Source organism: Styela clava, chromosome 10, assembly GCF_964204865.1.
Source record: "Styela clava chromosome 10, kaStyClav1.hap1.2, whole genome shotgun sequence".
Taxonomy (NCBI): domain Eukaryota; kingdom Metazoa; phylum Chordata; class Ascidiacea; order Stolidobranchia; family Styelidae; genus Styela; species Styela clava.
The window spans coordinates 6,756,912-6,893,987 of record NC_135259.1 but is presented as its reverse complement, the minus strand read 5'-3'; the positions used below and the strand labels follow the sequence as shown (position 1 = coordinate 6,893,987).

At 34.2% G+C, this 137,076-nt stretch overlaps 9 protein-coding genes and 2 long non-coding RNA genes across 14 annotated transcripts; 6 read left to right on the top strand and 5 right to left on the bottom strand.

Annotated features, from left to right (window-relative positions):
* Window positions 1-2,705: 2,705 nt before the first annotated feature.
* Window positions 2,706-13,182, bottom strand: LOC144428343 (uncharacterized). 2 transcript variants are annotated; one of them, XR_013478292.1, is made up of 6 exons: window positions 12,791-13,182; window positions 8,993-9,142; window positions 7,040-7,132; window positions 5,872-6,026; window positions 5,409-5,522; window positions 2,706-5,163 (listed from the first exon to the last, which is right to left on the bottom strand). It is a non-coding gene; the product is annotated as an uncharacterized LOC144428343 (long non-coding RNA). The 2 variants fall into 2 exon arrangements; XR_013478291.1 differs by lacking the exon at window positions 5,409-5,522 and having other exon boundaries at window positions 12,791-13,180.
* A 5,603-nt stretch (window positions 13,183-18,785) lies between these two features.
* Window positions 18,786-20,333, bottom strand: LOC144428266 (uncharacterized). The gene is made up of 3 exons (XR_013478229.1): window positions 20,128-20,333; window positions 19,521-19,592; window positions 18,786-19,432 (listed from the first exon to the last, which is right to left on the bottom strand). It is a non-coding gene; the product is annotated as an uncharacterized LOC144428266 (long non-coding RNA).
* A 6,713-nt stretch (window positions 20,334-27,046) lies between these two features.
* Window positions 27,047-67,470, top strand: LOC120337288 (intersectin-1-like). Of its 3 annotated transcripts, XM_078117270.1 has the most exons (40): window positions 27,047-29,135; window positions 30,287-30,349; window positions 31,364-31,526; window positions 31,891-32,048; window positions 32,648-32,809; window positions 33,585-33,768; window positions 34,543-34,646; window positions 35,706-35,855; window positions 36,446-36,582; window positions 38,062-38,165; window positions 38,861-38,935; window positions 39,639-39,797; window positions 40,263-40,365; window positions 40,998-41,138; window positions 41,224-41,311; window positions 42,038-42,174; window positions 42,925-43,070; window positions 43,347-43,455; window positions 43,814-43,922; window positions 44,602-44,808; window positions 45,408-45,502; window positions 45,692-45,827; window positions 46,293-46,350; window positions 46,948-47,041; window positions 47,666-47,809; window positions 48,167-48,326; window positions 49,136-49,302; window positions 49,889-50,077; window positions 53,171-53,251; window positions 53,589-53,835; window positions 58,508-58,599; window positions 59,695-59,822; window positions 60,011-60,203; window positions 60,900-60,998; window positions 61,698-61,865; window positions 62,441-62,653; window positions 63,274-63,505; window positions 63,949-64,094; window positions 64,655-64,763; window positions 65,028-67,470. In XM_078117270.1, the coding sequence occupies exons 3-40, from the start codon at window positions 31,366-31,368 to the stop codon at window positions 65,183-65,185; spliced, it is 5,343 nt and encodes a 1,780-aa protein (XP_077973396.1). In that variant the 5' UTR covers window positions 27,047-29,135; window positions 30,287-30,349; window positions 31,364-31,365; the 3' UTR covers window positions 65,186-67,470. The 3 variants fall into 3 exon arrangements, with proteins under 3 accessions (XP_077973396.1, XP_077973395.1, XP_077973397.1); XM_078117269.1 differs by lacking the exon at window positions 30,287-30,349; XM_078117271.1 differs by lacking the exons at window positions 27,047-29,135; window positions 30,287-30,349 and adding an exon at window positions 30,619-30,861.
* Window positions 67,471-69,670: 2,200 nt separating this feature from the next.
* On the top strand, window positions 69,671-73,252 carry LOC120337332 (uncharacterized). The gene is made up of 6 exons (XM_039405099.2): window positions 69,671-69,896; window positions 70,477-70,680; window positions 71,328-71,443; window positions 71,568-71,710; window positions 72,274-72,481; window positions 72,617-73,252. The coding sequence occupies exons 1-6, from the start codon at window positions 69,792-69,794 to the stop codon at window positions 72,669-72,671; spliced, it is 831 nt and encodes a 276-aa protein (XP_039261033.2). The 5' UTR covers window positions 69,671-69,791; the 3' UTR covers window positions 72,672-73,252.
* A 502-nt stretch (window positions 73,253-73,754) lies between these two features.
* Window positions 73,755-77,125, bottom strand: LOC120337331 (uncharacterized). The gene is made up of 6 exons (XM_039405098.2): window positions 76,835-77,125; window positions 76,366-76,572; window positions 76,006-76,121; window positions 75,450-75,592; window positions 74,848-75,055; window positions 73,755-74,026 (listed from the first exon to the last, which is right to left on the bottom strand). Exons 1-6 carry the CDS (start codon window positions 76,934-76,936, stop codon window positions 73,972-73,974), a joined length of 831 nt encoding a protein of 276 aa, XP_039261032.2. The 5' UTR covers window positions 76,937-77,125; the 3' UTR covers window positions 73,755-73,971.
* Window positions 77,126-80,355: 3,230 nt separating this feature from the next.
* Window positions 80,356-83,752, bottom strand: LOC120337297 (kelch-like protein 24). Its single transcript, XM_039405047.2, has one exon. It carries the CDS (start codon window positions 83,541-83,543, stop codon window positions 81,780-81,782), a length of 1,764 nt encoding a protein of 587 aa, XP_039260981.2. The 5' UTR covers window positions 83,544-83,752; the 3' UTR covers window positions 80,356-81,779.
* Window positions 83,753-90,423: 6,671 nt separating this feature from the next.
* On the top strand, window positions 90,424-93,368 carry LOC120337309 (bile acid-sensitive ion channel-like). Its single transcript, XM_078117177.1, has 6 exons — window positions 90,424-90,446; window positions 90,542-90,739; window positions 91,534-91,741; window positions 92,446-92,632; window positions 93,001-93,140; window positions 93,272-93,368. The coding sequence occupies exons 1-5, from the start codon at window positions 90,424-90,426 to the stop codon at window positions 93,099-93,101; spliced, it is 717 nt and encodes a 238-aa protein (XP_077973303.1). The 3' UTR covers window positions 93,102-93,140; window positions 93,272-93,368.
* Window positions 93,369-103,000: 9,632 nt separating this feature from the next.
* On the top strand, window positions 103,001-108,831 carry LOC120337335 (hairy/enhancer-of-split related with YRPW motif protein 1-like). The gene is made up of 6 exons (XM_078117060.1): window positions 103,001-103,108; window positions 103,211-103,313; window positions 103,595-103,646; window positions 106,514-106,654; window positions 107,051-107,234; window positions 107,582-108,831. The coding sequence occupies exons 2-6, from the start codon at window positions 103,267-103,269 to the stop codon at window positions 107,899-107,901; spliced, it is 744 nt and encodes a 247-aa protein (XP_077973186.1). The 5' UTR covers window positions 103,001-103,108; window positions 103,211-103,266; the 3' UTR covers window positions 107,902-108,831.
* Window positions 108,832-114,598: 5,767 nt separating this feature from the next.
* On the top strand, window positions 114,599-119,931 carry LOC120337329 (uncharacterized). Its single transcript, XM_039405093.2, has 8 exons — window positions 114,599-115,256; window positions 115,881-115,980; window positions 116,588-116,757; window positions 117,534-117,641; window positions 117,908-118,133; window positions 118,512-118,579; window positions 118,787-118,958; window positions 119,178-119,931. Exons 1-8 carry the CDS (start codon window positions 115,163-115,165, stop codon window positions 119,929-119,931), a joined length of 1,692 nt encoding a protein of 563 aa, XP_039261027.2. The 5' UTR covers window positions 114,599-115,162.
* Window positions 119,932-120,196: 265 nt separating this feature from the next.
* Window positions 120,197-125,632, bottom strand: LOC120337334 (lactadherin-like). The gene is made up of 5 exons (XM_039405101.2): window positions 125,261-125,632; window positions 124,767-124,799; window positions 124,556-124,693; window positions 123,552-123,730; window positions 120,197-121,104 (listed from the first exon to the last, which is right to left on the bottom strand). Exons 1-5 carry the CDS (start codon window positions 125,571-125,573, stop codon window positions 120,964-120,966), a joined length of 804 nt encoding a protein of 267 aa, XP_039261035.2. The 5' UTR covers window positions 125,574-125,632; the 3' UTR covers window positions 120,197-120,963.
* A 4,340-nt stretch (window positions 125,633-129,972) lies between these two features.
* On the top strand, window positions 129,973-134,856 carry LOC120337354 (uncharacterized). The gene is made up of 6 exons (XM_039405124.2): window positions 129,973-130,191; window positions 131,611-131,747; window positions 132,355-132,422; window positions 133,818-133,886; window positions 134,144-134,227; window positions 134,350-134,856. Exons 1-6 carry the CDS (start codon window positions 130,027-130,029, stop codon window positions 134,520-134,522), a joined length of 696 nt encoding a protein of 231 aa, XP_039261058.2. The 5' UTR covers window positions 129,973-130,026; the 3' UTR covers window positions 134,523-134,856.
* Window positions 134,857-137,076: the final 2,220 nt, after the last annotated feature.

Sequence of the window (137,076 nt, the reverse complement as noted above, 5' to 3'; positions counted from 1 at the left end):
TGTTTGATCCTAGCCCAAGGGTCTAAGCCAAAACTTAATTCTGTTGGGTCTAGCCCAAACTTATTTTTGTTTGATCCTAGCCCAAGGGTCCAAGCCAAAACTTATTGCTGTTGGGTCTAGCCCAAACTTATTTTTGTTTGATCCTAGCCCAAGGGTCTAAGCCAAAACTTATTGCTGTTGGGTCTAGCCCAAACTTATTTTTGTTTGATCCTAGCCCAAGGGTCTAAGCCAAAACTTATTGCTGTTGGGTCTAGCCCAAACTTATTTTTGTTTGATCCTAGCCCAAGGGTCTAAGCCAAAACTTATTGCTGTTGGGTCTAGCCCAAACTTATTTTTGTTTGATCCTAGCCCAAGGGCCTAAGCCAAAACTTATTGCTGTTGGGTCTAACCCAAACTTATTTTTGTTTGATCCTAGCCCAAGGGTCTAAGCCAAAACTTATTGCTGTTGGGTCTAGCCCAAACTTATTTTTGTTTGATCCTAGCCCAAGGGTCTAAGCCAAAACTTGTTGCTGTTGGATCTAGCCCAAACTTACATTTGTTTGATTCTAGCCCAACTTATTTTTGTTTGATCCTAGCCCAAGGGTCTAAGCCAAAACTTATTTCTGTTGGGTCTAGCCCAAACTTATTTTTGTTTGATCCTAGCCCAAGGGTCCAAGCCAAAACTTATTGCTGTTGGGTCTAGCCCAAACTTATTTTTGTTTGATCCTAGCCCAAGGGTCTAAGCCAAAACTTATTGCTGTTGGGTCTAGCCCAAACCTATTATTGTTTGATCCTAGCCCAAGGGTCTAAGCCAAAACTTATTTCTGTTGGGTCTAGCCCAAATTTATTTTTGTTTGATCCTAGCCCAAGGGTCTAAGCCAAAACTTATTGCTGTTGGGTCTAGCCCAAGCTTACTTTTGTTTGATTCTAGCCCAACTTATTTTTGTTTGATCCTAGCCCAAGGGTCTAAGCCAAAACTTATTTCTGTTGGGTCTAGCCCAAACTTATTTTTGTTTGATCCTAGCCCAAGGGTCTAAGCCAAAACTTATTGCTGTTGGGTCTAGCCCAAACTTATTTTTGTTTGATCCTAGCCCAAGGGTCTAAGCCAAAACTTATTTCTGTTGGGTCTAGCCCAAACTTATTTTTGTTTGATCCTAGCCCAAGGGTCTAAGCCAAAACTTATTGCTGTTGGGTCTAGCCCAAACTTATTTTTGTTTGATCCTAGCCCAAGGGTCTAAGCCAAAACTTATTGCTGTTGGGTCTAGCACAGACTTATTTTTGTTTGATCCTAGCCCAAGGGTCTAAGCCAAAACTTATTGCTGTTGGGTCTAGCCCAAACTTATTTTTGTTTGATCCTAGCCCAAGGGTCTAAGCCAAAACTTATTTCTGTTGGGTCTAGCCCAAACTTATTTTTGTTTGATCCTAGCCCAAGGGTCCAAGCCAAAACTTATTGCTGTTGGGTCTAGCCCAAACTTATTTTTGTTTGATCCTAGCCCAAGGGTCTAAGCCAAAACTTATTGCTGTTGGGTCTAGCCCAAACTTATTTTTGTTTGATCCTAGCCCAAGGGTCTAAGCCAAAACTTATTGCTGTTGGGTCTAGCCCAAACTAATTTTTTGTTTGATCCTAGCCCAAGGGTCTAAGCCAAAACTTATTGCTGTTGGGTCTAGCCCAAACTTATTTTTGTTTGATCCTAGCCCAAGGGTCTAAGCCAAAACTTATTGCTGTTGGGTCTAGCCCAAACTTATTTTTGTTTGATCCTAGCCCAAGGGTCTAAGCCAAAACTTATTGCTGTTGGGTCTAGCACAGACTTATTTTTGTTTGATCCTAGCCCAAGGGTCTAAGCCAAAACTTATTGCTGTTGGGTCTAGCCCAAACTTATTTTTGTTTGATCCTAGCCCAAGGGTCTAAGCCAAAACTTATTTCTGTTGGGTCTAGCCCAAACTTTTTTTTTTTTGATCCTAGCCCAAGGGTCCAAGCCAAAACTTATTGCTGTTGGGTCTAGCCCAAACTTATTTTTGTTTGATCCTAGCCCAAGGGTCTAAGCCAAAACTTATTGCTGTTGGGTCTAGCCCAAACTTATTTTTGTTTGATCCTAGCCCAAGGGTCTAAGCCAAAACTTATTGCTGTTGGGTCTAGCCCAAACTTATTTTTGTTTGATCCTAGCCCAAGGGTCTAAGCCCAAACTTATTTTTGTTTGATCCTAGCCCAAGGGTCTAAGCCACAACTTATTGCTGTTGGGTCTAGCCCAGACTTATTTTTGTTTGATCCTAGCCCAAGGGTCTAAAGCCAAAACTTATTGCTGTTGGGTCTAGCCCAAACTTATTTTTGTTTGATCATAGCCCAAGGGTCTAAGCCAAAACTTATTGCTGTTGGGTCTAGCCCAAACTTACTTTTGTTTGATCCTAGCCCAAGGGTCTAAGCCCAAACTTCTTTTTGTTTGATCGTAGCCCAAGGGTCTAAGCCAAAACTTATTGCTGTTGGGTCTAGCCCAGACTTATTTTTGTTTGATCCTAGCCCAAGGGTCTAAGCCAAAACTTATTGCTGTTGGGTCTAGCCCAGACTTATTTTGTTTGATCCTAGCCCAAGGGTCTAAGCCAAAACTTATTGCTGTTGGGTCAAGCTTAAACTTATTTTTGTTTGATTCTAGCCAAAGGGTCGAAACCAAAACTTATTTCTGTATATAGTTAATATTTCAAACAGGTCAACTATAATCTAAGAAATGTGGAATGAGATTATGATACTTTCTCGTTCAAGTATCCTTGTGGCTACTGCAATATAGAATATTAGACGAGGAGAAAGGAAAGGCAGCTTAATATACAATAAACTAGTACTTGAAAATAATATGTAGGATATTCGTCACGACACAAAAGCAACTATAAAATGGGACATATTTCTCTACAAAACTAGAAATGGGTATAATTTGAGATAAATGGATGTGTTTTTAAAGCAGTTTTTTAATAATCAAGATTTTTTCTAAAAAAAAAATATATACTTCATCTCATTTGAACAGAGATATAAGCAGGTAAGGAAGTGCATTTCCCATTGGAAATGCACAAATTTGAACGGATATAAAAAAGAGAAACAAAAACACCTCAACCTCATAAGCAGTGAAATAAAAAAATTATAAAAAATGTCACATAGACAGAGGTGACGGAGTCGAGCAAATATACCCAAATTAAATCATTGGTCAAACCGCAGCTTCCGCAATCCCCTGCACATAATACAATACAATTGCAATAAATGAAACAATAAAAAAGAACCAAATTTAGTCCCGGCACAATACCCGATTTTTCACAGGAAGTATACCCAAAAATTTACTCTAAAATAAAAAAAATGCCTACCGGTAACTACAAATCTATAACAATATAAATCCCAGCTAAGACATATAACACGTAAATGACAAAAATCACATCGGAGTTATAATCAATTGTACATATATAAAAAATCATATATAAAATATTTAAAATCAAAAAACAGTTACACGATAAGCTTATAAATAAAACAATATGAAATCACAATGGAAATAAATCAAGTGGCAGGACTACGCTACACCTGCCATAGCAACGAATGATTCCGTGGTCATATTTAACAGGTTATTCTGGTCCTCTTAGTACGAACCCCAGGGTTAAAATATGAATATCATCACATCCATAATGTCATTACTATCAACAATATTGTCATTCTCAAAGCCAAAATCAAGCAAATTAATACCATCTAAGATGATCAACATAAGTAATCCTATATTTTCCACTCCAGAGATGGCCAATACCGAATGGCGAATAGTTCACATTTTCAATACATTTGGAAATATTATTTTCGAATATGAAATATCGGATACATTCGAAAATAAATTCAAATAAAAGAAAGCATATTTTAGTGTATAAAGAAGTTTGCATACAATAAACAATGGAATAACTGTTATCTACAACCTGGCTATTCACCAGACATTTTATGTCCGCACATCGCCGTGATATTTTAGAGTAGTTTTGTTTTTCATATTGTAGTAGGTACGAAAATACAAATTAAAAATTAATTATAATCAGGAAGTTTAAAACTTTTCATGTTGATTGCCGTGGCATTCATTTTTCGTTATTTTACGCAACCATGAGATAAGTTGAACAAAATCAAAATAATACAGCGAGGCATTTTAGATGCTGGTATCTAAACATTTTGCGCAACAGAAAATCATCCTAGTGAAAAGTCTATACTATTATCTATCATTATCAAAATTATTTGCAGAAAAGAGAGAAAAAGTATGAATTATATTTCCCAATAATTCCAACTTGCGACAATTTATTGGGTATCGTAACACTTGTGGCATTACATACCGTAAGTTTAAATTTTTCGACGTCATCGAAATGAATGTGTAAATTAGAAGCCTTGCAGGGGAATAGCGGCTATGTCAATCACTCAATCGTGCAACAATATGAGGCGCACGTTCACACCGAAGATAACAAACAATCAAAGTGCCAGGTCTATTTCATCGTCAGTACAATACAAAGCGCAGAAAACTGTTCGAAGATTTCACTTAGGAGGCAAAACACCTCACTGACAGCTGAATGCGGCTATTATTCAGAAAGGTACTTGAATCGTTTTGGACAACCCTGTTTACCAGTATTATTAACATTCTTGATATAATAAACAAAATGTGAAAAAAAATATAACACTTTAAAGGGTCTCACCCAACCAGTTGACCAACCTATTCTTACATGGATAAAAAATACCATACAAAATCCCCCCCATTAAAAAACAAAGATTTGACAGTTACATTGAAATTTCGTTTCTGCCAAACAGCAGATTTCCTGATTGATCCCTGGCAAATTCGAAGGGTTCAGATGGGGCATTATTGAACAGTTCAACAATTTCATCATGTAACGTTCATTCATACACAACTCATGTAGTTGTCTGTATATTTCAAGCACAATTAGAATGATTTTCCTACAGGTGCAGACGGTAAAACACCCAATATAGAACTCCATCAATGACTTTCATTATCTTTCAGCAGCTGCACAAAATTCAAACTTTCCTGGAATAGAACAGTAGATCTACAGATAAAGTAGGTTGATCCAAGGTTTTCTTCATAGTTAGAACTTTTGAAATATGACATCCTCCATCCGCCTTTCGCATTCATATAATCTGATGCCATAATAAAACAATCACCAGGTTAGACCAGTTTGCCCCATCTAAATAAATATAAATCAAGTCATTACAAATTTGAACTGAATTATACGATTTACTGATCAAACTCTCTTCAAAAATACGATTCGGATCCCAGAGACAAACAACAGACAAAAACAAATTGTCATTAGGTTGAAAGCAAGAGCGCAAAAATGATAAACCTCATGTAAAAATTCAATTAAGTAGTTGAGTGAGTAGAGTAGTTGAAAAAACATCTATAAAATTTGAGTTTAGAGCAGTGGTTTTTCACCTTTTTGGTGGAGCGGGTCTATAGAAACATTGCTGATTGAAGCTTTTTTCCACTAGTGCTCTGATATGAGGCGAACTACAGCTCACTTGTCAGATATAGCAATGGTTCCTGGACCTTTTTTTAAAACGACACAAATTTTTATACCATCTAAGACTACAAGTACTCCTGTATATTGACTGCAAGTGGATGTGGACGGTACACATTAGTCCAAAAATATATGACCGAGTACGGCAATGCATACGCGTATCCACAAAATATTTTATGGTGTTTTTCGTTGAAATACGATTTTACAGACTTTGGGCTTTTATTTTATGCAAATTACTTAATTATTATATTACTTAATTTTATTTCAGAATATATTGGATATTTTATATTCGAAAATAATAATTTAGAATGTATTGGAAATAGTAGATTATTCAGGTATATGAATTGATTTCAAAGAGTCTGAAGATACTATACTAACCTTTACTATGAATATGATGACTAGAAAATATGGCATCAACATTGAACATATTTTGTAAAAATAGTCGAAACGTGAGCACAGTATACATGAGTAATGTGATGTTATGTGAACTCAGAAGTTTAAGGCTGATGACTATCAGTAACTGGCACCAGAGTCTGCAATATGTATCGAATATAAATTGTTTTGGTAAGGCATTAATGAAATAAGGCAATAAGGCGTCAATTTACAGACAGTTCGCCATGCTTTTATGGTCAAAACCATATTATTGTGTTTGTTATCACCTTAATATCACCACCAACATAATTTACCACAGTCATACTTTCAATCATGTTTAGGATACTTGATTGAAGTTGGTCAGTGCTGATAATAATGCTCATTTCTGTATAGATTCGGTATAATTGAGATATGTAAATAGAACTAGACAAAATGAAATATTTAAAATACATGATTTGTTGCTGGTAATAAAGACTTGCCAATTGTGGTAGCGTTGAAAAAATGCGGCATAGTGATATATCAGACTGATATTCATTCTTCGACTGAAGGAAACTATCAGTAGCGAATGCTGCATTTATGCAAGAAAACTGTAGATTGTAATCCAATGAGATTGGAACGTATTTTCTTTTATCACTCAAGCCCCTTATGAGATAAAACTTCATTTACATTCTTATTGAAAGTCAAACACTCCATTTTACGAGAAAATCAACTTCGGCAAATGCAAGTCTCCTTTAATTAGTAGTGCTTAAAATAATCAACTAAGTGCATTATACACGTGTCAGAAATTTTAAATTCCAACTCGCAACTCTAGAGAATTCAAAACCGGACTCTGTTTAAAAATTTTGAGAATACGAGTCAACTACACAGCCCTATTGAATACTAGAGTCCAGAAATTTTGGGTCCAAGACAAATATTATCTGCAGTGTAAAAAATTTGGAGACTAAACTATATCATCAATATTAAATTCACACCAATTCAAACATAATTCTATGTTTAAGTGGCTTTTCATACAGAATCTTTTTTGAAGCAAGAGATGCAATGTATCCTAAACAACTTTCCAGCTTTATAAATGTTTGGATAGAAGAATAGTTTGGTCACAGAAGTATCAGATAGACAGATATCAAACAGAGAGTAATACATAAATAATCAAACAGAGAAAAGTTATTTTAGTTACCTGTAATTCAATAAATGCTGTACTGTAATGTATTGCAAACAGAAATATTGCAATTACTGGATAGACAATCATGTCTGACTGAAGACGTTCTCACTAAAAATACGAAAAAATGAAGTTTTAAATAGGTTTTAAAAATCCAAAACGGAATCTTATATTGTACGAAAGTGATTCCCGTTTATAATAACATTTGTCACGATAAATCAATGTTTCCTAAAGCATTATTATTCATCCGTACACATTAAGAACTACAGGCAGTAATAAAATAATAACAATATCAACATTAAGATTAAGGTTACTAAGAGTTGCATATCTGACGATATTGGACATTTAACTGGTGTATAATTGTCAGTGGTTCCCAACCTGGGTGTCGCATTTTTTGAGGGGGTCGCGGGATAACATAATTTAATGTGCAACTTTTTTCTATAAAATCTCGATGAAAAAAATAAATTTGTATATAACCGGAAAAATTATAAACGAGAAACAATGGAAACCAATATTTGAGGCTTTGGGTTGACTAATTCCAAACTAAGGTCTCCTACTTCAGAACACTCTTACCAATGTGATATATTATCTGTTGACACTACAGCATGCATTTTAATTTTGACTATGAGTTTGTGGTTCAGTACCCTTTCATTGACTTCCCCATTTACCTATTTTGGAACCCGGCCTCTCTCTCTACGAATTCTATATTATTTATGGAATCTATAATGAGCCGCTTTCCAGTCCCATTTTTGTACAGTTTAGGTGATTAAACTGAATATTTGTGCTACACAATTCGAAGTGCTTACTATATATATAAAAAAGCAAATTTCCTCCCTTGGGCAGAATTCTTCCCGGATTGGGAAGCATTGCGATAGGTGTCTCATTTTACCACTTGTGCGTTGGAGTATTATTCGACAAGAAACTTAGCAGTCGCGGCAAAAAAATTTTGTAGACATGGCAGCGTCAAAAATTGATTATGTTCCTCATTTTTTTTTTCAATTTCAAGTGTTGCGTGGAAATTGCGCAACTGTAAAGGCCCTCTCGTTCATCTTCTACTATCAAGTCAGGCAAACTTTCTATGAAATGAGTAACAAGAAAGTACAGAGTTATGCATTTTCATGAGCGTATTTTTAGCTACCACTCTGGTCAATTTTGACTCCCGTTATTTTCAGTTTTCAGTAAATCAGTTTGATAAATTAGGTACCAGTAGGTCTTGTAAATTGCCCTGATATCCGGAAATACTGTACTCATCAAATAGTACTGATAGTGCAATTTCTATTTTGGGGATAACAGGGTAATTCAATAAATGATAGTATTTGAATTGATTTGAGGATAACTATTTTGCAGAAAACAATAAAGCTTAACATCCTCTCTTTTGTATGGCATACTAATTTAAAATCAGCATATATTGTGAAAGGGTGCGGTAAGCTAAAAAACATGAGTTTTTTCCTGAAAAATTTGGTGCCGCACGAACAAAAAGTTTGGAAACGGCTGATATAAACAGTAAATAGGCAATTATAAAACTGGCAAAACAAAATGGTCTTCGAGGTGTAGTAGCAAACCTAATGTATATTTGATAATTTATAAGCAAGATACATATATTAATTTAGACTCTCGGATTTGAAATTAAACTTGCGGACCCTTGCGGACTGTATTGACAGAATCTTTGAGTGCCACGGAGCTAATGTGGAGAACCATTGCTCTATTAATTATGCCGGCACCATAGGTTGTAGACCTCTGGTTCGAACCCATCCGCGTTTGAATTAAATTAGAACTTACTTTGGCTCTCAATTACAAATTTGTTGAATTGTCTATCAAATAATGACTGTGGATTCAATGCTTTTTCAGTTTCTTTCAGAAATTACAAATTCATGTCTTCACCAAAAGTTTGAAATTTTGACTCTTTACTCCAATATCAGTAAAATCATGTCACTCTCTAGAATTCGTCATCAAATACTAAATATAAATTACCTTCCCAGCGCCATATCATCACACAAGGTATTTTGTAATGAACAAGTCAGATGTTCATAAAATGTTGAGTTGAGGTTATTATCATCCGATCATGGTCTTCTGTCTATCTGGGCTGCTAATCTTCTGTTAGAATGGCCCACTCTCTTTGTACTAAAAAATAGATCAACTGTGAGCATAAAATGTAGAAGGGTAATGAGATCTTGAGTAATAGTGAAGACTTTTTCAGCTAGTGCTCTGAAATGAAGCGATAACTACTGCCCACTTGTCATATATGAACGATACCAGCACCTAGGTATTGCATTATCGTGTCTTGCATTAATAAGACTCTTAAACATTGGTTCTCAAACCTTTAAAATCGCACCTCATTTATAAAATTCGTCAAGTCTTGTGTCAAACTCAAAAATAACAAGATAACACATTGAAAATATGTGGATAGAACGTAAATATCGAAATCTAACAAATATATTCATTTTTAATTACCGTATATAATTGCATATAAGCCGAGTTACTTTTCATAAACTAATACCGCAAACCTAAACTGAACGATATTATCATCAATGGCGCCAGGCTAACAAATAACATCGGCCATAGATACTAAATAATATTTAAGAGCTATTTCATAGGCTGAAAATGCAAAGATTTCCCGGTATGCTCGGTCTCTATTGATGAAAACAATGAATTACGACACAATTTGCTTCTAAATTTATTGTCGTGGTCACCCATGATATCTTGACTATGTTAGAAATACAAAAATAATTGTAAAATATTTTCAATCAAAAACATCCTCGATGTGTTGTAAGTACTTCAAGTCGGCGCTCATTTAAATCCTCTCATGTCGAAAGTAATTTAGTCGTGCCGTAAAGGGCTGTCTTCGAATACGAATACGATTAAACATAAAAATTGAAAAATGTTCTCAATCAAAATGTGAGTGCAATATGCCCTATTAATATAAACACTGAAAACGATACTAGAAGATAGCGAATAACAATATTTGAATATTAAATTTGAATTGAACATCATCGACTGTAATAGTTGCTTACAGCATGTTACGATTTGGAGAGTCGGCTTATACGCAAATTTTTATAAATTTACTATTTTAATAAAGTCGTTTTTAGAAGGGCGGCTTATACGTGAGATTGGCTCATAAGTGAGGCTATACAGTAGCTGCACTCCAACTAACCTCTAGCGGGGCACACCCAACTGTTTGAGAACCACTGCTTTTAAATACCATAGCAATCTACGGACATAATATGTGTGGTAAACTGCCCGATTATAATTAATTTTTCATGCATATTTTTGCCATTCTGCGAAGTTATTATTTATTAATAAGCTACAAAGATCCGTGAAGAATCCCAAGAAATGTTTTTCATTCAATTAAGTATGATAATAATTGATTGAATATACTTAATAACATTGGTTAGCTTAATAATATGTCCATCATAGTTAGGGATGGGCAATTCAGAATACCGAATCCGGAGTCAGAATTTAGCAGGATCTGACAATAGGTTGCGGTTTCTGCCTCTTCATTACCACGCGTCAATTTTTTTATTTCAGGTTTCTAATTTAATATTCAAATATGAGCGTTTTCTCCCACGTGGAAATCTCACTGGTTTAATATTACTTGCATACCTTTGCGAAAAAAAAAAACTGTGAAATCAGCAAACATGGTAATCTCAAGTGGCATATTCAGAACAGCAACGACTTAGTGGCGATATTCTGATAACGTGATTGCAGCAATCTTTATGAATATTTTATAGAAATGTCTTGCTTTATTTTACATTCCCAAAAATGATGTAAACCAAAAGCCAGGCGGTAAATGTTACAATATTATTTGCGATTAGTTTAGATCAAATATTAAATATTATTATTACATTTAGGACACCAATTTCCAAGATACAAATTCCAAAGTTGTATAGCAAAACATGGCAATCTGTCAAATTTATTCTTCACTAAATAAATATAATTTATACCTTTTCTTGCTTCGTGGCAAATAATTTTGATAATGATAGTTAAAAGTATCGATCTTTACTAGGATGATTTTCTGTTGCGCAAAATATTCAAATCCGTGAACAATACCAGCATTCAAAATGCCTTACCATATTAATTTAATTTTGTTTAACGTAACCCATGGCTGAGTCGACATAGAAAAAAATAAAATCATTTGGCCTACTAGCATACTTTATTAAAATACCACGGATATAAAATGCATATAAAATGTGTGGGCAAACTGCGGACATAAAATGTCTGGTAAATAGCCAGGTTGTGGATAACAATTATTCCATTGATTTTAAAAACAATTTCAAAATGAAAATATTGCAACGAATATGGTTCTCTTTCTGTTTCACAGTTAATAAATTAAAAATTACGCCAAATTTGGCATTAGAAACTTTTGACATAAATCCTGATTTTATCTAGTGAACTAAATTTGATAAAATTTGTAGGCTATTTGTGATTGCACAACACAATAGTTTTAAAATGAAGTAATCTCTTGGCTTAAATATAAGCAGAAGAAGGTAATTTCTGCCCCAACATTAAAACCAATAACCTAACTGACAAAAAGTCTCGCGAGGATGTTTTAGAAGATTCAGCTTGTGTAAGAGTTCCGCTCAAATTCAATTCTCACAAGAAATTGGGCAATTTATGTCTTCATGTCCTTGAGTAAGATTAGACTAGGGCCCATAGTTAGACCAACCATACATCCCGGTTCAAACGTCTGTCCCGGTGTCCCGTCCCGGTTAGCAAAATGTCCCGGAATTTTACTTTAGTGAAATTTTCAAAATTAACTCCGACCTTATGCAAAATTATGAATAATTCCGTCCCAAAAGGCATAACTTTAACTCGAGGCTTATATCTTAATTTTTTAGCTTATTAGGTTGAGTAAAATATCCGGCATAGCTTGAGAAATCCTTTGGCTAGGGAATAATGAGTGACGTTCATTTCGCCATTATTCTATTGACTCCAATGAAACTACAGCAATTGCTGCATCAGAAGCCTTATTATGCTTGGAGTTGGAGAAGGCATAATAACTTTCATTTGGTTTTGTTTGAGTCATATTATGCTGAAAGTAATCTAGAACTTGAGATTCTGTAGAGTAATGCAATATTAAAGCTTATAGATATAAATATGGATTAAAAATTTGCAAAGCTCAGGCCGCCGGCCTTTCGTCCAATTATTCCATTCATAGTTTTGAGTTTGTCCCGGATTATGCCCAAGAAATTATGGTAAGTCTACCTATAGTGCTAGTACCGGTATCGGTACATCGGGTCCGGTATAGTGTAGTACCACATGTACTTCTAGTTGACCTGGCTATACAATATATTTGCATATGTCAATCCTAACCCCCACCTGACTACGTCACCGAAAAATTACGTCATTTCGACGTCACAGTGGCGTAATAAGGCCCACCGAAGTATGCGGATGGTCGTCCGAAACGCGCAGACGATCACCCGAAATCGAGCAAGCAATATCTCCCGTTTTCTTGTCACAACGATCACGATAGGAGAGAGATTGCCGGCTTTAGCAAGTTCGTTATCGGCGGCGCAGATGACATTTCGGGCGATCGTAATTATACTTTGGCAATCCCTATGACGTGATGGTGACGTCGTAGTGACGTAATTTTTGGATGGCATAGTCAGGTGGGGGTTAGGAATAGCATATGCAAAATTCGTTATGCTACGCCCACCGGAAGTACTTGTGGTACTAAACTATACTAGACCCGGTACATCTTGGAGGTATTTGTAGACCATTAGCTTGTCTTCGCTGGTATCAGCTTGATATTAGGCCATTCGTTTGACTAACCTGGCTCAAGGAATCCATATTTCCAGTCTCGACGTCGCCTACAATTATTTTCCCATTTGTTTCTTCTGCCGGCATACCGTATGTTGGTAGCTTCAATAGTTGCACTGTTTTGCCATTCCCGAGCCGAGCGACCCTTCATTTATTAGCAGAAGGCAACAGCCTAGCCGAGGGCGAGGATCACGCAGAACCGCTGTAAGATCGCAGGCGACGTTGATCGAAAATGGCGCCAATTTACATCGTTGCGCAATCTAGGTATAGAGGACTTGCACGGGTCACGTGACTTTGTTTACTGGACGGCAAAAAAACAAAAACGTCCATTTGGCTCCTGTCAGTTGCAAGTCGGATTATACGTTTCCGTTTTGTTTGACTGTTGAAAATGGTTATTTCGTATTGTTCCGTTGGCTGTACGTATAGTATAGACCAGTGATTCCCAAAGTGGGCGATATCGCCCCCCGGTGGGCGAAAACGATACAGAGGGGGGCGAAAAAGTCGAAGGGTGCGATAGGGGGGCGATTTCGCGAAATATGTTTTTGCTCATCGTGCATCGTGCTTAATTTTGTACTCTATGGGCATTCGTAGGCTTGAATCTCGTGGTCGATTATCACACGCGAATGGATTGCTGGACTCGTCTCCGCAGTAAGGTACGGTAGTTTGCGTATCCCAAAGATCGGCAAAATACGTCCGGAGTAAAAAAATCTGTCCCGGGACGATTCACTGAATGGACCCATCCCCGACCTTTGACCGCGGAAAATTCTTCCTATACTTAACCATTTTAAAATTTTTGGTGCTTATTCTAAGAGTGGTTTCGCGAGTTGTTGCCTGTAAAATAGGGTATTTGTTACAAACTATCATTCTAATTTATACCATTCAACAATCTGTTTAAAAAGTACCGATAAAAAATTTTAACCTATAAATTATCACAGCTATTTCTACACAAATTTTTGATTACTGTATTTAAACTGAAACTCATAGGAAGACAAAGTAATCATTGACTTATATTTAAATTCCCGAAAAACAACTAAAAACTAAAGAATATAATTTAAAAACGCGAAAATGAGGAACGTTCATGACCACTCCTGAAAGTCTGTCTGAGTGAGTGTGTCTGAGCGGATGCAAAAGGGGTCTATTTTTGCATCTTGCTGATTGGCCAATGTCACGATGTAAACAAGGAAGTCTAAGCCCGGGGAAACATCCAAACGGCGGTTTTGACGATGAATTTATTTTATTTATAATCTACGCTCGAGGAGTAAATTAAATTTTTTTACGTAACAGAATTTATCGTGAGACACGTTTAGACTAAATTTTATTATATCCTAAAAATTCTATTGAACAGCTAGCTACTCGTTTAACGAGCCTACAATTTAATTATAATTAGAAAAATGGAAACACGAAGAAAAAAAAGTGGATTCTGAGGGCAGGGGTTCAATAGCGCAGTAAATATTCGAATATATTGCAATACTATAAAGAAATAAAATTTATATTCTATTCGAGAGATTCATCACTTTGTAATTTTGGAAGAATGTTTCTTCCTAAAGAAAATCTTTATCAAAATTTCACAAACCATGCAAGAATATTCACTTAGATGTTTGGAAGTACATATTTGTGCGTACAATTTTTTTTCGAAAATGGAGACATCACAAAGAACAAGCGAAGAACTGGGATTAGTGATGCCCATTTAGAAAATGTTCCAATCTTGGCGTCGTAAAGCTATCAAGCGTGATGCAGCAACAAGACAGTGTCACATCAAATGTCCTTGTAATAATTTTTTAATAAGACGACTGAGTTGAGTTCACGAATTGTCGCAGTTTTTGCGCGCTGTTCCGTTTTTAACTTTTAAAAAATATATGCGACCCGCAAAAGACTATAGCAACCCTAAATTTTGTCTCGCGAGCGACATAAAATTTGCCGACCCCTGAGCCGTAGTCGATAGTCAGTCACAGCTTCTTCCACATCCGAGTCCATGAATCCAAAAACAAATAGATGATTAATACTATGGACTGGTGATAGGACTGGAGGCCGCGGTAGGATGAGGAATCGGGGTTGAATTTTACCGAAGTATTTTGGTGCAGGTCATCAGGCTGTAGGAATGAATGAGCTGTACGAAAATCATTATTATAACTTTGGGAAAATTAACTTTGTTTTCATTAATTTAATGTGAAATGGGGTGAATTTAGGGAGTGAAATGCTATAAGGCAAGAGTACACGACGGTTTTTAAAGAGGTAGAACCCGAGATTCTTTCATTTCCGACCTAATATATGGTGAAAAAGGGTTTTTGAGCCGTCCTACTATTGTCATCAAAACAACGAAATCGCCTTTCCATCGGTAAACTGGGTAATTTCAGATATAATAAAAAAAACTTGCTGAAGAACATCAAGCTCATCCATCTCAATAAAAAACACTGTAAACTATGATTTGTCTTTTCATTTGGTCTGTAATATATTCGTTTCTGACTTTACATTTTTTTGTAGTGCTGGGGGGGCGATGAAGTTGTATAAACTACTCTAGGGGGGCGATGGTCAAAAAAGTTTGGGAACCACTGGTATAGACAACAAAATGGATCTTCAGTTATATTCCACTGTTTTGAAAAGATCCGGAACGTCGCGCAATGTAGATATCATCTATTGGCAGGACTACTTGGTGTCAAGTCCAGAAGTCATCTCGATTGTGTTTCACTGTTTGCGGACAGCACTTCGGTGATGGTGAGTGATAAATTATTAGGGTTGGATTATCCGGATAGCGGTTAACCGGATAACCGATTAACCAAGAGGTATTTTGCTATCTGATAACCGGATATTATTGTAACGGTTAACCGGATAATAGAGCAGTATAAATAATGCATATGCGCATTAGTGATTTTTATATTTTTTGTTGAGTGGCCAATGACATCTCTCAGAGCATATAATATTCACTTATATCCACACCACTCTGCATATTTTAGTCATCCGTGTAATGCTGGAGTGAACTTGACTATAGTATTACATCACAAAACACGCAGAAAAATGTGATTATTGCGTATTTGCGGTATAGAAGAGCCCGACTTACCTTAAAATAAAAGCATTTCTACTCTAGATATGAAAATAAATGGTAAGCTGCACGAACAAATCCAATTTCCTATTTTTGCTATCTTGAAAATTCATCAAATTTGAGCTATTATTGCAATTCCAATGAGCATAATTTATTTAGTACAATAAATGCAGATATTAATTAGCTTATAGTTATATATCAACATTTTCGGGAGAAAAGTCGGGTTCAGTTTCGTCCGTATGTAACGCCGATAATTGTTTTTTATTTCGCCCGGAACTGAAATGGCCGCAGTATGTTATCTATCGTCGTATCTATCTATCGTTAAGAGAGTAGATCTGAAACACACATTTTTGACTGACAATAAGGAATTGAATGCTAACGAAAATACCACGACTCTTGATTTATGAGCCAGTGATAGATAAAACAAGACTCTATTTTAGGCGCTTTTGAATCGCCAAAATTTCGTAATAATCGTATTTACTGAATTTACAACAAGGGTAACTTTTCACGGGATGTAACTTCTTTTCAAATTAAAACTGGCATAAGGCCGATGTTAATTCCCCAAATAATAACGCGATGCGGAAGAAAACGATCGGCGATGATAACACAATTAGCCTGTAAAATTCGACCGCCTTTATTAGTGACGTTTTCGAAAATTTCAAAATGAGGAGGAAAGGCTGTTATTACATTTATGGTTTTCATGGAACTTTCACAAACAAATTTGTTTGCAAAATGGTCTATAATATTTCAGAAAAGTTTAATGTGACCAATGACATTAAACAACATGATAGGCAACTCTGACGTCACTCCATAAGACTACAGGCGAAACATTATATTTCATGATACGCACCAATGCACATATTTCTCGTCGCCTTTCGCGTCCGTTTTCCGCTCGCTTTTGCTACTCGGCATCTTTTTTACGTGTAGTACCTGTCTTTTTGCGCCTGTAACGAAACAAAATAATCTCTATATCTAAGAAGTTTTGCTTACTTGGAAAGCTGGAATAACAGGCAAGCTGTAAAGAGCAATTCTGGACATCATAGACGTTTTTTTTTTATCAGAGAAGATTACAAACGCGATAGCGGAAAGATTTGTGTGGAACATTGTGCAGATAATGACAAAGTTCAAAGTTAGTAATTTTAATGTTTGCGCTTAATCATTGAAATTTCATTTAAAGAGGGTGTCATACAAAACTGTGCTGCAATACAATTCCATAACACAAAGTTTGCACCTATCGAACTTGCTTTTGTAGGTGAATTTATTAGACATATTACATATTCAGTTAATCGTAGGTAACATTGCTGGTACATAATGCATCGTAGATAGGTTTGTTTAAATTTAGGAATTTAGCTCATAGCCCACTAATTAATATTATCTTCTATGCAGGAGGTTGCAGGGCTGAATTCAACTTGCAGCCTTACCGATCACCTGACGATGCTCATTTAGTTTGGCTCGAGCAAGTCTTCTTGAAATGCTTGTGTGGATGGAAACTACCTATATTTTTTGCCTTCCTCCGATTCTCACTGATTGTTGGCTGTTTATAATTCCTATTGATTGTGAATTCTGATTATAACAATGAGTTGAAAATTTTTTTACCTAATTTACTGGCACCTTTTTTTGTCAATACTCCAAGCTGAGGTAATAAACATGACAATACATTTATGTCATCTGGAAGCAAAATATGCACACTAATTAATAGTTTGGCACATTGAGATAATACATCATGACAGAAAACACAAGTTAAAGATATGTATGACCATCACATGGTAATTAAAATTAAAAAAATTAATAGGGGCTGTGGAGTATGAAAAGTTCAAGACAAAGAAAAGAACAAATGTTCATAGCTCATGAACTCTCAATTTTGCCTCCATTGCTTTGTGAAGGCCAATATATTTCGAGTGGCTGAATTGGTTTACCTTTATGATAGCAACGATTTTGTATTTAATATAGCGAGATTATTTCAATTTAATTGAAGTGATATAATTTCCCAAAGCAATGCTTGAATCGTCTAGAATAGATCAGTGGTGTCAAACTCATGGGTGTTCGAGAGCCGCATTGCATTTTGAAAATTGTAAAAAGAGCCACAAACAGTTTTTGATAATGTATACTTAAAAGATATTTTTAAGATAGTTTTAGTTTGTGACATATATTGTGATGCAACTAAACAGTTGGATTAAGTTTTATTATTTTCTTCAATTCCAAATGCAATTACATATTAATATTTGCATTTCACTATTATTGCAACATTTGCAAGTTACAGTATTTATTATAAAAAATCGTAAAATTCTATGTACAACCATCAAAATCATTTTTGAACAAGCTTTGAATAAGGCAAGAATAATACATACACTAAAAATAACTTAATCTAAATATATGAACCTAAAATTAACAAAAATACTACAGTATAAACTCAATGTTTTAATAATTACATTTGTCCTGGCGTTTGGCATCTTTTTTGTGTCACCAGCATACTAAGGCCAGTCTGAAATGATTTTATAGTACCAACTCTAACTAACGAGGCCACATGATCATGGGTTTATCTGGATCTTTACGAATGTTTAATCAATTCCAGTAATGTAAAAAAGTTACTTTTATCATTTCATGTATAGATCAGTAAAAAAACAAATGACAGATTTTTTCGACAAGACATTTCGCACTACATTGCGTGGCATAGGATTGCTTGAATTATTATTGATATTGATTTTTAGTAACTAAGTCGTTGTATAATTATATTAATATACAAACACATGGAAATTTTCTGTTCGAAGTTGGTCTTCGAATTTGTCATATTGACTGCTGAGCTTATTGTGTTTTTTGATTGTATTGATGGAAATATGACAAATTAAACAATGTGCTTCAGAATTTTGTGAAGAGCAGAAATGTTACAACTCCCGTTTTCTTCGAAAATGCCACCTTCTTCATGTACTTTGCGTTTAATTTAATCACTCAAGTGTTTTATTCAAGTATTCTTTTGCTAGCTTGATGTGTATTCTTAATTGGGTCAAAATGTGGACAAAAAAAATTAATATTCCAAAACTACTTTCAGTAAATTGTTTTCTGTGTGAATAATCAATTTCACTTTAGAAGGTTTGAAAAATCTATTACATTTAGATAAAAAAAAAACTTCCAAAATACTATTACAATTATTGTTAAGCGTTCGAGGGCCGCACTGGAAGTTCTCTGGGGCCGCGAGTTTGAGATCCTTGGTCTAGATTGAAGTTGTTCAAAAAATATATGATAGTATTTTATCATGAATGATGATTATACCCCTTCCGGAATTTCTTCTATAGTACTACCAAAAGTTGATGAACCAAATATAACACAGGTGCAGTGAGGTACCCGTAATCCTCATTTCCAAACCTGTTTTAAGTATGTCTGGCGTGTTTTGTGCCTTTTTACAAATAAGACCGCTTATGCAATCTTACGCTTTGGAATTTTTAATTTTTTTCCTCAAGCCCTGCAGGATGTGGGGGCCATAAACAACTCTACCGGAGGGTCAAATGTCTTTGCATGCCTCCATAGGTTGTTTTTCTATTGCAAACATTATATTTCTTGGAATCACACTGTCACTGATATGTCGCCAGACTTCTGATATCTCCCCGTCTGCTATAGTTGTCCTGTGAATAAATAATAGGAAATTGAGATTAGACGAATAGTTGAAAGTTTTGCTTTATGTCGGCTTAATTTCTTGATTGATATACTTACTATTTCTGCTATTGCCTCTTGTACTGCAAGAGTCTCACAATGCTTAGACAGGTTTGTCCACAACTTTCACATCTGAAGAAAGAGAGGAGATTTATTAATTTTCGTTAAGAATAAATGAAGCAGTCTATATGATTTAGAATGGAAAAGCTAATAAATCCAATATCTCATGTTTTATGTAAAAAATATTTTACTGAATTTGGTATATAAACCAACTAATAAAAGGGTTTAGTCAGAAAATTACAAGCATTCGTGGCTCCAAATACTTGAGAAATCAGACTATACAATATAGACCGGTATGAGTGAAATGTTAGATGAACTTGTTAACACTTTGATTCAATACGCAAATAAAAGTGAATGCGCAATAGTATGTTACAATGAGCAGCAATCAACAATGAGTATATATCCTCACTGATTAAAAAATTCTAACTGGAGGTGCATGAACTATTTGAAACCATAAGGGGTAAGTAAATATGTAATTTCGGCAAATGGGCAACTACGTACCGTACTGAATTAATAACTTCGTAGTATTTGACAAAGGCTGGCTTTCCCACATGTACTTAACAGTGCGATGCCCGGGTGTGATATACAACAATAGTATTCACCTTACCTTTTACCGATTTCTTTTTACCCCAACTTTCAAAAATATCATTAAAATCGACAACAACTGTCAAAGCAGGCACGAACACCATTCGTACTACGCCTCGAAAGCAGCACACATCCGATCGTTTTCGTCTCGTCAAGTATGTGCATTGGAGCGTGCTATCGAATACGATCTTCGGACAAAAATGCCGGAGTTGCGCATCATGTTGTTTAATGTCATTGATGTGACAGACTTTGTATCGTGTCATGTTTTTCGTTTACTCATTTAGGGTAGTAAGTAAAGTTGTTCAAAAACTGGCGCAGCATTGTTTTGGCTCTGTTAATTTAGTTTAAAAGGTATTCGAATGGAAATAGATTTAAAGTTGTGGCCTAATTAGTACAAACGTGAGAATATTTACAGTGACATGTTAAATAAGTGAAGTTTTCAAATTAGAAGAAATTTCTGACCACTTCGGTTTTTTCATAATCATCAATTTGCTTTGTTATTAAAATTTTTGTTCAAATGACGTATGTAATGTCCATGAAATACTGCTATATTCTATGTCTTATATTTGGTCTATGACGTAATAATATGAGTACATCTGGTGATCTAGTTTAGGCCACATGACAGAACATTCTAGAACTACTCTCGGTGAGCGACGGACGTATGTTGTATTTCTATTTACTTTCATGCAATATAATATATTCTGTGAGCAATTGAAGCCTGTGTTACTTGGATTCAAGACAATGAATATTACATCTGGCGACGAGGATTATTTTAAGTCTCCAACATACGTGGAATAGAGAAGCTCGTCGGGAAAATTTTGCTTTAAGTGCTACCGTAACGTTACTTACAGACTTGGTGTCACCGCTAATTTCAAACGTGAAAAATGGCGTCTGCGTTACCGGACTATCCAATTTTTGATTGCGCTGATTTGTCAAGTGCCGGACCAAGATGGAAGAAATGGCTTGGACGATTTGATAACTTGACACTTGCAATGAATATCAAAGATTCTGATGAAGATAAGCAAAGGAAGAAATCTCTAATGTTGCACTACATGGGTGAGCAATGTTACGATATTTATGAAACCTTGAAGGAGGAAAATGATACTTTTGCTGATACAAGAAGAAAATTGACCGAATATTTTGTTCCCAAAGCCAATAGTGAGTACGAAATTTATTTGTTTCGCAACACAAAACAACATGAGGGTGAGTCACTTGATCAATTTTGTACACGACTTAAGAAAATGGCTGTAAATTGTGAGTTCGATCCTGAAAAGGTAGAAGGGGAAATCAAAAGTCAAATAATTCAGGGATGCAAATCGCCAGAATTAAGGAAAAAATGTTTAAGCAAAAAGATGGATTTAAAAACCCTACTCGACAATGGTAAAGCAATGGAACTGGCAAAATCTCATCTGTCTGTGATGGAAGGAAACACTGAAGAAACTGCACAAGAGAATGCGTATCGGATCAAATCAGTGAACCAAAACAAAACACGCAAGAAAAACAATTACTCAGTGAAAATTTGTTTTTATTGTGGCGGCTCGTTTCCACACAAAGGTCAGTGTCCAGCTAAGGTGCGAAAATGTTTTAATTGCAATGATTATGGTCATTTTGCAAAGTTTTGTAGGAAGCCAAAACAGAAGAAGTTTTCACGTTCTGTTAATAATTTGAAAGCAAGCTCAAACAACTCAAGTAAAGTTGAATCTCAAAGTTGTGCAAATTCTGAATACTCAATTAAGGTTGAACAGTCTCAGATTTGTAATAAGCTTCCAACAGTTGAAGTGGATGTTAATAGTGTTAAATGCTGTTTTATTGTTGACAGTGGTTCTAGTGTTAACATCCTAGACAACAAAGCGTATCAAGAAATACGGAGGAATACTTCCAAATGTTGCAGGTTGTGTCCTGCTGATACAAAGTTATTTGCTTATGGTAGTGAAAAACCACTGCAGTTAATTGGCAAATTTGCTGCAAATGTGAAGTCAAATGATGGCCAGCAACTGTCAGCTGATTTCTATGTAATGAAACATGCCAAAGGTTGTTTAATGTCCAATGACACAGCAAAACAACTTGGAATACTGAAGATTATACATTCCGTTGAAAATGAACGAGAAAAGCGTACAAAGGAAATTCTGTCAGAGTATGATAGTATATTTCATGGTGTCGGAAAACTCAAAGGATACCAGTTAAAGCTGAACATCGATGAATCTGTGGATCCAGTACATCAAAAACACAGAAGAGTGCCATTTAAAACCAGAGCTAAAGTGGAAAAAGCAATTAAAGAGCTATATGAAAATGATATCTGTGAAGATGTGGATAATACACCAACTCCGTGGGTATCTCCTATAGTTGTGGTACCGAAATCCAGTGATCCTGATAATATTCGATTGTGTACGGATATGAGAGCTGCGAATAAAGCTATCAAAAGGGTGAAACATCCAATGCCAACAATGGATGAGCTAATCCATGACCTGAATGGTTGCAAGGTATTTTCAAAACTAGATTTAAATCAAGGATACCATCAAATAGAGTTACACCCAGACAGCAGATATATTACAACGTTCAGTACACACCTTGGGATCCATAGACATAAACGTCTCAATTTCGGGGTGAATGCAGCGACTGAAAAATTCCAGTTTATAATTGAACAAGTTCTTCAAGGACTAGAAGGCGTGAAGAATATTTCGGATGACATCTATATTTTTAGCAAAAATGATGATGGTCACGAGAAGCATATCAGAGCATGTTTACAACGAATCAAAGAAAAAGGTCTTACGCTCAATAAAAGAAAATGTGAGTTTTTCAAATCATCTATGGAGTTCTACGGTAATATTTTTGGTGAACGTGGAGTGTCTCCTGATCCAAAGAAAATTAAAGCACTCAAAGAAGCTTTCAGACCTACAGATAAATCACAAGTGAAGTCTTTGTTAGGCATGGCGCAATATCTCTCAAGATTCATTAAAGATTTAGCAATTCTTGTGAAGCCGCTGAGGGAATTGACAAAGAAAAATTCTGATTTCATCTGGAGTGATGAATGTGAAAGTGCCTGGCTGAAGTTGAGAGAAAATCTAACAAGTGACACGGTTATGTCATATTTTGATCCTGATCTAAAGACTGAATTAATTGTAGATGGATCGCCATTCGGAATAGGAGCAATTTTGACACAAAGAAGCTCGAAAAGTGGAAAAGTACAAGTTGTTGCTTATGCATCAAGAAGTCTTGATGATGTTGAAACTCGTTACTCTCAAATCGAACGTGAAGCACTGGCTGTTCGTTGGGGAGTTGAACACTTTCACTTGTACCTATATGGAATGAAATTCAATGTTATTACTGACCACAGACCATTGGTTAGTATATTTTCAAATGTTACTGCAAAGCCTTCTCCAAGAATAGAAAGATGGTGTTTACGACTACAGCAATATGATTTTGTTGTGATATACAGACCTGGAGCGAATAATCCAGCAGATTATTTGTCACGTCATCCATCGAAAGCAGAGAATAACCGTGATCTGAAAATTGCAGAAGAATTTCTGAACTATGTGTGTGAAAGTGCTTGTCCAAAAGCGATCACACTAAAAGAAATAGAAGAAGAGACTTTCAATGACCCTATGATGCAAAATGTGAAAAAATGCATTGTTTCTGGAAAATGGCAAGATTATCGAAACTGTGAAGAAATGCGAAATTTTGAAAGTTTATCTAGAGAATTGAGCATAACTGAACAAGGCATAATTCTTCGTGGACATCGTATAGTAGTTCCTGTGGAGATGAGAAAGCAAATGGTCTCCATAGCACATGAGGGACATCAAGGAGTTGCTAAAACAAAAGCATTGATTAGAGCAAAGTTGTGGTTTCCTAATATTGACTCAATGGTGGAAAACTACATAAAAAAATTGCCCAGCTTGTGCCGCTGTTACAAAAGATGAAAGATTCCAACCTTTACGAATGAGTGAATTGCCAAGAGCTGTTTGGAAATCTCTTAGTGCTGATTTTTGTGGACCGTATCCTAGTGGTGATTATCTTTTGGTAGTCATTGACAACTACTCAAGATTTCCTGTAGTTGAACTCGTAAAATCGACATCAGCTCGTAGCGTGATTCCAATCTTTGACAAAATATTTGCTACACATGGATTTTGTGAAGTGCTCAAGACAGATAATGGAACACCGTTTCAAAGTCACGAATTTAAAAGATTCATGGACTACTGTGGAATTCATCATCAGAAAATAACTCCGTTATGGCCAAGAGGAAATGCCCAAGCTGAAAATTTCATGAAACCACTAAATAAAGCAATCAAAACTGCTACAGTTGAAGGAAAATCATGGAAACAAGAATTGTATAAATTTCTAAGAAATTACAGAGCGACTCCACATGTAACAACACATAAAGCTCCTGCTGAACTGCTTTATGGAAGAAATATTAAAGTTTTATTTCCTGAAGTAATAAAAGTTGCAGATGATAAAGAATTGCGAGAATATGATTCGAAACAGAAAACCATACAGAAAAGGTATGCGGATAAGAGACTTTGCACACGACCTGCTTCTCAACTGCATATTGGTGACATGGTGTTGGTTCGACAAAGAAGATATAACAAGTTAACTCCAGCATATAACCCAGAGCCTATGACTGTTGTTGCTGTGAAGGGAAGTATGGTTACTGCAAGAAGTCCTGGTTTGGGTAACAAAACCAGGAATATATCTCAGTTTAAAAAGGTGAATGATCGACAATTTCAGACTCATGTTCCTGAAATATCAGATGAAATGGAAGTGGCTGCTGATATAATTCCTGAGGCATCAAATGAATCTGATTCTCCAGCTGATGAGCAGATTTCATCTAGTTTCTCAAATGATCAACCTCATAACGAGATAGTGGCTCATCGCAAATCAAAGCGTTCAATCAAACTGCCTAAACGCTTCAGAGATTATAAATTGTATAAATGAACATTTATTTCAAGGACTGTACTGAGAAAACATAAATAATATGGACTGTTTAGCAATATCAAGCTTGGTGACTTACTAATACTAACACTATTTTTGAAACTATGATATCAAGCTTGATCAAACATGAATAGACTGTATATAAACATTACCAAGCTGTGTAAAAGAAATGAACTGTGATTGTGTTACACTTACAAAAGGGGTGTAGTCAATTAATGATAAATTGTTATGTATAAAGTTGATTATGCCTGAATTTTGATTGTTATAATTTCATTACTTTGTGAAGTGAATTTCATTGTAGTGTGTTAACTTTTCAATATCACAGTACTATATTTCATTTTTAAGTTTATTGCATGATACATAAGTGTGCTTGATAACTATTTCAGACAAATATTTCATGAATGGAAATTTTAGGTTAGCCAAGTACTATCTAGTGTCATAACATATTGCTTATACTTGATTTACATTTGTGACAGCTATGTGTGAAATGTTCTAGGTTATGCATATTCCCAAGTGAAATTTAATGTGATAAATTTCAGATTTAAGTTAGGGAGGGATGTAATGTCCATGAAATACTGCTATATTCTATGTCTTATATTTGGTCTATGACGTAATAATATGAGTACATCTGGTGATCTAGTTTAGGCCACATGACAGAACATTCTAGAACTACTCTCGGTGAGCGACGGACGTATGTTGTATTTCTATTTACTTTCATGCAATATAATATATTCTGTGAGCAATTGAAGCCTGTGTTACTTGGATTCAAGACCTTGAATATTACAACGTATATTTTCCTATACACTTCACGGAATTTGTTCCCCCTATATTCTATTTTTTGGATACTTCTCTCACCGAAATAAAATGTTCGAAATGCACGATTTTTTGTGTTCATGATTTCATTTATATGTATGCTCTTGTGGTATATATTAACAAAGTTTATTTCGTAGTGCAAGAAATCACCAAATATTATAGAAAACAAAATACTTTACATGACAATATTAAATTTCATTGCAATTGATAGGAAGGTGCTGATGATCAGAAATGATCATTGTGAGTCTGCGACACTAAAATTTAGTACGAGTCAAAATTTAAAGAAAAGAGGCTCTAGACACAAAAAGAAACTTTTAAAAAACTTTACAATAAAGTAGAAATAATATAAATCTTTACATATTATTTAAATAGGGAAAATAACTTAGCAGTTGGGGGAAAAAAAATTAGGACACAATATTTTCCAAAAATGTTTCATTTTATTATTCCGCTGTACATCGGTACGACTACTGAGCTTAAATTATTATTTATTGACACATGCAATATTAAAATGCACAATAATTCATATTCAAGAAAAATAATACATATGTGAGTATTTACAACAGAACTGTGTGGTGGTATTCGTTCAATTCACCGCGAAAATCCTGCGAAATCGGTTCTCTAAAATCAGCAGTAACTATCCGGTTAACCGTATATTTAAAATACGGAATACCCAGATATATCCGTTATCCGGATAGTGAAAATTATAGGTATCCGAACTATAAGTATAAGTATAAGTTTATTTCGACTCCATAATCAGCAAAACAATAAAATGAATGGTAAAAATAAATAAATAAAAACTGATTATGAAATCAGGAGAGCGAACAAAACCTTAGATAAGGTTTAAAACGTACAGAATGTATATAAGATGGAAGGTTTTGCCAAGAAGATGTGGTACGTGTTCACTCACCTAAAATAATTGAAATATTTCACACACGCTCACACGCACCCACACACACAACCATATAGCGGTTATTAAGTAAAGTAAACTAACCCTAGTCTACAGCACATGTTCAGGGGAATACTTGGTATGCTGCCTTACACACAACTCATCGGGCCATTAATACCACACTTATCAAACAGCAATATGACTTCGGAAGAGAAATTGCGTAATAAACCAACTTCGGTGAAGTGATTAATTAAAAAACGCCAGAAAAACAACAAAACAACGAAATTTCTCGCGGACCAGCGGTGTGATGCCGCACTGCCCCAAGCGGCGAAACCACCTTAATGTCGTGAGTTTTCGTCCTCGACTCGTGTACTGCTTTGCTACCGGTATTCTCAGATTTCTGTACTCAGTATTGTTTGGTTTTCCGTTTTTTGTATTTATTGCCTTACCGGTAGGCTAGCTCTTACCCAATAATACAAAACAAGGAAAATGTTCAGTTTGTGATGGTATGTTTTTAAATAAATTACAGACTGCTTTTGGCATCTGAAATAAAAATGCATTGTCTGTTCCCTGTTGGTCCAGATTTTTTTGTTGTTGGTTCGACTCAAGCAAAGGCCATTATACTGTTATATAAAACAATTGTTGTTGTTTGATACCGGTATTTATATATTTTGTTTAAGCCTAGCCAGGTGTAAATATATACTGTATTCTTAAATCTATACTGCTTGACTTGTGCAGTGAATTGTTTCCAGTGAATTCTGGAATTGTTGTTGTTTTCTCTTGGTGTTTTGGAGATCACTGTTTTTGTTGTTGTTTGCAATCTCTGGCTATATTCACCAATGGTAGCCTACATACTGACATATGGCGTGTTGTACTTTGCTGCTCTAAACCATAATTTATTCTCTAGTCAAATTGCACCCATGATATTTCCCAAGCAACTTTAACTCTCTATTTTTATATTTGATTACTATTGTTGAATGTTCATATTTAAACTGTCCCGAATCTTTTTATAAAATGTTACATTCTTCATTTTTTATTTCATAAGGCTTATATGCCAAGCTTATATTGCATTCATGGTACTTCCTCTGTAAAAATGAGTTCATATATTTTTATGTATTCGATTATGACTATTGACTAATAAATGTTCACATTCAAATTGTCCCAGATCGTGTTATAAAATGTTACATTCTTCATTTTATAAAGTTAATATGCTAAGCTAATAATAGCTCATTTCCATCATCTCTTGATCTGTTAATCAAATCACAATACTTCTTCATTCAGCTGTTTAATCTAATTCTCATGAATGGCCTGGACTGATGAATTGTATCAGTTCTGTGTAATAAGACCTCTATTTAATGCTTATACTCAAAGTGTCCAAAATCATTTTACATAAGGTTATAAAATGTTGCATCTTATTTATTCCTATATCAAGCCACCCTTTGCCAACTGTGTTTTTTTTCTACTAAGTCTACAATTTACTACAAGTCTACAATATTTGCATGAATGGCCTTGACCAAAGAAATGCATTTTGTTTACACCAAAAATCTGAATTGTTTCGTCGATCCAACTCAGCAACCCGTGCTTCTGATTATATAGCACCAGTATATGTGTATATTAGAATAGAACTCCACTCATGTTCAAATTCCTGCAGGTTCTGTAAACTCACCCTCACTCATGAGTATGATACAAGTTAGCCAAATAATTCGTATCTTTGAATACCTGAGCTCCAATCTATTTCGTTTTGATTCTTTTTTATCATTTGAAATTCAAATTCAATATGTGGTAAATTCGACTAGTTAAAAGAACGGTATACCGATACCATAGTTTCGCTTTGATAATAAAAAATGGTAAAAACATGTAAATATTGTATAAAGTAAACAAACATGAGAGGTATTGATATATTGACACCGAACCTGATTTTTTTATGCTTATTGAATTGAATTGAGTGGCCACTGACTCTGATGACCCCCAAAAGTTGTATCGTTGCCTCCCAGTCATGTACTGAAAACCTATCTGTTTATTTGATATTTATATATGTATGCATATATTGTTTTCTTGGTTTGACGAAATGGAATAAACTCTCTCTCTCTCTCTGTTGGCCAGGTGCAAGTTCAGAAGTTAAAGCTTGCCAAAGGCAAGGCTTGAAATTAACTGCTCAGCTGCTTACGTTACTGCGATTAATCATTAAGTGCTTGTAGGGCTGAGCAGGGTGCGCACTACCGGAAAAACACCAGTAGGCCTATATTGCAATTAAATAGCGTTATAGCAGCCCTGGTGGTGCCAGTGCCACATGCTAAAAAACCTTATGAACTTGTTGTGAAGAGAGAATCGTACTGTAAAGCTGTAAATGGCGCAATTCATGGCATCATCAAACACAGGATTAGGATTTTCATCACAACAACCAGGTTGGTTAATTTAGAGAAGCTTTTTCGGTGATTCAACATCATAAAACAGTAAAACCGTAATATCAGAATATCATACTGTCATAAGTTACATCTGTACATTCTGACATTCCTGCAGTCAGATATTGAATTACTGAATTAGCACCTAGACCTGTAGACTGCCTAGACAAGGATACAGGGACATGGGTGCCAATTCAGTATAAATCACCTTTTTTTTTATAAGTATACATTACTGCATTCTGGCAATACAGCAATAGGCTTCAAATGACTGGGATTTCTATACAATTCTTTCCAGTCTTTCAGTCCTCGCCAAGTTATTATAATACTGTAATAATTATGGGTATCAGAAATAAATACATACCGGTAAATATGCATATTACTTAATAATTTTCATTTTGTATTTTGGATCTAGTGTAGTTTCAAACCTCAAGTACTTCTAATGGGCATAGTATAACAGTTTTTGCACATGTCAATCCAATCCTAACCCCCACCTGATTATGTCATCCGTCATCCAAAATTATGTCATTATGACATCACAATGACGTAATAAGGCCCTTCAAACTATACGAACTGTCATCCAAGACGCGCAGATGATCACTCGAAATCGAGCAAGCTACCGTATTTCTCTCGTTTTCTCGTTGCAACAATCCCGATAAAGGAGAGGTTGCTGCCATTAGTGACCTCTTTATTGTCGGCGCAAATGCCATTATGGGCGATTGTAGGTTTACTTTGGCAAGCTCTATGACGTGATTGTGAACGTCTTAGTGGCGTAATTTTTGGTTGATGTAGTCAGGTGGGGGTTAGGATTGACATGTGCAAAATCATTATGCTACGCCTTCTAGAAGTACTTGAGGTACGAAACTACACGAGACCCTGTATTTTATTATGATTGTGACGTTGTGGTGACATAATTTTTGTATGACGGTATCAGGTATGCAGGTAGGGGATAGGAATAACATACTGGTATGCAAAAATGGCTATGCCATGGCCATTTAATAAGTACTTATGTTACTTCACTATTATAGTCCTGTATTTTCTTTTGTAGACTGTTTGTATATGCTTACATAGACTGTTTTTTTTTTACTGCATACCTATTCTGCTTGGTAAAAGATAATTTTTCATTCAAGTTGTTTTTTATTATTCATTATTCATAGTAAAAGCAACACTAGGTAGAGGGAAAATTTAAAATATTGAAGTGAGTCACAAGACAGCAAAAGGTGATCTAAATTATATATTAATAAATAGTTAAACCAGAGAATTTGTGAATCAGTTGAGAACTAACTAATGACTATGGTTGTACTTGTTGAAACTAATTCAGCTGACTTGACAGCCAAGGATCACACCCACATTAGAAGTGACGAGTGCCAAGTCTTTAAATAACTTATGATTCTTTATATTGTACATACCCTTGTATCCTATCAATAACTAAATTTATAGTGAAGTGACAATTATCTAATCATTATATATATGCCTAAGCAATAATACTTTTAAGTCATGAAAGGACGATATGTACTGGTATCTCAATCTAATTATTGTGAAAATACGATAAATATTATACAGGTGTTTATTAATGAATAAAAGGGCTTTTAAGCTTAAATAAAGTTTAAAATTTCGCAAAGAGGAGGATGATTTTTTTTGCAGTGAAAAAGCGATTTATTTTGAAACACCGCTCTTTACAAAAATAGTAGTCTTTTCGTATGTGTCTGCTTATGAAGAGCCCTATTCGGAGGTATTGAGATGCTTCATAAAATATTCCCTATTTACTACCTTCACTGGTTACCAGTTAAATGGCTCTGATTCACTGTATGATTAGCACTGTATTATACTAGCTTTCTTGAGTATACAGGGTGTTCATTCCTGTATCAAATTACTGGTACTGTAAAAAATTTTTGATCGATTTCAACTATTGGTGGGCTCATAAAAATGTATTGAAAGAAGTAAAAAAACAAATAAATACTGATTAAATAAACTTTTTTAAAATATATTGAGAACTGACTTCATAACAAAAGTTTGCAATTTTATTAACAGGACTTTACGAACACCCTGTATATGAAATCATGTGATACGTACAATAATTGGGCAGCGAATTATGACTTTATATCTTCGATTCTTGTGTTACCCAATTTCATTTCTTTAGTAAATCATACCTCCTTGGAATCCTATATCACCTGTTTGATTTTGTTTTTAGGAATGGGTTCTAATATCCCATGGTCAATTGATTTTGTTTTTAGGAATGGGTTCTAATATCCAATGGTCAATTACTTCTGATGAAAAGAAAGGATATGATAAACAGTTTGATCAATTAAAACCGATGGGTGGATTTGTTCGGGGTGACCAAGCGAGAGGATTGTTTTTAAAATCCAGCCTACCTCCCACTGTTCTTGGGAAAATATGGTAATTGGAGATATTTTAATTTATACATGGCTAATATAGAGAATAAAAAAATTTGTAACTTTGCTCCATAATGTTGCATGATAGTTTTTTTAAATTACTTTCATTAAATTATTTAGTGCCATTAAACAACTCATAAATTTCTTAAATAGGTCACACTCAAACATTTGAACTTCTGTTTATGTATGATCGAACCTCAAAATTTCTGTAACCTAGGACACTTTGCCCAGAATTCGTGTTCTTTCGAGAATATGTTCCAAATGACCTCAGTTCTGTAATTCTCAAGTCACCCTGTAGATGTTGAAAAGTACCAAAGCCTTACTTATTACTGTCTTATGTGTGTTTAACATTTTGATTGAATTTGAAGGGATTTGGCGGACATGACTGGAGATGGTAAGATGGATAAACAAGAATTTGCAATAGCTATGAAATTGATAAAACTCAAGTTGCAAGGTGCAACAATGCCAAGCAAATTACCACCTTCCATGAAACAACTGCCTTCTACATTTGATATCTCAAGTTTTGGTAAATATTTGAGTTGAAATGTTAAAATATATGGAATTTTCATTGGTTCATATTGAATTTCATACTTGTTTCATATTTTGTTTTGTTTGTATATTCTTGTGGACATTAGCAAATAATAAAGTCAATTCACTACTAAAATACCGTAGGTTATTTTTAAATTGCTTAGCAAATATTTTCAGTTTTATACTATCATACAAAATTTTACGTAACAATAGAGGTAGACACTACTTGCTGCAATTTTTGCGAGCTGCAGTTTAGCAAACATGAGTGCTTTTTTTTTGTATTTTGAAGTAAAATTATACAGAGAAGATGAAGAGTTTTATACTTTAGGCCTACATGTTTACAAACCTAAAAAGGCATAAAGTACATATTAACAATCAAAAAAATGAGTTTTATATTGAAAGGCAGAAATTTACTTTGTGTATGTGCGTCGCGAGTTTTTTTCCCTGATAATTTGGCATCACACAAGCAAAACAATTAGGAAGCGCTGCCTGCGCCAGTCCATTGTACCTAGTCCATTGTCCACAGCGTTGCAAAATTCATTTTTCCTTTTATTTTTAGCAAAGTGCTCAGCTAACAAAAAAATCCAATTTTTTCAGCTCAAACTTCTCTCACATCTTATTCATCTACGACGTCGGTGTTTGGTAATAGTAGCAACATATCTGCGTCATCTACAGGATCTAGTCTGCCTTCCTCCAGTATGACTATGAAACCTATGATGACGAATGGAACAGGTGGAATGGGGGGTTTCATGATGCCAGGTATTCAACTCTGCAATGATATAAAACCGGGGTTTCAAGGAAAACTAGCAAATATAGAAATTTTAAAAGAAGTTTTAATTGAAAATACTAGAAAGAAATAGATGATCGTTGATCTGGTATCTAATCATAGTTTATTAAAGTAGTGGTTCTCAAACCGTTTGAGCCATATCCCTTTTTTAGAATTTGTCAAGTCCCGCGCCCCAGCTCAAAAATAACTAACTAGCAATAAGCTACAAATAACAGATAATATGGCGAAAGTATGTTTTATATAAAAAACACGTTGAAAATCCGTTGATGGAACGCAAATATCCAGAATACAGAAATGTAAATATCCGAAGTAAGGCAGGAAAGATCAAATCTGACAATTATTTTTTTTAGTAGTTTCACGCCCCCTTTTTAAATTGTTTACACCCCCTTAATTTGAGAACTACTGGTTTACAACAATACTCAAAAAGTATTTCCATAAAAAGTTACTGAAATTTAAAATAAAAAGGAATGTTTTCATTCATTTTTTCAAAGTAGCCTTTGCAAGTTCTGCCCTCTTGGGTTAAGGACAGCGTAAATATATTGTCGAAAAAATCAATTGAAATTGTATATAATATAGTTCAAACGGAGGTTTGTGATAAGCGATAAAATAATTCAAATAAACTGATGTTTTGATTTTCTTGTTTTTGTGATAAACATTTTTTAGTCATCAAATTACTATATTGAATATAAAAGCAATTTAAATTTTTAAATAATATTGAAACTATCTCAATAATAATACTTTCTTGAGGTATGAGTGGAACTCTTCCGCCAAATATGGGAAGCAATAAAATGGTAATGACTCAAATGGCACCAACTATGCCAACGGTGGCACCAAGGATGCCTGGCATGGGTACAATGCCGCTAATGGGGCCGGTGCCAACACCTTCTGTTCCTACTGTATCTGCTGCTTCCAACACATTACCAACAGCAAGGTTTGTAAATTTTAATTTCTTCTTGGCCAAGTATTGTTTGGAACTGTGGTATCAATATTTTATGCTTAAATTAGGGTCGTAAATAAGTAAGTAAATTGTTAAAAGGCATTTGTGCATATGGCAGTTACGAGTTACGACTCCTCATTGACTGTTTGAATTTTGAAATATTATTATGATTTATGATGCCACAAAATCCATGATTTCAAACATGAAACATTGGGTTTCATATTTATTTCAAGAGGGAGAAAAGTTTATTCGTAAGACAAACCAATGCCTTTCATCTAGTTACTAGTCAATGCCAGGTTTTGAAATTGTTAACAGTTATATGTTTCATATGCCTAGACTTATTTTTTGTATAATATTTTTAATTGGCTTTTGCTTCCAGCAAGGCTCTGTATAAGCAGCCACTGATATATAAGGAGACGCTTCACTATAGTTGATTTGAGACCACATTGCTCACATGATATCAATTTGATTCTTGCGTCCCCCATACAAAATGTTGTATACTGATTACGCAGAGCCAGGGACGTAGCTCTTTGAGGGTCGCAGCTCTTTGCGGGTCGCAACCTCCCCCCCCCCCCTTTTAAAATGTAAAATTTTTTTTTCTGTTTTATACATAGCAATTTTTCGTAGCTTGAAATACTTTTTAGGCCTTCTGGACTTTTCAAAACCCCGTTTTCCGACCTCTTGCCTGACCATACCACTCGCCCTTGCCCATAGCAAGAGTCGAACTTTGTTCTCACTTTGTTGTCTAACTTTGTTCTCACTTTGCAGTTCATCAAGTCCTGGATCAGATTGGGCTGTTCCAAAACAAAGTAAATTGAAATATAATCAACAATTCAATTTGAATGATAGTAATAAGACAGGATTTTTGTCAGGTAACATTTCATAACAAAGTTGATAGCACAAAATGATAATATGACAGTAGGAACATGGCATAATATTGCATTTTCTTCATTGTATTCGATTGTCATTTGAGTAACTGTTGGAATTTTATTTTCAATAGAATATGAGATATTTTTGTGTATAATGTTCTGTTTTATATGTTGGGACTGTACAAATGAGATGTAATAAGGAGTTTATCATTTCGCCCTATTTAATTTGCCACATTTTAATTCTGTATTTGACTAATATATTGTGATAAAATGAAAAATATCAAGTTTTACCTATTTTTCGCTTTGTACTAGTGGAAAAGAAGACACTTTTCACTCCCTTTTTCAGAATTTATCTGTATTAAAACTTATTTTGCGATATTTTCAAATAAATTTTTTTTTTCAGTATTTTCAATATTCGTTTTTCCTTCCCAAAATTTAGCTTCTTTAAAACTTATTTGCGCGCTATTTTCAAATATTTTTTATTTTAAAATTTCAGTATTCGCTCTTTTATTTTGAGCCCCTCTATGTGATAGCATTTTCCATTTCATTGATCGGTAAATGAACATGAAACAATAAATATTTAAACTGGAAATATTACTGTTTTTTTTTTAATTAGCTCGTGTACAATATTGCCTCATATCTTCACTATTATTGTGTGGTTTTCTTTGAATACTCGAAAAACAATTGATATGCTAGTGAATTGACTTCATAACAAAATTGAAATTGTGACTAGAACTTGAATGAACACACTTTATGTTTTTGCCTATTGCTCAAATTTGCGAATTTTAAAATTGAAATATTTAGAATTTTTCCTTAAATTAAAAATGTACTATAGTATACTAAGTACAGAATATAAGAATTTTAAATCAATATCATATATAGTTTGTTCTGTAAATCAACTGGGGTAAAAACTTAATTAAACAATGATTGAAATATAACAAACCCAATTAAGGTATTTCAGAGAGTTTGATCATTTTTAATTGATTCCTGCTCCTAATAAAGGGATTTTCTTTTATATAATCAATTTACAATACTAAATCTCCATTTAATCGGATTATCCAGGCATGCAAGCAAGGTTTATATTAACACAAACTGGATTACCACAACCAATCCTCGCACAAATATGGAATCTTAGTGATATTGATAAAGATGGCAAACTAACACAAGAAGAATTTGTACTAGCGATGCATTTGACTGATCAAGCCAAATCAGGTAAGAAATGTTGTTAAATTTTATTCATGATTAATATAAATGATGTTTGGTAAATTGCTCGGTTTTAAAAAATTTTAATATGATTTCGAATGCGTGATTGAGAAAAAAATATGCCCACTATATCTGTTTTGAATAAAAAATATATGAATATATATTTGCATTTAAAAGTCAAAGAATTATTCTCTGAAGCACATTGTTACAAACTTAATTGAAATAAATAATAATTCTGTCTTAATAAGCATTTGACATGAAGCGAATCTACCAAAAGACAATTTGTATGAATTTAGAATAAGGGGTATTGATAAGAATATTAATATAGAAATACAACATTTTCAAGCATTTGTTTCACTCTGAACAAGGATCTCTACAAGAGTACTATCTTCGGCAAGTGTTAAATTTTACAAATTAAATCAGTTTAGTTTAGAGCTTTCAAAACTTGAAAGGAATTGCAGTAGAATAAAAGTGCACTAAAATAATCACACACAAACATTCCTCTTTAGACGTTTGCATTAGATATTAAACACTTTTATTTGCATTTTTTGTCTCTGTTATAAAAACACTTCTCTTATAAAAATGTTTTTATATTTTAGGTGCAATTCTACCTAACTTACTCCCTCCGAATCTTATGCCTCCTTCATACCGTCGAGCCACAGGAATGTCTGCTACCAACATTGCACCTGCTCTGATGGGTGATTTAACAAACCTATTAGATCCAGATAAGTCATCTGTAAGTTAAATTATAAGCTTTCATTTATTTATTTATAATAGGCATAGCTAGACATTAGTTCAATAAATTCAATACAGGAGTCCTTGACTTACAAAGTTGTTCGTTCTCGAGACGCGGTGTAACCCAAATTTCAGTGCAAGTCGGAACATTATACTATACAGTAGAAGTAAAGTATGGTACTGTATTGTAATGTATGGTACTGTAATGAAAATAATGCAAAAAAGTATTTGCTTAAAAAAACAGATAACAATTCCATATCACATGAATAAAAGCAAATACTGTACAGTACAAATACAATATTATCTTTTATATGTTTTATGGAGTACGTTCTTAACCTCGAAACAGCGTTATGGAGTGCGTGTTTGTAAGTAACCTCGAAACAGCGCTAGTCGCGATGGTCGTAACCCGAGGACTCCCTGTACTCACTTTTATGCTGTGGTTTTCAACCTTGTTTGAGAAATTCCTTTCTTTGCCTGTTTTGGAACTCTTTATTTCTCACTCATTACACAGAAAAATCATGTTTTCGGTATTTGTTTCAATCTTCAATGTATCTATTATTAGCTAGTGTTATGCACAACTTGCACTCTGGCTTTTGCGCAGTTTTAATTTTTAATGTGTGCATGAATTTGTATTACAATATTAGTGAAATACACCAAATACAGAGGTAGTATTCCCTCCCCCAAAAACAACAAAGTTTCATCTGGGTAGGAATTCCTCCCTTAGTTGAGAGACTCTGATTTTATGACGAATGAGTCTAGTTGCGGGTAATCACTGATATGGTTATATATTCCCGCATATAGGCCGCCCCCCTTAAAACGGCCCCAAATTAGTGAATTTATAGAAATTCTCATATACGCGCCTTATAAATCGTAACAAACCGTACACACTGCAATTCGTCACAGAAGAAATACAGTAAGAACTGTTTCAAAATCCTTCAAATTCTTCCTCACCATTAATGACATAAATCCCAAAGAGATCTTTCCAGTCCACAGTTATGCGCATATCATCTAAATTTTTAGTTCTATCAGAGTTATGTGCTTATAAGCAGACCCCTTAGTTTGGCAACTTTTTTGAGTTTCAAACTCGGCTTATATGCTAAGATATACAGTAAGTGTTTGCTTGACCAATATTCTGGATTTCCTATTGTTTACCAATTTGTCACTGATATACATCACACTAGTTATTTTTGTGCTGTTGAAAATTTGAATTAGCCCGCTATTAAAATATTTGAGGTTCGCTAAAAACTGGTATAAAAGCTTGAAAAATTAAATTACATAAATAAACTGATTTTACCTGGTTCAGTTGTGTATATTTTTGTTACCTTATTATTTACTAACATGGTGATATTTTTATAAGATTTATTCTATTTGCATGGAAAAAAAAATATGTATTTTTAAAAAGAATAAGATTCTCTTGCTGCCGAATTGTTTTTTATTTATTTGGTTTGAGGGTTTGATATTTAACTGTACTTTATTGCAGAATAAAGAAACAGAATCGAGTATGTTTACTACTTTCGAAGATAAAAGGCGTGATAATTTCAATAAAGGAAATGTAGAACTGGAAAGAAGGCGACAAGCTCTTGAGTAGGTTTTTTCATTTTTTTTTGTATAAATTTTAGCTCAATCAAAATTTCAAATTTTTTAAATTCGGGATTCGCAGTCGAAATTTTAGTCTTTTAGTAGCAATAATTGGGAACAATATTCTTGACAATCTTAAAGCATCGAGTTGACTTAATCATCCAAAACAGACAATTAAAGCAATCATGTATACACATTTTGTCATCAACATCTGGTTTTTATTGAGTTTGAGGCTGGAGGCAAATTTTTCCTCAACCTGGAGTCCACAAAGTCTGAGTAATATTTTAAATGGCATTCGGGTGCAAGTTGCCATAGCCAGAAGTCCTAAACTTTTTCATAAAGTCAAGATCCACTGAAAACAATTATCTTTCATTAATAACATTCACTTATAATAAAAGTTTTATAATGTAAGCACGTTGCTCAATTTTTTCAAGATCTTGTGCGCACACAAACCTCTCTTATCGTTAATTATAACAGATTGATTATTTTATGTCGGGTTTCAAAGCCGGGAAGACAGTGGTAAAATTTATGACTTGGTTCAGTGTTTCAAGAAGCATTTGAAAATAACTTGAGATCCACAGTCTCCATACGACGATACTCATTGGATTGAATATTTGAATGACCTCATCTCTAGCTATGTTTTATGGTAATACTAACACATTACTCATTTTCAGTTTTATATTTTTTTTTTCATCACACAGGGAAAGTCAAAGAAAGGAAAGGGAAAGACTGGAAAGGAAGGAAAGAGAAGAAAGAGAAAGACGAGAAAAAGAAAGGTAGGGGAGCTAACAACAATTTGACTTCTCACATTTAGATTCATTATTTCATAGCTTGTCATGTGGTATTATTGAAAGCTGTTTGGATGGTTATGACTGTTTCTTAATGTTGTCGTTATTTTGATATAATTTGAATAATAGTCAAACTTGTCTCAAGGAAACTGTCATGGACATGCCACATCGAAAATAAATTGGCATCTGTATTATTGATGAACATCTAGTTTGGAGTCAAAAGTTGGTTAAAAATTAAGCTGTTTTCTAAACCAGTGGTTCTCGAACTTTCATTATCTGTGGTCCTCTTGCAATGACTCTCAACACTTCAGGCCCCTATTCTTGAATAGAAGTACCTAGTTTCGCTTTTTATGGTTTTCCTTCATGTGCCTGATTTTGTAATATAAAGCCAACAAACTGAAAGCAAAAGAAAAATGAATCAAAGTCGAAGAACTGAAAAATCACTGTCAATTCACAGTACTTTTAATTAATGCAGTTTTCATGATTGGAACCCTGTTAAGTCCTTTGCTCATAGCCTCAAGAAAACCAGTTAGTTTGAGAAACCTTGTTTTAAATTAAACGATTGAATTTGAAATTTAGAAGAAGAAAATATAGTAATTCATACCCAAATATACTGGATACATACAGTGCAGTGTCAATGCCATTTTTCACCTAAATATGGATTTATCAAGTAAATTGTAATTGATTCCAGGCAAGAACAAGAGAGAAGGCGTTTGGCTCAGTTACAAAGACAATTGGAGCGACAACAAGCTGCTGAAAGAGAGAGAGAAGAAGCAAGAAAGAAGGCAATTGAACAGAGAGAGGCTGCTCAAAGAGAAATGGAAAGACAAAGACAATTGGAATGGGAAAGGTATATTTGAAAATGTAATAAATTATATATAGAGAAATAAAAGATTTGTTTAGCTTATTTGAAGTTAATTTTGTTGAAAAATAGAATAAAAGATCATTTATCTACAAGTAGCCGGTTATTGATTCCTAAATTAATTACTGCATTCTTTCATCATACACTGATTTTTTCGAGACCTAAACCAAAAAAATCAGTAAAATCTATTTATCGAATGAAGTTTTTATATTAGTAAATTATGTGTCAGTTGGGGTCAACTTGAGTCTCATTTTTATACTCAAGCCATCTAAGCGGAGTGACTCAACTTACACTCGGACTCATCTAACCCCGAGAAAGACTTGACACTCGAATAAAATTTTAGGCGAATCTACTTGAAAAAGCGAGTCGCTTAAAATAGAGAAAATTCTTGGTAAACCACAACTTACCATTCTAACTTCCAACTGATGACGTTTCACTATCATATTTTCTTAGAATAAGAAGAAAAGAATTACTTCAACAAAAGTTACGAGAACAAGAGACGGTCACTGGGCTTCATGCAAAAACAAAAGAGTTGGATGTAGAGATTGCTGCTTTGGTATGCTTTATTTCCTTGATTTTTTTCATGACTTATCGATTTTAATCGGTAAGTATGTATGTTGATAGGTATTTGTCTGTTTTTCTGTCTGTTAGATGCACGCGATATCTCACGAAAGCGAGATTAAATCTGCTCCAGATTTTGCATGTGCATTCATCTTATGTCGGACCAGAAGCCTATTGATTTTGGATGAATTATGTCTTATAATGAGCGAGTTATTAATTAATTAGTGATGGGACACAAGGTGTCACTATGGAGTAAGAGCGCTGTTTTGGGGATCCCCTAACTTTCGATCGATAAGTCTTCGGTCTCTGACCGATATTCTCGTTCTTACTATTATCACCATACCTAGCTCCCAGTGCCCTATTTTTAGTCTTGTGTTATATGTTAAAATTCTCAGTCATTATAGTGGTTATAGTGATCTCGGTCAAAAAGGTTGTCTTCAGTTATCACCATCAGCATTCTGAAATTCCAATTCCAAATTTTTACCTCAGCTCTGTCTCCATTTTGAATAAAAACAACGACTCCAGATCCACAGCCCTATGTGTTAAGAAGTAGTTTAGATTTTGAAGTGTTATTCATGCTATTGTATTTCTTACAATTCTGATAAATATTCAAATATTTTACCACAGAGAGAGAAGAAAGAACAACTTGGAGTCAGAGTATCTGATGTTGAAGCGAGAGAGAGGGATCAAAAAATGGCAATCGATGCCATGAATAGAAGTAGAGACTTGAAATTATCTGCAGTTGCAAAGAGACAGGAGGAACTGAAGGTATATTTTTTATTAATGGTCTATCTAAGTAATGTTTATTTTGTGTCACTAACCCTACAAAAATTTTCATTTTTCACCTTCTTAGGGTCTAAATAACATGCTGAATGCGGTCGTTCCTGAAAAGCAAAACGTTTTTGAAAAAATGAGCAATTTGAAAGAAAATCAGAGTTCAGGTAGGAATTTTTGCGTTAAAAAATTGGGTTTACTAAGGTATATATTAATCTCAAGATTTCTCTATCTTGATATTTGATTTGTTATTCTTCTCTCCTATTGTCAGAAAAAAAAATTTGCCTCTTCTAGAAAATGAAAAAAATTAATGGGGATCACTGTTCTAAATGTACATTTTTGTGAGGAATCGTTTCAGATGAATAAATAATAAATAAAAACAAATAGAAATAATAGAAAATAAAGGAAATAATGAAAAGTATCCAAGTTTCAATCCAAGTTGCTATGGATGACATCTTCAGGGCAGGTTATCTCCAATAGTTTACCTAATACTTCATATTCATCAATACATAATTTACCTTCTCATGCATTGTCAAGTTGTGTGATTTCCAAAAACATAACTAAAACCAATTATTTACCAGTCTGGGACTTGTATTTAGCGACCTACAGCTCTCTTTCACATTTAATAATAATACATTTTTTATATTTCTTTCAAGAAACGTACTCTTCAATCAAGTCAAATTGTAATCTCTCTTTCACATTTAATAATAATACATTTTTTATATTTCTTTCAAGAAACGTACTCTTCAATCAGGTCAAATTGTAATCTCTCTTTCACATTTAATAATAATACATTTTTTATATTTCTTTCAAGAAACGTACTCTTCAATCAAGTCAAATTGTAATCTCTCTTTCACATTTAATAATAATACATTTTTTATATTTCTTTCAAGAAACGTACTCTTCAATCAAGTCAAATTGTAATGCCAGAAATGAATCGATGTCTGATTTAAGGTCATTAGTTGACAAAAACAGAAGAGAAGCTGCTGCCAAGCTTATACAGCTGGAAAAGCTCAATACAGAATTGAATGTGAGTGTTTGATACAGAGATCTGTGTTTTGACCACAATTTATTTGCTGAATGGATACCTAGATGTTCTGCATTTAAAATTCAATCATAGCCTTCACATTGAATTTCTAACTCTCCAATTGCAACAGTTACGGTATGGTAGATGAAATATTTATTTCTGAACACATTGCAGTAATAAAAAACAACAATGATCATGGAATATGAACGGAAGGGATCAGGCAAGACTGACCCCTGAAGTAAATTCCAATCAGGATAAGACACTCTGGCACAGGCAAACATTATTCACAATATTGCAACACTCAATTTAAACGAAGAGAAATAACAATGATCTTGGTTAACTAATTAATTACAACAATTACTTGATGGATTACACATTACAGATTCCAGAGTAAATACGCGTTCGGCATTATTAAAAACACAATTTTTGAGATACTTAAATTGAAAAATAAAAATATTATAATGTAGTTAACAGACCATTTTAAGTGAGTCTCTTATCAGGAAAATTAAAAAAAAAAAAAAAAATTTAAGTAAAAAAATTTAAAACTTGAGAGAACACTTTTAGTAGTTGCTGATTTTTCATTGATTCTGCTTACAGCTTGCTTTTAGCATTTTGTAAAAACAATTCTAGCATTAACCTAGAAATAGGAGTAGAAAAAGTAATTGCATTGTGAAATTTGATTATTGTGGTTTTCAAATATGCACAAATGTAACTTTTTTAACCTTTCAAATAATTTGCTACTTTTCTTTGTAGCATTTGCGAGAAGAATTAAACAAGCATCGTCTTGGTGTCGAGGCGATGAATCGTGTACAGCAAGATAAAGTTCGAGATTTGCAAGAAGCAAGACGGGCAAAAGAAGCTTCATTGATTCGAAAAAATTCGATGGAAAAAATCAAAAGGTAGAAAATTTCAAAATTGCCCCTCAATATATATTTAAAACATCATTCCACTATAAAATCATAGATATGTTTGGGGTATATTCGGGTGGTTCCACTGGTTAGTGTGTCTCCTCTAACTATATTATTGTTTCAATCGAGAGCACTTGTCTGAAGGATTAGTGCTCTAGATTGAATAGATAAACTGTGCGAAAATCTAAACATACCAATCCTTTAGAAACCATCTTATTTCTGTTTTGACTACCTCTATTATTTAAAAAAATGACATATTTTTGATAGACAACAGCAGAAGAATGCGGCAGAAAGCTTTATGAAGATGAGAGAATTAAAAGAAGCACCGTGGGATACTCCTCAGAATAAATCCAAAGAAAGTGAAATTCATTCTGTGGTAAATTCAGTTATTTATTACCTTGTGGCAATTAGTGTGTAACCCCTTGCCTTGAAGAATATGAGATAGTCTTTCTGTATTAATTAATAAATAATCAATTGTAGAGGTATGATGCTCTGACTTTTTTTGCTATTATATTTTAATCATACTTTCCTGGATTCATTAAGCTGCAAAATTTTATAATTACACTACAAAGATAACGCTATGAAGTCTTAAGTCTTAGATCGCTGTGTCATAACTTAGCCATACTACAATAATAATTTTCAAGTTGTGGACTCGCTCTATTACTATTACTTTGTTTGACAATTTTTCTTTCTGCATTACTCAAATTAAAAAGCATAATTTCATTTGTTTTTAGCATTCAATAGTTAGCAATCTTGAACAGAAAGAAAATGAAAACCCTACCAACAATTTCAGTAAAGTACAAGTGCTTCCTCCTGCTCCTGCCCCTGATACTAGGAAAATCGGTAAGATGAACTAAAATTTGTGAAATATACTAATACTAGTAACAGTAAATTGTTCAAATGGTTTCTGATAGATGTTTATTGATAAGCTGTGAAATCAGCTCTACATCATGTTTTTTCTATGATGCTTATTTACATGTTTAGCGCTGAACAAGGCCCTGTACAAGCAGCCACTGATATCTAACGATGTGTACGGAGCCGCTGTTATATTTTGGAGTCGGAATTATTCTAGATTGGTATTGCTTACCCAATTTATTACACCTTGGGTGAAGTGGTGGGCAATGAATTTGAATCCAAGATATGGAATTACAGTTGCATATTGCCTCTGATTGGCTCTCAATGGAAAGCTGTTTGAGATCATGTGTCTGGAAATATAGCGACTATTTGAGTGTGATAAATAGGCATGTCATAGAAAGGAGATGTTTGCTTTGCTCCGTGTCTTATTACCCATTTTTGTTGTGAAATGGTAGTTTCAGTATACTTTAGGGCTGATAGAAATTTATAACATGTAAAGATAAATCTTAGCACCATATAAACGCCCTCCTAATATAGGTACCCATGGGCAGTGGGTGTCTTTCTGGAAAACTCCAGTATCAATTTATCAGCATAGGGTTATTCCTACAGGATTGAACACCGATTATGCTATTTTTCTTTTCTATACCATATATATATATTTATGCAGCTGAAGATGAAATCAAGAAAGAAGACGTGAAGAGGCGAATTGCTGAAATGCAACAAAAACGACTCGAACAAAAGAAAATGCAAGAACCTGTTTACTCATCTGTTAATAAACAACAAAAACAAACAACATCTAATGACAATATACCCAGTGCAATACAGTCTACTATCACAACCAGTGCTGCTAGCAATAATATTAATACTAATAAAGGTACGTGCTGAAATCAAATACTATATCTCTATTTTAAGCAGTTATCAGTTCAGTGATAAGGCCCGGTAAATGAGCCTGATAATTCCTGCTGGACCTCTAGTGATTCCAGTTGTTTGAAACTAACCAGGCTTCAATCTAAATGTCATTGGTCTAAGTGAAATTGAAAATTCTCAATGTTCAAAAAACAACGCTTTTAAAAAATGATTGATTCAACATTTTTTATACTTTATAGTCTTTTTCCATGCTTCAGAAAAATACAGAATGAATTCTTAGTAAAGATTTAAGATGTCTTTTGCCTATTTCTAACTCATACAAGGGTGACCCCAAAAAAACAGAACCGATAAATTTCTTAATTACTGCTATGAAAATTAAGAAAATTTATTCAGAACTTGAACACTTCTTCTTGTGTATGATTGCACCGAAATGAAATCTAGGACGATATTTACATAAGTTATATTATTTTTAGAATATGTTCCAAATGACCTGGGTCTTGTTTTTTTGGGTCGCCGTGTATTTATTTTTTCATATTGAATTTATAACCCTGCTTGTTTTTATAAATTGATATGTTTATGAACTTCAATATTTAAACATCTTTTTAGGTTCAACAGCAAACTTGCCACGGTTTCAGGTCCTGTATAATTTTCAAGCCAGAAATCAAGATGAACTGACTATAAATGAGGGAGATATTGTTCAGGTACAAATATGACTATTTATTTATTGCTCTTGCTATTGTTGTAACGCTGATTGTTAGAAGTGTATTTTAATCTGTTTATATACGAAAACATACTGAAACTCGCTGAAATAAGGTTAACTGACTTTTATTATCGAACTTACTGAAACAAACTTATCATTTGAAAGGCATAACATTTATTTACCTTGATAGGTGGATGACAATGAAACCACTGAACCTGGTTGGTATTCTGGTATTCTTAATGGTAAGAAAGGATGGTTTCCTGTCAATTATGTCGAAAAAATTATGGACTCTGAATCCAGTACCCCACCTCCACCAATCGCGAAAGGTAAGTTGTTTTTGTCGAAACAAAATGACGAATGATGAGTAATGGGTAAAACACTCAGCCGGAAGAGAAAACCTGATAATTGAATATTTCATAAGCTAGCTAGAATTGAATAATGTGTTTGAGCTGGGATTGAAACCAAATTTTAAGCGTATGTTTTTCAACTTTTTTACTCACCACCATTTTGGAAAACTCACAAAATCCAATAGACAACTTGCAAACCCTCTGGACAACTCAAAAAGCCCTTTGGACATCTGCCAAATTCCTCTGGAAAACTCGCAGAACCCTGTGGATAAAATTTTTTTGGACAACTCGCGAAATTTTCCGGATGACCTACAAAACCATTTTGAACGACCTGCCAAACCCCTCTGGACACCTCTTTTAACCCATTGTTATAAGAATTTGTCTAATGTTAAATAAATCTGTACAATTTTTATTTAAAGCCTAGATTATTATTTTTTTTTTCAGAACCTGCAAAAGTACCAACACTCATTCAACCACCACCTCAGTCTGCTAAACCCAACAGGTAAAACTATTCAGTATTATGAATATTTGAAGCTTCTTGCAAGTGAAATTTGTGTGTTATTATGTTTACTTACAATTTGCATTATTGTTCTTAACTATTTGCTCATTTATTGGCATGCACAAAGCCTAGTTACTCATCGATCTTAAGATCGGTAAGTATGTTGATAGGTATTTGTCTGTCTGCCTGTTAGATGCACGCGATATCTCACGAAAGTAAGGTTGAATATGCTCCAAATTTTGCATGTGCATTCACCATAGCCCGGACCAGAAGCCTATTGATTTTGGATGAATTATGTCGTATAATTAGCGAGTTATTAATTAATTAGTGATGGGACACACGGTGTCGCTATGGAGTAAGAGCGCTGTTTTGGGGGATCCCCTAATTTTCGATCGATAATTCTTCGGTCTCCGATCTATATTCTCGTTTAGTGTATTGTCATAAAAAGCTGCAAATTACGCTACTGGCTATTTGCCCATTTCTCTTCAAAACACCTGGGGATCCGGGTGGGGTTTATTTACTAATAAGCCCTACCTAAAACCTTATGTGCAGCGAAGCCGTGTTAAAATGGAGCAAATACTTGATGAAAATTTTTTTTAGGGTGACGACTACACCCGATACAATACAAACTGGTGAAACATCTGCTTTCTCTGTTGCAAGTCGAGTTCAAGACACTTCACCTATTCCTGGAAAGGTGGGTAGAAGTTTTTTTGTATCTAAAAGCTATTTTAGTTATGTATTATTTGCATCCATTTATCTTATTTAGGAATTCGTTAGCCAGGTATTGAAAGACTGTGTAACTACCGTACATTTTGAAATTGTTATATTTGATTTGATAAATTTTTGATTTCAGAAATATAGTCGAATCAAAAATTTAAAACCTATTTGGTATGCTCTCTCAATGACTCTGGTTTGTCTTTGAATGTGGCCCACTTCACCTGTATATTTTCAATCATTTTTTTTTACTTCTGAATTGAAAAGAGTACATTATTTAGAACTGAAATATTTTTGATTTGATTAGTTAAAAATTCATATATTGATCGTGGAAAGAGGAAAGCCGTTGATGCGAACCACGGTTTTCAGTCTGGTAATCTGTTCATGTCTTATAGGAATAGTTACCAGTTATTTGTTTCAGATGCATGGATTTGATGGTGGAGAAAACCATAACCAACTGTGGTTATGTGAACCACCCCACAATGGCGACGAGTTTTGCGATTCTTTTGTACATAATTATCCCCCAAAGGATTCAGTTGAAAATTTTGTTTCATCAATGTTCCAAGGTATCATTGTGACCTATTTTCTTGTATCAACTAAACAGGGTCAGCCAATAGCGTCGCTAAAATGTAAGGCGTTGTATCCATGGCAAGCAAAAAAAGACAATCATCTCACATTCGACACAGACGATATTATTGTGGTATCAGAACAACAAGCAATGTGGTGGTTTGGGTCCTGCAATGGAAATGTAAGTAAATAATTTCGTTGTTTTCAATCGTAAATTCCAAAATTAGGGTCTCAAAAGGTCAATAAGGCACTGTGAAAATATTGCATATGTCTATTTTGCACAATGAAGAAGTCTAACCTCAGCCAGATAAGAAATTTACAGAAATTCACTTGGGTTAGTATGCAGTAAGACTCTTGAATCACACAGAATAGCCGTCCTTATTCTTGCTAAAGTACCCTTGCATATACAGAGCCTCCTTCAAAAGCGTAAGAGAGGATAGGTAGTTGGTATCATGTTACTCCATGGTCGCATTTATTAATTTTCCTTGTTAAGTGTGAAAAATCACCTTCTTTGAGAAATCTGTGATCTTTTTTGCAGTCTGGATGGTTTCCCAAATCATATGTTAAAGAAGTTACCGCATCGAATGCCACAGATCATCAAAAACCAAGAAGTTCCCCAATGCAAAAACGGAAAGCTCCCGTACCCCCGAAAGCAGCAGCAGTAGCAACAGCAAAAACAACAACTTCAACAGGAAAAGGTGGGTAACTTATGCAAGATTAGAAATATTTGATCCACAGCATATAAATTCACCACAAATGGTAGCTTAATTGTTTTGTGCTATGTCTTAAAGAAATCTGTGACATGCTCCTCTGTCCACCTTGAAGGTCTGCTTACCAAGTCAGGAAGCCACGTTCTCCTCACTTGGGGGAAAGTCCCCGAAACTACAGCAGAAAGTGCTGGGGCTCTTGTAAGCCTTACCCCAACTGAAGACCCCACTTTCCTCTGGGATATTTAAGGGCTAAGACGCTCTGTAGGCTGAGCCTGTGGTGTATGTTGGGGAGTAGTTGAAGCACAGAAATGCAGACTTGGTTGCCCCCTGTGGGCACAAAAACTCAACGGGGCTCACTCTCTCGGTGTGTACACTTTTCTGATCGTTTCTTTATATAGTTGAATTTTTTATGGGCTTTTTGGGGTCTTTTGCGGGGCACAAAAACTCAACGGGGCTCACTTTCTCGGTGTGTACACTTTTCTGATCGTTTCTTTATATAGTTGAATTTTTTATGGGCTTTTTGGGGTCTTTTGCGGGGCACAAAAACTCAACGGGGCTCACTTTCTAGGTGTGTACACTTTTCTGATCGTTTCTTTATATAGTTGAATTTTTTATGGGCTTTTTGGGGTCTTTTGTGGGGTTCAAGAACTCAACGGGGCTCCCTCTCTCTTTGTTTACATTTTTCTGATCTTTTCTTGATATGGTTGACTTTTTTTTGGCATTTTTAGGATTTTGTGATCCAATATTGTGGCTGTTACGTCCACTGAAATTTGACACTTACTCTTTTTCATTTTCAGATTATGTTGCAAGCTATACATTTTCAAGTGCGGAAGACGGCGATTTAAATTTTGAAGTTGGTGATGTGATCCATGTTACGCAGATGGATGGTGATTGGTGGACGGGAACAATTGGTACTCGATCTGGAATTTTTCCGGCCAATTATGTCACACTGAAAGAGAAAGAGGTTAGTGTAGACATCAGGGTTATTTACTGTAATGTCTGAGCAACACTGAAGAGTCAAAGTCTGGCACATTTTCATTTATATTGGGGTCAAAGTAGAATTCGAAACCCCCCAAAAACCCTTGCTATGCCACTGTATGATGGCATGGGTAAAATTCTGCTTCTAATCTTATAATAACGTAGCTGTTTGTGCACAGCACTTTTTAGAGCGGGATTCAGAAGTTTTGTCAATTTTAAATCGGGGTTGATTTATTTAATGGCTCAGAATTTAGAATGTGACTCTCTGGCAATACAGAGAATACTCGAATATTGTGTATTGAGTTGCAGGTTGTTCATTCTTGTATACTTATTTCCGTAAGCTACAAGGATAGGATAAATAATTTCTTTTCATAATATTGAATATATATTAGTAATCTTTTTATAAATGGTACTCGAACTTCTTTAGACAAAACAAGATATACTTGCGCTTGTAAGGTAATTATGACCTAACAAAAGCTCACTAATATGCTATTCTTATAAACGGAAAAATTTATGACAGAAAAATAATATGAAATAATGAGAAATCAAATTTTGTTCAATTGATCTTTCAGACCAAACCTACACAAAAGTCCTCTACACCGACCGCAACAACTACGCCATCTACGAGCACGGGGAAAGAGATAGCTATTGTTATTGCACCATACACTGCTTCGGCTGCCAATCAATTATCCTTGAAAATGAATCAACTCGTTTTAATAAAGAAGAAGAATGATTCTGGATGGTGGGAAGGCGAACTGCAGGTAGATTTTACTTTATTTCTTATATTAGTGGTAATGTTCGAGCTATGTGGGGATTCGCAGGTTCGAATCATGTGGGGAAGAATTATGTGCGAGGCGATCGCTGGACTCTTCACCATCGTAGGTGGTTCTATTAGCCACTGGCTGGTTACTGCTTTTTCATCATGAAGTCCATGCATTTGAAATAAATAACTGGTTAACTATCCCATACCCGAAATGGATGAGTAACCAGACAAGAGTATATGGTACGCCATATGATCAAGCCGTCTTAGTGACTTTATGTCTCCTGGTATACATATAAAAACCCTATCCTGTCACATCTGCGAAGTACATTTTTTTTTTGGAAACTGCCTCTTTTTGAATCAAAATTGTCAAGTAATGGTTGCAAATAAGAATGTATAGGACATAGTCTTTTCCTGGGCCATCAATAAGGTGTAAAGACTACTGATATTGGATTTATATTCAATTGAAGACATAGTGGTTCTATGCAGGGATGGCCATTTCCGAATACTGAACTATTCCGAATACATTCTAAAATAATGTTTTCGAATCTGGAATTCTGAATACATTCTAAATTCAAGAATAGCACATTTTTGTATTAGTTTATTAAAACCCAGTAAAGTAGGGAATAAGCTTCAATAGAAATATCAGAATAAACCACAAACCAACAGTATATGTACACAAAGTAATTGATAGTTTATAGCTATCAATAAAAACAATAGCAACTTGTGACACAGTCAGTTTATTAAAATTGTACACTTAGTACAAATGACCATATGAAAAGATAGCCAAGAGTTGTCTGACGCTTTCTATCATTGGTACCATGATATTACGATAATAGTCAAGTCTATTGACAAAAATAATACTTGTAGTTAGATAATTGTGTATATTTTCTGAGAGTAATAAAATGCATTGGCAATACAGGCAACTGAAGCAAGAAACAACAATCGAATATCCATTATGCCTTTGCAAATTCTAATATTTAAGCCTTGAGTATTCTACTACCTACCAGTATATTTGTATATTAATTTATGTGAACCATATTGTTATTATGTGTAGCATATCCTTATGTCTGAATTTAACAATAAGTTAGAGGATAGATGCGCGCAGCAAGGATTTTCAAAATCGGAAATTCACATTGCCGTCTGTAACAGCCACCTCGATTCCGCGCTCGTTCCGTCTTTTCAGGGTAAATTATCCTATCACGTAAAATATTCAATCCATGACAACTGCGAGATTCTAAAATATCTGTATATATTAAGTTCATGAGTCCAACGTAACTCGCGGTTGCTTCCTTTTACGTCAAAATAAAAACATTACTATTAGGTCCACGGCGATCTGTGGCCTAAAAGTGTGGGATAATCTGCCTGATGTATTTAATTTTAACTCGTTATGGTCGTTAGAAAAATCTCAATAACTGATATGAAATCCTGTATAGTACAACTTCATTTCATACAATGAATAAACATATAAAGTTAAACAGTAAATTAAAAATACATATTCATCGCCGCGATTACTCCGCCTGTTAAAAGAGCCGACTTTTACAACGAATAATATAACAACGAATATATATTTTGCTGTTGTGCAAAGTGATTAATTCGTGACCGATACGGGCATATTTAAAATGTCTTGCTTTATTAATTTAATTATTTTCAATTTAACCTGCGGTTGCTTCGACAAAATAAAATCCTCACCACTCTAATATACCATCGCGATCCGCGGACATGAAAATAAAAATGTGTGGTAAACTGCCCGATTATTTATATTGTTTTGATCCGTATTTTGCGAATTCGGCAAATTTGAGATGTGTAACACTGACTCCGCTTAATAGAAATGCCGCCACTCCCGATTATTTTTAAGATAGGACCGTTCGAAAAATACATAAATCTGCAGTAAAATCTCAGAGTAAAATTTATTTCAGCACAATAAAAATTGATTGAATATACTTTAGATTAATTATATTATATACATTCTCACAACCCGGGGAAAAGTCGCGTTTCAAACCTTGTATCATGTTAACACCTAAATGTTCGACAGCAATTTAATTAAAGTAATGGATAATCAGGCAAATCCCGCCCTCAATTAGTGACCTTTCTAAACGCGGACCAAACATAATGCGGGAATTTTGCGATTTTCACTGCCTAGAAAAGCGTTTTTTACACTGTCGCGGGCTTCAATAAAACATATTTTGTTTTCGGTTTTATATTCAGTATTTTAAATTGCCGCTTTTCAATCAAAAAGTTTGCGTTTTCTTTAGAAACTCGCCGCCGATGAACGTATTCACCGGATTCACAATTCCAGGCGAGTACAAAAATAAAATAAGTGTCATCGTTATCGTGGATCAAATTTGTGGAAAATTTGCGTTTTAGAGAAAATAACACAAACGTAAAGGCATTTACGGCCTAAATAACTCGTCCGCTGATAAAGCAATCGCGCGCAAGTTTCTATCGAGAATGTTTTCATCCAACGGAAACGTCGGAAACGAAGGCAGCGTCGAAAATGTGTGACGTCACACAAATATCCGATATTCTTATGAACGCTAATTCCAATATTCGAATGACGAGATATTCGAATACATTCGAATACTTTATTCGAATTGGCCATCCCTGGTTCTATGTAACCACATTTTGGATATGGGTTCATTCCCTATCAAAGTCGATGCACCTGGTAGATTAACTACTTGAATACTACATGGTAACCTCAAGAAAAAAGTAGAACTCTGGTCATTTTTAACATATTAGATGGAACATGACTTTTATGCAAAGCCTCTTAGATTACTAAAACTTTTGGGTACATTCATTCACAAACAGAAATTCAGGTGTTGAATTAATTTTCTTCGTTTTGTAGAATTGATAAATTTATATACCATTAACCATACCATATTAACCATATATTAACCATACCATAAAATAAATATATAATAAATATTCAAAAACCCAATTAAAAGTATTTTGAAATCAAATAATTAATTCGAACGGTGCCTTGGGAGAATATTACTCCACTGGATTCCTCCATGATTCCAATAATGTTGAGGCTTTTATTGAGCTTGTTCTATAAATTGATGTATTTTTATATGATGAAATCTGATCTTTTTAGGCTCGGGGCAAAAAGAAACAAGTAGGATGGTTTCCAGCTAATTATGTCAAGGTTCGAACTTCAGGACAAACTAAAACTAAGGTATGAGTATGTTTGGAATTCTTGTTGACTATCTGAATAATCTTTCAATCTACTATGGTTTTTGAAGAGGGAGATTTGTGAAGTTTGATATAAATCAGGATTTCGCTTAAATCGTAGAAAATTTTATCAGCAAAAGAAGATTAGTTTCGATTCTTATACCTGTACTCTTCATTAATTAGCATTTGTGAATATCGTATATTAGAATTTCGTGCAAATTAACTAATTTGAATATTTATTTTGTAGTTTTTAATTGATTGTTCAATAAAACCTCAGCAGAATCAAAGCCAAAGCGGTCAAAGTGTTAGACTCAACTGTAATTTAATTTTTTTTCATTTAGGCTCCTACGCCACAGCCTTCTGTTAAAAAGCCTGAAATTTTGTGCCAAGTCATGGCGATGTATGATTACACAGCACAAAATGACGATGAAATTACGTTCGCACGAGGTGCTCTCATCAGCGTAACTGACCGTAGCGATGCTGATTGGTGGAAAGGTTTCTTAAAAAATAATTCAACCACTGACGGACTTTTTCCAAGAAATTACGTTCGAGAGTTGGGACCGAATGATTCATCAGGATCAGCTCGTTGTGAGTAAATTACCTAAAATCTTTGTAATCCGAATAGGGATGTCTAAGATGAATGAAATTTTTGAATACATGTGAAATTGGATATATTTAGTATTGTCCATTCGTGATTTTGGGAATGATCTAGTTTCAAACGTACCATTCAATGTCTGATGCAATTTCAAGATGCAAAAAAATAAATTTCACCTAACTTCCGACATTGTAATTATAGGAAATTTAAGCATTAATAAGCATTTCAGTCAAATTTTTTTGCATTTTTTTTCCCTCTCTTGATTTACCTTGATTTATGCAATTGTCGTGGTGCATATTCGGTATTCAGAAATATTACAGTATGTGTTTAATAGAGTTAATTATTAGGTTTTAACCCATTGGCCAAAAGACAAAGGATGCCCAAAAGTTGACTGGGCTGGTTTGAATAGGTAATTGATATTATCCAGTGGCGTGTCAAACTTTTCTACTGTCCGTGGCCAGTTTCTGATAATACTGCCCCTTATGCCGAATTTCAAAAATAATTTGGGTGATGAACAAATTATAAATGTTGTTATACATGAGAAGAAATAAATTAAAGGTCAAGTAAGAGTAAAATATTTGTAACATTATTATTTAAATCATCAAACTAAGAAACGGACTCACCCCTACATCATGCTGCCCCTTTGGCCCCCTCTAAACTCACCTCTGATATTATCTAATTTGGTTTCTAATAGGGGTTTTAATTTTAGTACTTATCATGATAGGACAAAGTCTGGCCTAATGGTGGAATTGATTCTTCAAGATTTGAATACTTTTGGTTTAATGCAGTTCCTAATCGAAGCAAGCAGTCTTATTCAATTAGAGTCCTAAGTTAAACTCTTTCTGGCCAAAAATTCGCTGATCTCCAAACCTAATTTTTACCTTCTTTTTATCGGTACACTTGAAATCTGAGTGTTCACTCGTGACTATGCTCAGAGATGAGTCTCCTTTACATCGGAGTGAGCGCACATGTCCTTCTTTGTGCAAATTCTCTCAATTTTTAGTTTCTTGAATGTTTCATTTCATTGATTCTCTCTTGCTAAATGGTAATGTGGTAGGTGGTTTCAAATGCATCTAAGATGAAATATTTTTATTCTCACATTAATATTAGTTTTACCAAAATCTGAAAAATTTTACTATTTCAACATGGCAGAGTTTGAAAAAATGTAGATTTTATAAATTAAAAAAAAAAAACCTCTAGATTCTAGACTTATTAATGTGGGATCTGATAACAATCAGGTAAGTGATGATTGATGACATTGTTATATGTTAACATGAAGTGATCGTTAGTATGCAAGATTCATTTACTGTGTCTCAACTGATTGAATCTTGTTTTGGAACTCTTGTAAGTTCCATGCTATCAAAGTTAAAAATGGGGTTTAAAATTTAAATGCAGGTATTTAGCACCATATAGCCTAAATCCAAAAATCTGTCCTTTTTTTAGCTATTTTTTGCATCGAGTATTTTTGGAAAATGATATGTTTTAGTTGAATTATTTCTACTTCTTGATTCTTTTAGGAATTTTTTACACATTTCTATCTTATCAATAAAAATTAGAAGTAGTTTTCTAGGAGACAACTTTATGCATAATTTGATATGAGCCCGCTCAATCCACTTTTTTATCAATATATTAGTGCATAGTAGTGCATATAGTGCATGATATTTGCTATGCAAATCTGTCTGGCATCGCTTTTTACCCCCTTTCAAACTTTCGATTATAATTTAGGTTTTCCTTGATAGGACGGAAAAAAGTCAATTTCGATTAAGCTTATTTTATTTTTGCAATCTTCCACTATCCTCAGCATGCCGTAGACATAATTGCTCTTCTTTGCAGGATATTCTCACAAGATTACGAATTAAAGTTGGAATGATTGGATGCCATTTTCAAGTGCCATGATGATCATCATATATGGCATTTCTTGGATCAGGACAGTGTGATTTTAGTCACGCAACCTTTTAATTTGAATTTAAAATTTATCTGATATTAAGTGGTCACTTCTGCACCAGGGCATGTGATGTTTTACATTGCGGATTATATTTCTTTTTGTTTTGTTTTTGAGGTGTTGCATTGATACGTAGGTTTCATACCGATTCTTTGCACTCAATTTTTATTGCGGGTATTTTGATATCAATAAATCTTGAAATAAATGAAAATTTTCTCTGTGTTTCATGGCATTACACAATTTTAACAATAATAAGAATGTATATCTATGATTTTTCGAACTGGCTGGATCTGGTTTTTCCCTGTTCCCAGTTCTTTTTTTTTCAAAAGAATTTTTTCATTTCTGGCTCCCTTTCAGTGTTGTTTCAATGTTACACAGAAATAAAACATTTTTGATAAAAGGATTATTCAAATTGTTTCGATATATTATTTTGCATGCCTGACTTTACCTGTTGTTTTTTTGTGAACGCAAATTTAATTTTTCGGTTTTCATGTACACAAAATTTGGCTGTTACATCATCTATTCGCTTTTGCTAGTATTTATTCATTGCAAAAATCTTCCTGGTTGCATGACATAATATTCCTTTATCATAATTAGTAACATGTTCAGGTGCAGAAGTGGTAGCTTTTTATCGATTCTTTTTTACCAAAAAAATCTGTCAATTTACATGAAATTCCTTGAAAATGGCATTCACATTGTGACTTATCTTTCTTTATTTTTTATCAGCCTTAAATCTTATGTACAGGTATTTTAACGTAGTCTTTCCAAATTTGTTCCCGGTTTCATCATGCAATTTTTTGTTTTCGATAGTCTTTTCTTGCTATATGTTTCTTCTATGATGGAAATAATTTAGCAATTATTCAGCAAAAGATACCACTTCTACATCTGAATAGAATGGAATAACAATATTTGTTTTATAACTACACATTTTGATTTAAATACATACAATAATTCCATACTCAGTAAAGATGAGAATGCAATGTAAGTAGATAATACTTACATTATTAAGTTATCAACATTAGTTTTGATGTGAATTACACCAATCCTTTACTCAACATAAAGCAGCAATGCTATTCTCCTAACCGGTCCAATTTGCAGATTTCGGTTGAGAAACTGAAAGCTGTTAATATCTGTCAAAGTGACAACCATCTAGCTGGTGACTTCTAGTTTATTTTCTGCTCCTATCAATTCTATTTTCTGTTGTGAATTAATGCGCATTGATAACTGCTCTCAGATTTTGAAAAATTAGAAATAGTTTGCTCTTTGGTAGAATTCCTGGACTTTGTGATGTAGAATCTACCTGAATTTGCTATTGGTTGCCATAAACACGTCCAACAAAATTTCAATTTCTTGGTAGTGAAAGTTCTGATACAATATGCTATGATGATTTCATATTTAGAAATACATAGTCTTATCTGACCAGGTTGACATTATAAAACCTTTCGTTTTTTTCGCTATATGAAAAAAGCCATGAAATGCTCCTTTTTAGTGAGCATAGAGCAACCCCGTTTAGTATCCAGTTGCAAACAGATTATCAAATTCAAGCTGTATAACACACAATAACAAGAAACCTTATCTTGTAGATTATAGTAAAAAAGCTTGCTATCTTTTGCTTTCATTATTTAGAGTTGTATTGATATGCCTCATGCCAAGACCATCGGAGTGTTTTGCGTCTATATTATCATAATATTTGTTTTGTTAGTGTTATCAGTGGTGTATAAACTAAATATGTTTTATATTGTATCATATTATCGACCACACAATGTTATTAAAAGTATATAATATTTCTGTGTGGAATAAAAACGATATGTAAAATATCAGCTATGTCATCAATTTCATATGATACAATTGGTGAATATTGTTGTTGTTTAGAGAAATGTTACGGTTAGTGTAAAGATTCCAGTACTTACCTTACTACTGTTAGATATCAGTGGCTGATAGTATGGGACCTCGTTTGGAGCTGAATATGTCAAATCAAGATTATTTTCCACAACCAGATAAAAATCAATCCTATATAAATTTTGAGAAAAATAAGATATCACGAAATTTTGGATAATCATTGTATAAAAAAATACTAGCAAGTAGCGATGCCTATTTTTTATCATTTACATCATAAAACGGCTTTTCACAAGCAGATCGACACTTGTTAGCTGCTCGAAATATCAACAAAATGAATTATTACTTTCGTACATACAATGCTTCCATAAAGTTTCGAAGCTTCTTAAATTGCAAAGAAAGTTATTGATAGGTATAATAAATGAAGTAAAAAACTAGAATTCTGAATAAAAATAAATTAAAAAACTCCGTTAAAATATATGGAAAACTGACTTCATATGAAAATCTAATTGTAACAACACTTTATAAACACCCTGTTTGTCGTTGAAGGAAGGGTTCCCTAATTTGTGGGGTTCATAGCTGAAGTTGAATTATTTCTCACAAAGCCAGCAAGAGAAATCAATAGTATATATTTGAATGAAGGCATTTCTAGAGATTCACATTGTCGCGGCTATAAATTTCATTCTTTAAAGTTGGGAACCGCTACCTGATACTAGAAATGAGCATTAAGTCTATTATCTCAGATTTACCCTCATGTTTGTTCAAAATTATTCTTTCATCCTTCAGGTGAGATTCTTTCATATATTTATAACATTTGATTTGATATCCATGTTTATTTATTGTTTTGTTTTTTGCTAATTTTGAAAATTTTTGAAATTTCTATGAAGGGACTCAAGAACAAAGTGCTATGTCATCAGAGGAAATTAAGAGACAACAACACATTCATGAACTTATTGTTTCAGAAGAATCATACTTGAAGGTGGTATCTTGTATTTTCTTAGAAGTGCTTCACAATCTTTTTTGATACATTTCTCTACTTGCCTATTTTATTCCTTCCCCACCACGCATGAAAACAGGTTTCTGTTGTCCCTCCATTTTCCGATGAATGGTTAGTTAGTGACATACACAATTTGATTCTTTACTTTTGAACAGTATGAATATTTTATACTGTTTGCATAAATATGGATTGCAATGATGCTAACTATTGTAACTAAACTATTTTAGTAAAAATACACCAAATACAAACTGATTTTTCTCCCCAAAACAACAACATTGATATTATGTTTTTGTTGAATCTTCAAAATTTAAAGACCAGTGTAGTCGGTCAAGTCAGTTGAAATAAAGATAATGTAAACTTGTAAAGTTATTAGTAAAGGGTGCCATTTTTGAATAAACCTAAAAATGGTTCAGAATTTGTGTACTTTGCTTCTTACTATCATCCTAATGGTTATCAAAGGATTTATCTATTTCTAAATTTTTTCAAATATTTCCTGATACCAATTACAATTATGTACCAAGTTTTTGGTGTATGACCGATTTCCACTCTGAGCAAGGGTCTGCACAAGCAACCACTTTTAGGTAAAGAGCTACAATAGTTTGGGAGGACTGGAATCTTTCTGGTTCGCATTTACCCGTCATTTTATTACACCCTGGGTGAGGGGGTGGGCATGGTATTTGAGTCTACAATAGAGTCATGGTTAAGTCTAACTCTGACATGGGCAAACTCCGGCCCGTTGGGTAATTCAATCTGGCCCACCTGATGCTGGCACGACTAACTAAAACCAAATTTTGATTTTTAGCTAAAAAATAGCTTGAAGAATTTGTTAAGATTGTGATGGAATTTGGCAGAGGCTTATTGTTTTCCACTTTTGCTTTTGAAACACTGTAAACATTGTTTATAAAATGTAAAATTGCCTGCCAGTCCAGATGGGCAAAATTTTTGGCCCCTGGCCCAAAAACCTTGCCCCACCCGTGGTCCAACTCTTGAACCACTTGTCCACCTCTATAATGCGACTCACCCCTTTATTATAGACTATAATTTACGAATCATAAATTTACAATCATCACTTTTTAGGATTTAGAAATGGCCAACTCTGGATTTCAATCACCATTAAAAGAAAAGAAACTTCTGACAGAACAAGAACTAAACACTTTGTTTGTCAATTGGAATGAATTAATAATGTGCAGTGCTAAAATTGTCAAGTAAACGTTCAATTTTTTGTTTTAGTTTATCATAACTTCACCATTTTCAGTAGTGTTACTTCTAATCACAAATATGCAATATTAACAGTGGCAGTTGTTACTTAGTGGGTTTAAACTTTCCGAACTATTATTAGGACGAAAGAAACTTGATGCATGATTATTTTTAATTCTCTCCAAATAAATTTCAGAGCGTTTCGTGTTAGAAGGAAAAACAGTGGCGATGGCGCTCCTGGAGCTGTCGTTTCACTCATCGGTGATATCTTATGTGAACAACTTCCTCACTTACAGCCGTATGTTAGATTTTGCAGTTGTCAATTGAATGCTTCAAGCCTCCTACAAGAGAAAATAGACAACGATCCTGAATTTAAAAAGTTTGTCAAGGTAGGTGTGGTACGTCGAGTAGAAAATCCTTTCAGAAGCCAATTAATCGAATTGTCTTCCACTTGGTGGACGCTATATAGTAATATGGATATACAGGTGATCCAAAATAAAACAGAACCCAGGTCATTCGTAACATATTCTTGAAAGAACATAACCTTTGTGCAAAGCTTACCAGATTAATGAAACTTTTGGGTCCCATCAAGCACAGAAGTTTCAAGTATTCTTCATTTTAATAGAAGTAATTGAGGAATTCATTGTTTTTCTTGGAACCCTGTAGATTTTACAAATCAAAAGCTGTAATTTCTCATTTACGATATTGCGGATAAAGTTTAAACCTCATATTTGCTGTGTAGATTGGGGTTCCTATTCATTACCAGTACTTGTTATGCAGAAAAACCCAAAACAGTTATACATCCAGATCCATAAAAGTAGCTATCAATAATGACTGCAATGCTCTTGCTAAAACCTTATGCGCATACGGCTCAACTGAAGTAATGAATTCGATATATGTTTTGGGTTTGGAATACTTTGGATAATGAAAAACCTTTGAAAATAGTCAGGTTATAATGTATCTTTCAAAATCAGATTCATTGTGAAATTAGTATGTCATTTTTCTCGTCAAATACACCAACCTGTTCGGAATTATCCTGATGCTGATGTTTATGTGCCATTTCATCATTTTACTTTACTTTACAGTCTTGTGAGAGTGGAAGTGACTTCAAAGGTTTACCTGTCAGTAGTTACTTAGTCAAACCAATGCAGAGAATCACTAAATATCCACTGCTAATAGAAAAAGTAAGTATATTTATTGTTTGAATCATTGTGGTGACTTTACAGCCCTTTTTTATGAAAATTTGTATTGAGCTGGTTTAAGTAAACTCATCCTGAATATTCAATATTCTAGTGCAGAGTTAACATTTATTGATTTGTGTGATATTTTTGAATTTGTAAGATGAAAATAAGTCATCGCAAAGTTTCAATTGCTTGAGTTGAGCGAAAAATATCTAAAAATATTCTAAACGTTTAAATTCCAACAACATAGATGAACCGTCTTGTTTAATAAAAATTGAAAGTTGCAAGTTTTTCATCTTATCCAAATTCCTTCGTAAAATTGAAGTTTTTTTATTTCCCTTTTTGCTACTTGTTAATTGTCACCCTCTATGTTCTTGTTGTGATAGGGTTCTTCGCGGAAAGTCCCCAGTCTTCAGTCCGCCTATGAGCGCTTATTTTAGGTGGCCGATTATATGGCCTAAGTTTTAACTGTCCATGGGCCTCTATTATGCGTTTATATCAGCCCAAAAAAAAAAAAAATTCCCATTTCACAACAAAAATGAGAGGAGAGACAAGCTGTGAAACTAAATCTTTCTTTGTGTGACGTGAATATTTATCTTGTTGCATTTATCTACATCTTTTTGGGTGAGAGCCAGTTGAGGCAATATGCTACTGCCGTATAACAGTTCCGGTGATATTTATGAGGAAAATGTTGCTTTTCAGATTCTAAAACATACTCCAGAAGGTCATGTTGATCACAATCATTTGAAACTTGCATTAGAAAGAGCAGAAGAAATCTGCTCACAAGTGAACGAAGGAGTTAGAGAAAAAGAAAATGCTGACAGATTGGAATGGATTCAAACCCATGTTCAACTGGAAGGATTGAATGATGTGAGTTGGTATAGGTTGTGCCGAATATTTTTAGGTTTTTTGTTTGTTTTTGAATTGTTGGAAATAATGATTCTATGCCAAATGTAAGGCTATACCAAAAAGGTGTCCTTCGATAGTTCTTGATTATTACTGGTAGAAAAAACAATGAAAATTTTCCCACCAGAGAAAAAAATAAGATTCTTGGGTCCTGGCAGTTGGTGCTTTTATTAATGAGGTTTCAAATATTTTCATTTGTATACGCTTGTTGATGCTCATTAATGATGACATATAGCTAAATTTTGGACATTCAACCCATTTTCCCATCTGTTGAAACCTGATATAGTTTTGTCTCATCTAGTCAAGCATTAGGAATACTCTATTATTATAGCAGGCTTGAAATGGTAACATTCAGCAACAATTGGCCTGCTATACAAATTATCTATCAAGCAAAATTCTTTTCTTTCAAATTGATTACCAAATGCCATTCTATGCAATGTTAGTGTGTGTCGTATTGACACAAAAACTCCAATGCGATATAGTTAGGCATTTAAAACATTTATATTTATGTCTTTTTCTAACCATAAAACTCATTTCAGAAACTTGTCTTCAACTCAGCAACCAATTGCCTTGGACAGCGTCGATTTTTGCACTGTGGAACGTTGTATAAACATAAATCTAACAAAGATTTAGTCGGATTCCTATTCAACGATTTTTTACTTCTTACAACTGCCACCAGACCCCTCAATATGCCAGTCAATGATTTTATATTCAGTTCCAAAAATAATCTTCAATTTCGTCTGTATAAACAGGTACATTTTAAATTTTTTTAGAATTATGTTGTTAAAATAAGAAATTTTATTGAGTTGTGTTAGTGATGCTGTCATATAAACTACCTACTGGTGATTATTTGTTTATAATATTACAAGGTTTATGAAAATCCTAAGCAATTGGTGCGTCGAGATATGTTTTTCCATATCTTTGCAAAATCTATTATCCCAAAAATGATCAAACCATTTTTTCAAGTAGCTGATTGATTTTTTCTTCAATAATTGACCTGGTACCTGCATTTTATTTATATTTGTATATTTTAAATCGTTTTTGTATCATGCTCTTATTTTTTTTTGTATTGTTTATAATACTAAGTTATCCTCCACCAAAGTAGTAGTAGGTGCTATCTTTATTTAGCGACCTATAAATTTGATGTTAAATTGAGTGAAAGCAAGAGCCTACACTTGGTAAAATCCACTTGACTACATTAGGTTAAATTAGAAGACTGTGCTGCATTTAAATTTTTAACCCTGATGCATTCATTTTTCTATCATTTTGCACAAACCTGGCACATAAAGCAACAGATGTAACCACATTAAAACTTGATATTAAGAAACACTGGTATAAGGTAATATTTCTGAAAATACTTTCTATTTTTCAGCCAATATTTTTAAATGAGGTTCTCATTCGACTTCCGACCGATCCTAGTCCAGCGGGAGGGAGCAGTACAAATGATGAAGAATTAGCGGTTTTTCATTTGTCCCATGTCGATAGAGTTTATGCTCTTCGTGCTGAGAATGTTAATGAACGAACCGCTTGGACAAACAAAATTAAAAATGCTTCACAACTTTATATCGACACTGAGAAAAAGAAACGAGAGAAAGCTTATCATGGTAATTGTTCATGTAGTGTAGATAATGGCCTTTTACAGGGATAACGAACCTTTTTTGTAACAGTGTTATTGCCAATAGCTGCTTACCGGCTACTATAATCATTTAATTATTGTTGGATTGAATTAAAGCCGTTTTATTATCAATTTTCATCTTTAAAATGTTAGTATGTTTTGTTGCATTAATGTGTGACATGTGGGCGTGGGTTCATTGTAAAAACATAGTGTTTTTTTTTATCAGTCGGGATATGTGGTGGTGGGGTCACCGAAAACACATTGTGGGTTTTTCATTAATCGGGACATGTGGGGGTGGTATCACCGAAAAACACAATGTGGGTTTTTACACTAATCGGGACATGGCAGCCTAGTGGTTCACCATCCCTGATAATATATTTTTAATTTGCAATACACGCTCGAAGATCGTATTTTAATTTTCTGTTTTGATAGCTCGATCACAAAGGACTGCCGGCATTGGAAGACTTATGGTTAACATTGTTGAAGGTTGCAACCTTGTTAAAAACACCAATGGGAGAAATGATCCATATTGTGAAGTAACAATGGGAGTGCAAAGTCATTTGACTAAAACTATTCAGGTATTGTGTTGTTTATCATCTGAACTTAATTAGATTATGTTTTAATGTTCCGATACATTAATAAGGTCATTTTTTGTTCTGTACCTGAGGGCCTAGACGCCCACAGAAAAAAGTATTCTAATGCAATTTTTTTTTAAACAATTTTTGACAGTTAGGCCTTTCCAGATTACAGTTAATTTTAGTTAATATATTTTACCTAAACACAATTTTTTTCTAAAATTCGCGATTATGAAATTAATTTTTTGGTAATTTTAGTTACTATTTTTACCTAATCATGATTTTTTCTTTAAATTCGCGATTCTGAGATTAATTTTTTGATAATTTTAGTTACTATTTTTACCTAAATACGTTTTTTTCCTAAAATTTGCGATTTTGAGATTAATTTTTTTATTTTCCATTAAACCAAATTTTTGCAAGATATTTCATCGGTTTAAAATACTTAAATTGAAATTAATTCCACGATAGAATTTTTGATTATTCAAGTAATCAGTGTAGGAATATTCTCACTACCCCTTGATGGTAATATTTTATTTTGATCAAAAGTATATATTAAATTCCAGGATACACAAAATCCAAAGTGGGGGACAAGTATGCAGTTTTTTGTCAAGGATATCAAAGAAGATGTTTTGTGCATTTCTGTTTTCCAGAAAGACATGTTCTCTCCTGATGGTATGATTTCAGTTGTTCAGTAGACATTTCATTTTGAATATGCCCACTGATTTTTTCATTGAAGATTACCATCTTATTTAGGCAATTATTTCGAATACCACTATAGAAAAAAAGTAACATTGAGGCAGCAAAGCAACCATGCCTCAATCAGAGCGTATTTTATATCATTGATACTAGCATAGTTGAGACTCATCGCAGACATAGTCATGCTAAACTTTTATGGTTATGAAGTTTTATGAAAAAAAATTATTAATGTTTATCTAGATTTTCTCGGACGAACTGAAATCAAAGTGTCGGATATCAAACGAGACACTGCAGAAAGCAAAGGACCTCTAACCAAACGATTACTTCTCCATGAAGTTGAATCGGGAGAGGTCGTCGTCAAAGTGGATTTGCAACTTTTTGAGCAAGACATAAAGTAACAATGTCTTATCTAAACAAAAATAGTATTTGTATGTTGGTATACCCGCCAGACTCAATGTGATTAATAAATGAGTATGTCATCAACTCATAGTGCTTAAAAAGAACAACAAGTTTAAAAAAAACAATGATTTTAATCTTGGTGCAACCCTAGATGCCACTTTTCAAAATTTGCATGTGAGATCGGGGCGTCTAAAAACAGAATCCATAAATCCTAATTATACAAAATGTGTGAACCCCTATTTGTGTATGATTGTACATAAAAGTTTAACCTCTGTTTGGTTATGACTATACCCAAAAGTTTCGATAATCTGGAACGCTAGGACACAAAAGTTCTCTCTATAATATGTTCCAAATAACTTGGGTTTAGTTGGGTCACCCTGTGGCTGTAGGGTCTATAAATTCCTAACAGTGAATTCATGAAATCTCTATTTATGACAGAAAACCTATTTTGTACAATAAATAAATATGAACCGCATTTATTATTCTGTTGTTAGAATTTAATATATTTAAATCCGTAAATAAGTCTGTATAGTCGAATCACTTAATCACTAGTCTACTACCATGTATCATCTTTTCCTTCACTTGAAATAATTCCACTTTTTATTATTTTGTTTTTAAATTACTATTTCTCATTCCAATTATGTATGTCAAATCTATTATTCTTAATTATATTATTTTTTTCAACATTGTGTTTTATTCACTCCACATATAATATATTTCCTTGATGTTAGAAAATACTATTAAAAATCATGTTTTGTTTCATATCATTCTCAAGTCATTGATCTGTAAATGTTGAAAATGGTAAATTTGTTTTGATAGAACTGGGCATTGCCTAAAAATGATCCGTGTTTTATATATTGTGAAACAATTCTTTGTACACTGAACATAAAAATGTTGTGTTTTCGGCCATAATACATGGTGGTCGCTAAAAAAGCAGAAAAATTGAAAGTCCGATGATTTAGGTTGAATTGGAACGATATTTCACAAATTACCTAACTTTCAAAATGCTACACAAGCTTGGACTTCTAGATTAAGACATTGTTCTGAAGTGTACGGATGACATTTTGAGCAGCTATGAGTGGTAATATAACATATGCCTCTAAAAAAGTTTATTTTCGTAAAAATAAACAGCTGTTTGACAATTTTCTCTTTTTCTATCGACCACCCTGTGCATCTAAATATTGTATTCTGTTTAGACAGCGTCAATTTATTTTTTTCCTTGTTCACATAAGGTGACAAATGTTCACAGCTGTCACATTGAATAAAAACAAGCAATGAAAGTAACTCACACAATATATGGACACAAAAGTCCTATAGAAGTATTTCTCAAATTAGAATTAAAATAATGGTCACATAGCCCAAGAGCAAATTGAATTGAGAATCAATAGCCTTCTAATGGCTTTAATTGAGTACTAAAAATTTGAAATTGATAGTGCAGGGCACTGTTTGCCGTTTCCTCATATCTGCTTACCGAAAGTAGTGTGTTTATCAAGATTCAGTTGCGGAGAAAAGCAATTTTTCAACAGCAACAATAATTTAGAAATTCACAATTTGATTTTCTAATAACTTATGAAAGCATTTATTACATTGACTCAATTGAATTCTTTTTTAAATCACCTTCAAAATTCTTCACACTTCACAAAGATGTATATTTGTTTATGGTTAAATCTCAAAATTTTTTCATGTTTGCATATTTTTATGTAGATAGCATCAAGATGTACATATTTTATCTCAAGTAATAACCAAGATTTTCTATAGATATCTAGAGTATATTCAAGATCAGATGTTGCAGAGCTTTTTTATTTGCCAAAAAATTTTTGCCATTTTCTATACCTTTTTTCAAATCTGTTTATGAGAGTAATGAACGTTGAAAAAAAGGTTACCACAGTAAAAATAGTGTTTTTCATAGATTTAGTTGCAGTTGAAATTCTATGAAATATGAATATCATTTGAACCGAACTTTTCAAAGTAGCCCATTCAAAGCTTTGTTGTTATCTAATGCGATATCTGCAGCTTTTAAAATGATTCATACATTATTTAGTATTTGCTACACTTGCTATAACACACAACTCAATTACTCACACTTACCATATTAAAAATTCGTTTTGTGGGCCGCACAATTTTTCCTAGTGGGCTGCAGGTTGCTCACCCCTGCTTTAAACTTAAAGCTTTGAAAAGTACAGGGTGTTCATAATACTTCTGATTTTTCAAATTTCAAGGGAAATTTATGTACACCATATATATACAGTTTGTAGGCCCCTACAAGTGTGTTATATAAAGTAAATTAATCGAACCTAATAAAATATTACTAACCTGGTTAAGATATATTGAGAACTGACTTTATGACAAAATTGAAACTGTAATGGAACTTTAAAAACATCCTGTATAATTGATAATGATATTTAATTTCAAATTGTAATCTATATTTCAATTTCTAACTTTGTTATAAACTGGGAAAGTAACGCCTAAATGAACTGGAGTTATGTATATTAACAATTATTGAAGCTCACTGTATATTTGAATGAAGCGTTTGCAATGTTATGAAAAGTTGAAAAGGATAGGATTGGATTTTCATATTTATTCTGGTTAAAGAGGTCCATAGGACTCATTATTCAAATGACTAACGGCATCTCTGTCGTCGGGTTAGTGCATCTAAACATGATGTACATAATTATTAATATACAGTTTTGGTTCAACTTCGGTATATCATTCTCACCTCCAAATGCAGTTTTTTCATAAAAAAACAATGCAGGTAATTTTATTAGATTGGGTTAAAAAAGAAAGTCATGAGATTTTAACGCAGTGATTTCTTGATATATATTTTGGTGTTATGATTTTTTCAATGCTTCGACTACAACATTCATTTATAGTTTGGCAAAATTTAAAAAAAAAAAAATTTAGCGTTTGACAACTAATTTTTAATCATCATCAATTCGACAATAACTCTAAAATTTCAATTTATGAATTTTGATATTTAAACACCAACAAGAGTTAGAATTCCCCAAGTTTTTTAATCAGTATCTTATTGTCATCACAAGACCCTTATATAGTTTTTTATATTTCTCTTCACTATTAGTACTTAAAGGGCGAAAATATATTCGATGTATGGAGAAAAATTGTCTGTACTTGTAATAGAATTTAGTCTCTGCGTTTGTTATATGAATTTTATCAAGCTCATCCTGGGGCGTTTCTTAACTTGTGCTCACTTTTGCATAAGCTATATTTTGTAAGAACAATAAGAATTTCCGCAGGAATTTTGTACATTTAAACATAGTTTCTTTGTATTCATTTTTTGTTAAAACGCTTGTATAAGTTGTTATTCCCAAATATTACAAAAATAAACATCCTTACAATGGCATTTGATTGACCAAACTAGTTGTATTTAGACAGTAATAATTGATTTGGGGTTTATATTCTTAATGGCGCTAATTTTTACATTGTAATGTTTGGTATAGACCTTGTGTTCATCCCTAATGAGTGATGCTATTAGTTTGTAAATTGTTTGTTCTATTCTTTGTTTTTCTTTGTTTTCATATTCTTGAAAATACTTGATTCTTCAGATCAATAAATATTCAACTTGCGTTGCGTGGAAATGAGTTTTCTTTTATAAACGGACTCATGGTTACCATTTAACATAAGGCTAGAACACTAGGATTATATTTATGGAGTAAGAAAGAATTGCTAGGACATGCTTTCCTTCTTATGGTCAAACGATGAATCGTGTCTTTGCTGGCGGTAATAATCTGCCCTCCTGGTTTTACAAGGTAATTGTAGGGGTCCACCTAACCGCTTGTTGCATTTGAAACAAATAAATAAACTATTCCCATACCCGATATTAACTTGTAACCGGACAAGAGGCGTGGCTTGCAGTATGATTAAGGGATAATATGAAATTCCTGAATTAGGGGACAGAAAAAATAGTCCAATCAAACAATTCCTTCGCCGTTTGCCGACTCCTCATAACTGATTACCGAAAGTCGTGTGTTTATCAAGATTTAGTAAATTGGTAAGATTGCAATGTTTCCCAATGGCTCTAATTTTGCACGTGCCTTGGCACATTATGTAAATTTATTCAGACGTAGTTAGTCTACTACTTTACCGTATATACATTTCACATACTCACGTGAAAATTTGCATCTCACTCAACAGCATAATGGGATTTACTGCTTTTAATTGAGACGATGAAACGGAGTACAATATTCTCACCTGAGCGGAAATGGCGCACTATCTTGGAACAACTGTTTGCGTAACATGATATTTGAAGGCAAAATAGGATTCAGCATATGTCCATTGTATTATGACATATGGAATCATGTTACTAATTTATATATTATTTAGAATCCGCCGAATACGAGGAATTAAAATGAATGTAATTCTTGATGGCTTTCGTTACAACATTATTATTTTTTGCGTAGGATCGTGTATCATGCATAAAAGTCTAAACCAGTATGTAGATGGTTTCGGTTAGCCGTAAAAGTAATTTGGAGTTGAGTTGGAACACAAATCTCTTTACTATCGTATATGAGAGTAAGGTATATTATATATAGTTGACTAGTTTAAAATTATTTATCAAGATCAAATATTTTGAGAGTATAATAAACTAAAATGTTTAGTAAAACGATCTTAATTCTATCCTCTATGGTTTCCTTCGTGTACGCTAATCAAGAACGTGAAGTAGAAGAGTTTCTGAGAGATTTGAGTTTCATTATGGTAAGTGCAAACCACTTTCAAGCCATTATGTTTCATATTGGAGTTTATTTTCGAAGTCTATTTAATTTACAATTTACCGAATCGTGTTTGGTGGTGAATGTCTTTTTTGCATTAGCGTCTATTCGTATGGTTAGCAGTTCGCAGTTGTTTCCACTCTTATACCAGAAGCTAATTTCTAAGGAATATTTACCTCAGAAATTGCCCGTTTCATATTCGTGAATCACCAACGAGAGACTAGGTCCGCTTCAAGTTTTTTTTATGTCTATTTTTAAATTAAATTTCAGAAAGCAATATTGAACTGAATTAAGGTCGCGTAATAACATAATAAAAAATAAAATAAAACTTATTAATATGCTTTGATTAAAGGAGAAATTAAGTTAAACTTTCCTTGATTTTCAGCTATTGTCTCAAATCAGATAAGGCGCGTCGCGATCCGTTTTGCGAAGGGCCGCTCAATATTTAAAGTCGGCCCTGTGCGTACCCACGTTGATGAAAACGAATTTCGTTCATTGCATTGAAAGCTATAATATAATCATATATACTGATATATTCAAATACATATATTGTTACCGTGTTTCAGGAAGAAAATAAAGATCCAGATTTTGACGTTTTGCACGATGACGTCGTCTCAGAAATTCGCAGAATAAGTGAAGATCACGGATTCAATACGGATGATGTCTTATTGGACATCAGTTTCTTGAAATCGCTTCCTGGAATATTTAAATCAGGAGACGCGAGGAGATGGACGACTGTGAATTTCGCGTATCAGCTTGCCTGTTATGGAGTATGTTATTACAGTAACTTGATTTGCATACGTTATTCAAATGTTTAGCTTATGTCTTGAAAATAGTCTATGGATTTTTCGAATTTATTTTTATATGTATATCAATAATGCGCACTATATATAAGATCGAGTTATATACTTTTGTATAATCTTTCGTATTAAATCGAGCATTATTGTTGTTAGTCATTATTGTCTTCTTGATGTGAAAAAATTTCTTTTCTCATAACTACCGGGACCAATTGCGTTGGAATATTCAGTGGTTAAAGATTGTAAATTTTGCTAGAAAGCTGTTTCTTGTTACTTTTATTTATTTCAAAATTTTTTGTGGGCTCTATAGGTTTCCTATTTTCGTGTGCGATGACGTCATCAAAATTGCGTACTTTATGGCGGTTCCGCGTTCGCGTTATAGTATTCGGGCGAAGACGTGAAGACTGCGGTAACGGTAGTCTACTGTGACAGACTGCATACCCGCACAACTTCGTCTTAGCCTTCATGTCCATATATTTGAGCATCGCTCCATTGTCGTTACGTAATACTTCTGCACATAGGTGTTCATTTGGCTTGAAAACAGAGACTTTTAAGACTCATTTGGCCAACCTCACACTCACTATATCATTTTTCATTGTACGCTATCTTATTTTTAATAGGGAAAAACGGGACCACTCCTACTACAAGCATTGTGGGCTTACAGAAGATTCAATGGATATGCATGTTACTGCGGTGCAGGCTACTATTTCGGAAACTATTTGGATGCCACCGACCTGTGAGTATTTGGGCGTAGGCCTACACCAGAACAATAATTTTCAATGAAGCATTAAGTTTTCAACGTAGGCCTAAAGTCACTGCTGTTTGCATCGCCTGATTATATTTTGTTATTACTTTACCAGATGTTGCAAAGGACATGATTCCTGCTACGAACGCGTGATGAAGAAATACAATCTTAAATATGGTTGCGATACGTACACTGTCCCTTATAGTGTCTCCTGTTGTAAGAAGGAGAAATATACAAAATGTACGGACTCTGGTCCAAGTAAGATATTTCATGAATTATATTATGATTATTTACAGGTTTTTAAATGTTATCATCTTCTGATACAGATGGTCCGAACTGATTTAATATTGGGATGGTATATATTTATGGTACATGAAATACAGACATGCTTGGTTGAAATAAAGATTTCAGTAGCTTAAGCAAATGGGCGCTCTCGAAGTATGTAAACCAAGATGGCAGAACGTAGTATGTGTACCAGGTTAGGGTTAGGCCATAATTTTATTCTAGTTTTCCTTATTTTAGTTCTATTACGAGTTCTGGGACTAGCCAAATGACTCCCGTAGTATTTGTATCTGAAAGTAGGGCCTAACCCTAACCTGGTAAACATCCTACGTTCCGGTGTCCGCCATCTTGGTTCACATACTTCGGGGGTACCAGAAAATGATTTTGCTAAGCAAATGTCGTAGCCAGAATACATTTAAGTTTCGGTGGAATTAATGTACGCAGCAAGCCTACCGCGGTATCAAATGCAGAGTTCATATGGACCTAATTTTACACTCTGAAATTACAGTGTTAATTGTATGTATAATATATATATATAGGTGCTGGAAGGGAATTATGTGAATGCGATCAAAATATGGCTAGATGCACGGCTAAGAATGCTAAGACTTATAATGCAGATCTGATGAAAAATAGGAGCAAGTGCAAAAACGTCAGTGGAGTTAACAGGAAACCAATGACTGCCTGGGAAACGCTGAAATCCTGCAAACATGCTTTTCACCCAAATGTTAAATTTCCACTCACATACGGGTAGGTTTGCATCCATATACATTTTTCGTCTCTTTTACAAAATCGAATTGCCACACTGGCAACACTGGAAAGCTTCTCTCATATTATCATAAAATCAATTTTGATCTTGATTGATATTAACTTTTTTATTTTTAGGTCCCAAGGTAGTTGTCCAAACGGTGGAAGTAGAGGTAGTTGGCTTTGGAGATGAGGAGAGATTTTTAACACATTACACATGTCATTCAGACCTCATTCACATACCTAACTATAGAAGTATAAAGTGATATTACGTGAATGTATTAAAATATCGTCTAGATTGGTTTTAGGTAAATATACATTGAACGTAGCAATGTTGTTTATTTATGAAATTTGAATGCTTGTTTTTATAATTTTGGTCTGTGATATTTTGAGCAATTCTTCGAATTTTCTATTATTCTGCGACTGCGAGTAACTCGTGTGCAAATCCTTGCATCAAATAATTGGGAAACTCCCAAGAGGAGCGTGGTTTTTAGGTAAACTACTGAATGTGTAAATAGGAATGGAAATTACAAAAAACGAATGTTAGTTAGAGTTCAATAGGTTTCTTTAAGTACTAGTGAAGTTGAATAGAAAAGTAAGAGAATGCAAAAGAGATGATTTCAGTAATTAGTAGCAATAGAAATCGACTTATTTTCCGCATATACACGGATATTAACGGGATGAAACGTCTTCAAATCTGTAATTTTTGTCTCACACTACTCATGTGAACCTCCGAAGCTTCGTATATGTATATTTACGTTGGTCGCTAATATATGATCTATATTTTATAACTTTATGTTTTTTTTTTTTTGTAACTGCGCTAGCCATAGCAAATAAAAAGAAAAAAAATGAGGGTAAGTTCAAATTAAATAAACAATCCGTATTACATATATTTATTTTATTCAGTTAAAATTTACCAACTCAAAATTGCGAATTACAATTACGACTTTCTTGATTAACATTCACCACCTAAAGGTATGTAGAAATCATATTTTATTTCTGAAATTTTTCACATGAATTTACATGAATAAGTTTCAAATACATAGGGCAGAAATTCAGGACGAACGCCACTCCACTTTCGGGATAGTTACTATAATTTCAATCTTTCGCGCGAGCCTTTCAACTAAAAGCTGGTACGAATTTAGTATTTATATTTTTTAAATTGCACATCATGTGATTGAAGAATCCAAAACACAATTTGAGAATTAACAGTATCAAATTTACGTTCAAACTATTGAACAACTGTCGACGTTTTCTTCTGGATAAATAATTGTAATCGGTGACCATCACAGAAAGAAAAACGACACAATGACTGATGTTAAAGTATCCATCAAAAGCTGCATCCTTAAATTCAATCAATATGATAATCTGAGCAACGATGGCATCTCTGGTATATATATATATATATATATAGGTGGATACATTTGAGATAAATATACAATTTTCTTGTGTTTCTTGAGATTATTCATATACTGGAGTGTTTCTGTGTCTCATCACCCCCAAAACCACCCACTACTTCCTCCACTCTTGGGACAAGTGCCTTGCGAACTGAAAATATTAATATTGATTAATTTTAGTGTTACAGTGACTTATAAGTGGAAGATACGCAAATTTGGAGGGTAGTAGATATTTTTCTATGGCCTATAAAACTATTTATAGGGTGTAGGGCTGTTGGCAAATCCCTGCTGGACGCTCAAAAAGTTACATGAACATTGTATTGATGTGTAGGAAAAATTAACAGAAGTACAAATTCTCAATGTGTGACACAAGCATTTTGTTCATACGTCACACAATACTGACTTTTTCTGGATATAACCTATGAACCTCAAAATAAAATCTGGTGTGGCGGAATAGCTCATGCACTTAGACAAAGAAAATTGTGATATGTACCATCAGCCAGGAGTATTAATTTAGTATGGAGAATATTGAGTTACACAAGTAATGTCCAAACAGACACCGGTTAAACATGAGTCTGTACCATCAAAAACGAACAATGAATACAACAAATTTCTCACCACCGAAAGTTGTACCCTAGTGACATTGGAGAAAACTGGCTTTGTATATATATATTAAACACAGCAGTTAAGTTGTGCTCTGCTGGGTTCTTCGATGAATCACTGTGGTTAGTTTAATTTAGCAGTGTAGATACAAAAGTAAATCAATTCCTGATAAATGCTGTTTGTTTGAATTAGTTTTTGTAAAGAAAACATTACAGCAAATATATATATATATATTAGATTTTGTGTTCAGTATACTTTATGAGCTGTGGTATTGGATTGCATAGAATTAATTGCAAATGTGACATTTAATGGAATGGTTCAACAACGCGTAGAAATTTATAAAGGTAGGTGATATTTTAGTCTACTCACCCGTATGTAAGCGGGACGGTAACAGCAGGAGAGAATGCATGTTTGCATGTTTTTAAAATCTCCCATGGGCTCAAGGGTTTTGATTTCTTCCCGTTAGGGTCTCTGCAGTTACTTCTGTTCTTTAATAATGACGGATTGTAACTGCCTTTTGTTGCTGCCACACATTTTGCCATAGCCTGATCACATTCACAAAGCCCCCTTCCGCCACCTGTTATGAAAACAGTTTAATTACATTGTCGGTTCGGTAAGGAAAGCTAAATCATATATATGAAACAATTAATGCCATAGCGCTGTAAAAGCATTTCTTCTCTCACTTCATTCTCATTTGGGTTACATTGTATAGTCCCACTGAAGGCACATCGATTATGGAGCGCTGATCAACTTTGACATGATATTACTATTAAATAGGTCTCTTCGTTCAATTCAAACTCAAGGCAAAATTCGAGCCAAATTTATGAATAACCATATTTTTCTGAAAAGCTTTCAACGCGTGTGTGGCCAAGCGTGCTAGTTTCGAATTTTGGCTTCTTTCAAAAATACGTCCATTCATCTGTATGAATCAATCAGCGGCACATTAATAAATAATGTGCAAAAAATTTTACTTGGGCCTGAATCTGTGCATTTGGTGTATTTTTGATCTTTGCAGCAAGAGACGGTGTAAGGTGTTGTGTAGGTATGACAACCGAGTGCCAATTTGAATTTCGATTGAACGCGATCGTAGCAGCGGTCATGCACTTTACAGCAACTAAAACAAACAAGAAACGTGGCATTATAGCACTGCCGTATTTTGTATCAATCAGACACATCGTATTTCCTGTTTTTTAACTGTTAAATATCCTGGTATATCATATAGGATTGCACTTTAAAAGACGCTCCAGAAGTGTGGGTACCAATATGAAGGTAACTAATTTTGTTTGCCTACTTTACATCAACTTGTGTAAAGGGACTGAAACCTATGGGCAGCGGGTATATTCACTTGAATAACACAGACAGTCCCCGAACTCGTAATAGAACTAAAATAGGAAAAGTCGGAATAAAATTATGGCCTAACCCTAACCTGGTACATACACTACGGGAGTATCATTTAAAAAGCCTATTACGTAATAAGCGATTACTGCAATGCAAAAAAGGTGAATGTACTAATTTTTGTTTACTTACTGGTCGGTGGCATCCAAATAATTTCCATAATAATTTCCTCCACCGCAATAACATCCGTATTCATTGAATCTCGTGTACGCCCACCATGCTTGTGATAAGAGTGAACCAGTTTTTCCCTAAATCAAATAAAAATGCGAAATTGCGTATACGAGTATAAAAAAATCAGAAATAAATAAACCATTGAAAATCTCATTAAATAGAACGAAATTTAGAATACGAACGAAAACAACTTTTTTTTCAAATCAAAACCATATTATTAGCTATTGCGATCAATTACTTATTTTAAGTTATAGCAATGCACACGATTTTTAAGCAAGCGAGTCAAGTTTAATATTTTTTTTTTAAATTTCAGATACATACGCTATAACAAGCCAATTGATAGGAAAAATTCACGCTCGCCCATCTCTTTGCATCTCCTGATTTGAAAATACCGGGAATTCCATACAAGAAACTTATATCAGATAAAAGATCGTCAGAGTTAAATCCATGATCTTCAATTATTTTACGAATTTCCGCCATGGCATCTTCGTTATCTACAACATCAAACTCCGGGTCAGCATTTTCGTCCTAAAATCAAATATATAGACAATATATATAACAATAAATATATAACAATAAAAATTCATTCAGACTAAACACAAGAATTGAAATGAATTTCGTTTCAATTTCATTTTATTTTTTCATCTGTGTTTTATACACGGCAACTAGTACTAACAACGAGGTTGTGACATGCATTGAAGTTCGGCTATTGTACGGCATAAAAATGATTTGACTCAGTAGTCCAACCCTATTCTAATCAATATCAAAATCTATGATTTAACTTTCTTACCACAAATTTGCTCAAGTGGTGAATCAAGTTGTCCATTCTTTCCTCTTGATTACATCGAATTGAAGATACGACTGACAACATAAGTAGAATTTTGGCAAACATAATTTCTCTAATTTTTATCGTAAATTAATCTAATAAAACAACAATTATTTCAATACTTTTCTGAAAGTCATCAAGTTTCTCATACAGTCATCATATCTGTTCGCATATCTTTGTTTTCCAGCTCGCGAGACCAAATTCAAAAAGAATAGAAAACATAATTGTTTTCAAAATGGATTGCAAAGTGCAAAGACTTGCACCGGTATTTATATTTTGTATGCTTGTACACTTTCGGCCCCTGTGCTCAAAGAAGACATTCGATCTCGACTGTTGCAGCCACATCATATTACCATCGGCATTTACCGAAGAAAGCGTATGGGTTTGGTCCGGTTATTATGTTATATTGCTCATTTCCCCTTGCTTATAGCACCGATCATATAACAATAAGCCTCACATACTAAATACAGTACATTATGGTAATTAGGACCGTTCTAATAGCCGGATGTTGACACAGAAGAATCTTTCATTCAATATGTTTCAAGACATTGTTCTCGTCATCTAGCGTTATGAAAAGAAATCTAATTTTACCGGATGAGTGAAAGCACGCACCTTTGTGAATAGAATCACGTGAAGAATGTCAACTTTTCAAATCAGTAAATGCAGAACAAAAATATTTTTTTACAGGCATAATTTGATGTTGTTCTTGCAAATAACATGGAAAGATATATATTTTAGGCGATGCAACAGTTTAGATTTGGATCAATCTCAATTTCCTCTCATTTATGACTTGGGCTTGAGAAGTTACCGAGTTATACCGTGTTGTATATGTGTTGCAACGTCTCTATTTGATTTTATAATTGTGATATGGGCGGCAATTGTTGGAACTTCAAATGAGGCAAGATTGAATATCAAAACCATATATTAAATATTTGGCCTTGTATTTCCTTGATTTTTAATTTTCACTCCAGTAGACTATTTTCTGCCATTTCTGCTATACTTTTTAGCCACACCATACTTTTTTTCGTTCATATTCATGGTTTATCTACCAGATAAAAACGCATTTTCAATAAGATAAAAAATCTGATCAGGTTTTATAATTGATCCATACCCTTTATATACCCTAAGTATGGCAGCAACTCCAACCAAGATTGCAAAATTGTTAAAAATTCCTCATGCATTACTGAATAATAGAAAATTGCTTTCTGATTATATCAGCTAGGTATTCAGGCGAAGATTGTTTTTTGGATCTTGCATTCTTGTTTTAAAATCGGTAGCTGACCCAATTATATCTTGTACTAATTCAATCTATTAGACCAGTAGTTCCAATCATTTTGATGGAGATGAACACCCAATGTAAGCTTTCAGAGGCTCAAGTAACACTTGTGCAATTGTTCAATAATTGTCTGAATTGTAAAGAACTACAAACACATTCAAAAACAAAGCTAAATGCCAAATAAAATGATCTTTAAGGTGTAGAAAGTTTATTAAAAGTGGCAAATCGACAGGCATTTAATTTTACATCAACTATATACATATATCAATATAGAATACTCTCGGATTTGGATGGGAACGTGCGGAACCCCTGGACTATATTGTCGGAACCGCGGTTAAAAATTACTGGATTAGATACTGGTGCTTTTCAAAAATTTTGCATTACCTCGTAAACGTGGTCAATCGTAATCCTTTTTCAAGGCATGGTGCAATTACATAACCCGCTAAAATTTTAGATTAGTTGTTTGCTTGACACCGATCACTATTTATAAAATGGTATAATATAATATTAAAGAATTCACTGGTAACCGGAAAATGGCACGGAAGGGTGACTTGTGTAATATGTTTCATAAACAATACAACATACGTTCTCTTTTGTTATATCTAATTACTAAAATAGCGTCATTCAACGTGCACGAGTCACATTCTCGAATCCTTCAGTCATGAGTGGCCTCACAAAATTTACTACATGAACAGTCGCAGATGGAGTCAGATGATAGTGTTAATCTTGTCTTCCTCACGTATTGTGGCTATGTAAAACCCTAACGAATTTTGGTAGGCGCAGCAGTGATAATACATGAATAAGTTATTTTAGCTACGTCTCAAACAATTTTCAATAAACTGTTACAATACATTATTTAATTTATAACAGAATATCAATAGAACGTGGTTCAAAAAAAATTACCTTCATTGAAGTCAGTTCTTAAGGGGCAAAGACAAAAGTATTAACCCTGTATGTAAAACTATAACAGCACGATAAAGGTTATTCAAAATCGTCGAGCGCATCGGCCGATGTCGTTGTAACGATCGGCCTTGAGGCTGAGACAAGTACCCTTATATATATTTGAAAATATTCAGTAATCATGTCTTAATACGGAATATCAAATTCTCACCGTCAATGTGAATGTATCTCAAAAGCTGACATTCGCGATTTATGGTTTTAAAGTAAATTCTGTATTGGAAACTTCAGCTTCTTACTGAGAATGTTTGCAAATGTCGCTAATTTCCCGATTCATATTTAGACCCATAATATGATATCCGCGTCCATCGATTACCTGTCCTAAGTTCTGGAGTCGCTCCCACATTCTATCGAATGTTATTCAAAAACCCTCGCTTAAAGATTCACGTTTCCACTCTTCAATCCGCTAAAATTGGAAACAACGGAGTCTCTTCTATTCCAGTTCATTGTTTTCCCGTAGTTTCCCGTAGAGGATAATGACAATTTTTTACACGACAGTATAGGAAAAAGATGGCTCTATATTAGTTTCCCCATACCAGTACTATTTAACGAACTTCAGCGGAGTAATTCCCATCTGACGCTTTCAGATGTCAATAGAGCCCATAATAGATTGTAAGTCCAAATGTTCGTATTGCAAAGTTGCACAATCAATTGATTTAAATATATTAAACAGGGGTTCGCAAACTTTTGGTGTTACGGAGCCCGTAAGGAGGTTGACAATTATTCACGGACCCCCAATTTAAATTTTAAATATAAATTAAACGAAAAGCACATTGTTACTTACCGATAAATGTTTCTGAGTAAGTGAAAATGACTTCACTTAATTTAAATACTAAACTTTATTTAATAGAGTTAATACAAGTCATGAATAAATCTAAATTTCACGGATAAATTATATATTTATATAATTATATATTAATTATATATTTATATAATTTATATATAAATTACTTCAAGAACCACTGAGCTATTGGAACGTTCAACTCAACTGTCTGCTTCTAACAAGTCTGAGGATATCATCAAGTTCCAAGATGACGTGGCTCTAATCTTTCCTAAGATCCAGAAGGCAATTAGCAGGCTGGAGATGTGTGAAAAGCAACAGGGTGATTTAGAACAGTGGTTTATAAACTTTTTGAGCCGCCACCCGTTGAAAATTTTTTACAAACTTCGCTCCCCCTTTTTTTTATGAAAAAATGCTTTTGTGATGGGCAGATTGCATTTTATTAAGATGGCGCTGTAAAAGTGTTGGTCTCATAGCGTCATTGCTCAGATTGTTTAGGCTTAAACGCATCGGAGTATAACTTTGCTATTCACTGTCGTGAGTATAAAGCTCAAATAGTGGTCATCATACATTCTTCGTTTTCTGCTCAGTTCGCAATACCCGGTAAAGTCAAACTAAGTCTTAAACCCCAGACGAGGTTTGAAACGTACATTATATAAGATGGGACGTTTAACCAAGAAGAAGTGGTACATGTTCACTCACATAAAATACTTAATAATCTCACACACATAGCCGCAGAGAAATTATAAAGTAAGAAAAGGCGACAAACTTACGATATATTACATAGTAAACAAAAATAAAAACAGAGAATAAATAAATAAAAATTAATTGCAACACCATATTAATTGCCAACTGCCACTGCCAAATTGATGGATTTTCTAAACGGCAGTGAACAGTAAGGAAAATGTTCTATTAAAAATATATTGCCAATATGGTCCAACCAAAGTCGCCAGAATTGGGTGCATTGTAAACTGTACTCATTGAGATTTTAACACCAACCTTGGGATTTTTGTAATGGCAATATCTTGCTTAAAAATAATATCAAGTGCTGGAAGTGCAACTCAAATTTCCGATTTCATTTTTGAATTTTGCCCTATTTAGACGCTACTGTAGTCAAATTTATTAATTCTGTTATTGCTTCTATTGACAGATACAAAATTAGTCAAGGAAGTATTTTGAAAAATAAACAAATAGCTCGCAGCGCCTCTAGGTTTCTTCACAGACCCCAGGGGATTAGTACAAAACACTTTGAGAACCTATGTTTTCAAATATACACTTCACTTCAATCATAATACAAGTTATGCTGTTGAAATCTCATTAGGTAGTGCAAGATAAATGAAAAACACTATTATTCTCATCACTCTTAACAAAGCCCAAAAACACGTCCTCAATCTTTTTATCACTTAGCCCGCACTACATATAGGCATGTTTCTTATAAATCATCAAAAAAAACAGGCCAAATTGACCTGTTTTCATTAAATTCAGTATGCTAATAATACAAAGAAGTTAATTACCATTCAGAATAAACATTCTATATTTTCTACACAAGATTTAGTATTATACACATCCACAGATAAAATGTTTCATGAAACATGGGTAAATAATTGAAACCGTTTTTTTTTATTATGACACTATAGCGTTACATGTTGGACTTTCTTCTAAAGACACGTCTTATATATAACTGATATTCCTTTATTGTGGATTATAAGTGTATATTTTGACTTTCGATAACATTATATTATCATCTAGCTAAATTTGAGTAATTCCGCTGAAAAATTTAAAATTGAACATATTCTGTATTTATATTTGCAAAAATTGAATTAGATATAAGACAAATATTATTTTCATGTTTTCACTACATTACTACTCATTAACGCTGTAATATTGTCACTCATTTATTGCGTCTTACATCCCCCTGATTCTACCGAATTCCCAGATGAGAGCCTATCCTTCGGATAAATGCATGATTGCACGAGTCCGGGGTATATTCTGCCTTTTGAGATAATAGCCCATTTGCCTGAAATTACGTCATATAATTCTATAGAATTATCTTGTTCGGGATTGCCATCCTCATCCCTAGCTCCTCCGACGACATATATCTTATCATCGGAGACGCAAGTTGTAGGATCATCCCTCGTTACACACATATTTGTAATACTAGTCCAAGTGTTAGTATCCGGGTTGTAGCATTCTACTGTACTCAGGTATTTCTTGTCCCATTCTCCGCCCAGTACATACAACTTTTCACAGGCATACGCCGCTGCTGATCCATTTCGTTCTTTATTCATGGAAGCAATTTTTGCCCATCTCTTACGTAGCGGGTCATATCTTCTTGCTTGATCCCACTGGCAAAAAGTCCCAATTGCACCTCCGACTGAATAAATAAAATCTTCAGAAGAGGCGGCACAGAAGAACCGTAGCCGACAACCAGGCAGACGTTCAGCTTCCCACATTTCTTGAATGGGATCATAGCATAAAGTGTGATGCTTTACAAGCACAAATAGTTTGCCTTGAAACTCAATTACAAAAAAGTGTTCGTAATGAGGACTTCCACTTGGTTTGCGAATCCATGTTTCTCTTTTATTGTCAAATATGAAGAAATCACCATTATAACCCAGAATATATAGACAACTACAAATACTGCCAAACTTGTATTGTCCTGTTATAGGAGAACCAGAAATGCGACACCATCCCTTTGACCGCACATTGAAGGCATCAATTGAACCCTCACGTAGGTTCAAGCATGCTATATGAATATTTTTTGGGGTTGTTGCTGTGTTATTCATGATGTTTTGTCGCAATTTTGTATGTGGAAGTAAACTTTCCATCATAATATTCATACAGTCCACGGAGTCGTTCACAAGTGGATCGGTTCGTACGCTTTCTTGAAGAAATTGTGGACTTAGCAGATCCAGGTTCATGAGCTGAAAAAGGCTGGGGAAATTGTCTTTTCGATCCGATTGAAATTTTACCCACTTTGTAATTGCTTCCCACTTAATTCTTTCGGTATCTTCACCTGCACTGAAAAATTCGATATAATCTACTAGATCATCATGATCTATATATGGAAACATATCAGAGGCAACTATAGCTCTGAAGTTCTTTAAAATATAATTTTGTAACTCATACTGGTTTCGATTATACAACTTGGCTAACTTCAATGACACAATGCAAGTATCTGGAGATAACTCTTGGTTTAATTGATAGAAACATTTTTCAGCAAGTCTATCCAAGTTTATTAGTTTGGAAGCGTGAATAACGTCCTCTATTTCAGTAAGAGCAATTGGCATTTCTGAATGGTACATAAAAGCAATGCATTTCTTGATTGCATGTGGGTCAACTTCCTCCATATCAACACAACCATCTTTAGATTCCTTCATCTGACTAGACAGAATAAGACGAAAATAGTTAGATGCAGCAGCTATGATTACTCGATGTACAGGAAAAGAAAATTCTTCGACTTTGATAATAAAATCAGACGGAAATCCCAATTCTTCCAATTCTTCAACTTTTGAGATCTTTTCAATTTTTTCACAATCATCACTATTTTTGTTGGAATGCTCCATCTTGATATTAGAGCTTATTAGGCTGTGGAAACATGAAATAGCGATATATTGTCCACTGTTGTGTAATAAAAATGGAAGCCAGAAGTTTATCATTGTATTGATTTTGTTTAATCATTGTATATCAAAACGTTGTAGATGCCGAATTATTTCGCAAACGCAGCAACTAAATCTCAAGCATTCAAAAAAATGTAACTGGAAAGATATAGAGGGTGCGTAACGCCACATGTTTCGCAGAAATAAAATTCATGGCCAAAGAATAGGCTTCATTGGCATGTTGAGAAACGTTTCAGTATATATCAGTGAAATATAAAAACAACAGTATAGCAAACTAGGAGAAAAAGTCAAAGATAATATTACGGGAGAACAAATCGAAAGAAAGCAGCGAGGAATCGAGGATAGTTATCAAACCTGCGAGCAGAAACCCACGGTTCCAATATCTAAAGCATCGAAAAATTAATTGGAATGGAAATTTTTTATCTAAGATTAGGGGTTCCCAATATTCTTTATACAAAACGACAGAAATTAAGACCGTATCCCGGTAATAATTGCTTAAAATCTAAGCCATAGGTTTAGCTCATAGCCATAGCTCACCAAGTTTTCTCATTGTCTTGACCTATTACTGTAATATCAGTGTGGGTTTTATGAACTCACAGGAAACAAGTCTGAAAAGGCAGGTGCGAAAAATGTACAATACTATCAAAACGCTTATAGGCTACTCAGAAGTGTTTACCAAAACCTGTAAGCTAAAATTGAAAATTAGCCTTCTTGAACAGATTCTTGCAAGTTGAACAAGTAAAATGAACCGAGTACCGTAATCCAAGATGGTGCGTATAAATTTTAGCCAAAAGTTAACCAAAAAAACAAATTGACATCCATTGTGCGCGCTGCTACATCGCTCTAATTATGACGCCTCAATTTCTTTCGGTTGTGAATCAGTGCAAAAGAGTTCTTTCTTCTGCACAATATACAATATTTTTTAACCACGCCTCACGGAATCACCCTTCTAAGCAGCTAATCATGTAATCCAATACAAACAACGATAACAGTCACGAGTGGAACTGAACATTTCAACGTTCCGGATTAGGATCATGTTGAGTAGCACTAGCAGTAGCATGCTTCAAAAAACCCAGTATCAAATGCAAACAATGTATTCCGGTACAATGATCATATTATACAACGAGCAGAAACTTCCAACGCTTTACCGGTACTCATTATTTCATTGTGCCATGCCTTTTTACGTCGTCCGACAGCACGGTTTGTTGGATATGGAGAATAGGTAAACAGAGAAATACATAGCAAACACTTTTTTGTGCAAACACATTGATCAGTGTTTGTCATTTATCAAGCTCAAACATGCAAAAACCACCAGAAAACTTATTACAGCATACAAAAAGTTTTTGTATATGTACATACACTATAAGACAGGTTCGTCCAACCCGTGGCCCGCGGGCCACATGTCGCCCTCTGAAGAGTTCCGAGTGGCCCGCGCAGTATTTTTCGAAATTAAATGAAATTAACGTAACACGATTTCTCCCACATATTTGAGCCACAATTGACATTGTTGACTGTTTTGGTTAATTATTCAACGTCTTTCAAACGCGCGAGGGAAACGACTAAATGGAAATTTTCGAGACATCGCCTTCAATTTACTTCGGCTGTAGTGAACACTGATATGGACTATTTGTCCATTTCAGCTTGTTGTATTAAACCTCTCTTTACAACGAGCTATTGTGCAATCAATGATCGAGGAAAATGATATGAATAAATTTGCAACAAAATTCAATTCATTATGAATATATATTATCTTTTGTGTAGGCTTTGATCATCCCATCGTAAAATAAAAAGTGTACAGTATCTTTGCTACTGGCTCCGGTATACGTTTTTTATTCTGTTTGTATTTTGTTATCGTGTGTATGTTATTTTCGCGGCGAATGAAACTTCTAAGATTCAGTCACTGCTTAAAAATGCGTGCATATTGTCTTCAGATATTCGCAATAGCTTTGTGCAAAAGGAGCGTTTGATTCAGCGACGCGCAAATCATAACGTAAATCATAACTGGTGTATACATATATACTGTATTTAAGTTTGCGGCCGCAATGAGTTTCCTCATGTGAAAGTAGCCCGCGGCACTAAAAAGGTTGGACATGCCTGCTATAAGATTTCAAACTCTTCATGATGGAAAAAGTGCTTCTGCAAATGTAAGTGGTTTCGAACATTGATAAAACTTTGGAACATGCTCATTGCTCACAAGATTCTAAAACTTTCAGTCATTACTGTCCAAAGCTGCCACTGCTTGCCAGACCATGCTAACAAGGGTGTTTTCTTTCACTGCATGAGTTGCGTAAAATAGCAATAGTCTCAAAAATTCCCTTCTATTGATTGAATGTAAAATTGTAAGGCATGTGTAGCTGCTGAATTTTAATCTTTTTCTCGACTTGGCCCGAGGTCAACAAGGCCTACCCTTTCATTGGTTGCTGAATTGTATACTAAATTTTCTTTCACTTCAATGCAAATGTTTTTTCTATGACTGCTGCTTACTATATGAACTATTTTTTTCGTAATGCAAACTATTTTTTATGATTGCTATTTACTATGTGAGCTATTTTTCTGTAATGCAAAATATTTCCTATGGCTGCTATTTACTTTGTGAATTAATTTTTCTGAAATGCTAAATATTTTCTATGACTGCTGTACGCTATGTAATGTTTTTATTTTTCATATTTATTTTTTGTACCGGTTACCTTTTACTATATATTTTTCATGTTCTTCCATTGTAAGGCTTTTGACTTTGATTTCTCCCAAAACATGGTTGTGTATACCTGGGGAGGTTTGGAAAACATTCCTGTAACATTCAAATGGCTTTAAATGATGTATAATTAAGTTATTTTTTTAAATAGACTCGTTAAATCTTCCCATCTACCAACACAATCATTATAACAGCGGTTTATTTATTTGAAGGGTGTCTTCGATTGCAGGAGAAGTGAATCCAATTTTGCTTTAAAGACTAAATTATGTTACTAGCTCGAATATTCCAGCGTATGGTATCTTTTTCCACATGATTATGCTCTATTTAATTTGATTCGTTCGTTTCATAACTGTAAATAAAAAGTGTGATTATGAAGTTGTTTCATAATAGGATTTCATTACTGGTAGAATTTAGAAACTAAACCAATGAATTGACTTATAATTATTGTAAAAAAAAAAAACTCATCATCTACGTATCCATAAAAGATATCTACTGGTTTTGTAGAATGTATTACGGTGTTACAGCGCAATTTTTATATATCGCATGAAATACAAAATTTTGATCGTAGAGAAAATACGTATTGATTATATATTGAAGGTAAATTGAAAAAGACCTTACGAAACTCAAGTTTGCAATAAAACGCCATGGTACCAGAAAGCCTAGGGTCATATATAATACCCGTTCGTAGTCGGAAAAGGTGAGGAGTGGGCATGGTTCTTATTTTTCTTACTTTTGTTCAAAAAATAAAAGCATTATTACGGTGAATTTTCCAATTTAAATTTCTTTTTCTAAGTTTTTGATCGGTAAAGATTTGGGCCAAGTGAGTTATCCTATTATATATCGCCATTTTTTTATTGCAATCCATCTGAAGTTTTCAATACTTTACGAAACATTTTATATATATAGTCCCGGAACATCAGCTACCGATGGAAGAAAAAATGTCAACAGCAGGGACCCACAAAAAGAATTTCTATAGCGATACATCGCGATTTGGCTGAAATGTCATTATGACGATAATAGGAACTACGATTATCCTATTATCACCACTTATATAAATAATTTTCATTGCGCACGAAATAGCTACGGATTGCCTTGTAAAGTGTTTTATAAGTATATATGTCCATGAGAAAATTTAGCATACCACCCATACACCCCCACTTTTATTCATTTCAAACATTTTTGTGGTCATTAGGAGATTCGTTTTTCACTTTAAAGTTTTGTGAAATGACGTCATATGGCGGTGCTAAAGACTTGTGTCGAAATTGGGAAGTGGCGATAACAGGGTAAATTATCATTTCTTAATGAAAGGACTTGAATTTGAAATCTGTTAGTAACCCTTTAAAAAATGTTTAATTGATAAAAGTTTAAAAAAATTTTGAATCATGTTTTATTATAAATTTGAAAGCGACTTACAATTTACTGTCAAAAGTGATTAATGGTTCAAATATCTATATCGAATTTGCTGAAACTTGCGGTCACTATACCATAGCCTACCTTACCGCATGGTAAATTCGCCTGCGAATTTTATTAGTTGTTTCTGATTCTTTTGCTATTTAAAGTGTCGAATTGCTGTTTTCAATAAATACCCGATCCGAAATTCATGGTCTTCTGATCTCACAACGACTGTAGTGAAATTTAAACTGTGAACTATACGGCAATTGGATAAGTGTTTCTTGGCCGTTTGATGGTGCTCGTTCTATTAATGTACTGTTAAACAGTATAGGTAAGCCTACCATAAATCTTTTTGTAGTCGGTTTTTGGTTACTGCAACTCAATCAAAATACCATAAAAAAGGGAACAATTCGGCTAATTCAATCAATAGTAGAATCAAGAAAACGTCAATGAAAATGAAAAACGAATCGATGTTTACCCTGAGAATAATTTTAAAATGTTTACAACCTATCCGTTGGTAAAGAAATAATGAGGCCGTGTACAAATATATACGAAATCAAATGAATTCGGAAAGATACACATGCTATTGCAAATATTTATATTTTGATTTTATATTGTAGAGATATCCTGAGAAACAAATGTATTTTAATATCAGCAATTTGCTTTCCAATATAAACTGTACAGTATCAGTTTTTAAGCCGATTCCATGGTTAGATATACCTTTTTTGTTGTTATTTCAATGTAAGACAATAAAGACCACGAAGAGCATTGTAGACTGCATTGGAAACGCTCAATAGACAAGAATAGTTTTGAGCAACACAAGCATATGTTCAACTTCTTTCCCTGTGCTGAGACGAGTAAACAGATTCAATTGTTCTTTACTCCTGTGTTCCTTATCAATACCTTTTATTACCTTGCGACAAAAGGTGATAAAAAATTGAACACTCAGTTATATTGATCCGAACCGATTGGCTGTCACACCTATTGATCATTTGCAAACTATAAAAAGAAGACAGGAAAAATATGGTATTATTTCCGTTTTTTACCATTATATGACACATTATTACATTTATCTTGGTAAAATACAATCAATCGTCTCGATTCGCAAAGTTGCAATTTATATGGAAATATGTGGTAGCCAATTCGTTTACCAAATCAAATCAACGGTTTCTTTATCATTCCAATTTTCAAATATTGCAAAAAACATCTTTCAATTCCAGACTGACTTCAAAGTCTTGGATTGGAATGTGAAAATTAGATTTGAACAAATCATGAAGGTACCAATTCATATTACAGCGCAGACTTCAATAATTGATCACAACTTCCAACAAACTATATCGTGGAAATCCTACGACCAATTGATCATTTGTGACAATAAAAACAAATTATCACAGCTACAAGGAAACATAAATTATGAATATGGTGTCATAAATAAACAACGATGATTGGGGAAATTCCTGTAAAATTCTTGGGTTAACCATGTTTCAAAAGCCTAATGGCTTTACCAGTTGTCTTAGTTCCTGGGTTGGGGTAGGACGTTCCAGAAACAAGCACACAAGAGAACTATAACGAAGAGGAACTTATAACGAAGACATATTTAAAGAAGGTAATGACCAATAACATTGGTTATGTTCATGGCTAAATTTTGACGAAAGGATGTTGTTGTTGAACATCTCTTCTTGAGAATTTGAGTATGGCCACACGCACACTTTTCTGTGTGTGATTTGAATTTATAGCAGAGGAAAGTCACCAACGATAACTAAATGATAAGATGCAAAATTTGTAAATGTCCAAACTAATATGATCAGGAATGAACAATTTTGGCACTACGAATGTTTCAGTGACTAGAAGCATTGACAACCAACATTTCAAAGTCCAGTCCACTGGATCTAACCGAGTACGACTACAGAAATCTATCCTTTTTCAAATGAAAGTTCGATAACGCCAAAATTCGATATTAAGATGCCTGATACAAAAAACAAGAATGCTCGACAACAGCAAACTGCAAATTTAATCTCTGAGACGGACAAAGAATTTGTGACATCAACATCATGTCACGGCATATCATATTTTTGCACGGGTGAGAAAATGATCGTCCGTATAACATGGCTGGTATTAATTGCAGGTATGGTTTTAGAGTAATATATATATACTATGTTGTTTCAACTATAATATATTATTTAAAATTGAATTTTTTCAAAATATTCATTAATATATAAAACACAGTTGATTGGCACAGTTACTGCATTAATAATCACCAATCAGAAATTATACATGCATAATCATATAAATACAATCAATTATTGTATATGTATCTTGAAATTCTCCATTTTTGATATTAGCCCTTTATTTTGTCATTTTTGTATGCAATGAACCGTTCAATTTCCCTCACTTCATACAGATAGGTGGTGAATAAATTGAACAAAGGCTTTGAATTTTTGTATCTTGCATCGATATTTAGATAAAGCCGGGTATCAAGAACAAGGATACAATTAAACAATAAGTTACGAAAATTACTAGCATATCCCGCCATGCAATCTCTTTTGAAAAGTTGAAAGTTATTCCTGTTTTTGAATATGTCTATATGCTCAGATATTTCCAAAACTGTTGAACAATTATATAATCATAAAATATTAGCTAGTAGTTTCAACATTAAATTTACAGAAATCACATACCTCTGATGGGAAAATTTTGAATTTATACAATCTATTGTTTCACAAATCTTCACATGAAAAGATTGCAATTTAGTTTCAATAGTGCAATAAAAAATATTCATATATATTTTATTCAAATTAAAATCACAGATCGCAATGTCTATAACAGACGAATAATTTGATGTCTCTATCGTCAGCTAACGAGTACGAGCGTTAACAAGTTTAGACTAAACGCCTAATAATAGCTTAGATTAAGAAAATTTTAGTTTTTAATTTTGTTATCTATTTTCTTCACCCAGATGCTTTAAGCCTAGGTCATCAGTTCTTGATTTGAGACAGTTTCATGCGTTGAATCGTTTGACATCCCTTACCCAAATATCAAGAAATATAACAAAAGAAAACGAGGAAAAATTTGACGAGCTTGGTGACAATTTCAATATAACAGCTCATATCAACAAATATGGATTCTTTATTGGACCAGACATAAAGCGTTGCAAGTATGTGACTTAATATTGAAAATTTTTGTTATATAGATCCGGGTTATTGTTCATCGGTACCCCTCGGACAATATATTGATTCGTTTATGTACCCCCAAAATTTTTTCATAGTTTTGGTTGCTATGCTCAACTTGCTTTGATGCACAATTAATATTTTTATAGGTATGTAACTCATAATATCCCCCTACATTTGCTAAAATCTTCGAAATTGAAAAGTTCTCAACTTCGAAAAATTAACATCGGGTTTGAAATATTTTAGGGCAGATTAGAAGTTATGGAAAGAATGTCAATATACTTTATTCATAGTACCCCATTTAAAAGTCGAAATGTACTCCTGGGAGTACATGTATCCCAGTTTGGCAACTCTATTATAGATGTTCAGTCTATATTTTCGAGAAAACAGCGTGAGAACAAGACCGCTTATTTGTGTAATTCATGAAATTACGACACTTGTGATAGGCCAAAGTGATAGATTTATCACATATACAAATAAAGCAATAATACCATAGATACCAAGTGAGCAGCACCTAAATACATGGACACAAAGCCCAAAGATCGTACAAAAGTTTTCACATGACATAAATTAATAAGGTAAAATTTAGAGTGAAGTAGCGATCCCAGAAAAACTTGAAAAAAATATCGGTTTCTTTCATCATTTCGAAACGTTTAAAATTTTCAATCGTTTGATCCAGTAGCCGAGGAGAAAAGCGACAACAACGGCGAAATGATACAAGGTCCAATTCGAAAATAATAATCACTGTTGATATATTTGATATTATTTGTTTATGCACCAGATATAGATCAAGATCTTGTCGTCAAGAGGAGTTTACAGAATCAATATCTTCACTCGGTAAATGTTTTACCTTTAATAAGGAAGGGAGAGTATTGGACCAAAACGTTCCCGGCGCGGGAAATGGTTTCTCTATGGAAATCGACGCCAAGCAAGTGCGATATACTGAAGAACCTATGCATGGTATTATGGAAGCAGGCATCAAAATTCAGGTTTAAATTTAATTGTTCTAATTATGCTCTAAGAAATTTTAAACTAGAAAGCGATCGGAGACCGCCGACTGATCGATTTGCGGTTTCGATACCTGATGAACGCACATGCAAAATTTGGAGCAGCCTCGCTTTCGTGAGATATCGCGTAACATACGAAACAAACAAACAAACAAACAGACAAATACCTATCAACATACTTACCGACCGAGATCGATAAGTCACAACCATTGTTAGCGATAGTATCTGTATCTTGGTCACAATTTATAGGTAGTGTTCGATTCCATTTTTGTTGCCAAACCAGATATGAAGTTTCATAAACGATTTTAATGATATCCTAAATTCTCAATTTACTTGGTTTAAACTCATTTTGTGAATTACACTCGTTGTATACATACAACTCTAAGGCCGAGCTAATATTACGTTTGGGGGCACTTTGAAGCGTCTCCATTGTCAGAACTTGGTTTAAAATGCACGTGTCATTCTATTAATGTGAATGCATGCAGGTCAGGTGTCCTATAGGTTATTTACTTATGTTCTCAAGATAACTCTTACTCAAATATAAAACCTCAGTTTAATCCGAGATGAGCCTGCTATCTACAACCATTTTTTAACAAAATTGCAATTGTATTTTCATATTCATCAATCACGAAATTCGAATAATTTTACAAAAGGTATGCCAGTCTTGATGATTCATATAATCACAGGTTCATCCTAGATATGAAATTCCTGACGTGGAAACATTCGGTATAGCGATACCAACAGGAATAAAAGGATTACTTGCTGTTAAAAGAACAGATTACAATTTGATGTATGAACCATGGGGAAGATGTAATACGACGAACGAACAATTGAAATACTTCAACACATACACTCTTCACAACTGCGAACAAGGTTGCATTTTATACATTTGTGGTTTTCTGTGAATCGTTAGTTTTTAATTTCATCCAACAATCGACATTGATCCATTCACAATAGATAAATTTGATTCCTGCTTGTAGTACCTAGATATTTACCTTGCTACAAACTGGTCCCGATAAAAATATTGACTCGATGTTCGCCTATTTTAACTGTCAGGAAAACAATTGCGATTCCTATTAAAAGTGATTGGTTCAAAATGACCCAAACCTCGCTCCAATATACTATATTATGAATGCGTTTGTGAGCATCAATATGACCTATTAATATAAATTTGTAGATGAAATATTAAAATGAATTAATGATGTAAACTATATGACTAATGGATAATAATATCATTTTAGAATGTTTCACCAAATTGTTAATTCGCCAATGTGGATGCAGATGGCATACGCAACACTGGGCCAAAGAGGACGCAGATGAATGTACACTGGGACAAGTTTGAAAATGTGCCTCTCAATTTCTATTTGAACTGAAACAAAATGTGAGTACTACGGTTGAAATATTCAATATATCTTACAGTACAAAACTGTACATATGTATAAACTATATGTTGGATTTTATTATAAAATTTGCATAATGTAATTTAAATATATATATACTGTTTCAATATAGCGATTAGCCGATCAAATTGGTACAGCAACATTCAAGTTGGAATTACATGTTCAAAATGGATTCTTCGACATATATATGTTTTTTGACTTGATTTTTTATTATTTTATATTTACGTTCTATCATTAGTATTCCACAAGTGATTGCAATTGTACTACGCCTTGCCACTTCACGAAATATGACGTTTCAGTGTCATATGCAACCTTTCCAGGAATTACAACATTGGAAAACATAATGGTAAGCGGTAGCCCAAACAGTAGCCCAACACTTGGAGGTCATTCAATGGCTATTTGGAACATTAATTCTATCATATTCCTAATTTCCCACTCGGTTTCATCAGCTTTAGTAACTTTTGCCAAGATGATATTATGATCCAAGTTTGTGGTTTTTATAAATATGTATTACCTAAGCTACATTAGTCACGCTTTACAAAAATCAAATACATAACTGCTGAATATAACACTAGTCGATGTTGCGATTGTATAATGTCTGAATCCAAAAAATCAGACCGGGTTCGCTGAATTCTGTGCCGAACCCCCTGAATACCATCATTAACTATAATAAGTATATTTATACACTCAGTGGTCAAAGGTACCTTCTGAAAAATGAGAAAAGTTTTTTAAAAGAAACGTTGCTGGTGCTATTGCATATGGATTGACGAGGGACATTTCAAGTAGTTCATTTCTGCTTTGTTGCATGGTATTTAGCATATCAAATATATTTATTCAGAAGGTGGATGAAGATTTGGTCAACTAATTGACATTACCAAATATTTTAATAAACTAAATGAAATTCGATTACTTCTGTATTGTTATAGGCATTCAATGAAATACAAGAAGAAGACGTGTTCAAAAATATCTTGAATTTAGAGGTTTATTTCAACAGTATGAGTTATAACATTTACACACAATCTAAAAAAATTGACGAATCTGGACTTTTGAGTGACGTAGGTATGCAAGAGTTATCGAGTAACCGGATTTTTATCAGAGTGTAGTTTGTATCTAGTCTTACACCAAAGAATCCACAACTTCATTAATACCTTTTTTACCCATTCTTCTCTGTTCTTGAATGAATAACGGTCCGGACATTATACGCCGAATTTGTAACAACATAGAAAAATTATTTAGTGATTAGCAATGACAAATGCAAATGAAAAGAGCATGTTCATCAACAGGGTAAATATGTAACGTTGTACCACTTTTCCCAAGCAATGTTACGAGTCTAAATTTTTTTGATCAAATTTAATAATACGAAAACGATCTTATTCATTTTTTTGTATTTTACTATAGGGGGTCAGCTTGGTTTATGGGTAGGTATGAGTTTCATCACGGTGTTTGAATTCATCCAATACTTTATAAAACGTTCGAGTTATTGCTGCACGAGAAACAATATGGTTGAAGATGTAGCCTCCGACAAAGTCGATGACATTCTGTGAAGAGTCTTTCGTATCGAAGCATCTTAGCGTTGCCAAGACATATCCATAGTATCTGTTATACATTAACAAAAAAAAAAAACAGCCTTAAACCTTAAATGTCGGGTTCAAGTTTTATGCCCAAATATATAGGAACGCAGAGGTCAAGCATCGGTACCGGTTCTAACCGATCACCGACTATCGAGTAACGATTGGCGAACAGGCATTTTTTCAGAAATAATTTTAATAACAAATAATCAAAATGATCCACAGACGTATTTTGGGCTCAGTTATTAATGGTTTCAGCTTAATAAAATAAATTAATGAAAATACGACAGCCTGGGATAGCAGACGACAACGCCGATATTTGTGACTCTTTTCACGAAAACATTTCTACCATTCGTCTCCAGTCCGACAGCAAACAGTGACCCATGATTATCCATTATTTTCGGGCTTTATTTTTGCTTTTGCTTTTAATTGTGACATCTACCTCAATAAATTAGTTCTGATTTATGAAAACTGTTCTTCTTTTGGTGGCTATTTTCGTGCTAAGTGCTTTCTCTAAGTTTAAATGTCGTTGTTATGAGAGAAAATTCGCTCTTTTCACCACTAATGGGAAATTCGCTAGCAACTGCTTTTATTTTTCAATTTTTCCGAAGCCTACAGCTAAGATATTTCACCAGTGCCGGATTTACCATCAGACAAGGTGGGCTGAAGCCTATGGGCCTCAAGCCTTGGCGGCTCCGGTATTCACTTTGAAACGATAATTCATTTTCAAGACGTCTTTTAATTTTAAAGGTTTATTTCAGAATATAATCGATTTGAAAGTTTAATAAACTTGTTTGCTTTTTAATTAAATTAATAATTGTCTAGCTATAGACTAACTATTTACCTTAGCAACATCGAACTTATGGTTTATTTTAATTTACTATCTCCGAACCTTTTTTATGGTAGACTCATTTAGATCTATTTAGAAAATGGAAGGATAATTTTATTTTTCAGTAATGTCATATTAATCAGTAACGGGATAATGCTCCCCGACTCTCGCGTATAGAAACAGGTCTCTGCAACCATAGCCTATGTGTCTCATGGTCTAATTTCGGCTTTATATTTCACCCAAAAAATTACCGTGGTTGAAAATCCAATCGAACACCCGAATATTTTTTTTAACCATAAGACAATAGTTGGGGCCAGAGTCAATTTTTTTAAACTTTGAGTCGGCAGATAAAGTCAATATCATTGTCAGTTCAAAGTAGCTCAAAAGTCTAAATTCAATTGAACCGATTCGATTTCACTGTCCCATGTGAAATTCAACATATATATATATATATACTGTATATATATACACATGAATTACTACTGACTCCTGAGTTGATAACCCCAACCTTGTACATGACAATATTTCTAATCCGGTGGTCCAACTCCTGGCTAAATCTAAAGGCGGCAAAATGACACAATACTACTTTCGCGACCCGAATCGACAAAAGCGTGTTTGAATGAAAAACCGCATTAGAGAAATACTTTCGGGGTCGCGACTTTTTCGAAGACGATACGGCGTGACGAATACAAATGCAGGCGGCGTTCGTATGAAAGACAAAAATAAGGTCGCATTATGGGTGGCAAGTGAGTCTGTTTGTCGCTGATAATTATGAAAATGTTCAACGAATAAATTTATATCTGTTCAAAGGTAACACACGGTACCATTGAATATTTAAGCTTCTTCCATGTTTGATAGATTGTCATATCTCTTTGCTCAGTAGAGGAGAAATTGAGTGCTTCTATGTTCGGTCTATTTTCGCTGATGCGGACCACGTATATGTTGTTTTTAACTGATGGCCTTTTGTCCTTATAGAATATTGAAACGATTGTATTTCATTGAGTAGGCTATTTACGACGAGTGGCAACTTGACGTTGTATAGATATGGGGTTTCACGCACTTTTGCGCGTTAAAAAGTGGGAAGGTGTTGACGCGACGTTCGGTCAGGTTCGTCTTTATTTACGGTAAATAACGATGCCATGTCGTGTGAATGTGATCCCTACAGGTACTTACTTTTGAAGCAACCATAGTTAAGCACGTGTTTTTGATATCTTAGGTCTGGAAACTTCACTTTTCCATTAAGCAAGAATGTACGAGAATAGACTATAGTAGTATAGGATCCCACACAATAAAGCGCACTTGAACACACCTTGCAGATAAATGGTATTTCAAAAAACCCTTTAATTTGAGGAGTGCTTCCTTGCTGAGTTCACGTAAACGTTTTAGTTTAATAGTGGCCTGAATCTGATATATTAGATAAGTTAAAATGAAACTACCTTCAAGTTAAAAGAAATATGACACTATATGACAAACGTCTTCTCGACTATAATGTTTAAGCTAAAATCTTATCTTGAACTTAAATAAAATATGCCAAGGATTATTGTTAACAAATATTTTTTTTATTGGAACATAAGTTTAAAAATTGAAAACTATAATGATTTAAAACTGATGATTGATTTCATAAATACATTAATTAGAAATCTTTTTCAATTGTGAAAATATTGTCACTTTTGTAATAAATCACAATTTTTACATTCAGGTAATAAAAAAATGTAGGCCAAATGTACATGTAATTCGAATGCTATTGAAGGAAATATTAACGCACTTAGATAAAAAAAAATATTTGAAAAACATATTGATAAAAAATTCCAAAAATGTGGGGACGCATGCGAAGGGCTATAACGACTTGTGTGCATGATGTATTTTAAAACAAAGCAGTGTATTCTTGCAAAATTTCTTTACATTTCAAAGAATGAAATAAAAACACTTTCAAAAAATTTCAAAAAATCAGTTTTTCCTAATTTTTTCTTCTCTTACAAAATAGATTTATTCCGAGTGGGGTCTAAACGTTGGTCGTTGTAATCGAAATTCTTTAGAGTTGAATTCCGAACGGTTCGAAATTGATTGGATAATATTTCGGATCAGGCAATGGCTCAAATTAAAATATCATTTCAATTGAGATTTTGATTTGCAATTTTTCCTTCGGGTGAATGGTAGAACGGCCGTTTCAAACCACGATCCACTTGTCTTGCTCAAGATATCGCGTTCAGTTAATCCGGGAACGGAGGTCAATGCTTATTTTCTCACGCTCTCTAGTGTATTCTTTTCAACTTGGCCACAAAAAGTGAAAGCCCCTATCACATATCAACCGCAGAATTTACTGCACTAGAAATTATTGCAGCATTTGAACATTTTAAATATAACCTTTTTTTATACCTTCTGAATCGAATGTGCGCAAATCCCAGCAGACTAAATGACTTGCAAATTTCTGGACAATCAAGACTTAAATGTTTTCAGTCCGTTGAATAACGCGTAGATTATAAAATTGTTTTATAGATTTGACACTGATTTTTCAGTTGTTATTGTAAAAAATAGTGACTGGTAACCAACTCAATAAGATTGTGATTTCCATATGTCTTTATTGTCTTCCATAACAATGTTTGCATAAAACAACATGGCGCTGAAATAAACTTCTTCTAAGTGTGTGTTACACGATCACGTCTACAGACAAGTTAACATGAAACGTTTTCTTACCACCATGATATATTACGATGATTCTTTCCATTTCTATGTGTCCATCTGCTCGATTCAGTTTTTAACCGATATTATCCAGTTTCACAACCTCTATGCTAACTTGAGTCCAACTGAAACATTTAAATGGTCAGAGCACTATTCCACGAATATATTGAGGAACGCTCAAAACACACAAATATAGCACGTATCAATGAAAATAACTCATCCTTTGTTTTTCATCAACAAACAATATTTTGAAAGCAAATGTTGGATTCATATGGTCAAACCAAATATATATATATCAATATGGTCATAGCGATCACCGTTTGACAACACACCAGCCAAGAGCATATGCTATAATTTTTTTAATTTGACAATAGCTCAGGAATTCGAATACAATACATCGTAATAAATATATAAAACTATCGTTGTGTTGAAATTTATTATGCATGCAAAATATTAATTAGCTCTGCTGGTGGGTGAAAGGAGCTTGATCTTGGCACTTGACATTGGGGTCTTGTTTATCGTATTATTCTTGTTTTTATTTTTTCCTGTTTTTATTTGTGCCTCCGTTTTGTTCCAAATCGTAGACGATACAACCGTCCTCTGACGCCGCCCGACGCGACCCAATCTTGACTTATATCACGTGACTCTACTTTTCCCACCGCACCCAAAGCGTTGTTTACGCCAGCAAAGCGGCGAACCGCGGCGGCGTTTTCGAAAGTGGGACTCGTTAAGGCTGGCGATGGGGCGCATCATAACTGTCCGAGTAGTGTAATGACAGAACCGAACAAGCGTGAATGGACGTTAAAATTACCTTTCTATATGGGAATTAGAAATGTTACATGTTTGGCAGATTTCAAAAAGATGATGCCAATCCTAAAATATACTCTGTTGACCGCAAACGTCTGCGTGAACCGATAATTGAAGAATAGAAAGGTGATCTTTGACCTCGTAAGTAGCATTTGACTTTTGATGACTGCTCTTGGACATGGCATGACTTTTGAATGCGAAAGAGAGGTTCAAACATTCTATGCTTGATAGATATGAAAAATATTTTGTGCAGAATATTAGTCATTTCAGAACATATTTGGTATTTTAAATCATTATTATTATTTAAAAATTTTAATGCGTGTCACAAATAGCAAATGCAACTCCACAGGAGGGTAAATCATCATTTGAATCAAACAGCGTCGATTAAAGTTATTTTATAAATTGTAAATAGCTTTTCTTGCTTCAATTGCTGTAGCACGTACGATACGTTCCGGTTTTCGCCATCTAGCACCGAACCGAACCGAATATTCTTTCTATTAGATTTATTATTCTAAGCTCAAATCAACTCTTGGCGCTTGGCCGCTTTTATAACACACTTCAATATTTTAGTTAAATTATATTTGTTTATTTTGTACTTAATTCTCTGTGCTTGATTCTCGTGTTAAAGACTCGGGTTCAATCAACACGTACACCTCCATAACCAGAGTGCAATAACTTGAATAGGTAGTGCCGGTAGATTACTTTCCCACAAAAAAGAAACTCCTTGCGTTAAGATGTAACAGATCCAAATAAATAATACAATGTTATGTGTACAATGTGCAATGTGTATCATCGGAAATTCTGGATTTAGCACAAAAATAAAAAAAACATAGAAATAAAAAAAATACCGGTTGTCTAAAAATTGATTCATATTTACATTTTTTACTTATTTATTCAGGTTTATGTTTTTACAAGGTTATAGTCAATTTTTATAATCTTGATCTAAATCTAACCCACCACATGACCTAACAGCAGGCGCAAATATGTTTTTTGTTACGTCACATTAGGTCACAGAAAATAACTTTGTAGTCGACGCCGTTCAGACTTTCCGGTTGACATCCACCTGTCAGTATCTACGCTAAAATCGTTTGTCTAGGTGTCAGAAGTCTGTTACTAAAAGCTGATAAAAATCGCCAAAACTTCTTGGTGATAAGATCTAATCTTACAACAAATCTACACATTTGTTAGATAAGGCTGGGTGCCTTTTAATGGGAATAAATGCCGGGATAACGGCCTCACATCCGCCACTTTTCGCAATTTTAAATACCGTAAACTATTTATTCCTTAGTGCCAATTGTTCGCTTGCGTTCAGAAAAATTAAAATTTATACAGTAGAGGCAACTTTTGGATAACAAACCTCCCTGGTGATAAAAATATATTTTCATATAAAACTGTCTTATTCTAATTAACGAATTCTGGAAATATAAAATGTATACAAAAAGTAGCTTTCCATCAAATCTGTTCTCCATTTCGTGTAGTTGTTTGGTTTTGTTAGTATTTCTCTGCGCACATTGTTATTACTAGTCAGGACTGATACATGTAAATTTATTTTGGGTGAAAACGCCGAAAACTTTGCAATGTGGCAAATCTGGCTTACGATATTATGCACATGGTGATGGGGTGACTAGGGTTTGAAATGCCTATATTATAGAAGAAGAAAATAACAACATATAGATATTTTATTCATATAAGTATATATGTTTGTAAGCTTTTGAATGATCTATATCCTATTCATAAAACACCATTCGAACATCTTTTGATCTTTCAAAGACATGTGTTCGAAACTGAAAGATCGGATGTTCTTGGACACGGCTGTGACAATGAAGGAAGAGATTTACTTTAGAAAGGAAACTGGCGCTTTGAATTTCAAAATAATGTTATATTATCGTATCGCAGAGTTATAAGTCGGAATGGGTGTTCAAGTTTGGATTATATGAGAATTTCATACACTCATCTTTAATTCTTCCTATTTGCAAAGCAGATAGTCATGATTGGCTTGCTTTTGAATGCTCTATTTTATTATTTAGGCCAGTTTTAAGGTGTCAAAAATTATGATCATCTCCTTTTCACTTGGACATAAATTTGTCCACAAAAATATTTACAACTGTATAAATTGATTGGAATATTTTACTATTCTACAGAAAAAGTCGGTAACACTGAATATCTTTAGAATAGTGTATATTTGAAGACGAAGCATCCCATACGTTTACCGCCTTTTATATTGGGATATAATTAAATTGAAGTCACCGATACCGTATCGAATCCCTAATTTTCGTTATAAATGGAGTGCTCTTACACACGCCATCCACGTGTCGGAGGATAAAACATACGACCGGATTTAAGTTCGATTTTCCAACAACATAATTTCAAATATAGATCAAAAAGCTTATAATCAAATCAACCAATTTTAATTGTAATGATACAGGATATGTATTGTCAAAAATAAAGTGATGTCAATACTACGAGAAACACCACACTTTAGTTACTGAAAGGTTGGAAGCGATTTGACCACGAGGAAAGCAATTTTGTTTTCATGGCCACAACTATACAATATATATAATGCAGCGATTCTAGTTGTGTTCATCGAAGTTTGTTTTTCAATTTGAGAAGGATAACGATGTTATGAGTTTTCATCCACCTTCCAAACTTTTTGGCCTTGTTTCCATATATATATCCCCTGCTACTCTACAGACTGCCACGAGTATTTCATTGTTAAAGAAGGTAAAGTAAGAATAAGATGTTTTTTGAATCTTTTGTAAAAAAAAACGCCCCAAAACACCACCGCCATCGCTAAAAAAAAAGTAGTTATTATTCGGTTAGGGCAGGGGTCGGCAAACTTTTGTCGTTCACGGGCTATTAAATTAAAGGTTGCAAGTCATTGGCATATTTTTAGAAAGTTGAAAACCGAGGAAATGGACAATAAATCACATTTTTCACACAGATTTCAGTTAAATTTTAAGCAGCGCGCGAAGACTGATCATTTGAATATTTTCTGCGCCATTGAACCATTTGCACTCAACATCAAGTTCTGTTGCCATTTGTCTAATTATAATCAGTTTGTAGGCTCATTAAACGAGTGATTGTGAACTATATACTTGTTAGGTTATATTATAATTCAGTGGCTCAAAACAAATTCTGTTACGTGAGGTTGAGATTCGTCGATACAGTTGTTTCGTTAATATAATTCAGTGAAGCGTCGCGGGTCGGATCTGGCCCGCGGGCTGTAGTTTGCCGACCCCTGGGTTAGGGTAACAAGTACAGATTACGTTGGAAATTCAACTTATTCTAACCCTAACTGGATAATTACTACTTTTTTATTTTAAAACGTGGCGTTTTTTCTCAAATCTCATATTTTCGCTTTAGTGGCGAGGGGTTTCTACAAAAGACCCGTTTTTTGTTTAAGTGTAATAAGTAGCAATGCTGTTCGGACATCAAAATAACTTTTAAACATAATCAAAAAAGAAACTTTTAAGAGAATTTAAAACATTAAAGAACAAAAATAAGAGTGTATTTGTGAAATATCTTGAGTACAAGGCATTAAATATATCAAAGCAAATGTTTTTTTTCAAGTCGACCATCATTACTAGCATTGTGACATCAATCAACGACACTTGTCTTTTCGAGAGATACAGAAAAGAGAGACGACGCCTACACGACTGCGGCGTACGCGGGTGACTGAATCCCGCGTGTGAAAACTTTTTGTTGCGGCTGGCGATATGAAATATTTTGGTAAAAACAAACTCAGATTACATCACGCGTGATCATGATTACAGCCTATAGCTGAAGTATAGATTGATCATAAGTCCTAGCTTGACTCACCTTAAAATGGGAAAATAGTTCGATATTCAGGTGCATGTTTCATCCACCGACATTGTTGAGAACAAAATGGAGGGTATAATTCACGTAGCAAAAAAGGCATGTCGAGTAGCAAACTTCTCATCGACCTCGCTAATGTTGTTTTCATTTGAGGGATATCGTCGAGATGGGTGGCGGATATTTTTAGGTGGCAATATTTCAGTATCATTGTGTTCAGAGTTACTTAAAAATTGGTTGAAGAAAGGTATAGGTAAGCTAATTATGACTATTGAATAAAATGGAATGACTTTTATATTTCCGGTGGATTCGCATCAAATTTTTTTTTTTTCAGAAATTGTTTTATTTTTTACAGAAAACCGTAAATATAAAATACATCAAATATAATAAATTAGCAACACTTTTTGAAAAATGAAAAGATATTTCAGTGATTCAGAATCGGACGGAGAAAATGGAAGGTATTTATTATTTATATTTGATTCAAAACATTTATACAAAAATCTTTATTTTCATCAAAATGAATCTTTTCTCACTTTGGCAGCACAAAGCACCGTATATTCTCACCTGATCAAAAACACGGATTTTTTGTAGATGTTTACCAACTATCACCAAAATTTACTCATTTGACAAAAAAATTAATTTATATCCATTTACATCGTTTTTACATATTTTAAAACACGTATTTATAAAACAATTGTGTAAATTAACCTGATTCTAGTTTTTTATTTAAATTATTTAGATACTCATCTTCGAGCGATCCCCAGTCAGTTGCAAGGAAGAAACGTAGAGGGGTATGTGAAGAATATTATATTTAAAATGTTAAACGTGTTAAATACTTCGAAATTACGAAAACAAAGATTGCACAAGAAAACTCGAGATTAAAACGAGACAAAGGCAATAAGCGTAACCTCTGATCTCATAAAATAATTGTATTTCAATTTCTGAAATACATTTAAAAGTTGAAATAATTTTAATGATTCGAATATTGATAATCATATCTGAGAGAGCGACGGATCTAATTTACAAAATCAATGTTTAAATTTGAAATGATGACTTGTATTCCGTTTATGACTATTATATTGTATGATCGGATTTTTGGATAATGATTTCCGATAAAAATGTATTAACGGGATTCTAATTCGAAATCCCTAACCCAAATCACACGTTTTAATTACATTCATTATTTTTTGAAATCAATTTTTTGAGTGATTTTAGTGGTTGGATACACTTTGCGAAAAAGACTGAATATTTTTTTGTCAAAAATGTAGTAATTTCGTATCCAATTGATTAGATATAGTTTTCGAGTTGATGGCCTACGTATCTCAATTTATATTTCAAATTCAATAAATGTTAAAATAATTCTGCGCTTTTGTTCCATTCTTTTAAAATTTTGTCATTACTCCCACCATAATCGGCAATAAAATAATTTATTTATCGCTTTGCCACAGTGGAAAATCTAATTTTTTGAAATAAAAGCACAAAACATAGGTTTATGTCATGTCATCGCAGCAAGTGGGAAAGAAATATCTCAAAATATAGTGTAAAAAATAAACAAACAAAAAAACGGAGGTTTTAACTAAAATTTTCGTACTATGTTCTATAATTGTAAGAAATAATGCCTCGCCAGAAGCGCAAACACATTCAAACTGCAGATGAAATGCAAATAGTATCTTATAAATTAGTATTTAACGATTTTTGAGCTCAATTGTAAATTTTCACACGTGTTTCACACGTAAATTGACTCACGTGTTATAATATAATATTACATGAATATTTTCCCGACGCGCGCAAAGCTTTTTGGGGGTCAAAACTGCAGCTTATGAAGAAAATTTATCTACATTGTACTAATGTCTTGTCTAATAATTTGTTTTCGGGAATATTTATATATGATGAAGTCATGTCGCCAATGATCTTAGAGAAATATTAGAAGATGATACTTGAGCGAATGGCGCGTCATCTTAAATTCTCCATGAAGTCTATCTGTTGCTTACAGCGGCGATAAAGCCTTAAAATTGTGTTATTAATATTTCAAAAAGTTGCTCTTTTAACTTTTCTGGTGGTATTGAGGGCTGATTTTCTCTCGCATTTATTTTGAAGCACTTTTTATTTTGAGTTCCTGCTCAAAATCCTATGTAAACTTCAATATATACTTCTAAAATATGGATTCAGAGTTTTTTATGCATTAAAATGATAAAGAATTTATCGTTCTTATTAACTTGACAAAATTCGGGATGTTTCCTTTGTCGATTGAAAGTGACGTTTTTAAATTTGAACCGTGAGAAAACGTCAATAAAACCAATAACGCCAAAGTCGAACTCAAACAAAACAGCTTTAATCGGGGTCAGGGATATAAACAAAACACCTGGAATGGATACGATTGAAATTAACGCCATCATCCCAAACTAAAGCGTTTTCTTATAGCTTACGTGAGCCAGATAAGCCAAATATTTTTTCACTTGAAAAATATATAAATAAAGTATAAATATACAGCGAACAATGAGAATTAGTAACCAAAGCACCGAATTGTGAGTTGATACCCAGTCACGTTGACCGCATAGCTTAGTAATGGTTAAAACTGTTTATCTCGATGCCAAACAAAACTTATATTATGTATTACGTAGTGCTGTGTTGTGTAACGGAAGCTGTGTATGCAATTAGTAGTCGCGGGGGTAAAGCGGACCTCCGTGTCGTACTCTTAAGTCCTTATTTATGTGAAGGAATAGCAAACGCTTCGGGACCGTGGGAACTATCGGTTCGGTAAAGAGGGTGTTTTCACTTGCGCCGTGTCAGGTTACAGAGGCACGCCGCCCTAACAAACCACCACAAACACATTACTCGTCGCAGTCAATATAAACAATGTCCTTTCCCATTTGCGGGCCCGCTCGATTGACAATAGAAACGCCGCTCTTACAAGTGTCAGCCAGCGGTCTCACGCTTCTTCGTAACAAAACACGATAGACACAAGGCGGACACTTGAATGTTCCCACACAGCCTATTTATTCTATATCTCATCGCGAAATCTGCCAAACAGGTGATTTCAGAATAAAGTTTTCTATCTATTCTATCATTCATGTTTCTCCAAAAACACGCCATCTTTTAGCAGGAAACTGAAACTTGGATGCACGATTGTGAAATTCTGAAAAGAGAGTATATCATGCAAAATAATAATGATATAAGTAAACAAAATCAAGAATAGCCCGATAAATTATTTTCCCGTTGTTGTATTATTTAAACATTGTCAAAGGTCATAGGGGAGGAATCTTTGATTTGTCACCATTCCATGACGTAGCATTTTTAAGAAAAGAAATTTTAATGATTTAATACACATTTGTTATTTTGCCGCCGAAAATGGACAATGAAATCTATCTATCTTGCGCTCTCTCACTATTAAAAGAAATTCGATAAATCTAAACGGGTGGTATTGTCTCTGATAAAAGAAGTTAAATGAAATTGAATTGCTAGGGATCCATAAAAACAAAGTGCAAAGAACTAAAATGCATAAAAATAGCTTTATTAATTTTCGTATATGACTTATGTATGCTTTTATGATAATAAATTATGATAATATTTACTAATCAATTAAAATTACTTTCCTTTTTAGCAATTTTAGAGTAAAGTACCTATCAGTATTAAAGTAGCAATTTTTATCAACTTATAGGTAATAGAAAAACGAAGACGAGACAGAATAAACAACAGTTTGTCGGAACTTCGTCGTTTGGTACCGACAGCAAACGAAAAACAAGGTTGCGCAAAATTAGAAAAGGCGGAAATTTTACAACTTACAGTCGAGCATTTGAAGGTAATTTCGATATTACAGCATAATATGACAATAGCTCTGTCTTAATCACATGCAAAAAAGAGGTTTCTTCATTTAATTAGAAGACTATATCGGCGCATGTGTAATATCAATACATGGTTACATCATTACAATGAGCCGTAGAATTACAGTGCGATTCTGGATTCAATGGGTCGTTCACACCAAATGTTATAATATAGGCAATATTAATTAACATGCAGTTTATCCTCTCGTTTCAACTGCTCGCATATTTTTCATTGTTCCCACACTGGCGACGTGTGGAAATATTTACAATGTTGGAAGTTTTGTCCTTTATAAATATATGTAATATAAATTCTAAACAAACAACCTTTACTACTGTATAACTAAATTAAAACGAGGCCGTTAATGTTATTTAAGGCGCTACAAGGTTCATTGTACCTTCCTACAACCGGACTTGACCTCAGAAGTGCTGGATTTCGAGAATGCGCCGCCGAGGTTGCCAGATATCTCATGTCAATTGAAGGAATGGAGCCACATGAACCTTTGCCCGTCAGACTTCTTACACATCTTCACAGCTCCCTAGCAAGACGAGAACATGAAGGTATGTTTGAAGTCTAGATATATATAAAATGGCGTTGAATAAGCTTGTTCAAAACGTGGTTTACCCAACGTGATTGCATATGAGCTTGAGGTATGTCCTAGCTTCATTTACGTGACTTTATGAAGGACAAACACGATAGAGATATTTCCTAGCTAGCTTGTTGTTACAAGCTCTCTATCTTCTTCTAAGGATTCCCTTTGTTGATGACAGAAATACTGACGATAGTGTATAATGTGACGATAGTGTACGATAGTGTAATAATGTTTCGAAAACTTCAACTTATATACTCATATTATAAGTACATTGTCTTTGTTTCAAATCATAAATTATTCCAATTATCTTTTCAGACGTGAAAGCGCAGTGGACGTCAATGCCCCCTATTGGCTGTGGTCCATTTTTGCCACCACTTCATCAACACAGCATTTCTGATCAAAGAATTTCAGGTCCGAATCTTTTGTGTGGAACGATGCCGACATCACGACCTGATTTCGGACTTTTGCCGCAACTAACAACTCAACCACCATTTAGTGCATTTGCAGCTGCCTTTCCATTCATGACGCCGGCGAACCTGGCACCATTTCGCGGAATTAGCAACGCTTTGATTCAACAAACAACAAGAACTGGTCCCGTAGTGCCGAGAAATGCGCCTGGCGTTAAGACATTATGATAATATACTGTATTTACTAGTCGACGACAAAATAACTCGCTGGGCGAGATTCGGAAAATATGCAGTCTTGAGGACTGGAACACTACTCACCAATATTATTGTAAACTGCAAGAATGTTATAAATTACTACAAAAATTTCGTTTCTGATAAAAGGCCAAATTTAGCGAATGCTCCGTTCAGCTATTGAATCAATATGACGTAAGTTTGATCGGGCATTGCATTTCAATTTTCGTTTTGAAGAAGAAGAAAAAATGGTCACAAATACCATCATAGGCCATCAATTATAGCACATGCTATTGATGACGCTAGTTATTATTCGTTATTTTATTGATTAAGTTATTTTAGGGTGAAAAATTCACGGAAAATGAATTAGGGCTGAGGATTTTATTTTTCAACTTGGATCCGGTTTCGGTTTTTTAAAAGTAGATAGATTACATATCGTGTGCTAAATATATTTTTATAATGCTGTTCTTCAATTTTTTTTCTCCTAATTTTTGATATAAAAAATACTCTAAGCCTCTGACATATTTCATTAGGTTTTCACTCTACCAAAAAGGTTGGAAACCCTTGCCCTAGAGGGTTTTTCATCCACGGTAATTGCAAGTTTTAATATTACAATTAGATCACGTAAAACCCACATAATTTACAATTTTATTTTAAATCATGGTTATAGTTGTTATAATTATAAATACACAGTTTTGGACTATTATGGCTGTTTAGATACAATTAGATTTTTAGTTCTTTGATTGCATTTAGTGCTGAATTTCCCTATCAATATCATTATAAAAGACTAGTAGCCTACATCAAATCTTCGTGAGTTGCTATTTACTTTATTTCTTACTTGTTCCTTCGCTATTCATATTTTGACTGCTATTGTAGCAGATTACTGCTTCTATGTGCCAAAGTGAAAAAAACTTTATAAGACATTCACCGTGTTGTATATTGTATTGTGAAGCCTATAATAGCCTATATTGGTCATCTCAGTAAACAGCTAGGAATGAGCATATAGTTCCGAATTCAAAAGCTTCGCGGATTCGCGGGTTGAGAATTGAAACAACGAATACCAAACATAGATTACATACACGTAATTATCAAGTTTTATAATACACAATAAAATGATTTCGTATTCTATACGCCAGTGCATATTAGCAGCATTCTTAAATTTCAGCGGTATTTATATGTGTGGGCGCTACATTTTCATTTGAGTCTGGAAGCTCTTGTAGATAATCAAATAAATATGCACAAATAAGAAGTTTTCCGTGCCCATATCAATGTTCATTTTATGGAGCACTTCACTCTTTTGCTTCTGATAGGACTCCGGAAAGCTAACGAGCTTTAGACAACTGTCGGCAATTTCGTTGTCCGCATGTGTGGGCAGAGTTTTTTCTCAAAAGTCGCATCCAAAAAATCATTTTTGCAAAGTGCCTTATCATATATTTACATATATTTAAAATTTGTGTACATCAAATAAAATCTAAATTTTGCATGTTGTTGTAAGAAATGTTCACAATTTTATGCAAGAGCAGGGGCCACATAAAATGCTTTGTCGGGCTACATGTCGCACACAGCTTGCCCATCCCTGGATTAAACACTCAGTTATTTACTAGTTCATGTCGACCCATGTATAAACGAAGGAGTGTGATCATTCATGCCGGCAATCTTACTGTATTGATCAATTCCGGTAAATTATAACCCGTCAGTTAGAAAACGGTAAAAATGTGCCCAGGTGGAAGTAGTCCTAGATGCTAAACAAAAGGGAAAATGTAAGTGACGTTTTTGACGAATGCCTATTGATCTTCAATACTGAATCCAGTTTCACCTTTATTTCAGGCGAATTCATTTCATTGCGCAAAAGCGATAGTACTGTTTCAATTTCGGTAGAACTTATCAGTACATATATCTGAGTATTCATTTAGATATTATTTTGTAATTTATTACACGAAGACAGACGTTAACGGTACTGTGGACCACACGCAATATTGTGTTTTGGAATTCAATATCAAAAAGCAATACATAAATTCCTCTGTGATACATATCTCAGTCAAAGTAATTATTCTCTACTGACACTCTGGACAGATAGGACTTAGCATATGTATTGTGGCGTAAATCTTCTTTCACATGCCTTACCACACGTCATACGCACATAGTTAGTACCATCAACATGTGTATCATCATGTGTGCTAGTTCTCTTTGTACAGTCACTAACCGTAAAACGGGTCGCACACGACTTGTTTATCTACTCATATAATGTCACACCTGTTGGGGTACCCTGTTTATTATTGTAAAGGTAGTCCAAGGTTTGGTTTGGCTACACCAGCCCCACGTTTCCGGCAAATTGTCAATGAAATAATAGGTCGTGTTTGTTTGGATGTTACCAGTTATAAAACCGCGAGGCGCAAGGTAAGCATTGTCAGCCATACTTACATATCCATGGCGTGACGGCAATACAAAACTAACGCAAATGCGCCTCCCAGTAAGTCAATTTGCTTATTGTGAGGCAATTATTAGCTATAGGAAATTTGTCGTTTGTTTACAAATAAAATCATATTTAATAGTTGTTGACTCAACTCAACAATTTCTTTGCGCTTTTCGAATACATCCAACTTTAATCAAGTGATTCTTTAAAATGATATGATGCGAATAGGGACACCGCCCGCTTCGTTTGTCAAACTTTATGTCACCTGCGCACATGATTTGTAAAGACATTGTGCTTTCTTCAATTTGTATTTCTTATTAGGTTATTGTGACTGTCAATTTTGATTACGATTTTTATATTAACTATAGGGTGGCGGCAAATGTTGGAAAATTTATTCACGAATCGATGGATTCCCATACAATGACGTATATATATATATACAAGAATGCTTGCTTGACAAAATTCCGATTACGATATTAACTCAATCAAAAAGTCAAGTAATGGAATCCAAATATTGATGCAGCACGCAGTGTGTGCCAGCTGTGTATATCTGGATTATTTCAAGCAGAAGGCAACAATGCTTACATTTGCGTAACAAAATAACTCATAATTCGGGATATTTACGCCTGGATTTTTACCAAGATTATCATTCCATTGGCAAGAGCACCGGTACATTTCAACAAACTTTGGCCAGTCATTAATTGGATACGCAGCAGTTGCTAGGAACAGCTGAAACGAAGCTAAAATGACGTAGACTAACAGCAAAATTATAAAATCTCATAATTGGAAGTGTTAACAAAATATCCCTCTAAATTTGTTTGTTTTGTCCAATATAACAACACGCATCAGTTACGTCTTCGTTTGTATAGGTGTTTCAGGAGTTGCTACAATCTTTTAGAGACCAATTATTTTAAAAATTGTGATCAGATTTATATCTACTTTCATGATATCGTTTTGTTTATGATCGTGCTAAAGTTCACTTAATTACCTATGGCAAGAGTTGACTGTGGATTTTATGGTATTTGAACATTCTCGCAAAAATTTTCCTCACAAATCATGAGAAGTTACTCGACTGTATCTGGAATCAGACAGCACATATTTGTGTTCCATTATAACTTGTTATCCGAAATTAATATTTATGTCTATATTGCTTTCCATACAGGATTGTCACATTAGTATCAATTTGCCAGATTATTAGCCCAATGTTTATTCCTCATTTTAGAATTACCGAACCGACCGAATTACAAAGATTGAGTTGTACTCTCAGTGTTAGCATCACTAAATTTTTAGAATATGTTCCTGCTATGTATGAGACTATATAACTAGTATTGTAGCTAATGAGGAATAGTGATATTCGGTCCAAAATAAATCTGTTACAAGTAGCAAAACGGTGTTGTGCAACACGCACTCGACTTAAATCCACTTGAGTACCGTCGACCTTGTGAATCAGCGACTTTCATTTTCTCACGAGGGTTTATCTTTCGATGGACTTATGAATTATGGCTATGCCCACTGACTCGTGTATTTTATATTTTAAATCAGACAACTGCTCCGTTTTTGTATGGTACGGATTCGACAATTGTGGAAAATCGAAAAAAAGTCCATGTTTTTTTATAAGCCTGCGAGAACTAATTGATCTTTTAAACACCATTGCACTATCGTCACGTGTGTGGATGGCACACTTTGGATGGCGTAATGTGGTTTTCGTAACACAACCAAACAAATCGGATGCATATGAAATGAATGAGCATGAATTTAATTAAATTTTCTTCATTCAAGACTGTTGATTTCCAGACGTGTGGGCAGGTGTTGACCAGCCTAAGATCCTCTTATTGGCGTCAGTTCGTGCCGTACAGAACTGTGACGCCGTCGATGGCAGAATATCCCCACTTCAGTCGACGTAATGGATTGGATCTCGAGTTTACGTACACGTTGCGCAGCAAGGGAGCTAATTTAAATGGTTTTCATAGAACAAGAGTCTACATTGCTAACACTCGCAATGGATTAACTGAAGAAAAACGCTTCTGGGGTCCCTAGTTGAATTGATGTTGTTTCTGCCTAGGCAAATCGCCTTGGAAAAATAGTGTCATAATGAATCAAGCACGGATCACAAACCTCTTGCTACATGCGCGATTTTCCCACCGCTCTTGAAAGCGCCACCGACACTCGACGGCGGTAGCGACGGTTTTTGTTTGCTTAGCAAACGGACGCAACCAACATGCGTATGTAGAATCCCTCGTAAGAAGTACCAGGACACGGATATCACAATAACAAAGACAAAACATTAAATTAAGCTTGCTTTTTGTTATTAAAGAAAGGTCCAAATGTAACTTGCTGTTGTTATATTGTTTATTATATGTCATATTGTTTTCAGATATCAGAATTTGGGGATCAAAGAAACAAAAAGATCTATTTGTACTTCGTTTCGTCGAATATGTATCAACAATAAAACATCACACTCTCTACAAACACTTATCATCCTTCAAACCAACGAGAAAATACCTACAAATACAAAATGGCGCAACATCAAGCGAAACAGTTGGTAATAAGGAATATACTAACTAACCACTTCTTATTTCCAACAAAAAACGATTCAAAGATTCTATACATTTTATTAAAAGCATGCAAGCAACAAAATAAAGTATCTTTATGAACAGTGAGAGCCATTTAGCCCGTGTTAGGTAGACCACAAATTGAAGGCTTGAATGTGAGGGAATATTTATGCAAATCGGTCGTCATCAAAGAAGAATCTAATCAGACATATTCTAATTGGATATAGATTAATTCAACTGCTCCTTGTAAAAATGCCGTTTGTTGACGAGGTTTCTGTATGCTTTGCACACGTTTTACACTTGGTATATAGTATTTTGCTTCCTATTCGATAATTCTTGTAAAGTAGGGTTTCATTCTTTTTGTGAAGATTGTTTTGGACACAGAAATAAAAACTATGTATCTACACCACGTGCATTAAAACACTTACGTGCACCTCAATCAATTTTCGGTTAATATCAGTTCACGATGCTTCTCTAATCTAAAACTCTAAATCGCTGGTACAGCATAAGACAAAAGAATGATGAATTATTTTATTTAACGGTGTGTACTTTTTATTCATTATTTATTATCCTTTACGACCTTTGTGTTTTTAGACACATCCGGTTGAGAATGAGTTGTACAATAAAATTAGGTTTATTACCACAACCTTTTGTTTCATAAATCCAAGCAATCAAATGTAAACCAATAAAGAATTAATAAAAAAAGCAGATAGGCTACCATGTACTCCACTCAAAATACAAGTTCTATTTTTTGCTATGGGTTAACGAGTGGTTATTGCTCAACAGCTTCTCGAATAAACGAATATGCGCACATTGGGGTGAGTGCAGGGTACCTTACTTTCTTAAAATGTGGATAAAAAAATATTGCTCCTGCCTGATAGACGTGGTAAATGACTCAACAGCATCAGCTCGACCAGCCCTCGTATTTATTGAACATAATACAAAGTGGTTGGAAACTCTAAATATTGTTCTAGCTAAAACTTTAATATTACGTTTATTAAGTTTTATCACTATTTAATTAGTCGACGTGAAAATGACCATTGTTTACAATAAATGTATTCAGATAATTGGGACAATAAAGTGGATGCGATTGCCATATTTATAGAAACCGGCCGCGCTGTCGTCGTATATATAGAAAATGTCACAATTTCAATCCCCACGCTCTAACTCTCACCGACGTTGCAATAAATTTGGGTAGTGGTGACAAACCTTAGAAGTTCGGTCCTCCCGAAAATTGTAGTTTAAGTTACCAATTCAGAGACGGACGTCTACATCAGTGTATTGAATTTATATAATATAGAACGAAAGTTCACTTGGTATGGCGTTTTTCAGTTGAATTCTTGATATACTATAGAAACGTAAAAAAAACATATATAAATTATAATTGACATTTTTATTACATTAATGTTGATATTCAATTGAAAGTCTGACAAGTAGACGATTAATTCACAACCGCTTAGCGCCGGAGGAGCAATCTGGTTACAGCGCCATCCAGACATGCGGTTACATTTCAGTGAAAATATACTTTTGGTGCAATGTTAAAACAAAATCAGATTACGGTTGATGATAACAACAACGGACGAATACAATTACACTACGCGTTTTGTGGGCTTCTGAGTCTTAACGCCGCCATATTTTGCTCCAGGCTATTATCATAAAACTGGCGAATCCAGATAGATTATCAAATAGTTCTTGCAAGGATATAATTATCACATTGAAATATGACAGAACAAACAACGTAGTTGATTTAGTTAATGTTTATTGGAGAGAGCTGTGAAGACTCAATTTGTAGAATTATATTAATAATATTTTTACGTATTGAAAAAGTGTAATGTATAATGTGGGAGCGCCAAATATAAACCCAGATGGGAGGAATGAGTGAAAGTATAATAAGGAAAATGTTTTATATAGTTCAATACCTGTAGCATAGTTTATCTTTTCCGACTGTTGGTGTGTATTTAATCAAAGACTGTCGTCACATTTAAAAGCGCAGAGTGGATTAGAATTGGCTTTTTCCGATGGATATTCGTTGACAATGAGTCATTGTGATCTCAGCGCACATTATAGGCAATTGTAATCGTATAAATAAGTGACCAAACTATTGCATTGCAATATTATGGGGTTCTAAAATTGAAATTAAACACATGACATATGGCTTGGTGGCTCATCCTGACTCTTGTAGAACATTGAAAAAATTAGCACTCGAGAACGATATAACACACGTGAATACAACATTTGTAAACGTCAATTGAACTTAATTTACGTGCAGGATGCAAATAAAAAGATTTAAAATATGCGTGGTAAATATTGCTATTTGATTTTGTTTCTGACGTTTACCACAGCATTTAGTGCTCCCCCAAAGCGAAGCGGAAAACCGAAAACAACATGTGAGTATGGATTAAAATAAATGACGAAAAAAAAGTAGTATATCTGCCAAATGTAATATGTTCTTCCACATAGCATGCTAAATTTTACTACCATGACCTTCACTCAATCCCACGAGTTCTTTTGTTGTTATGATTGAGATTAGTTTAAATAGTGCAAGCGAATAAAATATTACTCCTTTATTAGAGAGTGTTTTTCGATACTTTTATGGGTTATGCCCCATAATTGTCTGCGAAAATCTATAGGGTAAGATGGACACGGGGTGAATTTTTTAATGGACTGAGATTCTTTCAAATATATCGTTTATTTTGATATTCTGAGGTGAAGCAGAACAAATTTTCAGTACAGTCCAATCCTCCCCGATGACTTTTTTAGCAAAAAAAAAACTCTGCCGTTGCGAGGGTTGGCGACCGGCAGACATCGCCGAATGGGTAAAGAGTTGAGAATGTACGAGAGTACTAGACGAGTTTTGGGAATATTCGACGGAAGGTTTTCGAAATATAGGTAATTTTCAATAAGGTGGTCCATCTTCCTCCGCCTTACTGTATTTATATGACGAACTGGTGCAATGCTGAGTATTTGAAATAATATTCTGGTGTTAAAAATGTTTACAATTTTATATTTAGCATGTGGACTGACGAAATTAATGGCAAATGCGCTAATGAAAGAGTTTACAAGTCCTGGTTATCCCGGTGAATTTCCTGAACAAACACAATGCACTTGGTTGTGAGTACCTAGAACAATGTTTACATCTTTTATAAAGTTGTGACAATAATTGAAAGAATTCCATATTCATCAGAGCCAACGATGTGATATAACATTAATTAAATCGCCCAATTAAGTCGCGATTTACGACATGTTTTGAAATTATCAAATTTAATGCGACGTGAAAATAGATAACAGATGCATAGGCACAGATGGTGTTGTGAGCTGTAACGGAATCAGTTTGTTGAACCTTATGGTGATGGTGGTGGGGTCATCATTTTTTTTACCGTTATATAAAAGCCAATACATGTTCGTAACGTTTAGTCACTCACCAAGACAATAGTATTCTTATATGTCATATTTATGAGGTTCTTCTTCTGACATTTAATTAAATGTCGTTTACAGATGCCACCTATGATTACTAAACATAAAATCGCCTCGACATTTCTCTTCGATTGCCGACCCAATTGCATTCAGGTTTACAGTACCTAAGGCTAAAAACTTTCTCTCATGTTTTAATTGATTCCCAATGCGCCGAGCTAGGCAAATGACATTTGTGAAATTTTAGCTGCAATATAACTATACACAGATATTATGGCGCTGATCGCTTATTTAAATATTTCTTCAGAATCCATGCTCCAAGAGGATTCAGAGTGAAAGCAAAGATAAGAGATTTTTATCTATTGAATCAAAATAGCAACTGTAAAATGCAATATCTTCTTTTCACCGATGATTATACTGGGAAGAAATACGGGCCATTATGTGGAAAAATGCCCAAAGAAGAAATAATATCTTCAGGTTAGTCATTTCATTTAAAGAAATGTTGAGTGAAACAAAACCAAAAAGGTTTGTAAGACTGAAATTTTCAATTTTGTGTCCGACCCACTTCCATCTTCATTTAGGTAGAATTTTTGATTCTAAAATAAACAGGTCTGTCCATGGGAATGGGATGGGACAGCAAACATTTGTATTTCTCATGGGACACGTGCGGCACGAAAACCGTATGATTTTTGGAGAAATAATGGTAAAACATTTCGTTATGGATTTCGTGTCCATATATTAAAGCATAGCTCTCTTGTTAGTTATAAAGAGAAAAATATATTCAGCATTAACAATATACTTCGTGAACGGGCTGATGGACACATGTATAATAGTTATGAATATGAACTTGACAAAGTCCCTAAACTTTATTTTTTCGCATGTCTCTTCGTACATGTAGTCCTATTCAGTAGACTCGAAACCGGAAAGAATTTTTATTTAATTGTATTCCAATGGGAATCACATGGGATGGGAGGGGACAGGCATATTTGCTATGCGGTGGGATGGGAATGGGACAGTTAAATATGCCCCATGAACAAGCCTAAAAATAAATCACTCCAAGTAATCCATTGCGAACTACTTCATTACCACACAAAACCCCACACTCATCCTCAGCCATATTCGTGACCATCTCATCATCGTTTGCCATCACATGCTTTTAAACTTCTATTTTACCATTTCCGTTTGTTACTGATATGATATTTATCATCATTTCTTCGCAAAGATTAAATATATCTAATTTTTTATGCCTACAGCTAACACCCTACGAATCAAACTGGAATCGGATTCCGTAGATATTGGAATTCCTTACAGAGGTTTTAAGTTTACATACACTCAAACTACTGAACCTACATCTGAAGTATGTAAGTAATTACGATTTTTTAGTTTAAATTATAAAGTATCTCCACCTAGATGTCTGTGTTTTTTACATTGGCTCTTGAGTATAAGATATTGTTCATGTGTATGGTATGTTTATATAAAAATACGGAAAAATACTGTAATTGGTATTGTTTAAAAGCATTAAATGTAACTACAGTTTAGTTGATGACATTTTAAAGTGAAGAAAGATCTAAATAAATATAAACTAAAATATAAAACTAAATATAAAATTTTCTTTTTTTTATATCAGTGCGGGATAAAGCTGGTCTCTGGAGAAAATATTTTGTTCCAAGCGCCACTGTAGCGCCATCTCTCATGCCAACGGATGACACTATTGACGATAACGACAATGAAAGTATAAACCGCAGAAATCAGCTGAAAAATTTAAAAAATGATAAAGCAAATGACGAAAGAAAAGTCGAAAATTTTGTTACTCCAGCGAAGCCAGTTCCCCAAAAGTTTCAGCCTACTCTCAAGTAAATTAAAGCTTATTTTAATTTCGGCCTAACAATCGTGAGCATTTTACATAGCTACCTATTCAGAGAATTTATCAGAATGAAGGTGTTAAATACCTCATAGAAAAGTAAACTCTACTACATATGCTTTGAGTATGCTCTAATGCCAAGCATTTAAAATCATTTCCATCGATAAAAAAAACAATTATGATAGCATTGAGATAGAAAGAAGTCGACGAACATTGAATTATTTATTGAGTTGACACTTGTTTAAAACGAAGGTAAGCCCAAGCTCACAAAACCTATAATAAACTTTTCTATAAACACGCTTTTCTTCCCTGAAGCAAATCACAATATAATAAGTCAAATCACAAAATCATTTGTTACGTCATTTCATAGGCCCACCACATTTCCAGGAAGATGGATTCCACCAAAACGGATCATAAAAAGGCCAATCGTAGTGAAAAGTAAGAGAGTTTTTAAATTTGGGAACTTTTACTATCAAAGTAGGGTTTAGTTTTTCAACACAAATTAAAAAACATAAAAATACGTGAAAACAAAGAAGTAAATTTTTCAACACTACCCGATAACAAATGTATTCATCTACGAAGTAAGTTTCAGGATTATCCGGCCAATTATCATACTATTCATAATTATCGTTATTTGCCTTTCAGCACGAAGACCTCCTACTCGAACGCTTTATCCAGGATATAGGAATGTACCTAAGACGACTGAAAAACAAGCCGAAGGGAGCAGTGGTATGAATACTGCCAAATATATTGCAATCATTGTTGCGGTTGTACTTGTAGCTGCAGTTTTGATGTTTGCAGCATACAAAATAAGGAGGTATTGTTCGATCGATCTTTTTTTGAGCGTTCGTTATCAAGGTCATTTTTGGATAGTTTGATAAAAAAGGCTATGATTTTTTACTTAATATCAAATACAATATGGGTTGGTGCACCTATTTTATATGGCAGATCAAAACGATTAAATGAGCGATAATTTAATTCGGGCTTTTCCTTTTGCCTATGAATGAGCGCATTGTAGCTTTTTTAATTTTAATAGGCGAAAAAATAAAAAGAAGAAAGAAATTGCTGACGACACAGAAATACATGACATCACGAGATCCGTAATGGTTAAAGAAGAACAGAATTCAAATCAAGTTTCACAGAGATATCATTCTCACAATTACGAGATGATAGAGCCTAAACATCAAATCACTACCAATCAAATTCCTGAAGATCCTATTGCAAAAAACTCGAATTGCGGTAAAAAAATTACAGAAAAGTATGATACTAAATTCACTGCCCATAATGATAAAAATGATGAGAAGTTGAAGAATAATGCCTCATATCGTGATATAAATCATAATGAAAAAATTAATAAAAAAGACGAGTTGAAAGAAGAGAAAATACATACAAGAAGGCATGAAAAAAATGACTATAAAAGAAGGAAACCCACAAGAGAACGAGATTATTATAAACGAAGAATAAAACAAGAAGAAGACACAGAGTTATCAAGAATTAAAACTAGCAAAACACGACATGAAAATCGGGAAAAACAAAGACGGAGGGAAAATGCTTCATCCAGTTCTCGCAAATTTGAAGAAGGAAAACGGGTAAATAAAAGAAGTAAAAGAGGGGTAGAAGAGGAGAAAATGACCTCCAAAAGATCCAATGGTAAATCAAACGACAAAAGAGAATCATCAACTTATACAAACGGAGAGGATCAGAGACAAGCTAGACCAAAATATGGCCGTAGTAAAACCGATACCTATAAACGATCGCGAAATAACAAACGAAATCCCAAAAAATCATGAACGCAATTATTTGTGACAAAGCGTTTGCGCATGTTGAGCTGGGAGGTAGTTTGAAAGTGTTGGGTTTATATGGAATGGTCGCTACTTCTACCAGAATACGATAAATTAAACAGGGTCTGTGGAATTGATAAAATCCTGGATTTTTCAAAAAAACATAGTCCTTACACATGGGTTGTACATGACCTTCTTTTAAGTGATATAAGATTAAGATGAATGTCATATCAACAGCTCTGAGTCAAACTATTTTTCTTTACAAAAGACAAAATTGTTGTTGTTTAGTATATTTGTATTTATACATTTCCCATTATACGTTTATGCTATTCGAGACTGCACTTTTGTCAAATAAGAATGCAGTATCCAAAATATATATTGTTTTCTGTTTGGTATTGAATATAGAGGGAAAATAAACAGAGAGAACTCATAACATTAATAGACACAAAGCAGGATCCTAGGTCTGACTTTTATGAATATTTCTATCGATAATGTATTTAGGTATTGTATAGTTTAGGGGTCGCTGCTGAAAAAAATGCATTCCCCACGGATGCGTGACTCCAATATTAAAAATGATAAATCTACAAGAAATCTGTCGACTAATAAATTAACTATTCTACCAAAAAAAAAAAATACCTCTATTGAAATATTTGCTTAGAAACTCAAAAATCTTGAAATTGAGATACGTACGTGGATGATTGAAACATCAATAATATCATTGTGAGACTTATTACAAGAATTTGAAACTATGCAAAAATATATTCCAGACGAAATTAACGCAGGACAGCTCCAACGACAGGTATTGTGACACATCTTATAAAAAGGACTTCTTCAACTTTCAGTGGTGATTTTGGTTTGACCTTGGGTCGCCAAGGATGACAATGAAAAGTACTAAGTTTGCAATGTTAAGGAACAACTTATCAGTAGTATTCAACGAGTTAAAACCTATGCTGTTGGGGATGTAAAATTGTAAATAACTGAAATATTTGCAGATTAAATTCAATTTTGAGGCAATATTCAATTTCATTTAGACCAGCTCTACTAACAATTGATGACGTCGAAACGCATCGACATGTGACTATGGTATGAAGCAGGAATGATTCTGATGTACCTCGCTTGTATGGGTTCTGGGAATCTCGTCACTACTATTGTATTTTTATTGAAATTGACTGGAGAGAAAACCTGAAATATAATATTGAAATTCAAATCCCGAGTATACAATAGATATGATTATGTCCGCCAAAACCGATCCATTGAGAAGGTTCAGAAAAATCGAAGTGGTTTCAGAGACCATTTAGCGCCTTCGATTACATGTCCACAACCAAGGTGATGAGGACAGCTCTGAAGCTGCTTGGCTGGAATGAATGAGTCATCCCTGTTTGCAAACGTACTAGCCTACATATATTTATATCTTGATAATTTCCGAAATTCAATACAAATACTAAGTAAACATTCAAAATTAGATGCAATTTTAAATCGGTGATTTCTGATTGCAGAAATTGAGCCTGAGTATATGTCCACTAAAACCAGTCAAGAAGATCACGAAAGAAACTATTTCACGCTTCTGTGGTTCGCGCGTAATTTCAATACAGCCATTCAATTCGCTACAATAGACCACCTATAGAGGAGGTCTAAAAATGAGATACACCGCTCTTGCTGAGTTGCTTCGTTGTGATATCCGAGAAATCGCCGTTGCCCACTTTGACGAAAAAGGTACCTAAGATGTTTTATTTTTTATGTTTTGTACTCGAATTGTTTTTTTGACAAACATAATTTTTGCTATGCCATAGCATGTTCAATTTAAACTCTTCTAAATCTATCGTGTAACTGTTGAACTCAAAATTGAAATACCGTTTGCCTAATGTAGAGTGACAGTGCAACGTAATTGCATGATTGGTGGTTCTGTCTCGAAATCTGTATAAAATTAAATCGAATATGCTAAAAATTCATTGTTATACATTGCGGTACAACCATCGATTCTGAACTGTAATTTGCATCAACAAAATTTTCCAAATTTCACCATACCTTACTAACGGTCACCAGTACATACTGTAACGGTAACTGCATATAAATATGTTATACTGCCGGTAACGTAGCAGTAGTACTATGATTATGATATTAAAATGCTGGAATTGTTCCTGATCCTGATGATATGTGGCAATGATCTCACTCCCCAATAAGTGCTTGATTGACAAAATTTAAACGTATTTGATTACGATATTGTCATGCTAACAGAAACCTAATGAATCGTGTGGTGTAAAGTGCCAGTACTCTGCACTGTTGAACTACCAGCATGTTTCGCGAAACTAAATTTACGTCACGTCACTGATTCATTCGTCGGGCAATAGTTGTAGAATAAATTCAACATGAAAGCAACATAACATTCTCTAGACAACTCGCATCTGATTCTGATACTTTACTTAATTTTATGGAATTTTTTTTATTGAATTTCGGAAATTATTAAAGGTATTATATGTAGTGCGTTTGCAAATCGTGATGACTCATTTCCTCCACTCAAGCAGATCTAAAACTGTTTTTATCATATTATTGGTTGTGGGCATGTAATCGAGGTTGCATTACGATGGATCGGTTTTGACGAGCACGTAATCGTAATCTAAGAACAGAAAGTCAAATTAAAGTAATGACATAAAAAATATTCGAAAAAAACTTTAGTCAAATCATTTCGATGACTAGGCTGAAAGTTCAATGATGAAGATTACTGGCACCTTACACAACACAATTCATTCAAGAAATGACGGTAGACTACTAGTTACTGTCAGCGACAGTTTATCATTTAAAGCAGTGCTTTTCAATCTATTTCATTTCGCGATCCACTTTTATTGCCAGTTTTTTTTGTTGTTGTGACGCACACTGATATGTTGATATAAGATAAAAGAGAGAATGTATCCCCATGCAATTTATTATTAATGCGAAGCTGGTATATTGAATATTATCAAATCAAGTCGAGGCTTGTTGAGAGACAAGCTCGCACGTAACGTAGCATTAACGTTCAACACAATGTGCTTTTCGCTCAATGTCATTTTCTGCTTTGATTAAACCACATTTGATGTAACCACAGTCAAATTTTCTCACTACAAATTTTTATGAAAATTTTGGTAATACAAAATACAGTTTATCAACAAAGTTTGTACCGTACCCAGTTTTATAAAAATAAATCATTGTCAAATCAGATTTAGTTTTATATTTTAAAACAGAACCACCTATCTGACAATTACGCCGCACCGGCCGTTATTTCAAATTTGTGTTCAGCAGTTAGACGATAGATGTGGAAGCGAAGAAGAGGTGGTTTAAATAGAACTTGCTATGATGTATCTGAAACGATATTACATTTGGCGAAAAAACTTCCGCGATAGGTGGTCCAATGAAGCGGACCAAAAGGTTTAGATTGAAATAACGCCCAAACCAGTAAAGCGTGAAATAGTTTCTTTTCTGGTCTACTCGACTGGTTTCAGTGGACTTGTAAACATGTTTAGTGTTTATGCTGCGATATGTCATTAAAATTGGCATGGCTCCGTTGACATGACATGTGTGATTGGGTGGTCAGGAAAGCTTGATTTCAACTAATTTTTCTAATTTTTGAATTTGAAATACTGTAAAAACTTATTTACCTTGTAATTATTATTTTCTGTTAACGCTGTCCTTGATCCCTCTCTGGTAGCATACTCAATTTTGAAACTTGTAATCCATTCATTTGTGTTTGGATAATTTCCTTGACCTTGCGTAACAACTCCCGTCACTTTTTGAATCTTGCCGAGATCTACTTCAACCCACTGACTCCCAATTGTATCTGCGGTTAGAATAATTATTTTTATTTTCAAATGTGAATTAATACAATATCTCAACTAAGCCGGTCAGGATCATTGGAAGTAGTATACGGTATCCAGGCCGGATAGCGACTGTCAAAACAGCGACTGTCATAATGGCGACTTCATAATAGCGACGTAATTAAATGAGTGCGTGTGCGCGTAAGCCTTCAATTTAATAAGGGAAGTGATGTCGCTGTTGTGGCAGCCACTGTTTTAAATGAGGTCGCTGTTATGACAGTCGCTGTTTTAAATGAATCGCTGTCGTGTAGTCAGTAGTGTAGTCGCTCTATTGACAGTCGCTGTTTTAAACTAATTAATCGCTGTCGTGTGGTCGCTCTATTGACAGTCGCTATTTGGAACCCGAGCTGTAGTATACATACACCCATAGCATGTTTTGAGGTTAGTTTATACTGATATATTCTTTAAAACACAAAAAATCGATACACTAATTAAAATGTCAAATCCAAACATACTAAACCTAATTGGGAAGAAATATATCTTTTTTATTTTTAATAATACTGAATGGTTGTTCGTCAAGCAAATGCTTGATAAAGACGACTTTCGTCCATTTGCGTCACATAGCTATTGTAAAAGTTACGATCAATTTTCTAACGTTCAAGAAGGCCATTTCTCGTGTTGTTGGTATTAGCAACAAATAAGCAATTTTAGTCTTCATGATTTTGCAAATTCAGGTTTTAACATATATAGTATGTACTTATTGTATATAATAAGTAATTATTAATATACGAGCAAATTCTATTTTTGCAATAGTTGAAACTAAAGAAAGATTGTAATAAAATACTTACTTGCAACCGCGCACCAAGCACCGTGATGGTCTAGTCTTGCATTTGCTAACTTGCAATAGGATGCAGAATGTACAGAAGACGCAGTTATTGCACTGTCAGGTATCATTCCACTCTTCATTCCAAGCAGACAAAATGCTTCTAAAAATATTAATTAATAGCTTATCTCACGTTTAATCTACTACTTTCTATAGTAAATTATTTGTTTACGCACCCGGCATCTGAGACTCCATAGTACTTATTTTATCTGAAAAACATGAGTGAAACTTAATATGAGTACATATATAAGCACGGGATAATTGAAATAACAAAATATGTAGAAGTTGGGCGACATCCGTGCGGTTAGGGTCGTGGTGAATATTCTGTTATCTTAGAGTCACCGTATTAATATATTTGAATTTTCATTCGTGATAAGAAGGTTTGATAATGTTTTCAAGGCTGGAAACTGTCTCTTTCCACTTTAGGTCAGGCAAGCTAATTCATTTGAATTTTAAGTAAATGCTGAAACTAAAATCGAATTTTTGTTTGGCAGGTATTCTCATATACCTTTTTTATATAAAAAATACAATACAACTATACATGGGACATGAGATTATAATATGACAACCAAAATACGATCACAGCGATTCGATATCCAATACATTTAACTATTTATTGACTTATTTAAAAACTATATTTAGTTTCAAATAATATAAAACAAATAATTACCTTCAAGATTCTGTATCATCTGCTTTAGATCATTTGTTTCGGTTCGATTACATACGCATGATCCTGCTTCGCCTTTCGGCCCAGCCTCACCAGGGCAGCCAGGTGGACCAACGGGTCCAATTTTACCGGGTCTCGCTGGATAATAGTTACGTGGTGGCCCTAGATCCGTTGAAGAGGAATTGCAGTCAGTTGGCCTTACAAGGCGCCTCACTGCCCATGCCAATCTTAGAGAATCTTCTTCAGACTGGGCAGACGAATTTTTACAAGATAGAGTAAGTACTAAAACGACTAGAATGAGTTTTACCCAATTCATCTCGTTTCGGTTAAAGAAAATATTCAATGCCCAAACAAACTAAACAATAAAAATATTTTAAAATTTTTTATTACAGTCGTTTAATAAAAATTCAATTGTTTTTCAAAATGCACATCCTACGTTTTCCAGATTTGGAGTGAACTTCTTATTGGACTAGTACTTTTTTTGACAGACCTAACAAACTTGCTTGAGTTGTCATTCCTTTTATCGCCGTTTGACATTATTTGTTATTTATTCATTGACATTTTTGGAATTGTATTGCGATTGCAATTCCATTCGCACATATCATTTTAGATATCACTTTTTCATCCCAATCAAGGTCTTACATAATGTCCATTATCAATTCTTAGAAGCAAGAAAAAATTACTAATAACAACAGAATTGAGAAGTTTGAGCGCCTGAATTCTACACTAAATCCGCGTAAAACATATATATACATATGAGATGCTGTGCTAGAAATCTCGGCAACCTAAGTGGCTACCTTGAACTTTTCTAGAATCCACGTATACTTGTGTAATAAAGGAAGCAATAGAGTCAAAAGAAACAGAATCATACGCTTCAATATTTCCTGCCCTTAATTCTCACGTAATGATTTTGATGAGAGAGTTCTTTATAATCTGATCAGCCAATTCACCTACAGTATTTTTGCAATTATTATGTATTTCTTTTCCACGATGTCGCTTGAAGGCAGTCATTTTAAGTCATTTTTTTTCAGTGGAAATACTTTAAATGCACTTTATATATGGAACTGTAACAGATCTAACATATGTGTTGTCTGGAAAATTTTGTACTATATAGTAAACAAGAGTGGTAGTACAAGCGTGGTAAAGTAAAATATATGCTATGTATTTAGTGAAATTACTTTACATCAGCTAATATGTATGGTTTGAAAATAACGTTTGATTTGAATGCTATTACTTTCTACCAGTGCCATTTGTGATTACAGCAATAAATGAAAGACAATAAAAAGTTTGAATTTTTCAATCCAATAACAAACACATTTTTACACAGGAATCCTTAATGAAAATCGGCCTCAAGTGTTTGCTATCGCATAAATGTATAATTTATTTATAGAACCAATTGATATGCCTGAGGTCCACATATGGGCCGATTCTCTTTTGTTTGTTCTTTATTAATTGAAAGTAAGGACGACGGTAAAAATGTGCTTCCCATAGTACTTTCAACCACATTGGCCACTGCCATCAACAATACACTAAATTTAAAGAAATTGAAATCTATTTCATTGCAACTCGGGTTTCAGATTCCGTTTAATTTTAGTACAGATTGCTTTAATTACAGGAGTGATAATGAGGGTGAAGCTACAAAGAAATCTAAGTAATTAGGAAGAAAGTGTTTGCAATTGATTAAACTAATCATTTAAAACTAATCCAAAAAAGGACGAAGCTTAAAATAGGGGCAAATTTCAAAAACAAGAAAAAGTTCATTCTGTGGCATGCGAGTCCTAAAAGTAAATACAAATTCCAATAATATTGAAGGTATAGGAGCTTTGATTATAGCGTTTAAGGAATGTAAAATTGATATTCAGAATCATTTCACAAGATCGGTTGCCATTGCGATATTTGGCTACAGTAAAAAACATCCATTTGCTTTAAGCAGTAAAATAATAAATCAGAGTCCAGCAGTGTTAAAAGAAGTACTGCTGTTTCGAACGGAGATGTCAGGCCAGCATGATTTGTTCTACATAATATCATGAAGCGCAACATGACTACATCTCTTTCTGTTCAATTTAGATTTTTCAGATTTTGCTTGCAGAGTAACTTCTTGCCAATACAGTGAGATCTGCAACACGAAATTTATTTTTTGAACTAACAATTAGCCCACGTTCATGATTAATGCGTAAAGAATACCTTTAAAATAATTTAAAGGCAATTAGTCAATAATAAAATCGAAATTGAAACCACGACCTTCGAATCTTAGATTTTAGTGCGCACACTTCACACAAATGCCGCGGGGTGTCCCTGTCGCTGAGAGGCTGGTTCTCTCTTGTCTTTCCATAACCGGCTTAATTGCATTTCACAGAAAGCCGATTAGTATAAGAATAAGAACAACCAATAGGCGTCACTGATCGGTTGAAACTCTTCATCTCGCTATTTTCTCCAGATATGTATGGATTGAGTGAACCTATACATATCAATAAAAAAACAAACCAAAGGAAAACTGTTTGAATTTAAATATTCCCACATCGAACTGACATAAAAATGTTAGTTAAGTATCTGCCTGCATTTTAAAGCTTGGTATTGATCTTTGGGAGCATAGGAAATGTTACAATGTTCAAATGAAAATATATCATAGTAACCGCGTGTCAAAGCAGTGAAGGCTGCTAGAGTCAAATTCTAATTTTTCAAGATAGGATAGGATGGGATAGGATTTACATATTTATCCCGGGGGAGAGGAAACCGATAAGACGGCTTATTCATATGGCGAACCACGGCCTCTCGTTCGGTTACCATTCCAAGTCGGGTATGGGATTAGTTTTTACTGTATTGTTTGTTTTCGGAAGCATGGACTTGGTGGTGGAGGAAGCCGTAACCGACCAGCGGTTACGTGAACCACCCAACGACGGCGAGGAGTCCAGCAATCCTCTCGCACATAACCATCCCTGCATGGGATTCGAACCTGCGAACCCACGCAGAGTGATTAGAGGTGCGGTAGCGAGCGTATTCTTTTTTTTTTTTTTTTTTTTTTTTTTTTTTTTAGCGTATTCCTAACGCTTAGCCCGTTGAGCCACGCCGCCGCGAAAAATTAGTCCCCGCCGGGATGGATATAACGTAGAAACTAGGATTTAAATTTTTAAACATTTCACTGAAAGTAATTGGGTGTTTCATCACCAAATGAGGGACCTCAAAGTTCCCAAATTTAATTGACAATTCATATCTTTTTAAGCCGAATATACGAACCCTTTTGTATCGGCAATCAACATTGAGAAAGGGTTGGCCCACACATGCTTATAGATAGATATCCGTCGCTCAAATATATAGTTTATTTCTACAATAAAGAATATGCCCTGCAAGAGGTATGTTGTCAATGTCAAGTATGTGCTGTTTCGTCATCCATAGCCTGTTTTCAAGTTTTCGAGCATATTTCTTACGTATTTGTCCAGTTCGTTGAGTGAAGTAGTATAATAATGAAAAGATAAATTAATAAGGTTTGACTTTAAACTAATGATTAATACTATAAATAATTTTGTGAACAAATACTTCGCACTAATTTGAATCCAAATCTGAAGATAACATCTTAAAATTTTACTGCCTGCTTGTGACCAAATGTCTCTCATCTTTGGTATAGAATTGTAGATAATATCGGCCACATACAAGCATGTTACAAATTTGAAATCTTAAATTCAATTATACAATTTATTTAGAATTGCTGTATAAAAAAACCATGTAATTACATTGATTTGAAAAAAAACAATGTCATGTCGTTAAACCTTGTCCTGCATCGCTTATATGTATTTATTTATTTTTGTCAGTACTTTCTATAACTTTCATACAGGAAGACCCGTGAATTCTTATTAAATTTTTGCATTGGCCAAAGGGGATTAAAAGTATAGGTATCTGGCTGGCATAGAACGATAAAATTATCTTCTTGGATTCAAAAACTCAGGAAATGTAAAATTGATTCTTGAAAGCATAAACAATTTTGCTGTGCAATATTCGGCTATTCAAAAAATCGTGCGTCTGGCTTAAAGTACAAAGCCATATCAAAACCTAGGTTGATGTCGAAAGATTTGCACTTGCTTTTTAAAACGATGCCAGACTAGCACGATGTCGCTCTGCAAAATTACAATGAGCAACATGACTCTGAATAGCTATATATTTAAGATCTGTTCTCGCAGACAATATTATTTTGCAAAATATTATTACAGAGAACATCTTGTGAAGGTTATGTGTCCTGCTTCAACCAAGGTTTTATTTCATAAAAAATTAAGTACACGGGGAGCAAGAAAGATTGCATTTCTTGTTGGTATGGGGAACTACATTTTCCATCAATAATGTCAATGTTGTTAAACTTAAAATAATGATATTTTGAAGAAAATATCGACTCTCATGTTTATGCCATGTTCAGTTGGAGCACCAGATATTCTGAGATAGTTTTAGACCTCCAAGACAGGTAACCACGACAATTGAAGAAGAGAGTTTGCAGATAGTAAAAGCAATACCAATGATTAGTAGTATATATACATGAATAGTTCATCACTAGCGCAGGTATATCAAGCGAAGTCATGATTCCTACGAAATTAACCCGCCTAATTTAAAGGCATATCTCCTTTTAAAGTTTTTTGATACAGTTAAGTCAGCGTCGAATTCATGTTCCAAATTTTTAATTATTTAATAGCAAATGAAATATTATCTAACACAATATAATTTTTGTTAGCGCATAACATATATTGCTTAAAGCTCACTAAATTCGTCGATCTTGAGTCATCTTAGTGATGTTAGCAGAAAAAATCCTTGGTTGCATATTTGTCAGCATGTTCAGCACAAGTAAATTTAACCAACTATCACTCGTGAGTCTGCTTTTGTTAGTCGCCTTGACAAACGCAAGTTGCACATCAAGTTCTATTTCTCCTGGAATTCCTGATATCGACTGGGAAAAGGTGAAACCTGAAATTTAGTTGGAAACTACTATTTTATGTATTAATTAAAACATTAAAAAATTTTATTTTTTATTAAAGTTCAGATTATACTATTGCTAAATTCTGCTCATTGTTTTACAGCATTTTTAATGACAATGTTGATTTTTTTCCTTTTATATATGTTATAATTTCTAATTTGTTGTACATACTTTTATTTTTCCAAAAATTAGTGTTTTATGAAATTCCTATTTAATAAAAACGAATGACCTTTTTTTTACAATATTAAACATTTGGGACATGTACTTGCTTGTGGCCAAGAATAATTCTAACAATTTTTTATTGAAATACAGCATATTATTATATGCAATAGATTATGAACTATTTTTATGAGTTGTATACTCTACCAATCATGCTGTCGTAGTAGGGGAAAGTGGGGAAGGTTGGGACACTTTTTTTTCTTTTGCATATTTTGAGCCGTTGATTCTGCATATTCACTTAAGTTGGCGGGACTAATGCATAGAGGGGTAAATGTAGTTTTTATTCAGCGACTAAGAAATTCCCTTGCGACACACATCTTACTACCAAAATGCCGTGAAAAACGTCTGTCAAGTGTCCCACTGTACCCCACTTGTGGGGCACATTCGGACAGACCCTGGGGAACGATGGGTCAGTCTGTCGAAATTCAACGAAGTATGCCCTTAAAAATAAGCAATTAATCAGCATAATCGTCTAAAGAACAGGGAGACTTCAAATTTGAAGATTTAATATTTTTAAAATCAATGTTCAACTGAAATAGTTCAGATATTTTGACAAATCATTTCGCAAACAAATTTGATTATTTCCTTCCTCGAATCTAAATCTGGAAATATTATTGATTCTCGAATATATTTCATATTGAGCCATGGGCAGAAAGAAACCATATTATTACAGAAAATATAACGCATCTCTAGTTCTCTAAGCACTTATTGTATCAAACACTCTAGAATTGTGCCCTGTAGGGCATGTCCCACTGAACCCCGGTCCATTGTTCCCCATAGGAAACAAATATTTTCAGACCTTCCCACGGCGAAATTCGGAAGGCACATCCACTCGTCAACGTTATCAATATTTTACAGTGGACTAAAGCTGAAAAATATCAGACGGTGGTTTGTCATGTTGGAAAGGCTAAAGTCAAAAAAAGAAAAAACTGGAACGGTGAAATTTTAGTTTCAACCTCCCAAAACCAATTGCACCTCATAGCTTGCGTCGCACTACCCGTCCGTTGTCCGTTCGCGGGGACATTGTAACTCACCGAAGGACGGATTGAAACATCGAACCGTGGACAGGATTGCGGATATAGTATCAGCGTGAGAGCTGATTTTCCACTGTGCCCCATGTCCCATAGTGCCCCACCTTCCCCTATTCGTATTTATACAATTTTTACATAACTTTTTGTCACAGGTTCAATCGAAAGCTCCATGGTATGATGTTATTGACATTCCACGCCCCCAGGAACCTGTTGGATGTTGGAAGTTTAATAATTTCACGGATGAAGGAGACATTGTCGTTATAACCGCAGAGAGCTTCAGTAACGGGAGGCAAGTAAAGAATAAACACCGAATACAGGGTCCAATGAAAGGGAGCCCATATATTTTCTAATTACTTTCATGAAAATGTAAAAAAATATTTCATTTTTTTTGCGCTTCAACTTATGTTTGTGTATGATAATACCCCAAAAGTTTAAGAAATCTGGGACGTTTTTACAGAAGTTTTATGCTCATTGGAATATGACCAAATGACCTTCTTGGCATTAAAAAAAGACTTGTATCTGTTGCGCGAAATTGTTAATCGCTCACTTGATGGTGACGTTCTAGATTACTGGTGCAATCAATCAATCATACACACATAGAAGTTCAAGGATATATAATATTAAATAATTTACTTCATTATCACGCAACGATTCTTACGAAATCTCTAAAAAGCAAATTGAAGTTATTCTGCGGCTCGATAATATCACTGGATTTTTGTAGGATTTTCAATTGAATTTGCGATAACAATCACTAACTCAATATTAAGTCATAAATATTGAGGAAGTCCAGTGATCGCTTGGTCGGATCAGTGGTCCGTTCCAAGTATAACATCTTTAAAATTCGTATAATTGGGGAAAGTAGAAAAGCATATAGAATATCATTTTTTGATCTGCAGCATTGAAAGTACAATCCATCAGATGAAGATAATTCGAGGTCGGAAGAGAGGAATTTACCACTTTAAACGTAAGTAAACCGTCCATCTCGCAGTGAAAGCTTTGATTTTGACTTAATATACGCCGTGTTTACAACATTTATTTGACGATATATAATTTTATGTCTCACTTTCGGATGAAAATTCGAAAAGTCTTCGCGGATGCGGATCTATTTTTTATAACAAAAAATCCGCCTTCGCTTTTTTGGTACGTTGTACTCAATGTTCGTGCAAGAAACAATGTCTACTAGCATAGGGCTACTAATACATAGATTAAAACCTTATATCCATTCAATTCTTTTCAATATATCAGTCAACCATACAATGCAACCAGTTGTCACAGCTTAAAGAATTTTTGTGATGTTTCGCGACTCCTGACACACAAATAAAATTATTATTACATTTAATTCTCACACCTGTTATTATCTCATTTATAAACTGTGTTCATGAATTAAAGTTTGATTAAATATATCGTCACGCTAATAACCGAATTGCGTAAGTCATTTTTAGCAGTTTTGAGAAAAACGTAAAAAACTTCCTAATGATATTGTTATGCCATTGGGAGTCAATAATTTACCATGGTTCAATTTTTTGATCGTAGCCGGATTTAAGTTAATTTGTATGACGCAGCTAAGTGACGTCATAATGGCACACTGTGACTTACGCAGAAATGTGTCTATGACTTGGGGACATACGCAATTTTGCAACTTTACTATATGCAGCAGTCCTGAAAACTAAACATTTCAAAAACGAATGTAATTCTCATTATCTACAATGTCTAATCCCCAAAATAGCTAATCAGTTTCAATTACATTATTTTTTATGTTTAAAAATATATATTTCATCAATATAACAAGTTCTGCACACCCACCGAAATGAGACTAAGATTAAATATAAAGAATAAAACAGCAATGCACCCAATATAAAAGCCAACCAAGGTGAATTGGACTCGGACAGTAAATATCACAAGTGCACGTCTTCCTATACTGTAGTATAAATTCAAACTAATACGCACTAAGCCAGAATCCAAGATGCAAAAACTCAAAAATACTTAGCCGAGGTTATTTTGCCCTTGTGACGTCACAATAGTACTGCGGTAACAATGATAATTCATTATGACGAAACAATTGCACAAATGTGCATGTCATACTAAATCTCCATTTTTATGGGTTTCAGAATTCTTAAAATAAAATCTGAGGTAACAGACAGGTGCGCAGCATTACATAAATACCTATTTTATAAAAAACTCAAAATCGCCAAAAATGACTTACGCAATTCGGTTATTAGCGTGACGATATGTCAATATGAGCAAATTGCTTCAATTATTGTGCTTGGATCCTGTAGAGTTATTGCATAAAGACGAATTCAGTCTCTCCTACTGTATTTATTTTGACACAAAAATTAAAATGTTTTCTTATATTTTGCAGAGAATGGTCTAGCCGAAATGTTAAATAATTTTGTAGGTTCTGAGAAAAAGCAAAGCACGATTCGCCAAGGTTTGCTAACTCTCTATATCATTGTTTTTTTTCAACGATTTATTGACTTTTCGTTTCAGGTCTCATGATTAGATGAAGTGCCACAAACAGCATGACAAATAATGACAACCAAATAATATTATAGAAAAGCTTATATATAACTCGAATGCTTTCACTAATGCAGATGGAGTTACAATCATGCAAAAGAAATCCTCATGGACATGTTAAATTTATGATCGGTCTTCTTTGCTAACATGTCATTAATTATTTATATGCAGAATCCGTGGATTTCTCTTCATACGATACTCTCTTTTTAACCGACTATGATAATTTCTTCATTGTGATATTCAAATCCCACGCAGGTAAATAGTATTTTGTCTTATTACTTCAAACAAACGGTTTCTCAAATTTTGAGTAGTATTTTTAGGCTCGACGTTTGTTTCAGTCCCGTAATACTGAATCTCAATAGGGATTTATTTTGCAGGTTGGAATGGTTATGTGAAAGCAAGAACTCCTCAGATTACTTCTAATCAACTTCGATTAATCTCAGAAGTTCTTAATGAAAATGGACTTGAATCTTCAGTAATGACCTTAAAAAATGTATGCCTTCGTATGGATAATGATTTGATTGATCCTGCAGCTGTTATTCTCGTGTAAATTTGAAACTCCTTGTTTCAACTATAAAAACTGTCAATTAAAATCACTTAAATGCATGTATACAGAAAACACTACATAGAAAATAAGTATCTAGACTTCACCATTGTTACCCACTATTGGCAACACTTCGCCATGTGGTCTAACTGTCATCACGAGAGACAGTGAATTAGGTATTTTATTTTTTTGGTTATCACAATGTGTGGGAGCCGCACATTTTCGTTTTTGACCAATAAAGCATTGTGCATACATCCGTTTCCAACATATATAATTGTCAGTGTATCTATATATATATATATATCTTAACTTTATTGGGCGAATAAACAAACATATATACTGATCCTAAGCAAGAAGAATTTTGTACAACGGGAAAATCAGTAAGGCAAGGACGCGGATCATTGGTCCCCGAATCACAAAGTGGCCTGCCATGTTTTTTCGATCACCCGCCAAGTCAATATTATTGAAAAAACGTCCAGTGGTATAAAAGAAATTGTCGAAAAGTTGGAATTGTTCACTCTAGCTTGAAATAGAAATGTAGCCCTTGAATTCTATGCGACTACTCAGATTAATGCCGTACAACGTTTATGATACAATACATAGTTCTTGAACTTCACCACTTTAGCACAGAATTTGGCTTTCCACATATGGACTTATTTCAAACTGGCATCTTCCGAGGACCGGACTTCAGAAAACATTTCGGCAAATCTTCAACAATGAAAATTTCTTACAATTCATGTTTTTTTATCAAATAAAAATCATTATCTTAGTTAAACGAAGCGCTACAAGCATGTAATACCTTATTTTCAGCGTAGCTAATGCTCTCTGTTGATTTGCAATGTATTTCAACATTGCAGTCTGTATTATTTTGTGTGAACAGGCAATCAGGTCTATTCTTTATAAGATGTCCGCAGGAAATTGCTTTAAAATGTGAGACAATTCGTTTGCCAGCGTTTATATTTCGAAAGTCCACGAACAGGGGGTCCATCAAGAAGGTTTTAAAGGTTTCCAATCAACTAAATGCTACTTTGCAGTTCTTTGTTTCCTCGCATATAATTTATTTCGAGAATGTCGAATTATCAAAGTTCGAGTGCATTCATCTTTCTAATTTTGAAATGATAGTTTTTCAAGGGAGTGGACAACAATGTTATAGACCTAAATCAACGTCTAACTGAAAGCCGAAATAAGAATGTGGCTCGATGATAGTGACTTAAAAGTGATTGAAATCCAAGCAGAAAAAGTAATTAAAACCAGAACATTGAAAAAATTGGCTGTAGCTTTTAAAAGATGATATAGTTCTTCCTTGGGACTACGGTGCGTGCCGTGGCTGAGCTTTCTTACAGTCCTCTACGACAGGGGTCCGCAACTACTTTTTAGCGCGATCCCAATTTTTTTTTTCTAATTTCTCGCGACCCAAGCATTTGGTAAGCATGTGATTAGTTATGATTCTAAGACTATTATTGACACTAACAATTTTCTTGCACAAAATTATATGAAACTTATCACATAAATTCGTGAATAACAGCGTTCATTATGACTAATGCGAATTATACGCTTTGTGTTTTGAACACAACTTATCAATTCGAGGTTTAATTTGGGAGACAGAAACTCGAAGATCTTCTTCTACTTTTAGCGATTATCTGTATTTGTTTTTTATGTATGAAAACGCAGGAAATTTCTTTTCACATAAGTAGGTAGTTCCGAATGGCAACAGAACATTCATTGCAGCAGCTGATAACTCCGGATATTCTTTTGCAACTGAAATCCAATATTCAGCCAAACTTCTTTTGCCATCAAATGCGATCTTCAATTCTAATTGTTGGTCCAATGTTTTGCTAGCCAGATTTTCCCTATATGTAATGCAATGCGTAAAATAGATATGAGGCGCAATTTGTAATACTCTTGCTAAAAAACCTTTGTTTTCCGCCATGGCCCCAGCCCCATCAGTACAAATGCTAATACACCGCTCCCATGATAATCCATCATTCTGTAGTCTCGTCGTTACTGCTGAGAATATGTATTGACCAGTGCATGTTCCAGAAAGCGCCACGCACATGAGTAGGGTTTTGTTTTTTATCAATTCTAAAAAAACATCGTGTTTTTAAAACAAGGGCTTGTTCTAAATCAAATTTTTTCTGTATTTTTTGTATTTTTTATTGAAATACCCCATGCATCGCCGCGAAACTACGCCAAAACGTTGCATTCTGACAGCTGCACACGCAGACGGAAATATAATTTCACAAATGTAAGTAAAATGTTTTATTTTGACTTTTACCACTATTGCGTACATTTATCGCCACTTCATATCTCCACCAAATTCATAAGATTTTACCTGGAATGTTTAGCCGAGATATCAGAGAGACGTTTTGAGTAAGAAAAGTCATGAAAATTAGCTCACGATCCTACTACAAAAACAATTCGATCAAGTGCAGCCCTTTGGCAAAGCGAGTGGGTTGCGATAATGAAGAACATGCTTATATCGGCGGTAATCTACTGATATGATTGATGAGACACCCTAACCTAGCCAATGTTAATTGTAAGAGTTCTCTGATGCAAAGAC

Excerpts from the sequence above, each read along its gene's own strand:
- LOC120337288 (XM_078117269.1), top strand. The coding sequence starts at position 29,078 with ATGGCGCAATTCATGGCATCATCAAACACAGGATTAGGATTTTCATCA. Across the intron at positions 33,769-34,542 it reads AACACATTACCAACAGCAAG|TTCATCAAGTCCTGGATCAG; the intron begins GTTTGTAAATTT and ends CTCACTTTGCAG. Across the intron at positions 50,078-53,170 it reads GGTGGGAAGGCGAACTGCAG|GCTCGGGGCAAAAAGAAACA; the intron begins GTAGATTTTACT and ends TGATCTTTTTAG.
- LOC120337332 (XM_039405099.2), top strand. The coding sequence starts at position 69,792 with ATGTTTAGTAAAACGATCTTAATTCTATCCTCTATGGTTTCCTTCGTG. Across the intron at positions 69,897-70,476 it reads GAGATTTGAGTTTCATTATG|GAAGAAAATAAAGATCCAGA; the intron begins GTAAGTGCAAAC and ends ACCGTGTTTCAG. Across the intron at positions 71,711-72,273 it reads ATGTACGGACTCTGGTCCAA|GTGCTGGAAGGGAATTATGT; the intron begins GTAAGATATTTC and ends ATATATATATAG.
- LOC120337331 (XM_039405098.2), bottom strand. The coding sequence starts at position 76,936 with ATGTTTGCCAAAATTCTACTTATGTTGTCAGTCGTATCTTCAATTCGA. Across the intron at positions 76,573-76,834 it reads ACCACTTGAGCAAATTTGTG|GACGAAAATGCTGACCCGGA; the intron begins GTAAGAAAGTTA and ends ATTTGATTTTAG. Across the intron at positions 75,056-75,449 it reads ATGCACAGATTCAGGCCCAA|GTGGCGGAAGGGGGCTTTGT; the intron begins GTAAAATTTTTT and ends TTTTCATAACAG.
- LOC120337297 (XM_039405047.2), bottom strand. The coding sequence starts at position 83,543 with ATGATAAACTTCTGGCTTCCATTTTTATTACACAACAGTGGACAATAT.
- LOC120337309 (XM_078117177.1), top strand. The coding sequence starts at position 90,424 with ATGTCTCTATCGTCAGCTAACGA. Across the intron at positions 90,447-90,541 it reads TCTCTATCGTCAGCTAACGA|ATGCTTTAAGCCTAGGTCAT; the intron begins GTACGAGCGTTA and ends TTCTTCACCCAG. Across the intron at positions 90,740-91,533 it reads CCAGACATAAAGCGTTGCAA|ATATAGATCAAGATCTTGTC; the intron begins GTATGTGACTTA and ends TTTATGCACCAG.
- LOC120337335 (XM_078117060.1), top strand. The coding sequence starts at position 103,267 with ATGAAAAGATATTTCAGTGATTCAGAATCGGACGGAGAAAATGGAAG. Across the intron at positions 106,655-107,050 it reads TTACAGTCGAGCATTTGAAG|GCGCTACAAGGTTCATTGTA; the intron begins GTAATTTCGATA and ends ATGTTATTTAAG. Across the intron at positions 107,235-107,581 it reads AGCAAGACGAGAACATGAAG|ACGTGAAAGCGCAGTGGACG; the intron begins GTATGTTTGAAG and ends TTATCTTTTCAG.
- LOC120337329 (XM_039405093.2), top strand. The coding sequence starts at position 115,163 with ATGCGTGGTAAATATTGCTATTTGATTTTGTTTCTGACGTTTACCACA. Across the intron at positions 117,642-117,907 it reads TGAACCTACATCTGAAGTAT|TGCGGGATAAAGCTGGTCTC; the intron begins GTAAGTAATTAC and ends TTTTTATATCAG. Across the intron at positions 118,959-119,177 it reads GCAGCATACAAAATAAGGAG|GCGAAAAAATAAAAAGAAGA; the intron begins GTATTGTTCGAT and ends TAATTTTAATAG.
- LOC120337334 (XM_039405101.2), bottom strand. The coding sequence starts at position 125,573 with ATGAATTGGGTAAAACTCATTCTAGTCGTTTTAGTACTTACTCTATCT. Across the intron at positions 124,800-125,260 it reads GATGATACAGAATCTTGAAG|ATAAAATAAGTACTATGGAG; the intron begins GTAATTATTTGT and ends CATGTTTTTCAG. Across the intron at positions 121,105-123,551 it reads CAGAAAATAATAATTACAAG|GTTTTCTCTCCAGTCAATTT; the intron begins GTAAATAAGTTT and ends ATTATATTTCAG.
- LOC120337354 (XM_039405124.2), top strand. The coding sequence starts at position 130,027 with ATGTTAGCAGAAAAAATCCTTGGTTGCATATTTGTCAGCATGTTCAGC. Across the intron at positions 132,423-133,817 it reads AGGAATTTACCACTTTAAAC|AGAATGGTCTAGCCGAAATG; the intron begins GTAAGTAAACCG and ends TATATTTTGCAG. Across the intron at positions 134,228-134,349 it reads GATATTCAAATCCCACGCAG|GTTGGAATGGTTATGTGAAA; the intron begins GTAAATAGTATT and ends TTTATTTTGCAG.